Genomic DNA, 135,283 nt, shown 5'->3' with positions numbered 1-135,283 from the left:
CGGATGGAAAACACGGATGAGACACAAACACCGCAGGAAATAAAGAAAAAATGCGGGCGGAAACGTAAACAAATAGAAGATAAAGTATAAATAATAAAGATAAAGTGAATCAGAAATTGTAGATAAAGAAAGGGAGACGGTCGAACAGGTTTTATATTTCCCTTCTATGGAATGTGATGTCAGTATGGGATCGGTATGGTAGAAACCAATGGTTGAGGGTGAACGGAGAAGGCGAGCCACCCACGCAGCAAATAGAGAGAGCTAAATCAAACGCTTTTGCGGTTTCTTTAAGCGCGTAACGGTGGTTATACAGAGAATTCATATCTTTTTATTATCCAGCTAGAGATTACACATCATCGGTGGGCAAAGATTCAGGATAAGAGTAGGATACCGTAGGCACCTGCCCACTGCCCGCGATTGTAAATAGTTAATATGCCATAGGCGGCGCTAGTGTTTCTTGGAAATACTTTACGTATGTGTATATTATTGTATATAGATACATGCATAGCAGTGATGTGGTACGTCCGAGATCTTGCCTCGTTAATTGACTGTTTCTATTCCCACCAGCTCTTCGAACTATCCAAGTAGCTTTGTGTTACGTATCTATATAGCTCTATGTATTGAAGATGTTTTCTTTAAGATTATTGAATGATTATTGTTGATTCGTGTTCTAACAAATTATTGTTCTGATAAGTACAAATGCGTTGGACCAATTAAATCCTAACTGTATGTGTATAGTTTCTTAAGGTGTTTTATTCATTACAACATGCATTACTGTAACCATAGCCTATATCTTATGCAATAGTCTATTGACGTTAGGACCTCGAAACTTCATGTTATGTATTTGTATCTCACTCTTGTTTATTGAACAAAAGGGATACAGTAATGTTTTTATAATTAACCATAGAATGGTTTATTTGGCTATTAAATTTCTCAGTCTCATTTCAAGATCCGAACACCTAACATGCTAACACATTAGTATACATACACACTCCCATTTATAAATATTAAGACACTTCTAAATTATTGCAAATATATATATATGAAGTATACTTCAAATGAATTTATTTTTTATTTATTTTTTATTTTTTATTTATTCTTTAATTTAATTTGAATATTTAAACTTATCTCAGACAACTATATACAGTTAGTAGATATTGATAAAAACAATAATTAGTATTAATTTGTATACATAAAAAAGCATTAATTGAACGTAAATGAAAATTGATTCTGCAGAAACACCTAACTTTACTTAGGCTTATTCACTACAAATTAATCCCACGAACTGGTAAGAATATTGATGGTCAATTAACGAAACAAAATCATGCCCAGTTAACTGTTATATACAGGTCATATATCAGATATATCGCAGTTATGTATACAGATAAGATTGCAGGTCAACGGACTTTTCGAAACTTGGCACAACTTCGTAAAAGGAAAAATCGTTTGGGACATGTGTTATGTTTCCGAGCGAGTGAGAGAGTATTCATCGCATGTTGACCCGCAGTGTCGATTTAACTACCTGTCTGAAAACGGGTCCAGCAACTCTCTCGCAGAGCGTAATTTGTCTCGTGCAGAATCACCGATCTGCAACAGCCGTGCCGGTGTAAACAAATTTCCTTTTTCCCTTCTCGTTGCGATCCTATCCTAATCGTAGTTGTCCACCATTCTAAATTCGGAGCCTGTTGCTTTCCCAAATGCTTATAAGTAGTTAAATCATTGATAGTTTTTGGTGGACGCGTGTAAACGAACTCGATTCATTGTTAACGGCATGCGTGATTCTATAAATACATTTTATTCCTAGACTGTACAATGCGCGTGTAATTACATATACAAATCAAACTAATTTTTTAAGAAATGAATAAATTAGAAAATAAGAATTTCTCTGTTATCTAGATTTTAGATACTATTAGATACATACTATTAGATACAAAAAATGTTTTATTTTAATTTTCCTAATGCTGTACAGTTAAAGAGATACAAGATCTTTTAAAAATCTTTTTAAGTTTTTTAAGTTGTATTTTGACAATTGATTTAATTCTAAAGTAACTAATCAGATACCAAGGTAATCATTTTCATATTTCTTTTATTAGAAGAAAGCTTCAGACTTATACACCTTTTATATTTATATACTTATATAGTTATATATATACTTATGTTAGGTAATCTACATTAAGGGTAAATGTTTAAAATAATTTTTTTTTAGAAAATGTTAAAAGTTGTATTAAAGATTTTAAGGTCATATTTAACGATGGGTGCAATTGAATTCTCTTGCGGTAATTATAAAACCGGCACTTGATATCAAGGAACGTGGCCTGATCATAAAACGGGAGCCTTGAAAAGACGAGATATAGTTATATGATACGCTCTGTGCATAATGATTCATAGCCGATTGTACTGACGTAACCGTGCCTATGTACATGTTACGGGACTACTGACTGCTACAGAAAAACGTGTCAATCCTCTGATACTGTTTAGGCAAAGACATTTCCCGTGAAGCCAAATATGGCGTCATACGGTCGTCACTTGTCCATTCTTGCTCGTCTCGTATCATTGTTATGCATATAACTCGATATCATTTAAGAATGACAAAAAATGTACGTAGATAAATTCAGAACGATATATCGAAGAATTTACCGTTGTTCCATGCGTTGCAAGGGTGATTAATAAAAATCTGTTATCACTATGTTACAACGCCAACAGCATTCTAGGAGATTAAACTGTAATTCTACAATATACGATGTACAACATACTCAAATGTACACTTAGTTACAACCGTAATTTAATCGAGTCTTACAAGAAACATATGCATCGATTTTGGAATATTGAACGAATTCGTTGGAGTATATATTTCATTGATACATTTTTAGAATCTGTATTACTCATACTTACTTTTGTATAAACTTTAGTCGAATCTAAGAAAAGCCACGTTGCCATTCATAACGTTTAAACTGAGAACTAAAAATATTCATGAATAGAGAATTCTAGTGAATTTTAATATTTGGTGTTATGTAATGAATAAGATTGCATCATAATTTTGACCATTGTCTATTTTACCATTTTTATCATTTTCCCAGTTTTTAATTCGAAAACTGTATCATTTTTATTTATTGTTATAACTTTGACCTTTGCGATTCATGCATCTTGTTTACATTATATTATTATAACCTAGACTCTATGGTATTTTATGTTAACCCTTATATACTATATAAACCATATTAAACATATTAGCACAGACGAGATACAGACATAACAGATAATATTTATTCGTGTCCCATGTTTTGAGGCTCGCCTGACCCCTTTTCATTTTTGTATTACATGTCACGTACGACGTTATCAATTCAATATAGTAGTGATTTTAATTAAAACTAAAGTCTACAATGAAATTACAAATAAAATATAGAAAGGATAGTTATGATATAATCACAAACGAACTATGAAATGTTGTACTTGCATACACTTTTGCCTCAGAAAATCGTAATATAATTTATGGATAAATCAAACAGACAAATTACGCCCAATAAAAAGAGAAATAGATCAACTAAAACTTGCTTCTGTGGATAAATATATCGATCAAGTACTTTCACAAATATACTAATAATAAGGTTTACATCTTCCAATGTCCCACGGTGTCCTATGGTTGTTGTTAATAGCTTATTCGTTGCCTTATACGTGTGTATGTGTGTGTATAAATAAAAAATTGTGTACTCGTACATATATGTAATGGCTCCGGCTGCAGGTATCATTTTTCAAACAGTAATATTCGGAAATAATAATACTTGTATCGCTTTTTAAGTAGCAATATTTAGGAAACATTATTACGTCATAAATTAATACTACCTAGCAATAAGTTATCTATATAACTATGATATCTTGTATTTTACTATAATACAACATATAGTTTATTAGTAAGAATCGAATAAATTACGTAGAGTGCAAATTTTTTTCATGAATTATAGAATTTTGTGCGAAGATAAGATAAGAATCGAAAGAATGCAGTATCAGAGTACTAATAGAACATAATACATACCTGATTCGTTTGCGCCCTAATGGCAGAGATAAGAATTAAAAATTGAATTCATACCATTTCACATGTTGTCAAATCGAAAAGTTTTTTTTTTTTTTTTTATTTTGGTTATTTTACAATTTGTCCTTATGGACATTTGGTAAAGTGTTATATCTTATTGGTGATGAAAAAAAATAAAATAAAAATAAATATAGCATGTGGGTGGCTACCCCCAGCGGGGTGCCAGCTTCGTTTTTTCTAAGTTATATCTTTTATGGAATCGAAAAGTGGAAACAACTGCAGAGATATCGTCATAAATGTGGAAAATTTAGCATACATCGATATATTATTGCTTTAAAATGGTGAGAATCTTATTTATTTACTATATTAATTTGTTTCATTTTATATTTATATCAATTTGTTGTTTTTAAATGTGGATAGACAGTTATTGATTTTCGATCAAAGCCAGTTATGTCAAAAAGCATAAATCATGTATCATTGGTGTTAAATTCGACTCTTTACATAAATCAGAATCCATCCCTCGGTCAAGACAGCCGCTACTTATACAAATATAATTCGTCAGACCGTAATCCTAAGGTACTGTTGTAGAACTAAGCATTTTTATTTTATCGTTAGGGTCCTTAATTGTTATAAAATATCTTCAGGTCGAGACGTTCCTTATGGTTATTATTCAGCCAGGTAAAAGTTGAAAGATCGGGCTTTCCTCATATTCGATGGCCATTTTTACCTGCAAGCGACCGTTAGTGGAATAACTAACGCCTATCAATAGTTTTCCTTTGCGACAGCATCGTCATCGAACTTCACTGGTTTCATCTGTTGACCAGTTAATATCTTGATTAGCTTTTCATACTTAGATCAATCACCATCTTTTGATTGGTTTTCGATGCATTGATCAATCATCAGTTTTAACTTACTATTTACACGCGCTACGCGTAACTATTTAAATCTACGAAGTTGTTGGAATAAAATGCATATTTTAATTTGTTAACTAAGTATTATCATCAGTTCAACCATCTCTATTATCTTAATCGAAATAGGGAATCGACCAATTCGTGGCGTAAATTATCAAATCGTTACGGGAATTTACGACTCTCGTTGGCGCGCTTCTTCGCGAACGATCGAACAATTAGAATTTTTTTTTTTTATTTTGTTTTGGTTATTTTACAATTTGTCCTTATGGACATTTGGTAAAGTGTTATATCTTATTAGTGAAGAAAAAAAAAATAAAATAAAAGTAAATATAGCATGTGAGTGGCTACCCCCAGCGGGGTGCCAGCTTCGTTTTTTCTAAGTTATATCTTTTATGCAACAATTAGAATGAAATTCTTTTCCGTTTTTCTCCCTTCGATCATTTTCCTTCCCTTCCTTCCTCTTGATAATTCTTTTCCTAGCTCAATTTTACTTTCTTTTTCATTTTCTGTCCTTTCTTCCCTTTTCTTGTATATATAGAACTATTAATTAACGAAATCTGGTTCGATAATCGATCGATTTTATGGTAATAATAATTTCGCGATGTTTTATTTTAAATTTTGTTCGCCTAAATTACAGTTAACTTACGCGTGTTTACTTTCTATACGTATATCCGCGTTTCAGTCTAAAGTATCATTTTTTTCATTTCGAACATAATATCGAACTATTGTAAACATATCCTTTCCTCGACAATTCTTGCTTGTGTACGGTTGACTTGCCGACGACACTCCTTGCCAACTGAACTTCACTGAGTAAAGTGCTGTGCCGAGGGTCATTCTCTGAACGAAAATCGGAGGGATAAGCGGCTCTTTGTGTATACATGTTCTATTACTCTGCGACAGGCAGGTATCTTTTTCCTACTGCATCACCCAACTCATTCTTTTGTTAACTTCATTCAATTAAGGTACGTTATTACGTCCAGAGACTTTCTACGGTCGAAATGTCCACCAGCTGTGCATATATAATTAAGCGGATCGAAGGAACGGTCATAAAACAAAGCTTCTGAATTTAACGTTAAGGTCGGTAAGCTACTTAAACATCTTCGGTTCAAAAGGTTCCTTATGGTTATTGCTCCTTTAGGTAAAAATAAGGGAAACGTAAGTTTTCCTAGGATTCTACCCGTAAGCGAGCCGTGATGGGGCGACCATCATCGAACATGAGTTTCTCTTTGCAACAACATTGTCACCGGACTTGAGCTACAACTACAGAATAATCACTACATGTCTAGATTTGTTCTACAATGACAGAGCAGTCAAATCTCGGACTCATTCATCTTCTTCTCTTATACCTTACGCAACAGCGTAAATATCTTCTGTATATAGATGTTGGAAATATGTATTATAACCTGTTAACCGGCGGTGTTATACTCACTCAACCACCCATATTATCCTAACAGAAATCACGAGATCGATCTATTCGTGGCGCCGATTATTCGAATCGTAACCGTTGACGCGCTTCCTCGCGATCGCGTGTCTCCGCGACTGGTCGAACAGACATACGTTTTCGTAACTTATACGTAAGGTATTCAATTATTTGTTATAATCTGTTATAATCTATTGTTAGATTATCTTTTTTTCTTCAATCAATCTTTTAGTTGTTACATTTGCTTATAGCATGTACAATGAGTTTGCAAAAGCAATTTAACATTAATTATATCATCACTTTGATATAATTTGTTCTTTTTATACATTTGTTTTAATATTTTAGTCTTCTTTTGTGCAAATTATGATTATTTGATTTCGAGGAAAATTTCGAAAAATTAGAGGGACACTTTTCGACTGATACATATATGTCAGCCCACTATGATATTGGCCAAAACGCGTCTTCTTTATTAGTGTTGCGAGAGATTAACACTAGAACTACCGACATTTGAGACGTAGCTATTTCTACCAAAGCTGATCGAAATGACTGGTCTTTAAAAAATACGTAATAGTAGAATATTTTTATATTTATTGATCTATTATTATCTTACAAAAGGAACTCCATGTTCTGAGATCATAAAAAATATATAATAACAACTTCAAAAATAACAATAAGTACAATAATGAAGAATATTCAATACCAAAACCTTTGATAACAAGAATGTTAAAATAAATTTCCATTGGTAAATATAAGAAGTATAATATAATAATAAGCGTAATAAGCGTAATGGAATAAATAAAATACAAATATAATTTAAATTATTAGGTACAAAATTTATCATTCATCACATTTCTTACAAACGTAAACTTTCTTCTGTGTGCATTTTTCGCAAACATATTTTTTATAAAGATTGCAAATGGTGGTGGTCTTATTATTATTATAGCACCGTATCTGATACCATTTGCCAGAATAAGGTGAGTTCTTTGACGTACTTCGGATCTCAGATGCTCTATGTTCTATCTGTGATTTCATTCAGCGCCAAGTTCATCTATTAATTGAAACATAAAATCTTTTGTGGTTTTCTTATATAAAATCCAAGCAATTATGTCAGCTAATTCTAAAATATTTAAAAATACTTGAAGTGGCCATTTTCTTGGTCCCGATTTCACGCTATATTTTTTTGCCATTTGGTCTGCAAAAACACCCAATAGACCTCATAAAAGATATAACTTAGAAAAAACGAAGCTGGCACCCCGCTGGGGGTAGCCGCCCACATGCTATATTTATTTTTTATTTTTATTTTTTTTTTCTTCACCAACAAGATATAACACTTTACCAAATGTCCATAAGGACAAATTGTAAAATAACCAAAATAAAATAAAAAAAAAAAAAAAAATTTGGTCTGCGTTACCAAATGTCCATAAGGACAAATTGTAAAAAAAACCAAAATAAAATAAAAAAAAAACCGAAAAAAAAGAAAAAAAAGGATATAACACTTTACCAAATGTCCATAAGGACAAATTGTAAAAAAAAAACAAAATAAAATTTAAAAAAAACCGAAAAAAAAAGAAAAAAAAAGTTTGGTCTGCTATATCTACCCCAAATTTTGTTTTATTATAAAATTAGACAGTTTCAGGTAGGCCCTTTTCGCTTTTTCCTAAATAAGGAAATCCATTTACAACATACTTTATTTGAACATCAGATGCCAGCCAAAATTTAATTCCGAATTTATCGGGTTTATTTGGTAAATATTGCGTAAACCTGCATCTGGCTTTGGTTGGGAAAAGTAGCTCGTCTATTGTAATGTTTGCACCAGGTTTATACAATTCTGGCTGTTTTCAATAAACTTATCCCATATGGATGATATTAATGCAAATTTTTCATTTTTCAAACGTCGACTTCTATCATCTTTTTAGTCAAATCGAATAAATGTCAATATTTCAACAAATTCATTCCAACTCATTGTACTGGAAAAGAAGCTTGGTCCCCATTTTGTATTATACAAATATGAAAGTTTCAAATTTTTCGCTTCGTATGCTCCCCATACAATATTCTAAGGAATGCTCTCAATTTTGTTTCTGTAAGTATTTATATATATATATATATATATATATATATAAATATATATTTTTTATATTCTGTCTGTATTTTTTACCCAAAACTCGAGAGGCTTTTGATTCGGTGCAAGATATACGTTGCAACATATGGCTGTCGATCAATAAGGAAAATGCGCTAATTACTTTATCTTTCATGATACTTTTTTTGCATATCCTGTGAGTCGGATGTGTCTTTGAATACATTGTGCAAGGGTGATCTCCTAGAAGCTGACTCTTCTTGAATTTTTTCCCACTTGGCAATTTCATTTAGGCTAGCTTGTACATTTTCAGTTTCACTTTCAGAACTTGAAAGCACCCGAGATCGTCTTCTTTCTGCGTACATTCAAAATGTTCTCGGATTCACTTTCTGAGGACTTATTTTATTTGTCATTAATGTCATTATTACTGTTATCACTAGAAATTTCAATTTCTCTTTCCCCTGGTTCACTTCCTTCACACTCAGAGAATTCACTATCCTCGATATCAGAGCATTCCATTGGTATCCTTTTCAGTTTTTGCAACAATTCGGATGCTTCCAATTGTTTACATTTTCAAGGCTTGTAAAATATGCTTTATAAAACGAGAAATCAGGTCTTAGTCCAACAACTGTGCTCTACAAAATAACAAGTTAATTTGACTGGTACTGGTATAAGTAGCCATAATATAAAATTACTTTCATTCTAAATGAATAAAACAAAATTAAAGTTTATTATATTATTCCTTTAGCTATCCCTGCAAAAGTCATTACATCATTGCGGAGAAAAAATGTAACATGAAGTAGGAATTTTAAAATAAAATTGTGAAATCAGTCATTTTGACTGGCGTGATAGTTCTAGTGTTAATTACGGTTTGAATTAGAATTGCGGAAAACTTTCGCGACTTTTTATTAGTGTGGCGAGAGGTTGGCTACGGTTTAAATTAAAGTTGCGAAACAATGATAATCGTGTTTATTTTAGTGTTGCGAATTACGACATCGCGATTGTGTTTAGCAATTTTGATTATAAATTGTTAGAATTTCTTACAGAGTAATAGAAAAGTTAACGGTTTTCTTATTTCTTTTAAAGTTCCTTCTCTAATTTGAAGTTGGATTTAGAAATGTTAACGTTTCATTACTTTTGTAGTATTACAGTCTGTAATAGTACAATATTTGAAGTAGCATTTTCTTTATGTATAGATATCTATTTTATTTTTGTTTTAAAAATTAGTATTGGCCTTTCATCGCGATTGTTTTAATTAGTTTTCTAGTTAGAGTTGTGTTAATGAATGATCGAGTTTTTGTAAATAGTGTTGCGCCTATATCATGCCCAATCTCCTTCCACGAGACTGTGAAGTACGTTCCTGCTCCTAGATCATTTTTTTTTTTTTTAGTTTATTTTGTTCTTTTTTACAATTTGTCCTGAAGGACATTTGGTAAAGTATTATATCTTATTGGTAAAAAAAATAAAATAAAAATAAATATAACATGTGGGTTGCTACCCCCAGCGGGGTGCCATTTTCGTGTTTGCTAGGTTATATCTTTTATGTCTAGATCATTTGATGCAGTTTCATCAATAGCCTTCTATATGACTATACTGGACTGTTATTAGTGTTGCGAACATATAAATCTAAGTATAATATAGATTAATAGTTATTAACATTGTGCAAATAATTCATTCGGGAGTTTTCCATTCTCTTTTCTTGTTTCTTTTAGAAATAGTAAATTAATTAATGTTACACATATGAGGAAGCGCTCATCGTAATTTGTTTTGAGAATTTTCTATTTTGTAGCTACATATAGTAAACTAGAATTACAAAATAGAATGGATATTCCACTCGCGGTAGTCCGGTTACACTGAATGAATAACTTAATTAGACTCTTTTTCAGCGCTCCTTATTATTAGAGTGTTTGTGATCGAAAATGCTACTAAGATATGTTCTTTACTAATTACTCAGTATTTTTTAAAAGGGATGGTTTCCCTTTTTAAATGATTTCATCAAATAATTTCATATTGTATAAAATCATAAAAGATATAACTTAGAAAAAACGATGCTGGCACCCCGCTGGGGGTAGCCACCCACATGCTATATTTATTTTTATTTTATTTTTTTTTCTTCACCAATAAGATATAACACTTTACCAAATATCCATAAGGACAAATTGTAAAATAACCAAAATAAAATAAAAAAAAAAAATACTGTATAAAAAGGCAAGTGTTACGTCGCGTGAGATGGTCCGTGCGACGTCCTTCGTGATCTAGCCGCCAAGGCCCACGCACCGTTAGACAAATCTTCGATAAATCTAAGGAACTGCTATGAACAGAAAAGGTTTAACTTAATCTCTAGTCCTGCAAGTATTTTCGGTTTATGGATGGTCCTTAACACTACGTTTACAGGACCCGTCAATTTGACGACTCTCAAACTTCGAAATGAAATATCCCAAAAACCCTATCATTAACACTAGGTTTACAGGACCCATCAATTTAACGACTTTCAAACTTCGAGATGAAATACCTCTAAAACAATAGCATTAACACTAGGTTCACAGGACCTTTCAATTTGACGACTTTCAAACTTCGAGATGAAATACCTCTAAAACAATAGCATTAACACTAGGTTCACAGGACCTTTCAATTTGACGACTTTCAAACTTTGAAATGAAATATCCCAAAAACCATAGAATGAATTTTGACCATTTTGCATCGTAAATTAACCATTTCATCTAAAAAATTTATACACACAATTATTTTTTCTTAGACTTTCTAATTTTTGAAATTTGTATGTAGTATACCTATCTCTACCAAACCTGTCAAATTGACGGGTTAGTTCATGTCATAAACAAACCGTTTTTCAAAGTCAGTGTGCAAAAGTTTCGGTTATTGTAGACATTTCTTATTATTTTCTTCGTTTATTGCAAGTATTTACAATAGGATAATTGAATTTGGGTACAGTATTTTCTTTTTTTGATCAGTCCCCCTTTTCTAGCAATCACGAGTAAATTCAGGAGATATAATAAGATATTGAACAAAATTGTCAACATTAATGAAGATTGTTCTGAGGATACATCCGAAGAAGATCAATATGAATTAGGCCAAAGCGAAACTGACAATGAAAGTTCTGAATACACTGAAAGTGGAGAGATAGAAGGATCTTCGGATAGTGAAGAGGAAAACTTCTTGAAAGTATGTCGTAACAAGAAAAGGATGCGTATTTTTTCTAATTTTGACTCCGAGGATGAAAGGACGAACATTTCAAGCACATCCCAAAACGTAATGGGTGAAATTGAAATTGCAATTGACGGGACACAGTGGATAAAACTGAAAATTGGCGGATTTAGGGGTAGAACGCCCGTTCGTATGATATTCAAGGATATCGCAGGGTCTACTGGTTGTACTAAGAGAAATATTATGTCGGGTTGAGTAATTAGTGCTTTCGAATTGATAATTGACAAACACATAATGGAACATATTAAAGATTGCACTGAAACCGAGGCGCATCGAATTTTGAAAAAAGACTGGACAATCACAGTTGCTGAGTTACATAGTTTTTTAGGAATTCTACATGTCCAGGACGCATATGAAGCATACAGTTAGAAGTTACAAGCCATATGAAAATATCTCAATAGATGAACAATTATTTCAAACGAAAGCCCGATGCAGTTTTACGCAATATATGCCAAATAAGCCTCATAAATTTGGCATTGAGTTTTAGTTTACCTATGGAATCAAACTATGACGAACAGCGAATAATTCCAACATAGAAATTCTTCAACGATTCCAATCGAAAATCTTAAGATCCCTAATAGATGCACTATGGTACGTCACCAACGAAACGATACATCACGACCTCAAGATACCCACAAAGAAGAATTATTCAAATTCAGCAATAGATATAGCACAAGAGTTACCAACCACCAAAACTCTCTAATTACTCAACTACTCGACACGTCGGAACAGATCCGCAGGCTAAAAAGACATTACACCTTAGACCTATCATAAAAGATATAACTTAGAAAAAACGAAGCTGGCACCCCGCTGGGGGTAGCCACCCACATGCTATATTTATTTTTATTTTTTTATTTTTTTTTTTTCACCAATAAGACATAACACTTTACCAAATGTCCATAAGGACAAATTGTAAAAAAACCAAAATAAAATAAAAAAAAAAGTATGAACTATAGCATCATAAAAAAAAAAAAAACCTTAGACCTAAGCACTAGATTCAAATAGAATCAAGCATACTATAAACACTTATTAACCATGTCATAGTACCACGCCAGATAAATTTATTTAAAATTCTCTAACGAAAATTGATTGTAAAATAAACGCAATTAATAAAAAAAAAGTTTTAGTTTGCAGTTGACGTCCAAACAAAATATATTTGGAATGGTTTCCTTATATGCGGAAAGATGAAATTCGATGTTCAAAGGAAAAAAGGACAAGATGACTTTGTTTTCCTTAAATTTATATAAATCAGAAAACTGCACGCTTACTGTGTATAAAAGTAAACCTAACGTAAAAGTTCTCCTTCAAAGTACCAAACATACAGAAGAAGACAATTATAAACGTGTTCCAGAAATCATTGCTTTTTATAATAAAACAAAGTTTGGCAGATGGCACGCAAATATAGTGTGAAAGAAGGGAGTTTCCGATGGTCCCTTCAAGTTTTTTTCAATATTTTAGATTTGGCAGCGATAAACGCGCGGATATTATGTAAAGAGTGCACCGGATCGAAAATATCGAAAAAGGAGTTCATATTTTGCCGAAGATCAGACGCTTCATTTCTGTCACTTTCAACGTCAGAAGTACGAAAAAGTTTCCAAGTGCCCTACTGTAAACAAGATAGAAGCAATAATTCTTGTATATATTGCAAAAAAAGATCGTATACGGAAAATGCAGAAACAAAATTCAGTATATTTGTAAAAAATGTGCTCAATAAATATGATTACCATATAGCGTTAATATTATTGTTAACATTTCCGTGATAATTTAAAAAAGAAGACTTTTTACTTATTAATAATTTATTTAAACGTGAAGTCTAATATTGTTCAATTCAGACTTAATTTGAATAAATCGATTTTTTAAAGAAAATGCGTATTTTCGTTTACCCGTCAATTTTACGGGTCCTCGTAGAGATAGGTATATAAGAAACACTCATAAAACTAATGTTTAATAGTAAAACAATCCTTAGATTTATTGCACGGTCTTACAAATTACGGAGAAAGTGGATATTTGTCTCATGGAAAAGCAGATTTTTCCCATAAATAAGGACATTCACGACCCATGTTGGCAGGAGACTTCCTCTTTTAATCTTCATTTATTAACATTGGCTATAACCAATGGGCATCCCGGATCATTACCCCCACTTTCCTAACGAAAAGTGTGAACAACGAATCCGCATTCTTAGTTCAAAAGGCATACCCATACCGAGCTTTCCTCCGTAATAACACGATAACAGACTTCATTGTCTCTACGACATTAGTTCAGTCAATACCCCGGCACCTAGTCGACAACTGACAAGTCATCGAGGGATCAATCAACGTCTCGGAGTGCTTCTACTACATTCGAGCAACATCAACATATCTACACGGACTCGATCTCGCTATCAGGTCTTCACTCATCAAAGAATATCGTCTATTACACGGACACCTTACGAAACGACGTAACTCTTTATCGTATTAAGTTGTTAGAAATATATTCTTATTATTATTTCTTATTATATTCTTATCTTATTATTAGTCGTTATAAATATATTATTATATATATTCTTATATAGAAATATATTCTTAATGTTATTATAATCTGCAATTGACAGTGTTATACCACATCAACCACCCCTATTATCTCAAAAGAAATAAGGGGATCGACCTATTCGTCGATCATTAAGATCGTAACGGGAATTTACGATTCCCGTCGACGCGTTTCCCCACGACTAAAAGAAAATATAGTAAGTAAAAGAAATGTTGTAATGGAACATTTGAATAACATAGTTTGAGGATTTGTTAGTAGAAATACATAATATTTCTGTAAATTATCACATCTTTAATTTGTTTGAAATTGATTAATACTATAAGATATACATAAGTAACAATATTCAGTTTATCTTTTTAAAACTAATAAAATGAATGTTCGTGATTGTAGTCTTCATTTTAAATATCAAACATAATTTCGTTATTGCTCAGTATGATTAATATAGTTAAGATTTTTATTAAATAAAATTTCATTTGGCTGTTAAAAAATAAATAAGAAGTAAATAATGATTTCAATGGGTTCTCTTTTTGTCTTAGTATTTCATTCAATTTAAGGTCAAAATTAAATTTGAATTCAAGTTTTTAAAATTAGATTGATATCTTTTTTTCCTAATACGTCTTTCTTTCAGCTTTCTTTTTTTTGAGTACCAATCCAATAAATATGTATATTCCACAATTATTAACTTTAGGAAGCATAAAATACTCATACGGAATTTTTAATAGTGTCGAACGAATATGGTCAGAAAGACATGGATTAAAGAAAATAAGTAAAGAAAAGAGATAATATAATTTATAAGAGAAGAGGCAAATACGAAGAAACGATGCTCTAGCATCCTCTTCTTCATAGAAAATTCTACTAATCTTTTTATAATTTAAGTTTGTTTCAGAGTCCATCGTGAGGTTGATGAAAACACTTATATTGCACACAGTGCTCTATATACAATTTCCCATTACTTCCCTTTACGATATTTAAATTTTTATATAGGATTCCCATAAATAAATCTTTAAATTTTTCTAAAAAATAAAATAAAACGAAACAAAAGAAAATAAAAATATAAATAATAAAGGATAATAAAATATATAATTTATAAAATATTTCTATGGGTTCGTAGATAATGTCAGACTTTTTCGAAATAGATGGGATGGTTTCAATGCTTTGATTGCTTTGAATGATTGTAGACAGAGTATTTTTAAAATGATATCTTCACATATACGCTGCCGGACATAAGTATTAAGACACTTATATACAGACATTTAATATCAATTAAATATCTTTGACAGCATTTATTTTCTAATTACCTTATTGTAAATCTGTTATTTTATTCCTATTATATGTGCCTTATAATGTAAAATACCAAATAAAGTAAAGCTTGTTAGCCTTTCTTGGAATGTAATCAATAGGTGTAATAATACATGCGACTAGTAAAGTATGTGCTCAGATATCAGTTTACTTAATAGGACATTGGTTATTACTGCTAGAAGGTACAGGTTTAGCTATTCATATCGGGTTTTTTTAAAGTTCTTTTGATATTTCTTTTGCAACGATCAAAGAATTGAATTTTGCAAACTCGCATTAAAAGAATTTTCTAAAATTTTTTAAAACAAAATTAGTAAATTTGTACGTAAAAGGAAGGACGAATGGGAACGTGGATAAGGACTACTCGCAGCAAACTCTTTGCGGTGAGATCCGGGCAATCAGTATTATTTCATTTATAATTATTAATCGCATTACTATACGTGATACAGTTATTAATTATTATATAAGAAATAATACCAGCTGATTGGCTGTGATCGCGATTTTAGTTAACTTTATTAAATAGTTTCATTAAATTTTGTATAAATAAGAATGGCATAGGTTTTTATCTTGTAGTTCTTTTTGGGTAAAATATCATGTTTAAAAATTTAAGAAGTTGTTATCGTATTTCTTGAAGTTTATCTTACAATATAAAACACTTCGTTTAATTCTGCATTAGGATGAATAATTATTACACATATTCGTATTTTAATTGCAGGGTATCAGCGCATGGAGTGGCTTAACACGTTGACGCATGCGTGCGCTATCGGCGGGTCACACGCGTCTGTCCTATAAGGCGGCGTGCGCCATTGGCAGGTAATAAGCGTCTGTCCCGTAAGGCGGCGTGCGCCATCGGCGGGTCACACGCGTCTATTCCGGCAGGCGGCGTGCGCCATCGGCGGGTCACACGCGCCTGTTCCGTAAGGCGGTGTGACCCATCGACGGGTCACGCGTGTCTGTCCCGAGGGACGGCAATGGGTCACACATGTCTTTCACAAAATAGATAGTACAAAATAGGTTTATATCATTTTATCTCAACATTATAAGCAGACATACAATAATACAAACATAACAATTCAATATTATAAACAACATAATTATTTTCTTTCTTCATGCAATTTTTTAAAACAAGTTAGGCAGAGTGTCGGCTGGCCCTTACAATGATCACAATATGTTGTTACTTTTTTGGTTCTTTTCGCGGCATATTTTCTACCTTTTATTCTAGAAACGCATTTACAACTTTCTTTACACCGCCGTGTCGTTTTGCTCGCGGTCCCTTGGTACGACTGCAGAAAATGTGAACATTTTTTGGGCAGTACTTCATTTTCACTTGGCATTTCTTCTCTGTGGGGGAATCACTATATTTAAAAGGCGATAAATAATTTCTTCGCGAAATTTTAAAATTTTAATACTTTTAGTACCCCATTTTTTACGAGGCAAGTTCCACATATTAATTCCATTATATTTTTTTTATATTTTTTTTATACCATTTTATGGTTCTGCGCAAACAATTATAATAGGATGACATCTGATCGGATAGATCTACCCTCTTTTTAGCATTATTATAAAAAAAAGCAGTGTATGGCTTTAATTTACCATTTTTCTCCTGAACAATAACACACCTGTGATTTTTGGAAATAACTGGCATACATACTGGCCTTTTGTCAGTCCATTTTAAAAATTTAACGTAACCTAACACTACTTTCGTCGTGCATGTTTCTTACGCGCGCCGTTGTTCTCCGACAAATATACATGACTATTCTTTTTTTCCTGTAAGCAACTGAAAAATTTTCTTGATTTGCGCTATAAACGTTTCTTACAGAAAAATGTTCACAGAATTTCGTGCGATGATCGGAATTCGCGTCAGACCTCTACTTTTTGAGAAAAATTGAAAAGAGTACAAAATAGGGCCAAAGCTGGACCTGTCAGCTTTACTTAACATTTATAGATATATGTAAATTGATATTGACAAACTATTGTATATCAATGTATTAGTTTAAGTCCACGGAATTCATTGAACCCAACAGGAATCGTATAGCTTTTGTAATTTTGCTATAAATTGAGGTCAAAGTTGAAAAATTGCGGTCGTATCGAACAATCTAATGTGACCTAGCGCTACTCCACGAAATTGACAGTGAATTCGGGCGCCGCCTCACGGAGAAACCATGAATATCGGCGTCGGCGTCAACGTGTTAAGAAACATTCTGATTTTTTTTAAGTCGGTATGCAAGAAAGTAAGACACAAAGTCCCATGTAATGTCATGTATATCCTGTGCTTGATCAGTGATATTAGGGAAGCTGGAAAAATTGCACTTAATCGAACAGAAGTAGTTGGATTAGCAATATACGGTAGAAAATACAGATTGATATATACAATACATTTTTTTATTCACAAAATACAAAAATAATTGAATTTTTATTTGTCAAATTATATCCACATATAAAGTATATATATAACCTAATCCAGGTATAATCCATATATAAAGTATGTATCTAATTATTGATTACTCATTTTATCAAAATTCTTTTGAAAATTTATTTTTGACTACCTCGATAAAGTAGAGGACGAATACTGTATTTGAATATGTGCTGCCACGTAGCTTTCTCCCGAACTAACAATTGCGATATCACCGATAATGTAGAGAAGTGACTTTCGATCGTCAAAGCAGTGCAGGAGGGCAGGCCTGGGACGCAGCATGGTGGCGCGGCGAGTCAGGGTTAGTTCATTTGAAAAACGAAGCCGAGGTATCAGTCGGGTGGCAACTGTCGAGCATGTGTGTCGTTCCTCGTGTCTGTTTAGTTGTGTCTTAAATTGCACACAGAACACCAATTGCATGTACACCCTAGTACATGAACGAACGACAGACAGTTCGCGAACATGTGATTTTGACAGAGAATACGTTTCGTCGACGCTCGTTACCGCGTGCGTGAAAAGTGAAGGTTTTCCTTGCCGGATATATCGTTACCCTGTAGCAGCTTCGTTCGAGGGGGTGGAGAATAATGTTCTGAGCCGTGAACCACGCACATCATGGTTGCTAAGCACTTCACACAGGGTAAGTTTCCTAACCGTCCCTTTCAACCACACGTTTTGTTTCTAGTATATAACTACGTTTCCTGCGAATTTTCGATCTGATAAAGCAGGATAATACAAGTCTCGGAATCGTTGCGTACCCTAGAGGTGAAAACGTGCACACGTAATATCCATGGTGCACCAATACGGTGCATGGTGGGTGGTGCAACTCTATAATAGTAATAATAATAATAATAGGAATAATGGTACACTTGTAAGGTCGTATTACATGATAGATCACACTTCTTCCACGATAGAGATCAAAGAAATTAGAAGAGATCAGATATTGCAGTTTTGTGTGTAAACATGTAAAATTTAATAGAATTGTATATTTCGATTTCTCGACAAGAATCACAAAAGTTCGACGTTTTGTCAACAAAACACCGTTTTTCATCACAAAACTTCAAATATAGACTGATATCGGAAGACTTTTGTTCTGTTCAATCGAATTTTATTTAAATATTATATACGTACACACATACATACATACAAATATTATATATATACATATTTATATACAAATTATAACCTAACATATAAAACAAAGTTCGAACAAAATTCGTTCAAATTATGTGGGCAAGAAATACACATATGAATATATTTTTCTACGTGATATAGACATATATACACTAGTAAGAACAGAGTCAAATCGCTTGTCTATTATTATGATACTTTTATAGTTCGTGACACAGTTTTGTGAAATTTTTATACAACTAAGAATACTCAAATACTGTAAGACCTTTTCCTTGTTTTTCATCCATTATTCATAAGGTGTTCGGTGAAAGTAAAATCTCGGTAATTTATAATCATACACTGGTATTTTTAAGGAATAAATTTGTAGACAGGAAATTTGTATGTTATAATATAATTATATGTGAGTATAACTACTAACTAGATATGAGCCTCCAAAGTAGTTCATAGTTTGATCACGTTTTTAAGTAAAGCTTGTCAAGTCTGGGTGGAGTAGCATTGACCGATTGTTCTGGGGGATAAGCTCTGGAGCTTGCGTGAGGCCGATGTCAAGTTCGTGGTGGCTTTTAAACCGTTCGTTCGATGTCCCATCGATCGACACTTGGCGTAATCTTACTCGCGCGTGCCCTTATGAACACGCATGTTTTTCTGCATGAAATTGAGGGGACGAAAGCAAAGAGAAAAAATTGGCTGAACACCATTCTGCACGTTTCCCAAGATGGTTGACCGTAACGTATTTTTAATGCTAGAACTACAACACTGTAGTTGTCAATATAATGAATTCGTTATTTTTTATAGAAATTTTATAGATTCACTTTCATTTTAATTTATCTGGTACAAATTTTATACCTTGGTACTTCTATTGTCAGGATACAGTTGACAATAATAATTTTCTAGATTTTTATAATATATGTAATAGGTTTTACTTTTATTTAATTTTAAACTATAGGCGGTAAATTCTATGAAATTTATAGACATAAAAATTGACAATTCTTTATATTCAGAATATTTTTAATGAAATTTAAATTTCATTATGATTTTTTATTACTATTATAGAATCTCGTCTTTGATTATACATTTTATTTTATTTCATTTATATATAGAGGTAATACAAATACATTCAATGAAGTGAAATTAAGTGAATTGAAGTCTAATTTTATCTCTATCGTTCGTGATTGGTAATCCATTTGTACTGGTATTCTACAACCCCTTTAATTTACATTGCAATATTTGTTGGCTTTTTAGCACGCAATAATCTTCGACATAATTCTGGTTTACCTTTAGCATCTGTTTGTCACACATGGTAGGTGTAAATGTCACTAGTAATTTTTCACGGAAGCTCGATTAACGAAGGAGGCGTTCTACAGTATGCGATGATTCTTCCGCTCTAAATCCATCAGGCCTCGCTTCTTCTATATACTATGTACACCTGCAGTGCAGTGATACGTCCAGGGATTTCCATCTTCCACGTCGTTTCTTTTGAATTCTTCCATCGTGCAGGTCGATAAAGGTTGCACGTTCCTCTGTACTTTCGAATCAGCCTTTCTACTTGTTACTTCCGTTACTCAATTTTACGGAAACTGAGTTTCGATGTCACTAAATTAGTCTCTATAATTTTAGTACCTACTTAGTTTTATAGAATTTATAATCTATACTAATTTAAAATAAAAATATTGTCATCTGTTTGTGCGGTAGGATTTCATTACACATTTCTCAATCAGGAAAGTCTGTCAAGTTTTGTTCCTATAAGTTTCATAAAATTCATAATTTATAATATAAAATTAAAGTATCGTTACGTGTTAAAATTTCAATACACGTTTGTTAAATATGAGGAACTATTGCACATGCAATTTTTTAATTTATCTTATTATTTTTTACCTTATATTAGCTACTAGAAGTAATACTTACAATTGGTAAAAATAAATATTGTTTTTATCATGTACCTAGAACAAAGGAATGCCAGATGTTGAGAGTATATTTCTTTCTAACGAAAGATCACTGAGATCGTTGGGGGCTCGTAAAATGTTTCACATAAAAACGACCTTTTTTTTGTGACACGCGATCCAGTTCTGTACAGAGCAGGCAATACAATCTCGCCGTTCGTACACAATCAGCATTCACGGCAGTTTGGTGTGTACAATATGTGTGTATATTAGCGAGGGCCTGAGTTATCATGTCGCGTATGATAAAACCACTTACGGGACACATACACGTGTGTATACATGTTACTTCCGATCGAGGATACAATGCTTCTAGTGAGTCGAGACCAAGGGAAATTAATACTATGTTACACTAGTTGTACATTTCTTTATCTTAAGGACTCTAGAGAATTAAAAAACTCTAGAAAACTAAAAAATTCTTTTATTTATAGAAAAGATGAGGTAATTTAATTGCAAATCGGATTGAAAACGTAGACAATTTGTATTGTTTTGTATCTGTAGATAGAGAATGAAAAAAAATTCGAGAATGAATGAAATCCGTCTCCTTAATAATCTCGAGTTGTAAAATGGAAAACCGCGAGAAGCGAAACTCGAACGAATATCCAGGCAAAACTCCTCTTGTCTTTTATGAGCATTGAAAGTCGCAGGATAACTAATTGGATGATGGCAATTGCTTTGTACGCACGACGTATTTTTATTAGAATACTTGTTTAAGCGTATTTTACCAAAATACGTAAAATAGAGATTCATCCTTTGTCTCAACTTGTTCTATTCATACATTTAATTCTAGCTGACCAACAGTCTACATTTATACATTCATAGTGTATTCCTAACCTCTTACAATTCTTCTATTAGTAAAATATTGAAATGTAAGACATAATGTATACAGTAGGAGACTGACACATTAATAGAGTTGAAATGTAGAAATAAAAAGAGCAGTATTTTCTATATTATTAAATATTTACATTCAAATATATGTAACTATACATTATACATAGATACTTACGGTAATACATGTAATTAGCTTTTGTTTACATTTATTGCTATAGTTGTTTGTAATATACAATTAAATATATTTGTGTATACATATTTAACAAGATAGAAATAAAATTTCATTCCTACTGTACGAATGCTTTTGTTTCTCACTGTATCTAAAAATCCTCCATTTGAGGAATGAATATCAAATTCTGGGTTTAAGTCAAATCTTTTGTTACATAAGTAATCTGTCTTTATTAAATCGTAACTGCAATTGATGTCACTAGCGTGACACAATATTAAAAGGTTGGAGGTTAATTGATAAAGAATCAGTTGACTATGATACCATAGATAGTTGCAACGCATTCTTCTAAGAAACCAACTTCACGTACTATGTGTGTCATCGAACTAATAGTTACGATCGATCAAACAGAGAGATCTCTTAGGTGAGATTAACAGGAGATATCTCGTATAAATTTCCCCCAGCGTTTCTAATAGCTTAGAAGCAATAACTCCTAGAATACGTTGGTTCTCCGAAATTCCATCAACAGTGATTCAAATATGTAGTCCGTCTGAGAAACTTTTACAGTGTGCACAGGTATATCATGGACATCTCGAACGAGTGAGTCACGACAGCATCTTGGTAAAAGCAGGTTTCCTCGGAATTTCGTGCTCTCCCAATGAATCACCGGATATAAACGTCAAAATATATATTTTACTCGAAAACCCAAAATCACAATCCTACAAAATGTATTGACATTTAGTGTTGAAATATTTAACACAGCCTTGTAATTGTTTGATATTTTAAATGTAGAAAGCAAAAATATTATGGAACATCTTTTGATATGATTTTTCGATTATACACTATTATGATTTATGTTGTAAAATTTTGTATATTTGGCCTTTTTTTTAGAGTAATAGTTTTGTTATCATCATGTTTATTTAAAAAATACAATAATCAATTTGGTCAATGAATCACATGAAATGGAACTTAGAGATTTATTTTACTTATTAAATATTGCATCGAGTACCACATTTTTGATATTATATACATTTTTGCATTAAAAATCTAACCTATTAATCATCATGAATCTTTTATATCAGTTTCACATTCATCTTAAGTCGCAACCTTTTCTTATAATAAGCAAATAATCTATGAACCTCTTATATAAAAAGAAAACATCTTTAATTGAATAAAGAAAATACATTAGACATTATACAATTGAATCGTAAAATTCAATGCTATATCCTTTGCTTCGATCAAATCGATTTTAAGAATAATTAAAATCCCGTGGTATATCACAATTAATAAAGGATGAGATTAATTTTACATATCGTTACTTGGCAACGATAGTGACAACTAACAAAATTTCAAATTTGCTTTCATCGAATAGAAGTTGTTGAATCTATATTATGTTTCTATTTTTATCATGTAAAACAATATATTTATAATTCCATCAGTTTTGCGCCAGAGAGCTAACTTATTACGTATGCTGCTATGAACCTGGTCTTAGTTTTTCAACAACACCGGCTCATCTTCAGTTGTTTTGTGACGCTGTAAGCGGAAGGCTGCTTTCATGAATAGTGGCATATCTTATCTTAAGTCAGCCTTATAATGTCGTTGAAATGACTCATTTGACATTTTTTGAGCTGTACAGCTATCGATGCCAAGTAGCGATATATAGAAAGTAAGAAGTATACGTTCGGCAAGACTGAACGTTTTTCGGCCAGGTTAATATACCACCGATGTTCTGAATATGATAATGCAGTGAGTTAATTATTTCCTCCCGTTGTTGCGTGTCATCGACCTCCCTGGGAACTCCTCGGGAACTATACTGTTGGATCGTTGCACGAAAGTTTCGGCCTCGATCGACAGTATGAAGTTCCTTGAAGGTGGCGCACCGTAAAAGGGAGACACACAGCGGGAAGGACAAGCGGAGAAACGAAAGAAGAAAATTAAATAAGCCTGGAGAGCCTACGGAGAAACGTAAATATGTGATGAAGGAAATTGCAATTACCAAACGAATTCGATCGTTTCTAATTGAATATAAAAACGACATATCTTGTGAAGTTGCTTGTTAAAATCGTCTTGTATCTCCGGATAATAACATCGCATAGCTCTTGAAAGCAATTTCGTTTGTTCGATTTTATTACGTCCTCCTTTCGATTTTTATACGTACAGTTGTAAGTAGCTCGTAAAATCGTTCCTTGAAACTTGTACACGATTTCATTGCAAATGTTTTTATTTGTGTTAGTAGCGGTATGTTTATCGATATGTATCGCTTACATGACGGACGCCATGTTTGTTTCATAATGTAGAGTTGGTTTACAGTGATACGCGAGAATAAGGATTCTACGAAACCAAATACATTTTACGATGTATAAGAGAGGAATATAAAAATCTATTTCTCATTCTCGTTATATTCTCGTTTCAGAAAATCCATATTCTTCAGGTATATTTATTTTGTTGACTTTATTCTTTTCCAGTTTTGTACTCAAAGGAATTGAGTAAGAGATGATCGTAACTTTTAGATTTCATTCGTTATTCGAAGTAGATAGGAGCGAGATGAATAATTATGCTAGACTGATAAATATGCCACCCTCTCCGTGTCCTTCCTTTTACATTAGAATATTCTAGCCGCGTGTTACGTCTCCCTTTTCCGTAAATTATATTCGTGCTCATTTCCACCGTACGACACCACTACCATAATGCATATTAGATCAATCTTTTCTGCGTCACGTGAACCGCAACGTGTTTGAATTTCAATTTTATTCCTTTTTTATGGCTATCAGACACTAAATCATCCAATGGAATCTCTAGAGACTACCTTCATAAGACAACTACTACTGTCAGATAACCTACAATTACAGAATTTATTCATAACATCTACATATATAACCGTGATAAGTCATAATATCAATAAATTGAATCAGGCAGTATAATCCTTCTGATATTGAGAGCTTGTAAAAAGCAGATAGTAGATTTATCAGTTCTCTACTGATATGGATTAAATGTATCTTGCACGGTAAATTAATGCACTTGCAGCGACCATGAAAGATGCGAACTCGGTGTGCTTGTTAAACGGCTAGCGAAAAATTCATCAATCTTAGCACCTGCGCAAGTGTCTCGAGATCTTATCTTGGCATCGTTCGTGTTTTGCCTAAATCACTGACAGAGTCTGGGTTAACTAATCCAGTCAAATGACACGCGATCGAAAGACAATCACGCGCGCCATCTACGAAGACAGTCACGTACGGCCATGAATCGTTTCTGGCTGCATTCCTATTTAAATAGTATGGCCAGAGGACCTTCGTCAACTCCGGGAAGCGGATGGCAGTTCTGATAAGGAATCGCCGTTTCCAAAGCGCGAGAAAGGAAATATAGGAGAGCGAAGGAGCATAGGCGATTTATTTCATGGAAATAAACGGGACGAACGTTAGTCGGACTACCATTCGCGAACCATAGAAATTTAATACAAGACCGTTGCAATGATCCTCGAGTTCGCGCGAGGGTCGTTACGTCAAGCGATACTCTTTTCTTGCAAACACGGCTTAATCTCGGAAACGTCGACTGGGTCGACCGCTTTATGAGTGGGATTACGTTTAAACCCGAGCTGTGTATATCGCGTAGATTCTCATTTGCGTTTTTCAAACTTTCTTGCGTCAAAAGTGAATCTCTTTTTATGAAATGTTACCTTTTCGGCAGTTTTTATTTTGTGATATTATATGGTTCTTTTTATATAATTGTTTAAGATCAAAATATCAAGGTATATTTATTCATTCTTGTTATTTTTATTTGTAGCATTTTATTCTAGTTGTCTTATCGTTTGGCATACATATAAGATTATAATAAATGATCTTACAATTTGTTAGAAGCTTCTTGCATTTAAAAGTCTTAAGTTTCATCGGATGTGAAAAAACTATCTCCTAAGTGGCAAAGAGAAGAATTGTTAGAAATTGTCAAACGGGTCTCAAACTGCGGGATGAAGTATCAAATTTCGCGATAGTTAGCGAGACGACCCACAAAGAGTCACGTGATATACGACCTTGGGGAAATAGGACCATGGCAGCTGACGTGCAGGTGCAACATATTCGCAGGTGCATATGTGCTGCTGCTGCTGCTGCTGCTGTTGCTGCTGTACGGCACCTGCGTACCGCGAGCACGTGGTTCGCCGCGATGATTGGAGATGATGCTCTGACCGGATGAGACTAGATATTTTTTTTTATTTCTTAAAAACATATCTGATCAAATTGAAAGAAGTATTTAAAAATACAACAGTATTTGATATTCTTCATAAATACATATTAACAATAATTCTTTCTTTTTTTCTTAAACTTAAGAAATTTTCTAATTATAGAAAAAAATATATCCCTAACTATGACGTGAATATATGATGTGAATAATGAAGATTTTAAATCGTGGAAAAATACGATTCGATGGAAAATAAATCGAGAAACGTAGAAAGATTAACAAATACTGCAATGAACAGGAATGCAGAAGCGTTCAATTATACTCGACTGTCGCAGTGTAAAGGTTAATTCCATCGTTTCCGCAGTGTTTCCCCGGCGATAAACCGCAGCGGGGTGAAAAAGAAAAAAAGCTCGCGAATGTACATAGGTTATATACAAAGGATTGGTTAATGAATCAGGGAAAGAAGACAAACCGCAGCAGTTACATCAGAGATCACCGCGTTTGGGGTAAGCACTGTGTGCACGATCCCACACTTGGTTCGTCATCGTGAGGGCACGTTAATTAAATTGTGATTGCGATCAAACAGCTGGAATCTTTCCTTGAAACCCCGTAACACTGATTCCATTGAATTCTTCGAACAGAATTACGCGAGGAAATATGTACGTACGTGTATCACATATGTATTATGTACGTTTTAATTAATGCTAACGGTTTTGAAATGAAGATTTCTTTGGATATTAAAGCGGATAGAAGACTAGGAAAATTATTATACATAGTTGATAAAATATTATTTTTTTTATATTTAAAATATTTTTGTCTATTGTTCTTTTATATTTAAAATATTTTTATATATCATTTTTTTAATTACAAAATTTATTATTTCATTGAAAAGTACAATACTTTATGATAAGACTAGGAAAATTATTATACATAGTTGATAAAATATTATTTTTTTTATATTTAACATATTTTTGTGTATTGTTCTTTTATATTTAAAATATTTTTATGTATTATTTTTTTTAATTACAAAATTTATTATTTCATTGAAGAGTACAATTTTTTATGATAATAAAATTTGACCCATTACTGATAGTGTATTAATTAATTATTATGAAGGGAAATATTGGGAAATATTTGATAATGTACTAAAATTATAAAATGTGTATCTTATGGATGACCTATAACAAAATAAATGATAGAATAAGTTAGAAAATCACGTATGTAGTCATGTTTGTGTTTGATCCAATATTATAGTGGGTTTTCTATGAACACGTTGAATCGCGTTGAAAATTGACCACTGGTGGCACCAAGGAATCGTCACGTACAATATTGTCCGAACAGAACAACAGGTGGTCAGAGAATTTACCAGGTTTCCATATCGCGCTCCTTCCAAACGAACGGGATCAGTGTTAAGTGGTCGGCCGAGCTCGAGTGACCGACAGCTTGGAAAAGCTAACATGACCTCACTGGATTGAGTTCTTAAATATAAAGGAAATTTTCTTTCTTTTTTTGTTTCAGGCTCCAGCCCTGAGTTGGGTGTCCCGGATATGACAGTCATCAGTGACATCGATGAAACGGGAATTAATCGAAATCTCCAAGTCCGGTATAAGAGGGACCAGATATATGTATCCTTTGGTCGAACTTTAATTAATTAAAATTAATTCTTATATCTAGGTATTAGGTAAGAATTATCTTATTGTTTTCTATCTTAAACATATTTTAATTGGTTTTATTTTTACATTTTTTTATACACAAATGCATATTTCTTTATACCGTAACTTTTTCAAAAAATTCGTGTACATCTTTAATTTAGAAATTTATTAGGTAGGATATTTTTTAGTACTTTTTTATGATGTTAAATCAGCGATTAAATTAGAAACTGATTCGAGTATGATTGCATCTTCCATATGAATATGATCTCATAAAAATGCTAGACCACGTGTGAACCGTCTTGTTCTGTTCGTCCGAGAGTTTCGCAAAAAACAGTGAACGGACGTCCGTTCATTTCGTAATTCGTACGTTAGTATGCCCTGGAGTTAGAATTCTTCGCGCATTCCGACGTATAACTCTCTCTCGAGTTCCTTCTGCTCCTCCTCTTTCTCAACAGTACTGCGCCATTGGAACTAAGGTATTTCATATTGAAATTTTTAAATTTCATAATAAATTATCATAAATTTTTTTGGCTTCTAAGTGAAAGGACGTTTGGAGCTGGTGAAAAGCTAGCACATTAAAGAATAATGTCAAATTTTGTAGAATAATGCTAGAGTGCAATGTCAGATACTTTAGGACTTCATTAAAGTGTAATATTAAATTGATTAAGGTCAAGAGCAAAAATTTAAATATTATTTGTATTAATATAAATATTGAGGAATTAAGTCAAACTTCCAAAAATACTGTTAAAGAATAATTTCAAATGTACAATTTTATTAGAGATCAATCTCATAAACTCTTCGAAATTCACAGAAATTCCGAGATATCTGAAACTTCCAATACTCCTCCTCAATTACCAATACACATTTTCCAACTGTCCATACTTTTTTCCCCAGACCTTTAAGTTCCTTTCGATCCGCCAAAATTCCTAAACATCTCGAACTTGCTAAACTTCTCGACGAAATAAACTACGTATACCTACTTCTAGAGTTTCCATATCTCTCGGACGCTCTCAAATCTAAAGAAACTGAAAAAACCTGCAAACCTATAAAGATGTAAAAAGTCCAAGACAAAGCTATCTCTGTCACATCTCTATCCCGGTAAACAGAGAACTAGTATTAGGAAAGGGAATTAAAAGCGGAGAAACCGAGTGCAATAGAGTATGAAATAGCGAGAGGAAGAACGAAAGCGATGAAGAAAACGGAAGAAACGGTGGTAGTTTAAAGAAGAGAAGAACTATACGTATGAATTTTGCAGGGGTGGGGCGTTGCTCCCGGGTTGGTTCGTTGCCATGACGACAACCCCAGTCAGCTGGTGAACCACCCCAGGGCCAGACCCATTCATCCTCTGGTTTCACCGACCCAACGACCGACACCGACCCGACCCACTGTAGTTTCTTGTCATGCTTCAATCCACCCCTCACCCTTCTCTCGATTATCATACGTTCGTGATCTATGGCTAGAGGGCGAAAAGACGTCCAAATGATCATCCGTGCCTTTTATTACGAGTATGGCTCGATATTCTCATAGGCACACGCATAATATCGACTCGCCTTCGAGCTAGAAATATCGAGGGAAGTTTAGAAGTCTGGCAAGTTCGCGGTGACTCTTTTGTTGATATCTTAATTGGATTGGTTTTCCCCTTAATTGGTTTACCAATGAATAGAACGAAAAATAGTCGATTGGCTGATTTTTATTAGTTTCGTTGGTTGAACTGGTGGAAGTATTGTATTACTTTCTTAGAGATATTGGAGAGGGTGAGAAGGTTTGTTGAAGAGGCTATTGAACTTAGGAAGAGATAGCTAATTCATTGATTTTCGTTAGTTGGATTGGAGACGGTATTGTATTATGTTTTTGGAGATATTGGAGGTGGTAAGATTTATATCGGAAAGGTCAGTTATTTTCGTGGTAGGGAAAAATAATTATGTAACTATAATTAATTTTTATTGTTTTGGTTCGTTAGTCGAATTGACAGAAGTAACGTATTGTGTTTTTGGAGACATTGCAGAGGTTTTGGGTTTCTGTCAAAGTTTACAGAATTATAATAAACTTGTAAAACTAGAGCAAATGAAAGTAGTGGTTAATATGAATTATCTAATTACTGTCCATATGAAACACAGACGTGCATACGTTTGATGCATTAAAAGTTGAACGTTAAGGGATTAATTGTTAGATTTGTATATAAATTTTTCTAAAATTAAATATCTACGAATCGTCTTGTCTACGAATTTACCATCGTTAAACTCGAATTAAATTAAGCACACTTTATTCTATCGTAGAGCACTAGGATATTCGCGATGTTACTGTGAATTCGAAATCGATTTTCCAACACGAATAGACGATGATGGGTCGTTAACGAAGCCAGTACGATTCGTCTAACCAGTAGCGGCATAGTTTTTGCTCTTCTCGGTTCGGTATGGATCAAACACCGGAATTCAAACGCGTGATGCGTCCGCTTCGATGATGTAGGTCGTCGTTGGAACGCACTCGTTAGTGGACACTTCCTCGTGCATTACGACGATGAACGTCGCAGAACGCGACGTGTGGGACGCATAGACGTCAAATTGGCAACGAAATCAACGATGACAAAGCTTTTACTAAAGAAAATGTTCTCTTCCTCGTAAATTCTTCCTTTTCATTTTTCATTGCCACGTTCAATAATTGATGGAATAATATCGTTGTTGTTAATAATTTATAGACTACGGCCGTTTATGTAAATTTGTATTCCTAACTCTGTTACGTTCTTTACATTAACTCTGTTTACATTTTCCATTTGATTTTCGTATCGTTTCAATCCAGAAGAAGAATCGAGAAAAATAATTACAGCTGAATATTTTTGTACATGTCCAAATTGTAAATTGCGTTAAAGATTCTTCAGTTTCTTCCGTTCTCTGATATTAAATTAGCGTATTCAATTAAAATGTAGGCTCGAATAATTTCAGTGTACAGTCACAGATCGTCCAGCCTCCGCAGGAAGTTTAATTATCGGTTGATTGCAGTGAGCGAATAAAACCGTATATTCAATGACCAAACACTGAACATACTACATATCAATCAAACCACGCGTAATTAGTATAAGTAACTAACCACGTCCTGTGATTTCCACTATCAATTCCAAACAACATGTATCGTTGATTATTTTAAATTCAACTAAAAACAATCCATCCAACAACGCTATACCTCAAATTTTTAGATATTTTTCATATTCCGATGCTTTTAGATTGATTAAAATGTGTGTCTGGGTTGTTTTCACAAATCTAAGCAATTGTACACGAGAAACCACTGTATAAAAAGCTAAATTGAAACATCAACTGTTAACTTCTGATCCGATTTATCTCTCGTATATCACTGGACTTTTAGATAATATCTGATATTGGATTTTGTAAGTAATTAAAAGTTTTCTAAAAGAACATTTCTACAAAAACTACGCGAATTAAAACTATCTGGAACGTAAAAATTTTTTATAAAAAATACGAAGTAACATAAAAATGCGGAATTTCCTATAGATAGCTTCTGATAAAAGATCTTGCTGATCGTACAATGTATCAGAATTTCCTTTAGACTATCAACCTTATCGCCTAGCGTCTAGCTAATAGAACTAGCCGTGATGTATCCTGGTTCCTCCCAAAGGGCCCGATCGATAGATCGCAGGTTGATTAAATAGCTGCACTACGAGCCGCTTGCCTTTGCGAGTGCTATTTCGATCCAGAAAGATACCTTTCAGTAACACAGATAAAGTACAGTAGCCTTTACAATATAGATAAACCGTAAAGTCGGTCAGATATATCAAAGTTATTAAGTATATATATATATATTGCAATATTAGAACGAACAAAGTGATAAAAATCGAAAAAGTTGTATAATGAGTTTAATAACTTTTTTACCTTTGTAAAATTTTTTTTATCTTAAGATGTCCAATAATTTGGACAGGTTCGTGTAGTAAGAATAGCAATTTTCACGATATGATATGGTTGTAGCATCTCGCATCAAATGTTAAAGATTACGCGTTTGAATATTGAGATGGACTAATTAACAATTTGAAAAATCAAAGTTCTTAGCCATAATAAGCATATAACTATAGTAACTGCAACACGGGTAGAACTATTAAAATCTGCAATTTTTCGTGATTAAACGGCAATCTGTATGAAAAAGTAGCCAACTCGATACACCTTTCAATGGTAATGTATTTACGTCAGCGTGGATATTAAACTGCGAGATTGCACATTATTACCGGGTGAAATAATACGTCGACGATAAAACGCCGTGAGGCGTTCGCTTTTCGACAAAATGATGGCCCTTATGCCAAGAATCGTGCGCAACAGCGGGCGTTCCTCTCGCTGGAAACGGAACACCACGGAAATCGTCGTTTTTGCACGATGATGTAATCGAGAAATCACGCGGACGTTAAAGAAACCGGCGATGTTCCTTCGAATTTCTATGTCGGACAGTTCCTTCTCCATTTCCGTGCTTCCATAGATCGTTCAACGAGCTTTCTACTTGGTTACGATTGAAATCGAAGTTTGCTGTAGAATGCTTTTTAGTTAATGGATACCTTTTTCCTTCATAAGATCCGTGAGAGGTGAAAGAATGCTGGTTCCATTCTTTTTGTTATTTACGCTATTTAGCGATTCGCTATTGGTTCAATTTTAGGCGAATAAGAGATTGATCAGACGCTTGGAAATGTTAACACAGATCTTGGAAAATTATTTGCAATTTGGAGGATCCGAAGGATGTAGAAAGTAGGACAAATTATTTTATATGTTGCGATATAAGAAATAGTAACAAACTCGCTGAAGGATAGACGAGAAAATTTTTATTGTTTTCTGCTATTACATGTACATGTTTATTTATTACTAAATTTTAATCACGTTATTTTCTGTATTCCATATACACATTTTTCATTGTTATAATTATGCAGAAAAATGTTATGGCTGTATTAATAAAGTCAGAACATATAGTCATAGAAATGTCACAATAAATATAAAATCGTAATCGAAAAATGAAAAAATAACATATACATTTTTGAAACGTTATTTTCTTCGTTTACTTCTACATTACTGCACCATAGTTTATTTATATGAAACATTAGATGAGCCAAGAAAACCTGCAATCGATTATTGTTATAACGAATACGAATAAAAAACAAGCTTTAGCGTAGTGCACAACTTAGCTATTATTAATTGCAATTTCGTGATATAGGCAAATTATATCATGCTTCCAATTATCTCGTTCTTCCAACAACGATCGAACGAATATAATCAATTCCATTTAAGCGAATCTCTTCGCCTCCATTACGGAAACGTTTGTGCCATGACGGCCGATCGAATCTCGTTAAAGTACGACGGCTAGGACTAATTACACGAAACCGGTGCAGTTTTACCAAGCAACGGGTTCCCGGTCTTTTGTCACGGTTAATTTCGTTAGGAAAATTGAAAGTTCCGAGGCGAACCGACAGCAACGACGATCCGTGTCTTTCGCCGCCTATCTCGTCGCGGTGAAAACATCGATAGCATACAAATAAGAGGCTCAACTGCGGAGATCCGACGTTGACGTTCTCGCGAGCCTCTAGCTTCTACCTCCTTTGTACTTTGTCACGTGAATTTAGCTGGAAAATAATGGACTTTTCATAGTAGGAAATAATAAATAATTATGATACAACAGGAAATAATTTTAGGAGCTAGAATTTTAATAGGAAATAATGATTAAATTATAGTAATGCAAAATTTGAGTAATAGGAAATTTAAATAATTTTATAAGTAGGCACCTTAATAATAGGAAATGAATAAAAGGTTGGAGATAGTAATTGAAATATAATAATAAATAACTTTATCGAAAGAAAATTATTTTATGAGATCTTTCCATTTGCCATATGTATTATATAAGAAACTTGAAAAGAAAACAGATAAGATAGGATAAAAAGATTTTCTGTAAGCATTGAACAGAAATCAGAGTGGATAGATAACAAAATACAAACATTAGCAGAAAACAAACAATTTTCTTTAAAAGCTACCTCTCGAATAGTTTGACTATACATTTTATGTATTAACTTAAATCTGTGAGCGTAGTTGTATCGAACTGCACGTGTTCATGTACAAAATTAAAACCCACTGGTGGTCGAGGCGCAGGGTAAACGAGATAACCGTGGGTGGAGACTAGGGAAAGAAGACGATGAATGATGCTCGATCAGATAACCGGAGTTGCATAAGGGACGCGCGAGGGGATTTTCAGCTTCCGGTTTCGACGTTGTCGCCCGGACTAGGGTTAATCCGATATCGCGAAAGAGAAGCTAGCCTGTGAAAAAGGAGTGTTGGGTAGCTCGTATGAGTGGTAGGTAGATAATGGATGCCGATGAAATGTAGTCGGTGAAGGGACCAAAAGAGTTGCTCGCTCTTAACCCGTGTTTTTCCCCACGTGTGAACGAATCGAGCTTTCATCCAAATATTATCGACGCTTACGTGACGTCACATATCATATTTCTCCATATCTTTCTGTCTGCGTCCACTAACGTCTACTTCTTTGCTGGTATTTGAAAAGTTTCACTGTGTGACATATACCGGAAGTTTACGATAAAGATTGAATGAATGGACTAGAAAGGAAACCACTGGAATGTAATCATAAGCGAGATTAGGTTTTTCTTTTTCTACTTAACATTTAGAGCTTTTATTTCTTCTGATCAAATTTCTTGTAAAAATTAATACAAAAATTATTTGCGATGTAGACAAGAAGGAAAATTTGGATTTTTATTATTTGTACTGCTTGTTGACATATTCATTTCATTTTTTATTAATTAATATAGTTTCATTGGGAGAATTTTACAGTTTGTAATTTCTATAACACTATGTGAAGACTATGTTCAAATATAACTAGTTATTGGTGTATTAGTATAATTAGTAATTTCATATTGCTATAGAAATATTTCTTCGGATTATATTCATCCGAATGCGTCTTTAACCAGTTAATTGAGTTCGATGTGTATACACGCGAATCCAAAACTGTATTTCTGTGCAATTGACGTCTATACTCGTCATGTGAAATAAAAAATTACCATTTACTGTAAAACTCAAAATTTTAGTAAAAAGTAATATAAATAACATTTAGTAGTATGTTTCCTCCCAGTAAACCTATTATGTATTTTACAAGAATTTGATTATTCTTTTTAGTATATTGGTTATACGTACAATGTATTGTTTTTTATAAATTGAGTTAATTATTTTCCCCAATGCATCCCTATTTGTGTACTTTACTGCGTATATCGGCTATTGCTCAAATTGTTTTGTGTAATTTACTTTATTATTTTTTTGGCAATCTTTAAGTTTTTAATAACAATACCTTCTTCAACAATAAATCATTAATTTTTTGTCGAATAAAAATCCTTCTTCGTTTTGCTTTCTTCGAAAATTTATAATACCAGCATTTGCCCTGTGTTCGACGTGTATACTCGTCATTGCTTGATTTTAACTACGCGTCTCGTAACGGATTTTTGAAATGAAATTCCGCGATTAACAGGTTAAATACCTAAAAAACACGTATACTTGAAACATATACGCCTCGATACCGATAGCACGATCTCTCTACGCTTCTTCCTCCGACTATACACGTGTATACGAGGTGAATAGGTTTGCGAGGCGGAGGGTGGTTCGCTCTCATTAACCTCTCGCTGGCGAAGCGCTCTTAGCCGGCTGCTTCAATTGCTTTCGTCGAGGACGAAGCGCGGCCACCTTTTAGTGGCGCGTTTCGAAACCCCCGACGAAGCCATGGAGCGAAATAGAGATGGAATACACAAGACCGGATATGCGCCAGCCTCTCGAGAAAACCCTGTGTCCCGTGTTTGCTGAAACTGTCGATGCGAAACCGAACTGGGCCACGAAAAGAAACCAACCAACCAAGTCTATCAGAACGTGTAAAAGTCTTTATACCGCCCAATTTAATCGGTTGATGATAGTTTAATATCAAAAAATATAGAAGCTTGTGAATCTTACGTTTAACAAAAATTAGCATTAAATTATAATAGTGAAATTTCGCAAAGCCTTTCCGTTTTATAAAATTAACAGAAGTATAGATTTTTTGGAAGTTTGATTTTATAAACTTTTGCATAATTTAGGAGATTTTTGCATTCTATAAAGTTTTATACACTTTTGGGGATTTTAATTTTGCCAAGTATATGAATGAAAGTTTGTTTCTTCTTTTATATTATATATACATATTTTCATCTTTCATTTTAATTTCCTTGTGAAAAGAAATTCATTTTTAATATTCGATATAATAAAAAGTAACAGAAATTTTTTCCTTATGGTTTTATAAACAGAATATAATACTCTAAATTCATGACCCGTTTGATTGAAAGTAAATTTACATACAGTTTAATCAATTAACAGCTTATCTAATATAGTATTGGAAAGGTTAATGGAATTTCTTATATCAATGATACATTGAAACAGAATGCTCTTGGTTATCGTTCCTATCAATTCAAGATCTCACGCTCGTTTATATCAAGAAAAAGGGATGGAGATTAATCCTTTTCCAGACCAGCCTCCTTTCAGGTCACTCGGTTCGCCGGTGTGTATGGGGGTTGCGTTTTATTGAAAATTTCATGCTCTTCTTGTCCGGTGCGCGCGCGCAAAATTGTCCTTCCCGGGTTTCTGGGTCAGCCATCCTGTTTGCAACGTTTGTCTGTTGATCCTCGAACCGGATACTGACCGTCATTAGGTGGTGCAGTGGAAATGCGGGAAATGTTGAGAAGCGAGGTCGAGTGGTGACGATGTCCTAAACGGAAATGGTGTACTTTGTGATTAGAGTTACTGCAGGCGGCTACTTCTTCGAGATTATCTTATTTCTTGGAAATTTATCATTTTAATACTAGTTTCTCAGATTTGTATTTGTATATTTTCTTGTAGATTTTTGTAGTTTTTTTTTATTTTGAATTTTGTAGTCTTTCCTTTTCTTTTTTAAAGGGTTATTCCTTGAGATATTTATTTACATTTCTTGGTATATTTTCCGAGATTATTGTTATGGTGTCCTTTTGGATTATTATTTGTATACTTTCTTAAATGTTTTTGATTCGATGAGGCTCTTTATTTATCCCCATCTTTGAATATTCTTTACATTATTTATTTCGATGACTTAGTCTGAAATCATCTTCTTTATATCTTTTCTGGATAATATCATTACAGAATGATTCATTCATTTTTTGTCTACAAAATATTTCGTTATTTTCTCTAAGAATATGCAAGACTATCAATTCATTTCACGTGTTATTAGCTTGAAATTCGAGCAGCAATGATTATTCCAATTAGGGAAAGATGCTTCAGAGGTTCGTTGCTCTGTCCACAAAAGCCTCGAACATCTGAGAAAATTCACCCGCCTCCAGACAAAGAAGAAGATATAGAAAAAAAGTGAACGGATGATTACATTCCCATCTTTAGAAGCTACAGCGCTGGCTGCTTTTAGTACTTTTCTCACAGGCCACAGCCAAAGACAAATAAGCTGGTTTGACTATAGGAACGCTCACCAAAGGCTTCGATATAACGATTTCCTTATATTTTCTTGCGTCGCTGCATATCGAGCTTACTCTGTGACAATTCTAGCGTTAGATTTTGTCGAAACCATTCTTCCAACGATGCACTGATCGGTTCCAATTCAATGCGAGGAAATTCTTCTGCTGCTTCGTCGACATAACGTTGCGTTTCAACCGATCTCTCGAACGTGAAACGTCTTTGAAATTGTACAATAAAAATCGCGCGCTACTCTCCCTGTGCACGTTAAATATTTTTCAGTGGAATTTCACGAATTCCTCTTTCGGAACGCTTTTCTGTACGACGAAAGATTAATATCGTCAACGACAATGGGAGGAAATGCGACTGCCCATAAGGAGTTTCCTGTGGATTACAAACAGAACCGTGTATCCTGCTTCTCCAATGGGAGATCCTGATCCTGATACGTGGATTGTTTAATTTCTTTTTAATTATTTTAATCCATTCGTGGTTACGATCTTATTGTGATATGTTGCTTAAAATAATTAGCTTGTCTTCTGTTATAATTTGATTTGTATACTTACTTCTTGTGTCTGTATTTTTTTCTAATGAAGAGTTCTCTCGGGTTAGAATAATCTGCAATACATTGAACGAACGTACTATGTATATAATTGTTTGTTTAAAACATGTCTTGAACCAATACACTACACGATAGGATTATGAGGGATCATGTTAGAATTAATATGAAAGTAGTGAAAGAAGACGAATGAAAATTGATGAAGATGCTCTCATAATGGATGAAGTAGAATCTTATGAAATTTATAAAGATATAAACAGATCTTACAAACTTCATAAAGTCTTATAATAAATCAGGAATGATTTGTGACCAATACAATAACTTAGAATGTAACGTAAAACATTTACACGTGTCAGAATTGACCCAGCCTGTATACTATTGTCTGAAAGTTAATATACGGTAGTTCTCGAAGAATTTTGTAACGTCCTCAGAGATAGAATAATCTAGTAAAAGAATGGAATAATAAATCCATGGATATCTGTGGTATAAACCAGCAAGCGAAACGACTCACATTTCTCTCCGTTTACGTTGGCCAAAAAGTAGAGGGTTGATGACGCCTTCTCCAGCAACTTTCTCCATTACGTCTATTTTAGTCGACGACCTTTCTGTCCGCTGGCAAATATTTCTTTCTTTACTGCGACGTAAAGGTAGCCTTCTACCTGTCGTTTACACAGGACATGTTAGTCTGACGAAAGGCAGCTTCATCGATCGAACAGGAAAAATGAAAAGTGACGGGACAAAGACCATCCCCGTTTACTATTCCTTCAGTAACCTTCTTCGACATATCAAACTCAAGGCAGCCATAAAAAGCTAGTCCATTAAGCACGTGAAAGCTTCTCTTGAAATCAAAATGAGCGTCTATTCGAAATAGAATGTACTGTTCGCAGAATGATGTTGTGGTAGTTAATCTTAAACCGACAACTTTGAACCACACACAAACTAATTTGACCAAACCTATGATATATAGCTAATGACACATAATATCGTGTCAACTATCGATACATAATATTGTGTCAATTATACACAAAGTTTATAAGATATCTTACATTTTGCCCATCCGATTCAGACCAACTCTATAGATTCTTATTCTTCACCTTTAACTCCAATAATTCTCAATTTTCTCAATCCAATACACGGGAACTACGGAAAGTTCAACCATCGATACACGGAGCTTAAAAAGTACCTTATATCTCTCCTTTCGTTTTAAATCATCCCCCAAATTTTATCTTTTACCGTGTCCATTACTTCTAACAGCGCTTAATCTTTTCACGCTGCGATAAGATTCAATTTTTCCAATCTTCTCGTATAAAATAGAGAAGCTAAAGGAAGCTCAATTATCTTACGCTTGATCACTCTTCCATCTCAAATTACTCTCAGGCTTTTATTTTTCACCACGCCCATTGCTTCCGATAGACCTTGATTTTTGCGAACACCAACGAGTTTCAAGTTTTCCAAATTTTCTATACAAGGCAGGAAAATTGCAGAAAACCACGCAGTTTAGAAAATACCTTACGCTTCTCCTCTGTTTCGTCTCAAACTTTAATTTCAAAACATCCCCATACTTTAATTTTCCACCGTCTTTATTACCTTTAATAATTCTTAACGTGTTTCCAAACTTTCCGCACAAAACAAAGAAACTAGAGGCTTGCATATTTAGATGGTTGCAAAGTGTAACCTAGCTTTACCACTAGTCCCAGAAACCAGTCGATGGGGGGTCAGCCTGCTGTTTCAAATGTTACAGAAGGGTATACGGTTATAGTACTTATATTATCCCCTTTCTTGCTGCTGGCATTCATCCGTGAGTCATCGGCTCGTACTCAACCCCCGGGTGTGACGTCATTTCTACGTCCTCCACCCCATCGAGGATCTATCGTCGGAAGCGTGTCATCGTTCGGTTATTATGCAAGGGAGGCCGAAAATCGCCAACCATTCTCTCGAGGATTCTTCCTCGATGGAACCACTGCTCTCGATAATCTTCTTCTCTATCAAATACGGATTGATTTCAACCAATAGGAACGAGAATTGAAGTGAGAGGGGATGAATTGGGTACCTGGATAACGAATAGTTAAGCAGACAGAAGAAAAATGAGAGATTATAATTGTTATATCCTAAATTAAAGGAAAAGTTGTAGCGCAAGGGTCGATATCTTTATGACAATTTTATTTGAATTTGTCAATACATACACGTTTGTCTTAATTTTTGGGACTGGTGGTGAGATAGGTTTCGTTTAACTGATTTTAGCCAGAAAATGGATTAATTAAAATTTTGCTGGTTACCGATAAACCATTATTGGTTATCAGTTAGTTTTTGCTTTCTCGGGTAACCATTATCGACAGTTAGCAAAAATTTTCTTTGGCTACTTTCGACCTTGACGATTTTTATAACGTTGTTTTCTATCGAATACGCACGATGAGGATTAAAATAAAGAAGAATGGATCGAGTACTTCGATAGCAGTTAGCCAGACAGAAGGAAGGAAGATAGATAAGTCTGTAGATGAACTACATAACAACGAGACTCGTTCGGCAATTCGAGACATCGTTAAAATCTCTCTCTCTCTCTCTCTCTCTCTCTTTCTCTAACAATTGGTGAATGTACCATTTAGTTATCGTCGGGCCCTGCTTTTCTTTTGTCTTACGCTTTCGCTCTATCGTCGATCGAACCAGAGAGACGGAATGAATTACGTCCAGGAGGGTAGGAGTTCGGATCATGAGGAGGAACAGCGTCTGGCTGATTGCAGGGGCGGATATCGCAGTTTCCATTCAATCCGACTCTTCGATCTTGATTTTTACATTTGGATCGAATTAATTTCCTTTTCTTTCGGATTTTTGTTTTTAAGGTGGCGTTCCTTGCAATGTGATATATTTCGATCTCTGTGTAGTTACAAATATTATAATAAGAATTTTCAAAGGTTCTTAAGCGTAAGAGTTAGGAATTATTACACTGTATGTCGCAACACTTTACAAATTTCCCTACTGCTCTTGTTATTAAAAGATTCTTTTTAGCAATCACTCTTAAGCTCTTACGATAATCCTAAACTAAGACAATGAAACGTCAGGAAATTCCCTCTTCATCTGAAACAAGCATAAACTTCGTGAAACGGTTTAATATAATAAGAAAAAGAGAAATAGCGACACGCATTTACGTGGTTGCGCGTGACGTCACGTGCACAGAGTGTAGGTCTCCATTCAAAATGCATCTTGCATTATCATTCAAGGCGGTTCACGAGGTTGGGGAATGAGAAATAATGCCGTCGACACGGTTCCTTTCAGCTATGGGTAAACACACCTTCCACCCCCCTTTTTTTCCTTTCCTTTTCTTTTCCTTTTCCTTTCCCCTCCTCCATTCATTTGCATCTCTTGGTCGCACGGTGAGATTAATAGACGAACGACTTGCTTGAATGCATCAGCGATTTAACGAGTCGCTGCTTCGATAATTTTCCTTGACTTTAGCATATTACGATTCGACGACCAGACGTACACGGGATCCATACTGGTGGCTGTGAATCCGTACAAAGAGGTGGACTTCTACACGAACGTAAGTAAATTGGAACCGTTTCGCGTGATTATCTTTTAATGCACACTGCTGAAGGCGAATATTAGATTCCTTTGACCTTTCTTTTTTTTTTTTCTTTATTTTAATCGTTCGATTGAGAACCATAGGGGTTATGAGTTGAAATTTTGCTCATTGTAATGGATTGGTAATGGGTGGAGGTAATTAGCGTTATCGAGAACGTGAATCATGGTACGGATAATAGTGTAGAGTGAGTCTTTCACCGTAATATATTTTTAGAACGAGTAACGTAATGTAAAAGTGATTTCTTTATACGGTGAAATCTTTCGACTAGCCAGTAATGACAAAATAATATTGCAAGAAATTTTTATTTACATATTTTTGAAAGCTTATATCTTTGGACCTAAGAACTTGTCTTTCCCTTATCAGCTACGTTACATTAACTTCTCGAGTGCGTACTATATTGTAGGAAAATTTGTAAAGAGGAAGCACCTTCTCTTCATATAAATAGTTATGAAATTACATAAAGAATTATTCTTCTAAGAAACGTTCTAGTTTCTTATATTAATGTTTGATATATCTTTCTTAGAGAAAGTAATAGTTTTGGTATGCCGATATATTTTGTAGAATATTAACTTCTTCTGCAGATTTTCCTATGTAAAGAACTTTTATAAGAATACGTGTTTTAAATATATCTCACGATGAAATTGCTACATACCCAAGGATTGCAGCTGAATTAAAACAACAAAGAGTGTGCCGCGGTTGCTGAAATGCGCAATTACTTACGCACTTCCGGCGTCAAATGTATGCAGGAAGTGCTGTCGAAGAATAGCAAATATTAAACACGGCGTCTGCCTCGAAGAACGGAGCAGACTGCACGTGCCTATCCCCTCTTCTCTGCAAGTAATAATTGGTTTCTCCTATCGTATACAATTAAGAATTTGGTCACGTGTGTAATGAAAGATTCATTATTAAATTACTCCTGTGAAAGAACCGTTTAGAACGTTCAAAAATTATCAGAGTTATTAATGATGGAGAGTTTCTTTTCTTTATTATGAAATAATTCCAAAACTATTTTGAATAATTGCATAATACCATAATAATGTTAAAATAATTTGCCAAAAATATTACAAATGTTTCATTATTAAATTATTGCTGTGAAGAAGTTTCAGAAACATGAAAAATTTTCGAAATTATTAACGATACAATTTTTACCTCTTTATTATTAAACAGGAATCGCGTAATAATATCGCAAGCAATACAATATAATTTTTATGCTAATGGTTCATTTCGAAGTTACAATATTACTTCCATTATGAGGATGAAACATGCTTGTTACGTTAAATAAGAACACAGGGGGAACTTGGTAATTTACAGTGAATTATATTTTAAAGTAACGCGATGTACGTTTTTACGTAGTTTATTTCATCAACACGGAATAACAACGCGCAACAAAATACCTTTAAGTAAATCCATATTTTAAAAATAGCGTTATATTATTTCAAATAATCTTTTTTTTCATTAATAATTTATTTATAAATTGCGTTTGTTAATTGAAATATAAAACTGAAATATATTTATTGCGATAATTAGGGATACATATTATAGAAGAAGGAATGGTAATTTATTGTGAAAGACGTGTTATAATAATGCAACGTACATTTTTATCAAATATATTTCGTCGACACACGAGAATGCCGACGACAGGACGTCTTTATCGTATTGGAATTGCTAGGCCTCGGTTTGAAAACAGGAAACGGAAGCCACGACGTGCTTTCGTGGAGATATCGCGAAACGACCGATCAACTCTTGAAGGGTTTTGTAGGTCACGATACACTCCGTTGCCGACGAATCGATGAGTAATCCATTTATTTTTGCAGCTGCGAAAACACCAAACTCCCCTCATTTTTTATATTATATATTTCTGTAAACTGTAAATATCGCTAAAAATAGTGACATAACAGGAAGCATTCCTATTTCTTCTTTCATTTATTTCGGTTCAACGTATCAATTATTCAAAGATATTAATTCGCGTGAAACTTAATTGGACGATATATCTTCATCTTCCTATTGTTTCCTTCTTGATTATTGACGTTCAGTTTCCAGATATAAATATAGATACAAAGTTTATTTAATTGTAATTAAAACGTATTTTTATTATGTATGAACACTGCAGAGTTTTATGCATAAAATAAAATTCCCATCGACTGTGAAAGTTTCAAAGCATTTTCCATTTTCATGCTGCAAAAATATTCTCTAGGCTCCTAATAAGATTACCCATATCGTCTTGCGTCATCTCCGAAAACACCTTCGAAAACACTTTTAGAGGCCATTTTAAAAGCATTTTCGCAAGCACAACGGCAAATTGTTTCCTATCTGGTCCAAGAGGCTGAGAGACACGGTCCCTAGTGTCCTGACGTGTTCTCAATAATCGTCTGGCGTTGCACTTTTCTCTTTTTCCCCTATGGTGTGCGTAGCTTTAATCTCTATTTCGAGGCGTGCAAGCATCGAGCTTAAAACCATCGGCGGCGTTAACGCGCGTATCAGCCTGGTTGAATTAGGGTGCAGGCTGCGCGCGAGGACTTATTTCGGGATCGAGTGGCAGCCACTTTGTACGTAAATACGGGTCGCCGACAGTGAAACAGTCCTCGAACGGCATTCGACCCTTCGACTGACGTGTGGCTTCGTCAAGAAAAAAAAGTAAAAAATATGAAAGGGCTGAGCTATTAAATGGAATTAAAGCAATAAAGAAAAAGCCACGGCACAATAGAATTTGTTCCGAGCCAGCGGTTTAAACCTTTCCACCTGGTCAAGCTCGAACAAGTTTTTTAATCTTATTTTCATTGCCGAATATAGAATTTCTCTTTTTCTGCATTCGAGTATAAATAAAACTCATTTTTCTATCTTTTATTCATTTTATATGTTCGTATATTTTTGTAAGTTTTAATCTGTTTTCGTTGTGTAACTTTTCTACATTATTATTATCATTTCTTTAAAATATTTAACAAGTAGTTCGCTAAATAGATTCTTTTATTCGTTATCTTCTTCTGTGCTAAAGAATGGGCAAGATTTTTTGCTTATTTAATATCTTTTAATTTACTAGCTAATTTCCTTTGTTTGGTTGAAATAATTTTCTAAAGAGACTTAATACAGTGTCTTTCTGTGCGCTTCAAGTTCGGCTGGTTTTTACAGACTGTCTGTGCATGTAGGTAATAAGTTCGCGGGAAAAACTGCTTTGATGCTGTAACCCGTGTCTCTACTTCGATCGCGTTCCTTTGACTTTATGAACTCGCGCTGCACATACCAAGCGAGTACCACGGTTTAAAAAGGTCTTGAAAAATGACTTTTCTCGGTAATACTCTCGGTAATGCGTAATAAAATCAAATATTTTGCCCATTAACCGTCACGACAATTTATGAAATAAAATATAAATTAGGACCTACAAAATTTTATTTGTTTTACTATTGAACTGTTTTTGCTACATATAAGAGAATTTATTAATATATCAGTAAGTTGTGGCTTGTAACGTTTCGCTGATAGTAACAGTTCAATTGTATAAAAAGGCTCGCACGTCCTAATATCTATATCATTTCTAGAACCCAACAGGGCGTTGGCATCACATATAAAGAAAATTTCAAGTCACATATTGTTCAGAATATTCAATCGTTAAAGGCTACCATGGCTGAAAGTTCACACTCATATGTATCTCATTTTAACATTATCACTCCATAATGATAGCATCGTTATTATATTATAATCGTGTTATGCAAATAATGATGTTTTTATTTTCCATGTAACATCGAATACAATGCTAATGAGGACTGCTTCATCTCTTATTTATCTTTGAAACAAGCCATATATATTGTACATTTGTATGAAATTTTAATTGCGATAGAATTATCGACAGCTGATTTCTTTTGACGAAGTAGACTCCGTTACACTAGCACTAATAGAGTACAGTTTAATCAAGCAGGTCTCCTTAAAATTGAGCCGATAGGCTAATCTTAGGTCTAATGATAGATTTGATGAATCATCTGTGAAATAAGAAACAGATACATTTAAATAAAATTTCGCTCATAATAAAATTAACGAGAGCTGATTTCTTTTAACGACAGCTTCTGAATGTTAAACAATTTTTAATAAGAAATTGATAAAAAAAGTAATTAAAAGAGAAAATACAAAGAATCGTGAGAATAGATCGGTAATTTCGAAGGTCAGTCGGGGTACCAAAGGACCCCTGGCTGGCAAGAAGGAAAAGGGTGGCTCGCTGTGGTGCACGCCCCGTGTTATTGATCGGGCTGGAGCGCACATCGGATTCGGAGACTCGTCGTGGTTACCCTGGAGCCTTCGGAGCCTCGTCCTTTCCTCTCGTCGGCGACAATGCCCGGGTACACGTGTCGATCCTCATGAATCTATTACCGATTTCTGCTTGAAATTGAATGCGTGCATTGAAAATCGAACACCAATGTCATGCATCTAGAATAATCGTTCACTCACAAAAAATATGGCGAAAAAATGGGCAACGTCCATTCGATTGATTTTTATGGTGTATAGGGAATTTTTTTCGGTAAGAATTGCGACTATTTACCTTTAGCATTATTTACCTTTCTTACGACTAGTTAGAGTGGTGATTTCTTGTTACAATCCAATTCGTTGAACCTTGCTCCTCCAAATATTGATTTAGTCTGTTGCTTTATTAATTGACCACGGCTATGCCCCACCACTCTTAATAAGTTAAACCTTGTTTTGGAAATTGACCACAGGCTTGAATCTTATCCTCACGAAAAAATAATTTATAAACTCGTAATATTGCTATATATGTATATTTGCCTTCTTTCGTTCTATTCTTCCTTCCAATAGAACATAAATTATAGTAATTGAAACTGAAAAGGAAGATTTTCCCTGGTAGGGAAGTTTTACATGCTTAATAATTTCTAATTTCCACAGTGTTCACAATTTGCAAAACGTGCAGCTCATTGTTTTCCAATCGACAGGAATTATACCTATTAATCCACTTGTCATAATCGTTAGCCTAACTCGTAGTAGGAACTTGGAAACACAGTTAGTAAACTCAACGGTCTCAGCATGTAAGTATAATTTTGTGGTAATCGAATATCAGTTCTGCTCGTGAAACGGTGTCGTGCTCTGATTAATCGTCGACCATCGCGATAGATCCGTTGTGGCTCTTGTACCAGCGTGATTTCCGCTGTCACTTACAAATCATAGTAAAATTGCATCATAGTCGATTATGAAATAATAAAAATGTTGTATTATTTAACATTTTATTCTTCACGAATATCATACTCCTATGCCGAAAAAAATCTTTTGAGGAACAATGGAACAATGGAACAATTTGGTTACAGCGATTCGTTCATAAAATAATGAAATGTGTGTTGTTCATTACAGCTAGGATGAAAATTCGAAATACAAAAATCAAATCACATAATTATAAAATTGCAAGCAGGAAACATGAATTAAGATCTCAACGTGTGGTCAGTTAGTGAAACAGGCTTAAAGGTCAGACAAATTTGAGATATGACGGTCAGTTAATAAAGCAATAGATTGAGATTGGCCAGTACCGTACGTGCATAATAAGTGCACATATATTGCCAATGTACGTCATGTAGATAATTCTATTATTTTATTCGCACTGTGTTGGATCTGTACATAATCATATGTATTGTAAGAGTCTTAAACAAGTCTGAAATACTATAATCCTGTTCTCACCGGGTCTACATAGTCTAGAAATAGATGTTATATTTCAATAGTTATTAATATGTATAATTTTCAAATATTTGGTCTTCTTAACTGCTCCTACTTAATTTTATTACCTTTCGTATATTCAACGCTTATAATGTATTTCGAATAAACGAACAAACGCAGCTCGCGAAAAGGACAAACAATAAAGTTTCCGAAAGATTGCAGAAAATGAGAATTAAAATGCTATTATTCAAGAGCAAACATGATAAATTATAAGCAAATCGAAGAAAGAACGGTATTAACGGTATTTAGCATCACGTAATACCAGATTTCTCGGGTCAAAGAACGCTCTTTATCAGCCGCGTCTCTCCAGAAACAAAAGGAACTGGAGCATCTCGATATTCCCTCGTTTGCAGTATATGGCATGCCAGAGAGATGAAACATTTTTATCTCGTCGTTGCGCATTCCGCATCACCCATAGCTTGTATATGCATGCATATATATCTTCCTCTGTTTCTCCCATAGTATTGCACGGACGATCGATCCGAGTATTTCGAAGTAATCAACCGTACTGGTTCACGTCAAAGACAATCATTCAGGTAACTGGACCGCCAGTGTGTCGTCATTAACGATCAGTCAAGGCTGACCTGCTGCAGGCTGTTAGATCGCTCCATTTTCTTCTAGGGCTCTCTATTTTACGCCGTTTTACCGGCTGTGGTTTTGTTCGTTGGAGAAAATGAAGCGTCCCCCATTTCTCTGGAACCGTCTCATTCTTTCTTCCGAAGAATGGGCTTTGCTCACGTGACCGATGACTCGTTAGGTTTCGTCAGGTTCCCATGCAAATAAGAAAGCGATGTACCGTCTGCTGTTGTCTTCCATCTCTAAAAAAATCAATGTCATGTTGTTTTAAAATTTTTGGCTATAATTCTAGTACCTGTAACTTGTGGTTGCATTTATCTATAATTTCAGTACCTATAACCCTTTTACGTTTAAATACAGTTCTAATACTCGTAACTTTCATGCATCCAATTGTAGTTTCAGAGCCTATACAAGTAACATTCTAATGTCTCAGAAATAAACTCAATTCCTCTGTTACGCTTCGATTGTTAGTACCTATAACATTTCTACGTTTAATTAGAATTCTAGTATCTGTAATTCTTCAAATCGTATAAATAAAATTTTAATCATCCATTGTTACATTTTTATTTCATCGACGATATAGGTCCATACAACTTCTCATATAAGCTCTTCACGAGTTATTTATGACGTTATCAATGGACCAATCAACGTGCGTCAATAAACTTAGGGAAAATCCCTAGACTTTCCTCGTATTATTTTCAAATTATTCTCATCATCGATACAAGAGGAGCATCGGACACTTTTAATCGATCCTGTTGAACTTCGTGTGTATTATAACCTTAATTAACGACCCAGTAAAGGAACGAACCATGGAAAACAGTCCCGTTTTTACCCTAAGTTCGACGTAACCTCGTTTTGCCATTCGTCTTTGCGCGCACGGTCGGACAACGACACGAAGAAGAGGGGTCGTAAGTACGATCCCCGGTGCCGATGTCCTGACACGAGCCACAGCCTCTAGTCGGCGAACCGTGCGCTGATTTTGCAGTCGCAGCTGCAGGAATAAACGGGGACACGAGCTCTTCGCTCCCCCATTACACTCTTGGAGTCAAAACATTCGCGATGCGCATTGCTGCTTCGCTTTCTGCGCCTTTCTTTCCTTCTTTCTTTTCTTCTTATTATGTACAGGCGTGGAATAGTCATTTTGTTTCACTCTAACTACAAAGAGAAGAACTTTTTTGAGAAGCTGGAGAGAGTAATTTTTAACAATGTAGAAAGAAATGGGGTCTAATGAGTGATCATGTATCGTTTTGAAACTCCCTGTACACAAGAATGAGCTACGTTATATGTTTGGTGAAATATTCCGCAGATTGGAAAAGCTGATGGATGGCAATCGTATTTCAAAAAATTTCATTTTCGCCGACAGATGTGCGGATTCCACCCAGCCAATATCGCAATAAAAGTTAGATAGTCGGGTAAGAGCTATCCAAACATCGTTTTAATAACAGCAGTATGCTGAAAATTGAAGCTCCCAAAATACAAAACAATCACCGATAAGAAAATATGTAGGAGAGCTTAAAAGTTCGTATGTCCACGCATGCCAGATGTATTCCTTGAAAGGAGGAGATAAGATACGTCTATGCATTTTCCGTATGACAGCCACCTGGAATTCGTTGCACTCCGCTATTTTTACCGAAGGCCATTTATTTTCTCAAGAACTTAGGGCCCACGGCGTAAGTTTATCTGCCGTGTAAACACGGCCAAAGATAATTCCTTTTCGAATATAGCCAATAACGATGTTCCTGAAATAATTGCTATCATTAAGGAAAACATTCTGTGGAGTATATACCAAAAAAAGAAAAAGAAGTTGAAAAAGGAAGTGTTGAGAAAGAAAAAATTTTTAACGATTCTAACAGTAAAAGATGTATGGTATATAAAAGATTATATAAATTAGAATTAAAATATCGTAATAAACGCTATTGCCTTATTGATAGAGCTTTTAAACTGATTTTCATAATATATAGTATAATCTTCACTTTTACAATTTAAATATTTATTATAATCTAAATATCGAATGCAAAGAATTCAATGATTCGTGTATATCGATTTTTGTGACTGACTGTACATATCCCCTATTTACGGAGGATCTTCATGTAACTACATGTAAAGAGCCAATAACATACGAGCATGGCATCAGCCTCTTAATTAGATGTCTTGCAATAAAATTCATACATCCTATCACAAAACTACAGTACCTAAAAAAAAGGAAGAAAGGGAAGTAGCATAATTCAAGTAATAAAAGAGAAGAAACATATTTCTTCGTTCTGATGCGTCATAGAACCACGTGACTTTTATCTTAGCTAATTTTCGCAAAGATCAACATTTACGGAGCAATCCAATTACGTAAATTTCCCGGTGCACACAGTGGTGCTCACACAATAATCTTTTCCCTTCTTTATGTTCATTCCCTGAAGTGGCGCATGCATCTTTGAAACGCTCGGTAACACTGGAACCGAAATCTCGACGCGTCCTCCCTCTCCTGGCAGAAATATAAAGTAAATTACAAGGATCCGACGCGACACTCCAATCTAGATGGAATTCTCGAAACGTTGTAAACTCGGCCCTTTCGTTAAGGTGCATATACCAGGTACACGTGTGTACATATTCAGCGGGGGCCATACGACCCAAGTGTTCTCGTCGGCGGTTTCATGGAAATGGATCAAGCGTTTCGATGAATTTTCACGAGCCGCCAAGGGTTAGTGGATTAACGCTCTCCCTGCGTTCGCAGTTGCGCAGAGGACGTGTCTGACACGAAACTGGGTTGCACTACTTCGCTCGGGACTGGCTGCAACCGCACGACCAGCTAAGGTGCTGTGTGCATAATGCATCGGTGCACAGGTCGAATCGAAACCCGTCTAACGAGCAAAGTTTCCCTTGTTAAAAAATTATAAAACACTTCCGGTCTTTTGTATAATGAATACATTACATTTTTCTTTTGCTAAGTGAGGTTTCACGAAGCTGGCATTAATGTCGACGTCGGTAGAATATAGTTAACGCGAATGGTAATCTGGCCCTTTTTAGATTTTTCGATTATGAACGAATATTAACTTAGAATGTAATTTCATTTTATAGCGAAGATAAATATTAATAAACCATATGGAATAAATTTAATATAAACTTGTATTTTAATATAGAATTTTACTACCTTTTTGGTTTAGTAGTTAGATTTTTATTTTGTTCTTTGGCAGTTAGATTTTTTAATCTTCATTAAAAAGAAACATTTAGTATCATATATTAAATTTATAAATTGTATTTAGGCAGAAATCATATACTGGAAGCGTTAAATAAAGTAGATTTCACGAGCACAGTAGGGAACATTTTACGGACAACGTAAAGGCGAAGCGTTAATCTGCGATCCGTTTGAAATGGAACTATTGATGTACATACCTTTTAGAACCGTGATATGGTCTCCCAAGGGAACCAGCAAATGAAAGGGACCGAATGGAACTCGGTCGTGGAATGTCCTATCAAATGACGTTTGCAATTAATCGGGTTACCAGGGTTGTTCAGAGCCCAGCTATCGCTCTTAATTCAAACCTTCTATTGGATCATCGGAATCTGTTTGTCGTGTCCGATGCGTTCCAAACGGTAATTAAGGCTAATGAACTATATCGCAGATTTTTTGCCATGAAGAAAGGACATTTATAATTAAAGTAATTGGAATTCAAGAAATTTCTGTACTGAGATTTTTTGTACGTTGAAGGTAGCTATAAAATAATGACGACCGCGTTATGGATTTTTATGTAAATTTATATTTCTATAAGCAGAATTAAAGAAATATAAAAATATTGTAATTTGGATGTTGCGTATATTTTTGCAAACTAATTTCTGCCATAAACATCTGACGAATATAGAAGTATAAAATATTTGTTAAATGTAGCAAATCGTATTTTTCAAAATTACACTGTTTGATTTTTATCTACTGTGTCTTAACTAAAACTATGACCGCAGCATTGATCTTTAAATAATCTTCCAACTTTACAATTCACATCTTTTCGCCATTGTGACAAGTTCTTGTTTGTACATCGACTGTTACATACAGTACGTATGCATCCTTCGTGGATATGACATGTACATTTTAAGCTCAGATAGATAGTCTTATTGACAAGTCGACCAAAGTTCTTCCACACCGGAAATAGAGTTGTCTACATACGTCTTCCTTCCCCTACCTCATCACGCACCACCCCAAACTATTCCAACTGTCGTAATAACATTGTAAAACTAAAGATGGCATTGCTGTTTTTTCCAGATTCTATAAAAGTCCAACAGTCTAGTTACAATAAATAGTAACTAGAAGATAGTTCTAGATATAATCGATAGATTTAATCGATAGGTTTAAGATGTTCTTTTGTTTTTATCCCTAGTCCATGTAAGAAAGCGCAATAAAGGATTTTCGACTCAGAACGGTGTGATAGATTTATTTAAAGAATAAAATAATAGCTATTGTGATCCTACCTCTAAATACAGAAATAACAATATAACAGGTACGAAGTTAAAGTAGTCCTTTCAAACAAATAATTATTTAATACAAATGTATACACATAAATTTATTAAATTTTGCTATTTGTAAAAATGCAGGGCAGTCTATTCTCAGCATCCTTTTTTTATGAATAATACAATTGATTCTGTTTTATTGAAAACATAAAAATATTTTTTTATTAGAAAAGGAAAGTTAATTCTTCATTAAATCATATTGAAATTTTTCGATTTGTAGGAGTACGTGAATCGATATCATGGTCAGAAGATGGGCTCTCTGGAGCCACACGTATTCGCGTTGGCGGAAGCGGCGTACAGGTCTCTCCAGGACACGGAGAGCAATCAATCCTGCGTGATATCAGGAGAAAGTGGCGCTGGCAAGACGGAAACCACGAAATTCATCTTGCAATACCTTTGCTCGGTGACCAGCAATGTCGACACGTGGGTGGAACAACAAATTCTAGAGGCGAACACCATCCTCGAAGCTTTCGGTAATTAACTTATTCCCCTTAATAACCAGTTTCGTCCGCGTTGATTATATTTTCGAACAGTTTACGACCTGTCCTTAATTTTCCTGGAACTTTTTCTGTCACGCTAACACGAAAGCTTTGTGTTTTATAAAAATAATTAAAAGCTTGTTACGTCTCTCTTTTCTTTTTTTTTTTTTTTTGTTTTTTAATAATAGAAAGTTACCTTATATTAAATTAGAACTAATTAATATTCCAGGATCTTTCTAAAATTTAAAAATAAGCAGTTACAGAACATCAGTTACAAAATACAAACAACATTATAGAAGTTACAATTATTTATTAATTGAGGAGTTAATCTGGAGAAAAGGATCTATGATAAATATACGTAAAGGTGTCAAGTGTATTTTGTAATAAAATATTAGATGAATTGTTACGAAATTACGAATATTACAAAATTAGAATTAACAATTCTGGAGCAATTTTTCCTCTCAGAAACAATTTCTCAAGAAATTTCTCAATCGTTGGTTATTAAATATTATTTCCAGTAATTAAGAAAAAATTACATGTTTTACTTTCTTTCAATTGGAAACTTTGAAAATGGTTTCAAATAGAAAGAACTGGAAGGGCTTCCGTCGGATTTCATTGGAAGCATAGATTTGTCGCGAAATTGTTTGGTGGATACTTTTCATAAAAGTCGCCGAAGAAAAGGCAAGCCTTTTTCTCGAGGTTTTCTCTTGTTCCAAAGGCAACGCTCGAAAATAGAAACGGGAAGACTTTTATGAAACGGATCGATGAACGTTATTCCTAATGGCATTTAAAAATAAAGGGGATTCATTACTCGGAGTCAAGAGGCCGAGATCGAGTCAGGTGTTAAATGTAAAAGCGCGAGGGGTAAAAACTGGGTCACGAGAGGCAAAAGATTTAAGGGGGTATCATAAAAATTGTACCGTTTGCTTTTGTATCTCGGCAAAATGCGCTACCAAACACTGCAGGAATACCTGCTTCGTTGTGAAAATGTTTTCTGTCGTCGCGTTTTATTCTACCAATATTAAAAGACTAGATTTTCTCCTATAACTGTCTCATACCGATTTAAAATTTGCAAATAATTATTTTAGTATATATATTTCATATTTATTTATTTTTTAAATTTCTTATTTTTTGTTCAATCGCTCTTCACAATGGGTATATGAAAATTATCCTAAATTTGACATTTTATCAAGTTTAGTATTTTAATACCACAAAACATGATTATCCTATATTTAATATTTTACAGAGTTTAATCATTTAAAGCTACAGAATGTGATTATACTAAATTTGATAATTTACAAAATTTAATATTTTAGAACTACAGACTAAAATTATCCGAAATTTAATATATTAAATAATTATCTTATAATTTCCTTATATATTATAGTCTTTTTTTTTTACTAGAATATAATTATTTTCATTTTCAAAAAATATTATACAGGAAACGCAAAGACAGTAAGGAACGACAACAGCTCCCGGTTTGGCAAGTTTATGCAAGTGTGCTTCGACAGTAAGTGGATGATCAAAGGCTGCATCATCCAAGATTACTTGCTTGAGCAGAGCCGTATAACTTTTCAAAGTAGCGGAGAAAGGAATTACCATGTGTTCTATCAGCTGGTCGAAGCTGGAACCAGAGACGAGGAATTCGCGGAACAATATAAACTGATGCCAGCAAACCACTACAAGTATTTGAACCAGTCTGGTTGTGTGAAGATCGATGGAATCTCCGACTGCAAGAAACTCGATGCTCTTAGGCTTGCGTTTAACGTGCTACAGGTAATTAGTCGGTACACACAGGGTGGTATCATCAAAGGATATGATTTATTGGTGTTAATAGTCTGTACAAACAGTTCCATATAGATGAAATGTTAAGAATTTCTCTACTTAATTCTCTCAGAATAGGATTTATGTTCAGTCTGTCAGAAAATTGTTTTTTATTTGTTATTAATGATAGAATATTTATTTATAATATGAGCAATAGAGAATTTATCATAACATTCCAGAATTCTTTGTAAAAGTTACCTTATGATGTTTTGTTCTATTAATCAAACAAATAATTAGAACAATTATTTTTAAATAAAGTAATCAGTTCAAATATTTATTAAATGTATGTTTCCCGTTAAAATACATAATTAATACATCACTTATTTTTATGACAATAATAATTTAATTTTCGTTTCTTTTATTATTACATTTATAACTGTACTATCATCATTTTTTCTGATAAAACAATTTAAATATTTGAATAAAAAACATCCTAAAACCTTAAAATACGTGTAATAGATTCCAATGTAATATTTCTTTTTGTTATTTCATTTCTTCTTCTCCCCTCTATAAATTGCTTCAGTAACGAGGATTTATTTTATCCTTAGCCACGACTGACTGGCACTTTCGTTTTTGTAGGTCGCGCCGGAAATGTGCGAGGGTATTTTCAGAGTCCTGTCTGCCATTCTTTGGTTGGGGAATTTGAGCTTCGAGGACGTGGATGGCGAAAGATGCGAACTAACTAAAGAAGACCTTGACATCGTTGGTACGGTTGCTCCTTTGCTCGGGCTGCAGGTTGAGGATCTCACCAAAGTGGTGCTTATACGACAGATAAACGTCCGCGGAAATATCACCGAGATACCATTAAAGGTTCAAGAAGCCCGTGAAAATAGGCATGCGATGGCAAAAGCATTGTACTCGAGAACGTTCGCCTGGTTGATCAATCATATAAACAATTGCACGAATCCTGGCCAGGACAGCTCGAGATTTCTTGGTGTTTTGGATATATTTGGCTTCGAGAACTTTGCCGTCAACAGCTTCGAGCAACTGTGTATCAATTACACGAACGAGAAGCTGCATAAGTTTTTCAATCACTACGTGTTCGCACTGGAACAGGAACTAGTAAGTCGTTTCTAAGCTTTCTTGTTTTCCTATATACTTAGTCAACTGTGTGACACGATTAACGATCGTGCCACATGATAGGATGAGATAATGGGTTTGTTACGTAACCGATAGGGTAACATAATATTGACCTCGATATCGAAGGTGTAATAAGATAATTCAGTTGAATTCTTAGCTATTTTTTACCTGTAATATTTAACAATAAACTGAAGATATATTATATGTAGGTGTCTGAGAACATAAATTTCTGTAGGGCTTTAAATTGACTAGTTCCAAACTTCACTAGATGCCAGTTGTCTTTCTATATTAATTGAATCGAATACTTCTATATTTTTTCATGTAATACTTAGTAATGAACCACAAAGATATATTATACATGGGTACCTAGTTTCAAGTTATCTATTCAAATGCATATAATACATTGTCATTAACACTTCACCTGAATTAGTCGAGAGTTGATGGTAAAAATAAACTGGTTGCGAAGTTGACTAGTTGACACTTGTCCTTCCATGTCGGCTATCGTAACACGTGAAACGTTTTGAATTTCAGTATCGACAGGAAGAGATCCAATACTCCCATATCACCTTCACTGACAACACCATGTGCCTGGAATTAATCGAGAAACCTCCACGATGTGTTCTTAAATTACTGACCGAGCAGTGCCATATGCCAAAAGGCTCGGACCTAGCTTACCTGACCAATTTGCATGCAGAATTCGAGAATCATCCTTGCTACGTGAAAGGGGACGATCGACGAAAATGGGAGAAAGAATTTGGAGTGAAACACTACGCTGGATGCGTTACTTACGCAGTCGAAGGATTTGTCGATAAGAATCGAGATGTACAACAAGATGTGTTCTTCGATTTCATGTCTAGGAGCACAAATGAATTTGTTCAAGAAATCACAGTTTATCAGGATCTTTTGGGATGCACGGTAGCTCGTGCAAGTGGAAATGCAACTACCATGTCTCGTGGAACGTCTAAGGGAAAACCAACCCTCTGTGATTCCTTCAGACATCAGTTGCAGGCTCTGGTTGATGTTCTTCAAGCTACCACACCCTGGTACGCTAGATGCATCAAGCCAAATATGCAAAAGGTTTCGAATCACTATGACGAGAAGCTGGTTCTGGACCAGCTGAAATATTTAGGCATGTTAGATATTATTAGAATCAGGAAGGAAGGCTTTCCTATACACATGCCTTTCCACGACTTTATAGCGAGATATCGTTGTTTGGATAAAGCACGTTTGTCACGTTCTTATAACGAGAAAGAGGCTGTTAGGTGCTTAATCAGTAGTCAGGGTATTCCTGAAACTGAATGGCAAATAGGCAAAACTAAAGTGTTTTTAAGAAGCTATGTACACGAGCCACTGGAAGATTGTAGAAATCAAATGGTTACCAGTAACGCTATGATGATACAGAAAATATGGAGAGGCTATGTAGTTCGACGAGGTAAGTTATTTTCAATTTTATTTTTTCATAATATATTTCTTATCTTATTTTTGAATTAAAGAAAATTTGAATTTTTTCAGAGTATAAACGCGTGAGAGACGCTGCATTGAAAGTGCAACATGCATACCGAGGTTGGAAACTGAGAATAATGTTCATCAGAAAACGAAGAGCAGCCATTGTGATACAGAGTCATCTGCGTGGCGTATTCGCAAGGGAGGTTGCGGCTGCTTTGAGAGAAATGAGACGAGTAGACGAAGAGATGAGGAAGAGGGAGAGATTGGAAGAGGAGAGAAGATTGATGGAGGATAAGAAGGCTCTGGAAGAAAGTCAAAGGTATAACGATATACTATCTTGAAACTGTATGATAAAAGGACGTCTATTCCAGTATACAAACTGCCGTGACGATCATATAGGACTGTTGTTCGTTTGTGTGTTAATAGTATGTCCATTTGTGTCCTTTATAGCGCACAGTACAATGGTATTGTCGGGATGGAACCCGGGTAAGTTCGTATGACGTGTCGGTAGTGGCGAATTAAAAATCCTTACGGCATGATGAGAATTCACCAAGAATAATTGCTTTTAACATAGATGCAGCGTTTAGTATCACGAAATACATATACACACCGGCACCTGACTAATTTGTGCGCTTAAGAAATTAAAATACTTGCATTGAATTTTATTTCAGTATTTTCATATATATGCTATTCCATTTTACAGAAAAGCGCAAGAAGAGATCGCTGCATTGTCGCAGATGGCGGAGCAAATGAATTCTAAAATGGCTGCCTCAGATTTGCAATCTGTAGACTTGGACAATCTATTTTCATTTTTATCTGATGTGCAATCGACAAAGGGTAATCAGATAATTGAAGAAATTGGTGAACAAATGGATGCATTGGTCGAAGACCTCGATGTGGAACTGGAGACTGTAATTCAACAAGAAATGGAGTTAAATTCAAAGGCGGAATCTAAAGCAAATACTCCAAATGGGCAAGAAGCTACCTCGCCATTGCAACAATCATCACAGCAGCAGCAGCAGCAGCAAAGGATACCTTGTCCAAACACTGGCAAACTCGGTCAGCCGAGTCTTCCAGAGCCCACTGAACCTCCTCCACCTCCACCACCTCCTGCTACAGCTTTGACGATGAATGGTGGCGATTCTTCTATTGATAATGGGGAGCCTATCTACGAGTCCGTTTTACCTCGTGAAGAGAACAGTCCTAGCAGTCCAATTTTGGTCAATGGAAATTCTGGATCATTAGTTAACGGTGAATCCTGTGGTTCACCTCCACCTGCACCAAATAACAAAGTCATTAAAGAACCGATTGCTGGTAGCCCTCCATCGAGACCAGAATCTAGAAACTCAAATAGTCTCCATTTGTTGCATCATAATCACCACCAACCGGTACCACAACAGCAACAGAATGGTCATGATCAACAACAACAGCAGGCGCAGCAATCTCAACAACCACCTGTGGAGAGAGAACAGAGACGCAAATGCAGAGTGGAACGTAAACTTCAAGAATTGGAGGACAAGAAGGAGCCTGATAACGAAGTTACTTATCATGATATCGTAGAATTTGCGCAAAATTATTTCAATAGCCACGAAAGATCTCCCGAGGGTACAATCATGGCTACGCTCACTAGAAAATCACGTGGCAAGAGCGTAGAATTCATTCCAAAGTACGAAATGGTTACCTACTACAAAGGTTCTACTATACCGAATTCTCACATTCATATGTACGACCCTGATAACGTTAATGTGGCTTGTTCTGTCTTCAGGGTAAGTAATTATTTGTACAGATTATTTTCTTTGTTAATTAACATTGAAACTAATGTTTTTTCTTAATCTTTAGGATCTTTGTAAGTATATAAGAGGAGAAATGAAACTAGATCAGGAAATTGTAACTATTCAAAGTATAATAGGTTATGGTATTGAGCGTGAAGAATTAAGAGATGAAATTTTCGTCCAATGTATGCGACAAGCAACTAATAACCCTAACCCAGAATGGGCTGAACGAGTCTGGTTATTGCTCTGTTTGGCTATAGTTGCTTTTCAACCTAGTAAACTACTGTACAAGTACTTCGTGTCTTTCTTGCGAAAGAATTTGGCTCTCGAGGGCAAACTACGGCAATACGTTCAGTGGTGCGTGGATAATTGTAAAAATATGAAAGTTTCCTGTAGACAACATCCACCGTCGACAGTAGAGATTGCGGCCATGAGGCGACTAGGCACTATAGTTTGTCGATTCTTCTTTTTGGATGGAAGAACTAAAGCAATCGATGTGCATCCAACTGATACTGCTTCCGATGCTGTTGCTAAGTTAGGTGAAAAATTGGGTCTCAGGTCTTTAGAAGGTTGGGCAATTTACCAAAGTAGACCGGATGGCGAGGAACATGTTCGAGCGCATGATTATCTATATGATGTTATAGCCGCTTGGGAAATGTAAATTTTCATTGATTACTATTATCGATTAATAAACTATGAATATTTATGTAGTTATATCAAATTTCATTATACTTAATTTTACATTGATAATTTGTCCTATTATATTTTACTTTTTTTTAGGAAACAATGCAAATTAAACACAGCACAATCAACATTTTCAACACTTCGTCGTGGAAATAATGCTACTTTAGGGAGTGGTGATAATCGATTCGTTTTCAAACGAAGGCTTTTCCGAAATACCCGAGAAATATCCCAAGATCCCGTCGAAGTGAACATGCTGTACGCTCAAGCTGTATATAACGTTGTGAAGGTAAACTAGAGAGGGAAAAAATCAAATTATTGATCTTATCTTCTTTCTTGTAAATGTCCTATTCTCTCTTTTGTCGTTTTTTTAGTGCGATGATTTCCCGGTATCAGAAAAAGTCGCGCTCCAGTTGGCGGGCTTACAAGCGCAAGTCTCCTTGGGCGATCCAAAAGATAACGATCGGCTGGATTACTACAGCGAGGTGGATAGTTTTTTGCCTTATCGAATCAGCCGTGCCCGAGGCGACGATGTCTGGGTGCCAATAATAGCGCAGGCACACAGACAGTATGGCGCCGGTCGTAAAGAATTGGCAGCCAAGGTGTTGTATTTATCTTGCGTGATGCAATACCCTCTCTACGGTACGACTATGTTTAACGTGACTTATCGTGGTTATTGGTCATATGGCAATCAACTAATCTTGGGTATAAACTGCGATGGATTGATGCTAATCAAGCCGGATGATAAATTTGTCTTATCAGAGTATCGTTATCAGGATGTGGAAAGCATCATGCTAGACCCAAGTGACTCTTTCATAACACTGTCCCTTCTACGTCACAATCCCGACAGCTCGCACAAGTGTTTTGTCTTTGAAACGCCGCAGAAGAACGAGATAGGTAGTCTGATCGTTAGTTACTGTCCAGCATTGGCAGGCTGGATCACGGAAAACGAGGTTCCTACTAAGAAACTCAAGTGTATTACCAACGAGGATCGTATTAGGCTCTATCATAACTTAGTCAATTGCCGAAGAACACTAGTGGACGCGGAGATATTGAGAAAACCTCAAGATTCTGGTGGTGGTTTCCTAAGAAACACTTTGCGAAGATTGTCTAAGCACAAAATAGAGAAACTTAGGCAAGAACATGGTAGCGCGACTGATCACGGTGAAACCTATAAAGGATTTCCTTATGCCTATTGGGCATTCAGCAGACAAACTATACCTCAGAGTCTTTCAAAACTACCCGATCCGGATGAACAGATGGCTCTTAGTGTATTCCAATTAATTTTAACTTACGCTGGATTAGGACAAAATGGAGATACGGTTCGTAGGGTAGAAGATGAACACGTAAACTTAATACAAACCGTGATGGAACGTTGTATAAGAAAGGAGAATCTCTTAGGTGAACTGTATCTTCAATTGATTAAACAAACTACAGATCACCCTGATCCTAATAGTCGAGTCAATCTCAGGCATTGGGCGTTACTTTCTTTGGCCTGCTCAGTTATTCTACCTCCACAGAAAGTAATTCGAAAGTATCTGATAGCGCATTTGAAACGATGCGCTAGTGATTACGTTACGGAGGAGGGAAAATACGCCAGATTTGCTGAAAAGTGCCTTTACAAGACGCAGGGCACGAGAAGAAGACAATGGCCGCCGAGCAGAGAAGAAATAATGTGCACGATTAATCGCAGGCCTATTTATGCGAGATTCCATTTCATGGATGGACAATATCATGCTGTTGAATTTCATCCTTCAGCAACAGCTAGAGACGTTATGGAGATTATCAAGACTAAGATTGGTTTAGAAGAAACTGCCATGGGTAATCGAAGTTAAATTAAATTTGTTATTTCTTTTAATTGTTAGATGGCTTGTAAATATTTATAATTTAATTGGAATTTATAGGTTATGCCATCTATGAAGTCTTAGGACCGACCGAAAGAGCATTGATACCAGAAGAAAAGATTGCCGATGTGATGTCGAAATGGGAGCGTTACAGAACGGCGAACGCACAACAGAATCAATCGCAAAGAAAGCACGCACATCATTTCTTCTTATTTAAGAAACATTTGTTCCTTGATCAGTACATGAATCTCGATGATCCGGTGGAGAAAGAGTTACTTTATCATCAAGTACTGCATGATTTACGTGCTGATCGATTTCCTATCACTGAGAAAGAAGCTGTAAATAATTATTCTTTTTTTATTATCCGTTAAAATCCAATAAATTATGGTATAGATTATCTAAATTTATAATCTGTTTTTAGATGATGTTGACAGCGTTACAAGCGCAATTAGAACTCGGTGATTGTGAAGACGCTGTATCGGATCACGATTACCGAACTATATCAAGTCACTGCCTGCCACCAAGACTGGTTCCAAGTTTGTGCATTGAAGGAGTACTTCAACACCATCAATCATTACGAGGAATGACGCCGCCTGAAGCGAAGAAGGCGTTCCTGAATTTAATTCAATCGTGGCCGCTTCACAGGGCCACGATATTCGATGTCATGCAATCATTTACTTCGAATTGGCCACGTGTTCTGTGGTTGGCCGTCGACCAGCAAGGTCTTCACCTTTTGGAGCATCGCTCCAGAAACACTCTCTGTACCTACGAATATAGCAGTATTCTCAGTTATAGTCCAGCTGTTAGTTGTTTGATGATTATCACTGGTACTGATAAGAAGCAGAGCAAAGTTATCCTTACGACATCTCAGGTAATTCTTTTTGTTTAAGAATTTATATTATAGTGCACAAATTTTATATTACATAATAATTATTTTTTAGAATGTTAAAACATATTCCTCAATTGCGTAATTATTATTTACTGATATTACCATCATTTCATTTGCAGGCACACCAAATTGCGAACTTAATTCGCGAATACATGGATGTTCTTCAATCACCACCGGAAGTACCGAAAAGAGAATCGGCAATTGCTCAACAAATAGCGCAACAACCGATTCAACAACCATCGACAAATCTTACGGCTCCTGCCGGTGGTCGTAAATCTCGACCTGCTTCGGTATTACACAGAGGTGCTCCAGTGATACAATTGCAAGCTAGTTAAAAAGTTAGGTAACTTATTAGATGCGATACTTCTCCTCAACCTCATACCTTATCTTTACTTCACACACACATACACGTACATACATATATGTATAATATATGTATATACATATATACATACATACATACACACACACACCTTTATTTCTTCATTATACTTATTTAACATACATTTAATTTAATTTTAACTATAATTTTAATTCATTTGAATTTACATAATTCTATATTACTTATTCATTAATTCGTTTTTATATTCTTTTGATATCTCTATTCATTGCAAATCGAATTTATTATTTAATTAGTGTGAATTAAACAATATAGTTTCAGTATCAGGTTGTAGCGAGAAAATGTCTCTATAGTTATTAATGCTTTATCGGCAAGGCCTATCAGGCGACGAATAAAGTCTCGTCGCGACGAGACAGCACTAGCCTAGAAATACTTCTTTCTTCCAGTATTTATTCGATTAGCTTAGAGCTCGAGAGACATTACAACAAAATAGCTGCTGCCGCGGAGAGAGTAGATTAGCGAATGAATCAACAAATAACTGCCATTTTACGATTTACAAAAAAACAAGTAATTAGAAAGCTGTCGAAGACTTCAATTTCTATTTTGTCCGTCATTGTCGTTGCCTTTTTTACGAGCGATTGTCAATGTTTTTTATACAGTGTTTTTTGCAGAATAATATGACACAAGATTAAGAAAGTCGATGATTATCGAATCAATCATTAAATTTTAATGCGATCAATGTTATTACATTTTTGGCATATCATTTTTTGTATCGTTCGACGAAGGGTGATTGGACAGTTTTTATATGTATTTTAATTAATATCAGAAACGACCAATTTATTGATTTTATACTTTCAATTCTGTCACTCTTGTTAATCACTCTATTCAACGATACAATAATATACAAGATTCCATAATATTGCAGTCGATGTTAACGTTTCAAATGTTAATCTTGCGCAAAATTTAAATACGATTATATACGTATTATATTTAGACGCAATATTTCACGTAAAATTTTACTCGGCGTATATTAATTAATAATACAAAGATATCGTGGTGCCTCGTTAACTGACCACAGAGTTTGCTTCGTTAAATGGCCAACATTATAACCATCAGCTGTTACACAGGTAAAATAAATAAATGTGTCAGATCATTTTTATCACATCGAACTTCAATAGAAATGAACGATATTTGAGATTTCCTAAGAACATACCACTCTCATTAAGTAGCCAAACGAAATGACGTCTGGCCAATTAACGAAACATTACTGTATGAACGACATCTTGAAAAAGGATGATAAAGTCTCTTTGACTCGTATTTCAGAAGTATTCGAACAAGTTCGAAGATGAAAATCGAATGATAATCTAACATTCATTTTATAGACAATCCTTTCGTGCTATCATCCCTTTTCTCATAAAGGTTATAATTACGGAGTTAAAATCAAGTATAATGGAAGAAATCGTTTACGCGGAAGTTTAACGAAGAATCCGTAATTCCGGCGCGATCGCATCGATCGGAAATTGCCACGAAATTGCGTCCAAAGAAATTTCATTCTTTAATCCAAAAAAATCGCTCGATATCTTGACGTGTAAATATTAAACAAAGAAAAAAAATGTTTAAACTTTAAACTAAAAACAATAACAACAAGTTTCAAGCAAAATTCTCCAGTGTTCAGTCATCACATTTCCACGTAAAATTAGATTTACAGCTCACTTATATACAGAAACGATATTATCTAATTGTAATTTAACCCTTTCAAAATAATTTTTAATAATGTAGTCACGAGATTAATATAAAGATTCGAAACTTTTTCAGATCTCTACACCGTTTACAGTTTATAATGTAGAAATACTATTAGTTTTTCGCTAATACATATTACTCTTTTAATAACGAGCAATGGCCATTGCTCGAGTAATAATTACGAAGTCCAGCACCACAGAAAAAAAGATATACACTTTTTACGGGACACAGTCAAGAAAGGGTTAATATAAACATAAACGAGAAATTTCCTCCAAGAATCTTCTGTCGAACACTGGAGTTCTCAAAAAAAATATCTTGAGTTTATTCGGACCAAGATTTCGTCACGAAGACTCGAATTATTGTCAGATCCTTATTTACGCGTTAACTGTAGACACATACTCACAAAAGAATTCATAGATTTAAAATGATAAATGATAGATAAAGATTTCATTAGGTACAATTAGATTTTTAAGTAATGCATCACTGAAGTAGAGGTAGAAGTAATTTTAGAGTTGAGAATCACCTTTACTACTTCAAATTAAAGTATTTTCTTAATATACATCAATCGATATGTTTCTTATTTTTCACAAAATAGATACCAAGGTATTTGTGTTTGAAGATGATTAATTTAAAAAATATCTTAATTATAATGTAAAAAATTTTAAGGTTAAATTTACAATTTCACCGTAGCCATTCGATCAATTTCAATTTTGTATAGTAAAATCTTTTTCTATCGTCTACTATTTTAAAGCTATAACTTTGTCCAGTTGCGAAGGTAAACTGTAGTGTAAAAAACAAAAATAATTTCCTCCGATAAACGCGCCATCTAAAAATTGGCGGCAAAACCAATTATATTGCGATCATACTCAATTACCTATTATAAAATATTGCAAAAACATTTTGTAATGCGTATTTAAGGATCAACTACATAAATTATCGCAAATTGTGAAGGATCGAGAATTCGTCGTGACGAAACGAGAAGTTAGTGTATTCTCTATAATCTGTATTTATTCGAATTTCCTTTCCGGGAGTTTGGCTAAGATTCTACGAGTGCAGAGACAGACTGTGATCCGCTTTGGGTGTCCTTAGTCTTCGAGAGCTGTTTAACGAGTGAGACTTCGTGTTAACTAATTAAAAAAAAAAAAGAGCAGGGAAAGAAGGAAAAAGATAGAGAGAAGGTGAGCACGCGTGAATGTGTGTGTGTGAGAGAGAGAGAAAGAATAAAAGATGATGTGAATGTGTGAAGAGAACATTACGAAACGAGGATGTGATTTTTGCGACGCATGCATGATACTTAAGAAAAAAAGAAGAAACGGGGAGAGAAGTACGCGATCCCCTGTATGTGTAGCTTAAGCGAAATAAATTATTGGTTGACGATGTTATATTGAAATATTTAAGAACAATCGACACTGTATATACGTATATATAAATAGACACGCATAGACGATACGCACACCGCGAATTACACTCTCAGTTACACATGCGACACGACAGACTGTTGTAAAACTCGGAGAAAATACACGTACAAAGAGAAAGATGGGGAGAGTTACACGCCTACATGTGACGAGAATATACATACTATTATATAAATATAAATATATATATATATATATGAACATAAATATAAATATAAATATATATATATAGATTATTAATATACTCGAGCTATGTATAAGGATACAATAAAAGAAAGCGAAGCTTTAATATTGCAAATAACAGGAATTTCTGTTTCTTCAAGAATAATTGTTTGATGAATGATTATTGAATTATTCAAGTTATTAAAAATCAAATTAATTGAAATATTATAAAAATAGGATGGGTAATATTTATACGGTTACAACACAAATCGGCATTAAAAATATACATGAATTATATTGGATTGATAATTGAGCTTAATAAAATTTTAGATGTTTCAAAAGAGTTTCTTGAATAGGTTGTAATCTACACAATTAAAACTACTGTTTCTGATGTATATATACATTTTTTATTTATTTTGTATACAATAATCAGACAAGTAACAGTATTTGCTTCGGTTCACGATTGCCCATGTATTTGCAACCGATAAACTCTCCGTTAATATATAGACATATATTTGCATTCGATCAGTTAAACGTATTTGATTTATGATTATGACGAGGCAAACATAGCAAGCACAAAGGCAATCGTTCATACATAAATGTGTTTTTTTCTCAGATATGACAAATTATTATAATTATTATAAATTATGATAAATTAAATAGCTTTCAAAAATAAAAATTAGGACAAATGGAAAGGAAGAAAGTGATAAACATAAATCCTTATATTTAATAACGTTCTTATGTTTGCACGCACCATTTTCGGTCATTTAGTTTGTACCCATTAAAATTACTTTTTTTTCCTTTTACGACCTTCTTCCCACGTTTTTAAACGCGTTAAATGTGCTGCAACATTGACGGAAATAATACGTTAACTCTCTTTAGACTGGAACTGGAATGGACGCATGTTTCAACAAAGTATGGCAGATGGAGCTGTCAAAAAATGTGTCTTTAAAAGACGCACTTCTACAGACATGTGTAAAAGTGGCCTTAAGATCATTTGAACTTTTGCGCTTACATTTTATTTTTATCTTTGCCATAATGGATCAAAATCGAAGTTTCAATAATTTACAATACGTATCTGTGTGTAAATTGTTTCATTAAAATTTTGGGCAATAAGTAATAAAATCCCTGTTCAATAGAGAATGATATTAAATCATTATTTACAAAAATACGATATCAAAATGGATGCATTTTGGCCAAGATAAAATCAATGTTGTAGCATATAAGAATTATATCAGTTTTTCTGTATTTTTTCTTTTGCTGTTATTTATGCAGTTCTATTTTTCCTGTAATATTTTTTTGGCACCTGTAATGAAATTAAGAAACACTCCACGAATATTATGAATGAAAATATGCATTATTTAAACAGAAATTTCTAGAAAAAGGAGAAGGAAAATTTTCGCTATTGTATGGACTAAATTATAATGACAAAAATGAAATTATTTAATTTTGATTAAATAAAAGATCTTTTCCTGATCGATTTAGATTTTATTTAATATTTTATTTTACTCCATTTTTGTCATTAAAATTATAGCGTTATTCATCGATTCCATAGGAATATAGGCATGTCTCAATGCTAACTTTAAAAAATACATGATCAACAGGATGTGCAACTCTTATTTCTTCCATTTTTTCTTTTGTCTCTTTTTGCCTCGTAAATCGTTCATTCACTCCTTCAAACTAATATTCGACACGTGCACGCAACAGTGTTCATAATACGCAATCTTTTGAATCGCATCCGGTTTCCTAGTTCTCCCAACTATATCGTAAAAATACTTTCTTCGCGTCAAAAACAAAGATTCTCTTACCTGCATAGTTTCTCAACAAATACGAGATAGACTTGGCAGAATAACTTGGATACGTTTCATCGGGTGCTCGCAATATCAAACAGGTGTTATGATACTTGAAAATACTTTATAACGAAAAAGAAAAATAGAGGTACTTTTTGTTTTACACAGTTGTTAACCCTTTCCACTCGATCACAAAAAAGGAACCGTTTTAAACACGTTACGTAATAAGTTATGGATTTGTTAGTCGATCTTAAAACTTAAAGCGTATCGACCTCAAAGTGTATAGGTTAGAAAAAATTGTAGATGTTCTTTTATATCGATCGTGATTAATCAATTTTATGGGAAATATGAAGGTCCAGAAGTTGTTAAGCTCAATGTAAATTATTCATTATAAGATCTAATGAATGAAAGAAATTATTATGTAAGTTTAATTTCTACAAATCTCTTGATCTGTGTCTATGTGTCTTCAGGTTTAAAAAGAGAAGTATACGCTAGATGGGACTACTTATTTCAATGTCACCTTATACATGACGTAATTCTAATAGTTCAGCGTCGCTTTTTCGCAGCAAGACCTTGAATCGGTATTTCTGGAAATATTGGTCGAGGCCACGAAATATTTCCGGTCACTGCCAAGGACCGAAGGCCATACTTTGAGTAGTTGCGAGTTCATGATAATCGATTTTGTTGGAACAGCATCTGTTTGGCATTGACCTCGAGTATAATCGCAATGATCGAGTATGTGTGTACGGTTAGAATTTAAGAAATTCCTTCATTACTATACCATACTATTCACGAATATAATACATAAGAAGAACCAAAAAATTAACCAAACGAAATAAAACGATTTAACAAAGAACAGGTTATACCGTAAACCGTAATAAATGTAATTCCTACTAACGTATTCTCCATTTATTACAGACTTAACCAGTCGTATTGTAGAAACTATTAAAAAATAAATATTCGATCGATATCGTTTCAAAATTACTTTTTATATTTCAATAATCCGATTTGATTACGTAACATACATCGAAAGAAACATCGAGTGCAAAGGGTTTTTGCTTATTATACTATATAGCCTCATATAGGACTCACTGTTTGTCACAAAACACCGAAAGCGTTTTTTCATACAACGTTGCCTTCTCGTCTTGCCGTCTCGTTCCCATTTTAGGATGAGAAGCAGATCTTTTTCAACGAGACTGGTAATGTATTTCTGACTCATTTGCACGAAATTAACAACTCAATTAATTTCAACAACACACACTTTCTTCATTGCGTTCAATTTTTTGCATGCATATATATTGTACGTGTGTGTGTTTCTGCAATATTTCATCGTTTATAAGTGTGTCCACTTTAAACACCCCTCGATGTATATTAAAATATCTCGACGAAATATTTTAATATATCGGAATACGCGTATTTTAAATGCCGGTCGGTAAATGTGTTTTCTACTACTTCTACGAAGAAGTGCTTACGAGATTCGTCTTGGGAATGCTTCGGTAAAGAAATAGAAAAGAAAACTAAAATCGAGGGAAATAGCGTAGGACTCGTGCAAACGCAAGTAAAATACATTCACAATCGTTCGAATTTACAATACGCACATAACGAATCATCAGCTACGGAGTAATAATCATGTATAACGCCCGATGTATTTCTAGATCGAATCAAGAATCGATCCAAGATGTTAAACATCGTTATACAAACAAGGAGAATTCTTACGGTAGTGACTATACTGAGTTTCCTTCTTTCTTTCTTTTATACAGCGAACCGTAAGGATCATTTGTAATATCGAAAAGATAATCGATCAATAAATGAAATATCTTTAATTACCACGGTAATACGATCGAAATCGAGCTAACTTGATTACGCTAATCAGCAGTAGCAATTTTTTCACACTTGAAATTACCACTCCCCAAGCAACGAATAACAAGTAACTCATAGTGAAATCGTTGTATTACCGAGTTAAGTAAAATTATTTTTCAAAAATTATTTACTTAACAACTAATGCAAATATTCTAATTCCTCCTTGTTTCGACTGTAATTCTTTAACGATACCTTGATTCGAGCAATACATCGACAGATATATATTAATATTCAGCACCAGATAATAACACTTCCGTAAATCACTATTAAGACTCACTACGATTAACGATATATAAATACAATCGAGAAATAAATAATGCTCATTTATAACGATCGCTAATACAGCTCTGTCCGCGCATGAGCAGGGAACTTCCTTTTAACGAGCTTTTAAACAGCAGGATGTATGCTTGCCAAGTATTTCCTAGTTCCACTAATCGACCCTTTTGTATCGTATGTTCAAACGATCGATGAAGTTTAACAAACTTCTCGACAAAAAGACAACCATAAAACGAGTAAGAAATATTTGTACAATGAACTTTATATGTAATTACAAAGCGGATATGTAAGATGCTCTATCGATAAGGAAGAACAATTCACAATATACGCGTAAAAAAGTTATTTATCAAAAGATAAAAAGATTCATAAATCTCAATCCACTTTGCAACTCATAAAGACGATACATAATTCTGGATGAAATTAATTTCTAATTTGATTAGAGAACTGTTTGCAAAGCCGATTTCGCGAATTCCCTGCTCGTACGCTTTTCTATCACATTTATAAATTAGACTTCGGACTTTTCAGCTCGGCAACAATCACTGGTGTGTCTTCAACATGGAAATAGGCTTAAGTCAGATAGAATTAGCACGGTCAACAACGCAATAAATCTCATCAGAAAGAAACTGCGACTGGACGTGTAAAACTTCGATTCTCGATGAGTCGTCATCGTCTCGGAGACTTGGCGTTTTCTTACCTTCTTTTGTTTTAATTTTTTTCGTGTTCGTATATTTCGATTAGATAGATCGATTGCGGTTCTAATCAAAATAACAATGATTTTTCGCTCTGAAGCATCGATGCTGACAATCAAAACGCTTAACACTTTGTGCACTATCACGCGTTCATTTTTGCTGTTCTTTTTTAAACGAATTTAATTCCTTAAATAATATTTCTCTTTATGATAAAAATTAATATTACTATATAATGATAAATGGTAGAATGGTTGGATGTCGATAATATTTGTAATAACAAGAGCAACGTGTGTTGTTAGTTCACAAGGTGTTAATTGCAACGTATTAATTAGACTTTCTATTCTTAATAACATTATTGTAAAACGTAACTTTTTGGGATTGAATTTGTGTACATTCCGGAATTCTATAGACTCTAACAGGAAAACTTACAGACGCTGATATATAAATTTTTTTGTGCGAGGGATACAACACGCGAAATAATGTTTGACCTATACGAGGTGTTCAATCCTCTATCACGCGCGTAAAATGTCCGACGAACGACCAGCTGGGGTACATATAAAAAAATAAATGTTTGTTCCCTAATTGTACGTTTAAACAGCTTGTGTGCATCACATTGGGCGTTGGTCGATCTAACGCATCATTTCTTGCATTTATGCGCGAATCAGGAATAAAGTAAAATACAAGATTCAATTCGAGTCGGAAGGAAAATAGTGTCGCTCTTCCAGTTTCAACGAAACACACATTAGCTCATGTAAAACACTGTACAAAAAGAAGCAATGCATCTTTTTCCTTCTACCTACAGAAGATTTAAACTTGATAGTTATTTCATAGAAAAATCTATCTCTCACTAAAAAGTAAATCTACCTTTACAAGAGTCAAACAACAGAAAATGTTTGATGATAAGTTGTCTAAAAAAATTGCTTCTTCTCGCACAATGTCACATGTACGATGCATCATATTGTGCACGAATACAATTCGTTTCACTATAATGTATGCGCATGTGTATCGTTACATTTATGTACATATCGCACGCACGCACGAACGCTTAGCTTTACAATGACATACAATATATATTCTGAAGAAAAGTGAGCAAAATATTTCAAAAATGAAAAGAGAAGTAAAAAAGAAGAGTTTTTGATTGTAAATATCGAAAACGGGGGAAAGAGAGAGTTTTGATAGTCGGCGCGACGTATGAAAAGGAAGGATAGCGATTCAGGTAACGAAAGGACACACTCAGAGAGCTTTCATAAATTCTACGATCGGTAACGACAATGATACGGTCAACATATACATATACGTAGGTACGCTCGCTATGAAAATTCAACGACACATTTGTTTTAATACAATTGTAACACAGCGATTGCTACTCCTTCGCGCATCGAAATTCTCGATCCTGCCTTCGCTCGTTTCTTCCTCTTTTTCACTTTTTCTTTTTTTGCTTTCCAATCATACGGACGGCTACTTTCGTCAGAGGATAAAACTCTCTCGATTATGTATGTATCTTTTGAGGAAGTAAATTTGTCTACAACCTTCGGCTGATTACTCGTTCGTTTGTGAAAGCGGACCTTTTGTGCCACCGGGGGTTAACAAATTTATCTAAAAACGGGCCTTCACACAATATGTTCTTCGTGTGTTCGATGAAACAGTGTTAAATAATTCAAACGCATAGACCATCTCTCATTTTCATTTTGCTTTGCGTGAACTGAAATGCCTACACCTTTGGTCAAATTTAAGAATATTACATTCCCTAATAAGTGATGTTATGTGAGTACGTAGTTCCACGCTTATGTACACGTAGAAAGTAAAGTTTTGTGAGGCGTTGAGAATTCGATCGAAGCGCTAATCGTTCATTTACTCGAATAACAGCTGTTACTGGCTGTCCCTTGGTACAATCAGAGAATCCGTTTCGTTTGCATTTCCGACGTAATTTCTATTCTGTCCCGTACCTAGAGTTATGTTCACGCGATTTTACAGCTCTATTATTAATAATAGTACTATTATTACAAAGTTATATCAGATATGACGATTGCTTAACACACACGAAAGAGGAGCCGGTGATTGATCGGGAGTTTCAAAAGGCTTTCACAAAGTATCTTGTTGTCATTTCATTTTTAGAATATCTTTACCCAACACTGTGCACAAACAATATTTAGTTTACGACATTACAGAGTTTATGATCTTCGTATCATCTTTTTTTTGCAGATGCTTTCTTTCATATTTTTTTATTCGTTTTGTCCATTTTTGTATGGCATTCCCGATATCTTTCAGACCCAGGATAAAATCCACGATGTTCGTTCGTTTTCAGCGACGTTGGTCCCTTTTTTTAATTATTTTCTTTTTTGTTTTCATTCTGTGATTTCTAGGAGGTCGTCATCGTTGTAGCGACCATCCCGCGTTCCCATGAACAGAAAAGCAAACCAAGATCGTTGAAATAGAAAGAAAAATGACGGATTTTAACATAGGTCTGAAGGAACATAAAGAATATGACGTATTCCTAATATGATACTTCCTATTTATGTAGTACGTATATATATTTATAAATATATACATTTCTATTCTTTTTTTGTTCGTGTATATACACACACACATATATATATATACATATATATACATATGTGCGGGTATGTATGTCTTTATATATATAATTTCTGTAAATTATATCCTAAAAAGGAAAGGGGTGCCACGGTTGATAGTCACGTGTGACCCTACTTAGCGTTCTATATTGCAACAATATTTTAGTTTTCTTTTATCATCTTAATTTATGCAACATATAATATATATATTTATAATTTATATATATATATATATATATATATATATATATATATAAATATATATGTATATATCACTTCATTCACTCTTTACGTATGTTAACTTGACACGTCAAAAAAATACGCGGTTTTACCTCCTGTTGGCTTATAATCTCGCGTATACATCGATAAATTAACGTCTTTCCTCGTTTTTTTAACGAATATACGGCACGTGACATCCGGTGTACACGTGCGCACGCATACAGTATTAAAACGAAGCGAGTGGAACGTTTCATCGATAACGCATAACTGTTTCTTTTTTTTCTCCCCCAAATATCCCTTTTTTCCTATTTTAATACGATTGACTAGCGATTACAAAAATCTCACGGCAAAAATTGTTTACGGGGTTAGGTTAGAGTGTCGGCGCCTGACAAGAGTACTATCGTCTGCCACAGATTTATTTCTAACATGCTACTGTAAATTTTTTACTATATATATATATAAATATGTATATACTTATACATATTTACCATTATATTCCTTCTTTTCTCTCTGTTCCTTTATGTACTCTGATTTTTGCTTATTTCATTCCCCTTTCTTTGCTTTTTTAGCCCAGCCGATTTTAAAATACATTGCTTATACGCCATGGAATCGATGACGATAGCTCTCTTCGATAATCGAAAGAAATATATATACAACGGAAATTATAATCTTAATAGTTACATACCCGTTAAATTGTGCAACGTGAATCGTTAAACTCTGTAATTTACACTCACGTAAAGATACTCTGACTTTTTCTCTCCTCTGTTATATGACGATAAAAAATATAAACAATTCGTTATACGATATAAGCTAGATCTTGCGAAGCACAATCATTAGAAAAGCTTACGCATGCGCACTAAAACGAGAACCATATAAAGTGTAGAAATCAAGTAGAAAAAACGTTATTCCGATTCGATCGCTGTAAATACAAAAAAAAAAGATAAAACCTAAGGACGAAAAGTTCCAATAAAAAATGTCTGAAAAAATTGATGTACTTAACGAGAAACTAAAAAAATATATATATATTTACTTTTCGCTAATTAGCTAGCAACCTTAACATTCAGCTATTAACGTGGCCTGGCCGCGTACAATATCTCAAGAATACTTGTATGATATTGAAAAACATAAATACTGCAAAACGATGTAACATTAGAATAGATGAAACGCCACACGTTCTCTTTAACAAAAAAAAAAAAAAAAAAAAAAAAACATACAATGTTTAACTTAAAAAAAGAAAAAAAGATTACATCTTTGTCAGCTCGATGATCGTTGCAACAATAACAACAGTATGAACAGTACGTTTCGATAATTTGTTTTTTCTTTCAAACATATTCTTTCTTCCCACGCAATGAATGAGGTTTCAACTTTGATTATTCGATAAGTCTTTCAACGAATATTACTTTTTCATTTAAATCTCGACGGATCAGAATTCGTAACATTTTATGGTACGGTGTAATCGTACACCGGTGTACGATTGTAACGTACTTATAAATCACCAATGGCTTACTTTCTATACAATTAAAGTCGAAAGAAACCTTTGGATAATCGATTAACCCCGCTCAACGTATCGATGTGTTTAGGACGGCAATCGTTGCATTCTCTCGTCTGATTCGCGCCATTTTCAACGACCATCGAGAATCTATCGTTCTGACAAAAACGATATATACAACCGAAAGAGATATATCGCGATATGACTATCGATAATACGACGCGGAGTGCTGAAAATCTTCTTTCTAATGTACCGGACATAAGACTAAAAAGAAACTCGCTTTACTACGCCTAGACGATACAGTGTTTGTTTTCTTTCTTTTTTTTTTTGTTTTCTTTTTTTAGACGTACGGATATTTGTTACGCGGTAACTCTATGCGTAACAATAGGTACATGGTATAGCAGTAATTTTTTGTTCGAATAACGCACGAAACCGTCTTTTTTTTAAGCGTAGGCCGGACTAACTCGTCTCTTTTGAATTTAAACATATCCTTTTCCGTAGCTCGATACATCGAGCCAGACACCTTTTCTCGGTATTCTCGTTCTGACTAGATTTACGATAAGTGCACGAACGCAGATGAATCAAGTACAAATCCTTGTCAATCGGACAGTTTTTTTTAAATTATCTTAAACACAATTCCCTTTCTTAGAAACAATAGAAATTCCTATTGGATCATTTATGAAATTTAATACATATTTAAAAACTAAAAATTAAATCCTAAGAAATTGATATTATGTATAATAAATAATAAATTTAATTTTTATGACAGTTTGCCAACGACAAGGATATAGCACTCTGAATTTAGTACACGGAGAACATTATCGATTCATCGGTCGATACATCAATAGGATACTATATTCACTGGTCAATAATTATTGCTATGCAAGCAAAAGCTGTAAAAAGATACGATCAGCTACATTTACATGCGAACGATCATTATTTCGTGTCAATGGCTGCGAGTACAACGTTGCTTTCATAAAAGCGACGTCGTACATATATGTATCTTACGATAGGTGATTTCTCCTTGTAATGGTAATATTCATCTCGTACATCATTAATTTCTAAAATCGTGCGATGAGTACACGACATGTGCCGTAACTTAGAACATCATTTTGTTCACAATTCGATTGTGTCGGTGCCGCGGCCCTCGAACTTCGAATCCTGCACAGAATCAAAGCACGTAGAGGGCAGCACCTGATTTAAAGGTACTCTACCAATGAATTTTTTTATTTGATATTTTTTGTTTTTAAATGAACCTAAATATCTACGGAGTCCATAAAAATGTACGAGTATGACACGACGACAATGATCACGACACTGAGTAACGCGTTTTTGATCATGCCAATAAGCCACTCGAATACAATCTGGAGTTTTTGTCATCCAGTGGCTCATTGGTAGACAGTACGCTAAAATATTTTTTTGTTTTTCTTTTTTTTTAGTTTTGCTCTGCACTACTGCACGATTTCACCGCAGTTGTCCTTTTTTCTGAATTTATAATCACTAAAACATATTATCGACTAATTGTTACGCTCTATCGTTACTATTTATCAATTAAACTTTTCTCATTAAAACTATCAACGACAACTGAAGTTTACACCAAAGATTGAAGTCGGGTCGATATGAGATCGTGATTCATTCGCGATCTTAACCTCGTTAATTCGTTCTGTGAGGTTTCTACGGAAAATCTGAACGAAGTCTTTGGTATAAACTCGACGGCACAAAACGGTGGACTACGTGCCCCAAATATTAGAGTATTTTCTGTTCACTTGTTAAAACACGAGAAATTTGTCTCTCATCTATGTATCTCGAATTAATTTATCCTTATTAGCCGTTAGGACTGACAACGATACTTAACTCGATATAACATTCACTGGTTTCTTTCTTTCCTTCCTTTTTTTTTAACGCATTTCAGCGTTCTTATGGTACGGATAAGGCTTTCGACTATTTCATCACTTAACACTAAGGAGCTTGCAGCTTTTTCTAATTTAAGTACACGAGTGGTTGCTTCAAGCTTTAAAGACACCTAACTAGAGACAACACGTACGAAGATTCCGGAAAGTGCATCGACATCGCTAGGTGGACTTTCTTACAATTTTTTTAATTCGCTTAGCGGTAACTTTACAAAGCATATACATATGTATGTATATATGCTCTGTCTATAACACTTTGTGAAAGACTCGACATACACAGCAACACCAGAGAATTTCACCAGAGACCATCGCTTTTATATATTCTCCGGTGTTCCTGATAGCGAGACTTTTTTTGTTCATTACAATTTTAGGCGTATGTTAAAATAAGTTAAATTTATACGTGTACATATACGTATATATCAATTTGTGTTAGTTTTGACGGAACAACCACCAGTGGAATCCGTCTGTGATCGTTTAAAATTCTATGTTAAGTATGAAACTGACATGTCCACCTGGTCAGATCGTATCCTGCTCGATCTTCACCACGCGAGCATGATTTCTTTTAGTGTTGCATGATTATTTTATTATTATTTTGTTTATTATTTAAATCCTATCGGAGAAGCGCTGCGAGATGCTCCTCTGGGTAAAGCTCGACGAAAAGTTTAGACCGTTCGAAGACACGAGATCTCGATTCGAACCGGAACATAACTTCTCGATTCTCTATGTAGTTACTTTATATGATGCTATTATGTATGCACAGGTTTTTATAGACTCGACAATTATAATTACGCCTGCAGCTGGTGCTTACCTAAAAGTTAAGCCCAGCTTCTGTTTCAGTCTTGATCACTAGTGATTTGATACACTACGCTAAGACCTAAAAACTCGACTTACTAAGCAATAATCACAATAATTCCATTGTCCTGTTTTTGTCGGTATTCCTGTCGTAGTAAAAAATAATTCTCGTGAATTGCAATGAAAATTAAGTCTGTAAGTACGTAAGTGCTAAAAAAAAATGCGTAATAAGTGCCAAGTCTTTATATATGGTTAATTAGGAGTCTGTAAATCAGGTAAAATTTTGTATACCTTAATGGAACTGAATTTCAATGCAAAATTGACATGTGGATGAGTTTCTTATCCCGCAGACTCATGGTTTTTCCTGCGCGAGTACTTTTTTTTTGTCATTGATGGAAAACTTTGTAGTTCCAGAGAGACATTCTACGAAAGAAACTCTAAGAGGAAACGAAATATACGGTTAAGAGGTTACTGAAAAATTCGGTATTTGATTCGAATCTTTCTCGAGAATATCAATATCAACAGAAAGATGATAGATCGCCCAGCGACCTTTACCATCATGCCATCGAAAATGACTTTCTCTTTCTGCTTTGTATTTTTTGTACTAAGTTTCTTAACCGATACTTAATTTCCAAAGCATGTGATCTTTCTGTTTGTCAATGTTACAAATGAAATCTCTTACTGACGTTTCCTCTCAATCACATTTGTCTTTGTTTCAAGAAAACAAAGGAAATCAAGAATTTTGTCAAACTTTAAGAGACTTGGATCCAAACGCATTTCTGTTTTGTCGAACTGAGGCCACGCTTCCTTGTTAGCAATCAAATTCTCTGCGAAAATTACCACTTTTTTTCTGTACGTGAAACAGACCGAAGTTTCTAGCTGATTTCCCAAATTCCTGCTGATCTCCACCACTTTTTTGTACAGCTTGAACGTTGCTTCCGATGATACGTAAAATTATCCCCGGTGGAGATAAAATACAAAGGAGACCCCGAGCAGCTTCAAAACGCCGATGTTCAGCTTTGCAGATTGGCATGCTCGCCAATTTTCCAAGCAAGAAGCGTTTAAGATGATATTAACATTGAACCCTCTTCATTTGCTTGCGTTCTTACTTCTTATTGTGCTCCAAACCTAGCAGGGTTGAAGTCTTTGTTGACGAAGGAGAAACCTTGGAATTCTTCTTGGTTTATATAGCTCACTTCGTCCGGATCTTCTGGCGTCAACACTGGATCTTCTTTTGTAAACTCCGTATCGAAGTTCATTACATCCTTTTTGCTTTTCTGAAACATACAATTATCGTGAAATATTTTTCAATTACTTTTTAAAATATTATTAAAATTCAATATGAACTTACAGTTTTTGGCCTAATTGGTGGTTTTACTTTACGCGCTTCGAGTGCTTCCCAATCTATTTCTTGGAAAAATGGGTGAACCTTTATAGCGTTCTCACCACCATTAGCAGCCACACAACCTAACCTCTTAGCTGGATTTTTTGTCATAAATCCTTTTAAAATAGAAACTGCCTCTTTTGAGATCCAAATAGGGTAAAGCACATCGTCTCGTAGAATTGATTCGAATAAATCATCTTCATTATCTGCTTCAAAAGGCGGTTGACCAGCCATCATTTCGTACATTAAAACACCAAGTGCCCACCAATCAACGCTCGCACCATAATGCAATTCTTGAAGAATTTCAGGTGCGATATAATCGGGTGTGCCACAAAATGTTGTTGTAACAGTCTTCCCTTCGATAATACCCTCCTTGCACATTCCAAAATCTGCTAATTTACAATGACCTTCTTGATCGAGTATTATATTGTCTAACTTGAGATCTCGATAAATAATATGATGCTTGTGAAGAAACTGTAATGCAAGCGTAACTTCTGCCGCATAGAAGCGTGCTCTTGCTTCGTCAAATTTTCGAGCCCTTTGAATATGGAACATTAAATCACCTGAAAGAAGCAAAATATTTTTTATATTCAGATAGTAAAGAATATCTTTCTATACATTTCATTTATAATTATATTTCAATTAATTCTTACCTCCATTCACATATTCCATGACAAAAAATAATCGGTCATTTGTTTGAAAACAACTGTGAATAGCTGTAAGGAAAGGATGTCTTGCTGCCAGTGTTAAAATCCTTTTTTCTGTCATTGTGCAATCTACATCGTCGTCTTGTATAATCACATCTTTTCTTAAAATTTTTACAGCGTAAACTTCATCGGGATTAGTTTTTCTTTCTACCAGCATCACCTTCCCGAAACTACCCTTACCAAGAACTTTTATAAAATTAAAGTCCTCAATACCAAATTTCCTAACTTCATTCTCACTAGCAGGTACTGCATTTTCAGTAGCGATAACAGATGTTTCTTCCGTTTTTTGAATTGTCTGTGAATTATCTGTTGGTAATGTGTCTGTGACTGTTACTGTTGTGGGTGTTTGACCAGACTGACAAGTTGTTGTTCTATAATTAATCTTTGGAGTTTTTATCTGTTTGTCTGGTGATATATTCATTGTACTTAAAATCTCAGCCATAGCCTTAGTGTTAATGCCACAATTATTTGCTACATTTTTCTGGCACCTCTTATGAACATTTATATTACAAGCTGTATAAACAAACATCAGATTCAAGTATTACATATCCATGTAAATCATTTTATGTATAATAAATCTGTTCTATTATATATTTACCTTCACATTGTAAACCTTGTCTAAATAAACCATACAACAATGAGCCACAGTGGTCACAAAACGTAAATCTCTTGTAGTTGTGAACAACAAAACGGTGTGGCATATCTATACTGAAACGTGGACTTTCTGTATCTTGACTTGACTGAAAGACAATATTATTTAAAGATTAGTTTAAAAAATTCAGTTTCTTGATATTTACAATGATATTATATATGATATTACATATGATGTTAAAAATAATACTAAAGATAATATATAATATAATATATAATAATATAAAGATAATACTCTACAGTAAGATACACTCACCTCATCTCTCATGCCTGGGCATTTTGTGATAACTAACTTGTGACATCTTTTGTGAACTACACATGTGCAGACTGAAACACAATAAAATCTCATTGAATGCTTACATTTTTTGATACAAATAACTTTTAGCATAGCATGACCCAAGCTGGCTGCATGCGTGATTAGACGCACTGATTTCAAATGACAAGCATAAATAAAATTTGGTGGATGTTGTGATAGTCTTGCCATGGAAACAATATAAGCTTGAACATTGAAGACAGAATATAAACTCTAAGGATGTGGTAAAATGAAACCATTAGAACCTCCTGATGATTTGTTACAATTTACTTAGAAACATGCAATGAAATATATCCCCACTTATAACTATATTAAATCACAGCTAATACAATTTGCAATAAAAACTCCATTGATGTATTATGGACATTAAGTTTTATTTTCCAAGTTTCATTAAAGAAAGCACAGCATCAGATATCGAGCCATGGGCTAAATTAAACATTAAAAACTTCAGTTTTCAAATTGGATTATGAATTTTTACTCCTAAATGTTTTGATTTTTTATAAAGAACTAAGTACACATACACACACCTAGATAAACATATGTTCACACAAAGGTAGAGCAAGCAAATATATAATTATAATATTTGTTAATAACGTGTATGTGTCTTCTCACCTTGACACTGATAGCCCTGCTTGCCCAAGCCCCTGAAATACAACAGACAAAACACATCACATCATCTCCTTGTATACCCTCATAAAACACATACGTATGCTTTCTTGGGCCATAAATCATAATTAGATGTTTATGCTAGTCTTTTAAGAATGATTAGGTAAGATTACTATTCAATTTTTATTTCTGTCTTAGATGTTTCTAGTACTTTCTTAAAAATAATTTATTATTATATTAGAGAACTTTTGTCTACAGACATAATAATATGTTAATTCATAAGAAATATCACCAAACAGTAGATATAGTATATGCTTGCAAAACCAATGCATGCAGCCTATTTCTTAGTTGAATGATCTATTTCAATAAAATACATAGAATATTGTGTAACATTACTGTAAAGAGACAAGAAAGGAAAGAGTGTTTGAAAGCTTAAAAGTCAATATATCTAAGGTGTTAAATATTCACTTCCCTGCTGCAAATATTATGTGCTGGCAAACTAACTAAAAATTATTTCTTATATATCTGTATTGTCAAACTAGCTTAATTATTAAGAAGATATATGTATATTGTACAAAATATATACTTTGAAAAGCCATCTTCCTAATGATATCTTCTTAATGATGCTGCAGTATATTCTAAAAAACCAAAAACCCAGGCATGCAACTTCAACACTTTTAAATTATCCAAAGAGCCAAAATCCCATATTAATTTAGTGTGCATAAGTCTATTATATCTATGCAAGCTAAGTCAAACTAATTTAATTTAACTGATCACCTTTTAAAATATACACACCAAATTAAGTACATAACACTTTATATTATAAAATGATTGAAATTAGTAAATGTTTTGAATTAGTGTTAAAGTATGCTTGTGAATTAGAATCTAAGCAATGTTATCAATATACTTTTGTTAAAATACATACCATATAAATTCACGGCAGTGAGAACAGAAAGTTGGTTGCCTCAGGAAGGTAGCCATAAACTTGTGACCATTCGCTTGATGAACTTTGCGTCGCATAGCACCTCTGCGCCGGTTAAAACCCTGTCTTTCTTTGAATTCCCTCCTGGGTTCCTTCCCAGTGGTGATGCTTCCACCACCTCTGCCTCCGATTCCTTCTCCATCACCTGTACCACAGCCTCTTTGTTGATCTAAAATTTTATTATGGAAGTATACCTTACATGCATAATTCCTAGCCATTACCTGTTCCTTACCTTGATCATTCCATTTTAGGTCAATCCTAACCCTTAACTTTCCTTGAGGTTCAAGGTCAACCTAAAATAAATTCAATTTCTGATGATAATTCACAACGATTATCACTGTTATTTAAAAGCATCGAAGCACAAAAGAGTTACTACACAATTAAAACATATAACAAACATAAATATCTTAATTCAAATCATATTTTATTCAATAATATCATCATTGTTCAATATTACAAACAATTTATTAATGTAATACAAATATAACAATATTCTTTTAATTAAACTTTAATAGATCATATTTTATCAGTAACTGTATGATTGAAATATTACTCAGATACATTACGCTTGGTATACACTTTTTCAACATTTTAAAGAAACCAAACTGAATTCTAGTCATTACACATGTTTCAGATCTAAAAAATACTTATCGTCTATCTTTCTTTGCTTTGGTTTCTATTGACACAATGTTATCAAACTACCTTGAATTGTTCTATAATGTCATAGTAAAAAGATATACATAGATTACACGTTGCTTTTCCACTACACATATCAACAACAAACATTGTAGTGTCAACACAAAATTAATGTGAACCGATTAATCAAAACTACAAATTAGGGAGTAAAATATAGAAACATGCATTCATAAGCATAAAAAGATGAAAATAAAAGTAAATAAGGAACACTTTTTATTTTCTAACAAAAAATTTCTAACGAATATATCCACATGATGAAATAGAATAGCCTCCAAAATTGTAAGTACTAACCCAAAGATCAGCAGTTTTGTCATTCCTGCTGACAAGTTCCTCGAAAGGAATACTACAATTGGCGACGAAATAATCCGGCGGTAATGCCGCATCGTGGAAGACAGTCAGCCCGAGCATCACCGCATCCTGAACTTCATGGGTGAAACACTCGTTCCAAACCGGATCGAACGTTTTCGGTTTAGTCGATGAACGATCAAGATGATTCTCGTCGACATCCAGCTGAACGTAGGGATCGAGTATAGGTTCATCCTGCCAAAACTTTCGTTGCTTGTCCGTCGCCCTTAGTCCGACTGCCTCACATATTTCGATCTTCACTGTTCCCGTGAACATCGCGGAATCAAATGATGGTACCGACACCGAATATCAAGAAAAGGGAGGACAGAGGACGGACAAGACAGTCGACGAGGCTGTCACGCCTGTCGACGAGTTGACACTTCGAATTTCTGCGCGATCAGGTTATCCAGAATTCCTAGTCAACTACCCGACGTTAAGTAGATAGATAGTTAAGTAGCCGGACCACCGTTGTTGTAACCGACTGTATGTAGTAGTTCCTCTCAATTGGAAGCGATCGCTGTAAGGAAGGTTTGATATATATATATATATGCATATATACATATATATGTATATACATATATATATATACATATATATATATATACGGTATATCAAAATCTTTTTCAATAACTGAAATAATTTCACCAATAAGGTTCCCGCGATAAATACGACCTTCCGTAGCAAATGTATGGCGCACCGCTTCGAATATTCCGACGAGCCTTTGGCTCTCTCTCCTTTTCCCTCTCGCTTTTGCACGCACACTCTCTTCTAGCTATCCTTCTCTTTATCTCGCTTCCAAATTTCTTCCCCTTCTCTCTTTCTCCTCCTCCCTTTCCCTTTCCCTTCGTCACCGCCACCAGCACCGTGCAGTTATAAACACTCGGCTCTCTTTGCGTTCACACATAACAGACACGGAAACGGAAGCAGAATTGACGACGGCAGGAGCTCGTTGAAAACGGAGAGACGCAAAGGAGGTGGATGCAGGACGAGCGAACGAGAGGCGACGATGTTTATTGCAAGGCGCCCCGTCCGCGAGTGCAATGTCTGTCCTTGTATTCCCGATCTCCTGAGAGCCATTAAGCTCCTTTTTCTCTTCTTCGATTCCCTGCCCTTTTTCGTGTTTATATATTTCCACCTTTCCTTAACCACTGAACAAAGTTCTCGAACACGATTTTCAAAACACCAATCGAAGTTTCGTTCCACGATTTTGTTGAAAGAAAAAAAACGGCGTATCGTGGATAAAAGCACTCGTTTCCCGTCCCCGGACAGCCCCACCGACCCGAACCGCTCGATTGGTCACTCCGCGCTTCGTCTAAAGGGCGACTCGATCTCGGCCTCGGATGCCTTTCGGAATATTTCGTGCGTTTCCGTCGAAAGCTCAGGCTGCGTTTTCACCCGCGATCTCGACCATCTATGCACTAAATTCGAGAATATATACACTCAATTCTTCGACATCTTTTCATACCAATATTGTATAAAGAATACTGAAGAGAATGAAATTAAACGAATCTATGTGGTTTTTAGTGTGTAAAGTATATTATTCGTTGGCACGCTGAAACTCAACTGTATGGAGAGCTTGCGGTACAAGTAGAAACACTAGAATGATTCGTAGTCATCTGATTGGCGGAGGTCTGGCTAAAAAAAGCGCGCTTCTACTTACGGTACTAGTATCCAGCATTTACTGAAAGATTCAAAACTATTTAGGAACTAAATCTTTTTGATCCACATATGTTCTAAATTAAAAGAAATAATTGTTTCCGTTTTATTACTATAAATTTTTGTTGTGACCTTAAAAGATCTTCCTATACAGGTCAAGTTAGGAACGCAGATTTAGGGAAACAGATCTCTGATTGGGTAAACGGTTGGCCTCTAGCGCCCAAAGTAATGATCTAGACGTATTAATAACGACACACGAATAAAGGAATTTCCGATCTTTATTGAGCTATATAAATAAACGAACACAGTATGAGTCTAATATTTACACCCATGATATACATACATTTAACGCAACGATATCCTCGGCGTTTCGTTCTCGAGCCAGGACATTTTTGCGTTGGTGGCTTCGATAAGTTCGAGGTGAAACAGAGAAACCCGCGAGAAGATCAGATTGTTCTAAATAAAAACTATTATTTCTCGACGACCGACCGAATTCCATTCTTTTAATTTTTTAAAATAAAATCCGTATTGTAGCTACACGTTACATCCTATATTGTGGGATCGATATCGCATGATGTCCACAAAGAAGGAAGTACCGTTTGCAATTTATTCGGTCGACCGTCAATTCTGGCAGTCGCGATGTATCTCATATTCAAAGAATAAATATCTCATCGAAATATGAAGGGGATTACGTAGACGTGACTTGGATCATGACTATATTCGCGCACGAAATAAGAGCGATCTACGCGACGAACTCTTGATCTTTTCTATGTACCGACGACCACATCCGACGTAGACGTACTCTCTTGCGCTTCGGCTATGTCCTTCTTCTTCTCTTCCTGTTCTACGCCCGATATCACATACACTGGTTGCTGGTACGCGAGGAAGTGCTGATCCGCCGCCAAATTTTTTGATGGATCTTTCATTTTCATCTAAAATAAATATTTTTTGATCACTATTAAATGTACTGAATTAGTAACTAATTACATAATAATTTTGTGTTGCAAACTATTATTTAAATCTGTTATTCTTTAAGAAAAAATTCGACATTGTGGAATTATTAGATATCTGCTTTTCAAAAAAATAATAAATAATAGTAGAAAATTACAACTACTTATTTAAATAAAATTGAGAATGTACCTTTTTACGGTATAACATCAATAAAATCAGCAAACTGCTAATTATGAAAGCGCTTCCAGCAGCCAAAACCAATGTAGCAGTTTGATAAACGGGCGTTTCCACTTCCGTGAGGATTTCTCGTTGTTCTAATGCTACAATTCTGCTCTGCATAGCTATTGGAGGAGATCTGTGTGTGAAACGAGAAGTGGTTGCGTCCGCGAATGATCCCAACATGGATAATTTCTGTATTCTGGTTAATTCTTCCAGATGGAATGCTATGTCTACTTTATTCGGTCCTATTACTTCGAAACTAAGTATGGCTGAGTCTTGATTGATTTCTACTCGCACGTCGTTCTTTATTCTGGCGCCTAGATCATGTAGTAGATCCTCCGCTTGTCTGGTCAGTATAGCCTCATCATCGCCGAGGAATCGACCGGGGAAACGTAGAGTTACTTCGACAGCTTCTACTGGAGTTGGTACTAAAGAAATTTACAAAAATTTACCAAATATTTATTTCACTGTATATTATTTATATTATCAAATTATATATATATATATATATATATATATATATATATATATATATATAAAATTGATATATGATTGATATATTGATATAATTGATATATATATATAATATGATTATTAATATTATTAGACTGTGATTTTGTATGCATTTATGACATATTAAAAATATTAATTGAAATATACCTTTTTTTAATTGCATTCGTTAAAAAATAGAAATTTGTATAAACATTCATACTCTACATATTATATAAATAATATTTGTATTATACATATTAAACCAAGTTTTAGTTCTCATTGATCGATTATCATAAACTGACTCTACCTGAAATTGACAAAATGACTCAATACAAATATACGAAAGATATCGTATCTTACAGCAAATATTCGTTCCTTTCAGGAAAGGTTCTGAGCCAATGAGTTGATTGCCTGCCTCGTCGACACACCAGCATGTATCCCCAGCACACTGCGTCGGCTCGAACCTGCCCTGACGATCGCAAATTGCCGGGACGTGGCCTTTATCTTTCATCGCCTGACATCTTGTGCCTAACACCATCCCGATTTGCTTCTCGTCAGTTTCTAAGTTAATTAGAGCGTTCTCCATGAACGCTTGAATTTCACGGTCGATTTCTTGAACTGCCGGCCCTCTGCCTCCTCGTCTTGCTTGCCTAAAGTTACACTTGGGCTCTGCTCCTCTGGTAAGCGAACCTTTCACAGGTTGACCCTTTCTGTTAACACACCAGCAAACACCAACGTGCTCCAAACACTGTATAGACTCCCACATGCCATTTTCTGGGTCACATCTGGGCAAGAAAGTTGGTTGCTTCAGCCTTTGAGACGTTTTCAAATTCTTCTCTCTAAGTCTTTCACATTGCGATAATACAGGGCACACAGTATCGCATACTAAGCGACTGGAGAAGTCATTGTGACCCAGAGTACACTCGAATTTCCTCCTACATTCGTTATGTTCTGGGTCAAAGTACCATCTCTCAGTTTCATTTAAACCCATTCCTAAATTACAGGGTACTTTTCGTGGTGGTTCAAAACAAACTTCGCGAGGTTTGGGACAGCATACAGCGTATTCATCCAGAGGAGACAGTTCACATTTGTGTGTGGATGGACAATGTTGACCATGTGGTCCGCAAATTGCTGGGGAACCGTTTTGATCTAGTAAAGGAGACCCATTTGGACAGGGATTATCTTTTTTAGGCAAACAGACTGGTACAGGCGGACACGGTGGTACGCTACAGGCTACTTCGACCATTCTACATGCCTCGTTTTCTCCCCGACAAGTCACGCTCTTGCAGGGATCTCGACAGGAACACATTGGACAACCGCTATCAGGATCTAGTTCGAATCCATCGGCACAATCAAGCTTGCAATCGATCTCTGGACATCTGAGCGGCGTGTTACACTTTGGTACCACTCCCTCGAGAACACGAGTGCCTGCAGCCTCTCTGCCCTCCTTGTCCACGCACCAGCACATTCTATTGTGACATTGAACCGGCTCGAATGCTCCACTAGCATCGCATCTCGGGATATAAATCCTTCTAGCTGGTTCCCCTGACTCTCTGGCCGCATGTTCTGCCACAGCACGTGCGTGTTGGCAAGCTGTGGCCATCACAGGAGCTACACACTGCGTCCCACAACCTGTAGAACAGCACTTCTGCGTGGCAGAACATTCTTGATCATTACTACATTGTAGTTCGCAACTCGATGAACTTGGTACCAGATACGGACACTGGCCTGGTTTCATGGCCAGACAAGCTGGAACAGCTGGACAGTGCTGTCCTGATCCACAATTTACGTCGACCATCGTACAGGTCTCATGTGGGCCACATGAGACATCTTTACAAGGATCGTGACAAAGACATTTCTGACAACCAGTCGCATCTACTTCGTAGCCGTAAGGACACCTTAAATTGCAGGATAAAGATCCACAGAGTTTGAGAAGGTCGTTTATCTCTTTACAATCAGTGCTACGATTCACGCCGCTTTTTAGAACAACTCCGCGGTCGTTTACGCAGGAACAGGTACCATTGTGACATTGTAACGGTTTGTAGCTACCATCTTTCTCACATTGTGGTGGTGGAATCGCTAAAGACATATCTTCCCTGGTTCCTTCCATGCGGTCGTTGAATTCCCTCAAGTATTCACACACTGCAATAATTTAATAACATTATTTTACATAAGTAGAATTAAAGCCGAGAAGTATTAATTTTAGTTATTAAAAAATAGTATACGTAGGAACGTTCAACGTGAAAATATTAGTATGCCAATGATTTAGATTTCTTTTAAGTTTTAGTGGACTTACTGGTTTGTGGTTTTGTGGAATTGGCTGACGTCATGCAGCACACCGATTGTCCAGCTTCCGGTACAACGGTGCATTTGTAGCCTTGTGGACAAGTTTCGTTCTCAGAACAAGTTACAGCGTTCCGTTCGTTATCGATAAGGGGAGTTCCATAGACACAAGGACTCTGATAAGTTTTCTTCGGTTTACATTCTGGTCTGGTTGGACAGAGAAAGTCTGGGCAACCGTCTTCACGATGCAGAACGCATTGTTCTCCAACCGGACACGGAAAACTGAGGAAGAAAACAGTTAGAAGCATAAGGTGTTATTATGAAATATACTATATCTAAGTGAATGTAATTGTACACTTACCCTTCACAAGGATTGTCGCATTCGCAAGTTGGACAACCGGAAGCATCAGTTTTAAATCCATATTGACAAACTTGGGCGCACTGTTGGGAAACACAAGACGCTGGAAGTGATCTTCCCTTCGTTATTGACTTGCAATCGACTTTATCTGCTGGTCCCATGGTTCCAGATATTTTTCGACCGTTATTATCCACGCACCAGCAAACCAATCCGTTCCTCGAGCATTGTTTACCTTCGTATCCTCCATCTACAAGTTTGAAAATATTAATAATGTTTATTTTATTAAAAGATTATAAAAACACAGTTATTTACGATCTTCATAATCAATGTTGTTAAAATAATTCAAAAGGGATACTCAAATTCTTACATTTAATATATTTTTAACTCCCAAAGCATATCAACAAATTAAAAATGTTATGATACAATTTGTTTCTCAAAAATTCTCAAAAGTATAATACAATAGAATCCCATTTCAATTATAAACATATTTGTGGAGGATGATTAGACGTGTTGGTGTATCTATTGATGAGACGAGTGGATATTTGGTATAGTCAAATATATTTAAAACTATTTGTAGTACAGAGTTCATCGTTGTTCGCTAAGTGTCGCTCGTTATGCGTATACACGGTAATGAGTACGTTCGCTCGATGATATTCTCTCTAAGATTGCTCGATACTCACTAACTATAACTATCAAAGATAACTGATCTAAAGAAAGACTGATTCTCTTAACGATGAAAGTTTAAACGCAACTTCGATTGACGGTTGCACGTAGCGGCGACGTTGTTTTTTCCGAAGTTTGTTCATTGCAACGTTTGGTAAGTCAAGACGGCGTCAATATCTCAAGGCAAAACAACAACATGAGTCGCTCTCGGTTCGCATCGTCCTTTGACTCATGTGCCGCTACATATTTATCTAACTAGGAATGTAAACTTATTATCTGAACCAGCAATAGTTGACACTGATACAATCAGTATATTATTATTATACATACAGACTGTTTGTCTATGTGCATAAACTGTTTACTTATCCACCAGCAGATCCAAACAAATATGATTCTATTGTAGAGTGTTATCTTTCACCAAACAATCTCTCTTGAATAACTAAGCCCAACCTAACTATTCGATTTAATCAAAGATTCCTATTCATCCTTAGATCCTCACCTTCCGTGCATTGAGGAACATATCCACGGCCTTGCCTCTCAGAAATACTCAGCATTTCCGCCAGCACACGGTCTCTGTGGCAAGCACTGAGCCCCTGTGGAACAGAGCAAACTCCTCCTCCACACTTCTCGCTCTTGCAACATTTCTGCGGACCTGGACACTCTAAGTCATGCTGACAGGAATTGCCACAAATAGCTGGCTCCTCCAATGGACACGTTCCTGGTCTCTTTAAATTAATGTTGGATGGACAACAGACCCCGTATTCCTGTTTCGGTTCCACCAGGCAGCTATACATCGGCGGGCAGGTCGGTTTCCCTGGCGAGTCGCCGCAGAGGAATGGCCTCGGCGAGTCCGTGATTTGCAGCGGTTCACCGGCTGGGCAAATCGTCGACAGTGACTTCGCTTTACGGCAACTGGGAATTGGTGGACACGGTGGACGGGCGCATGTTACATCAATCAACTCGCACGTTTGACTGGTCCCCGGACAGGCGACCCCGCGGCAAGGATCTCGACACTCGCATTTAGCGCAGCCAGTTTTCGGCTCGATCTGCGAGTGGAAATAACTAGTTAGCAGCTGCTACGGAGTATTGCATAAAGTCGAGATTTTGCTTCTCGTAAGAGGTCTTATGGGTAATTGTGTAGGACGGGATCATTTTGATACTTTCTTCTTTTGGTTCTATATCGTTGGCTATAAAGTAGGTGAAGGATGTGTATGCAATTAAGGATATTTATGCAACTTTATGAGTGGAACAAATGGAACCTAAAGAGGAATTTGTTCTACTGACAGTGAATTGTTATTTGTGTATATTATATGTATTCATCTGTATAATTCTGCACCTTTGAACTCATAAATGTATGAGCATCCGTAATGCAGTTGTTAGAGATAATTATACATGTTTGATGTTCTTTACTTATATATCATTGGTAATTAGCAATTATTTCTTAAATTTAATTTCTCGAAGTTCAATTACGCCAGTCTTTTAAAACAAGAATACACGCTTATTTTGTTAAAGAACTATAATTAAAGAATTCCGTTATAACACATGCATCTTAACCGAAAATGTAGCCAATTAAAAGAAGATCAGATACATGAGAGTATTATATTTCTAGATTTTTAGATTTTTTGTTTTATTTGAAGATCAAAAAAATCTTATCTATAATATCTTATTTATCGTATTTCTTATGGATATATCTTAGCTGATATTTCAAGATATATTTGAAAGTTTACCTCAAAGCCTAGTGGACAAAGCATTCGACAGCTATGTGCGGGACACTCGCGGGGATTATCGCAATCGATCACATCCTTGGAGGATCCCCTAGTACCTGGAACTTCGGCACCGATTTCGTCCACGCACCAGCAGTTTTTCTCTCGCGGATCACATTGTATCCTCTCGAACTCGCCAGTCTCGTTGTTACACTTTGGTATAAATTGCGACGGTCCACGTGGACCAAGGGCGCGCGATCTTCTCACGGCTGCCTGCGCCAGCTGTTCACATCCTGTCAGCTCGCCGATGACGCATTTCGTGCCGCAAGCTGTCTTGCAGCAACGTTCCCCCGACGCCTGACACTGGAAGTCATTCTCGCAATTTGGCGCTCTTGCGGGACACACGTTCTGCTCCTCGAAGGCTGGGCATCGACCTATTGCTTTCAACGATGGCTCTGTAATACGAGTAATATGTGTACTTTGTGTGATAATGAAAAAATATGATATACTTTCTAATATAAATATTAAAGTATATGTAGTTTATGATTAAAGTATAATCATTTCGCTTCAATTATTATATTAACTGTAATAGTAGAAGTACTAGAGATTTGATTATCATCTTTATTTCTTGTATATAATTTTTCTCACAGACTAAAGAAATTGGGTCCTGAAAGAGTTAGTCGATTCGTAGATAATTCAAGTAGTTGGAAACTACATATTTCCACATTCTATTAAAGCCTCCTTAAGTTCATTTTAAGCAGTGATCTAAGAATCTTTTATTTTTAATCGCTGCGACAAATCGATGAAGAAAAAGAAGAAGGAAGCTTCTATGTCAAAATTTACATTAAAAATTGACTCTCGGGAGGACTCAATTTCGGCGAATGTTCTCCTTCTCCTTCAAACTCTGCCGCCTCTTTCAATTAATACGCGGAAGAGATTATGAAGGAAAGAAAAATATTTCCTCGTCCCGGAATGTCTTCGAAGCGGCGTAAAAAACGGCACACCTCGACACAAATTTATTCGAGCGTAACGGAACGAACATTCGGCGGATCTTAGCAACGGAATCATCATCATTATCATCATCGTCGTACCACGCGAAGAACGGAGCCGGTTTTATAGGTCAGAACATCGAGGCGATCTCACGGACAGCTCGCGTATGGATCTCGCGGAACAGCGCTGCTTTCGTTCTCAAGCACCAGCGTTGAAGTGCAGCGCGACGATAATAATAATAAAAATAGCCGGAGTCGAGCTAACGGTTCCTCACATCCTACTGCCACACTTACTACTCGCCTAACGTGCTACGAACACGTTTCCATCGTCTTCCAGTAGCTTCCAGTTCTGTGCTTCGCTCACAGGCACGTACCTGACTATCGAATTAGGGCTACATACAGCTACACTCCCTAATATCATAAGTATATGAGTATATGTGGTCATAAGTATATACGTACGTATAACGATATGACACTTAGTTGATTTGTATTATAGCAACAGTATATGAAATTTACGAAAGTGTGCAAATTAACGATGAATCATATAGTAATTAGAAACAACACTTGCTACCTCTTTATCCATCAAGATATCACTTTAAATTACGTATTAAAAAACATTGCAATAATATATTTTAGACAGTCAATTATCCATAACATTCGTATATATTATTAAGTTTCGATGTTCAGTAGGATTATCTATAATCAAATTAAACTTAATAAAATACATATATAGCATGTGTATAAAAGTTTTCTATAGTATGTGTTCACATATTTTCACGGGCGTATGCATATAACACCATAGTAGTTAACAATTAAACTTTGCTATTAAAGTTTGTACGCGACTCTCAATTATACCAAATGAGTGAAAAACATTGAAAGTTTTGAGTGGTTCTAATTCGGCGACTACAAACTTTATAGCAAGCCGTAGGCCGAACCACTGGACAGACAAAAAGGAACAGAGTGTAGAATGGCCACGGGATTCGAATGCAACGGAGACGACTGCTCGATTAACAGCAAGTGCCTCCGGTCACGCGACCCTTTTTCTCGTTAACTCGACCAAGAACTTGCGTATACACGTCGAACGTGCTTCCACGGATCCTTTTTGCAGATAGCTGGGAACGTCTCGGGAGCCGTATTGGCTAAGTCGATGGTTGTTAAATCTTTCGAAGAGTGGGAAAAAGATCAGATAGTTTGAAAAGTTTGCTTCCGAAAATGTTACCCTGGGGCTGTTGAGGCTGGTTTACGTTGGAGCAACCAGCAACAGTTGGAAGTGAGTTTCGAAGAGTTTTGAAGCATTTTGTAATACAAGATATATGTAGAGAACTTTTTTTATTGATGAGTCTAAAGTTGATAGAAAATCTGATCAATTGTAACTTTAAAATAATTATGATTTAGAGAAATATCATGCTCGTATCAATATCAATATCAGACTCATTCGGTGTCTGGTAATTTGCTAAAATATTAATTTTAATTGTACTAGATCGTGATTTTATTAAACTTTATTATAATACCTATTCTAAAAAGATGCTATAGCCTCGAAATATGAAGTCATCGATCGTTCATGAGTCACTTTTATGACTCAGTATTTATTTCATTGTTTAGTTCAAAGATGAGAAATCTGGTTGAGTAAAACGATTTTATAGAAGCCATACAGGGAAAGTATACGCACGATTACACTCGTCGAGCATATGGGATAGAAAGATACATGCGATGCATGCCAATCGACTTTTTACTTTGACTCTCTATATACCACATACCACATTTTCACGCCGTTAAAGATTTCATAAAAGTCTAGTGAAATCTACGGCACATCCGATTACCCGAATTTCCGGTTCGTTGACCATCGTCCTCTTTCTTTACGCTCTATTATAATCATTTCGTTAATCCTCATCGCAACGAACTAGTTTCCCTATTACAACATTCTGACGATCGAATTTCGCGTTGTACAATTTAGATCATTTTAGAAAACTGTAACAGATCAATTTTCAATTCGGAATTTCTGTATTCTATACTACATCGATTTAATTTATTGATTTATACTTATACTATATTAGTAAACTATATACTATATATACTATATTATATATACTATATTATACTATATTAGTGAATCCATTCTTTTTTAATTTGTTTAAACAGACGTATTTTGCCGTACAAAAACACAAAATTTTTCTACTTACAAAATTTATCTCCCCTTCATAGTATTCAAGATATTTAAGGGATCATGTTTTGGAGCTCAAACTTTAAAAGCACGTATCTTAAATTAAGAAAGTAGATTTCAAAATTGGATTAAATTAATTTTAAAATATACGTAAATTATTTAATGCACAAGCAGTGTATATCGACTTCTGAAATCGTGCGTATATCCATGAACGGTAGTGTATGTGTCATTGACTCCTTTCACCACAGAGTAGCACATCGCGCATCATAAAATTTTTAAATTACCATTTTCTACCCACATAGCTCTATTTTCTCGAATGAAATTCTCTTTATCACAAGAATTAATTATCTATTCATGCAAAATTCACAAATAAACTCTCCCTACTTTATTTCATTCTCAATGAATTCACTCATTCAACCTTTGTATTATACTATACATACGACCCAGTCGAATGACATATAAATGCTGATACGACGCGATTCCTTATGGAAAAATAATAAAAAAGCATAAAATAAAATTAGATCACTCTCGACTTAATTTCCGAGAAAATCAGGTTTAAAAATTTATCGAATATACTTGAACATGATTAATTCCGGACTGGATAGAAGTAAATATCGACAGGAGGTCATTCTACGTGTGTCCGAAAGAAAGAAATTTAAAAATTAATTATATGGGTGTGCTGAGCCGATTCTTAACGAAATATATTGAAGCTCTATTTCCTTGAAAATGAAGCCTTTGATGGAAAAATTGTTATTTCATATTTTTGACTTATTTTCACAAATAGAATGACCTCTTATCGATTATCCACTACTGTTCAATCCGGATTTAGCCGTGTTTAATTATAGTTGATAAATTATGGAACTTGATTTTTTCGAAAACTAAGAGAGAGAGAAGTACTACGAGAGAATGTAAAAATGTTGTTCCATATTTTTTCCTTATTTTCTTACAAGGAATCATGTGCCGTTTTTACATGTTATTATGGCTATATATATAGTATAGAATTCAATAGGGAACAAAAATATCTCAGGAATCTCTGTGGACGCGTAAACGATAAAGAAACAAGGTAGGGATCGGCGAGAATGTCAAAGAGGCAGAGGAAATGAAGAAACGCATTCTGATCGACGAAGAGGAAACGTGTTCATAAGAAAGGAAAGACGCAAAGGCGGACACAGGCGACGAGACGGAGGAATGCAGAGTAGAATGCACTTTAACGGTGCGAGAGATTCAATTTGTTATTTGTTGTAGTATGCAAATCGTTTCACCGGCCTGATATTTATCGAGACGAGAAACCGATATCCTGTTGTAACACATTGCGAATCGATCGAAGTCTTCAACACCTATATCGTTCAACGTCCACTGTTCACTGGCAATTTCACCTGCTAATTAACGTCTCGTTAAGTGACATCGTTCATTTGCCTGGAGGACGTACCGTGGCTTACCGATGTATAATCCTCGACAAATAATTAACTCATCGATTAGGGGATCCCTCCCGTGTTTCGTCGAGATCTATATAATATTATATATGTACCTTAATGTCGTGTAACTATGTTGTTAATACCAATTTTTATAGCCGGACAAGTCAGTTTTAAAGTGATTTAACGTACTCTTAAAATATTAAGAATCAAACTTACGGTAACCTAACGTTTTTTTACTACTACTATTTGGATCGTATAGCATTGATTAATATTTTGTTGGACGAACATTCCGTTCGTCCTTAAAAAATACAAGAAGTATCTTACGACACGACGCGCGCGACGGTTGAATCTTTTATCCGAGCCAGGACGTTGTTCGATGAAATATGAAGCAGGATTTTAGATGCAACGTTACTTTAGAGAGAGCGTTGGTAACGTGAATACTAAAATATCCTCGACAATTTTGAAATGAATACGTCCATGAATCGTCATACATTACGAGCATTTCTACCTTTATCAATCTTGCAATATTATTGTTTGTGCCCTCTATCATGAATAAATAAAATACACTGGCTGACGGTAGTATCATTTGCGTTATGCAAAATATTTTAAAATTTCATTAGCGTTGTAACGAGACACGATTGTCATGATTATATTGGTAAAAGAGATCAATTTGGAAATGTATATACAAGTCATAAGACACAAAGCATCAAACACGTAATTAACGATAAAGCTAGTCCCATTGAGTATCGAGGTCTGTTGAAATAGTGGATAATTGACTGTTTAAAATAATTTCATGATTTTTACGATATGCTCGTAATAAATACCCCACAACTTCTATACTTCAATTTAATCGTGACAATTGTATCATGTTTGTGTACAATGGTTCGAGTAGTTTCGCGAGCCTGTGTACAAAAACATGGAAATATCTCCAGTTGACGAGGTGTTTGAAGGAGGATAAAAAGGATTAAGCCTCTCCTAAGGATGGGCTTGGCTTTTTCCGGTGGTTTTTCGCAATACCAAGGACGAATCTGCCGGTGAGAGGACATCTCTCGAAATCCGATCACGTCTGTGGCGTAGCATTATATGTAGATGCACGCCCGTTTCAAGAGTTTGCCTTCCTTTTTTTAATTCTTTTTCTATCTCTTTCACAGCGTCACCCCGTGCACGTCGTCACTGCCTCGTTGGTCGAACGTGAACACAGCTACACAGGCCTCTATTGTTTGCTAATGGCCGCTCTTTCAATAATTCGGGACCAATCATTACAGGCGAACGAGTCGCGGAGTTAGGGCGGGGAAATTGCTGGAAATAAAATAGAAGAAAAAAAGGAGAAAAGGAGGTGGGGAGGGGGGAGAGAGAAATAAAATAAACGATGTAGAAAAAAGGTAGACGTACCTGCTGTGACCGACGATGACAAAGATAGTAGCAGCCAGCAGGTCGATGACACCCACACAACGGCGCAGGCAAGCCCACCGTTGCAGAAATCACGGCGCATCCTCAGCGCATCAAGTGATTTTTTAATCGGCTCGCTATATCTGAAATTGTCCAGAGAGGAAAAATAGAATGAAACGATTTTAAACCGGTGATATGCGTTTCTCCGATAATTTTACGCGATCGCACGATGTATAAAAAGACTGTACATACATAATACATACATATATGTACGTACGTACGTACGTACGTTTAGCAAATCTCGAGCGCCTGAATATTTTATTCCCGGATAATCGTATCTATCGATCTGATAACGGTTGAAAAATTGCTACTCGATAAAAAAATTTCATGCATCTAAATTCAATTTGAAATTTGAAATTCATATGTAATTTCAGCATGGTGCATCTCTTTGTTATTCACGTCAATATTTCAGTGAGTTTCAATAGAACGAAACGTGGAATAACCGACTGCTTTTATTATTGTATGTGGTTAACAAGGATTCAAGAATTATTATCGAATTCAGAGTATTTAGGTATATAAAATTTTAACATTTTGCTACTTATACTACCATTTAGTAAACTAAAATATAACCAGCTTTGTGTAAATGCATGAGAAATTGTTGATAAATTAAAAACAGATGAATACAGAGATATAAAATTTACACTGCAATTCAGAAACCCATACATTTTTTGTTATTTATACAACCGATTGATGAGGTACGATACGATAGGTTTTATATATGTATATTTCATCAAGTCCGCCACTGATGGCCTATAATCAGAGTAATGCATATTGATTTTTTGAAGCTTCTTATTTAATTGGTTATTGAAGCAGTTTTTAATGGAGAAGCCTTGTGCTCCTTTTATCCAGATAAAATGGGAAAGACTACATAGTTCGATAATATTAATGATAATAAATGAGATTAAATTGAAAGGTAAGTACACGCTAGACACGAATTTATTTTTCTATCGGGGTCAGAAAGCTGCCTGATCGTAAGCAGAGAGCCGAAGGAGGCCGTTATAGCCGAGAAAATAATTAATCGGACCTTCAAATATTTCGGGGAGAGAAAGTTGGAGCGCGTGACGGAATCAAGATCCAAGGAGTAACACATTTTCTGTTTCCTCTTTCCGCGTGGAACCGTTACTATTAAAGTACCTTAAAGTTACGTTTCGCCGTTTCCGGGGCCAATAAAGCTCGGGATTATAGATCCGTAATGGAAAAAGTTTCTTCTTAGAAGCCGGAGGGAAGTTGCTCTGCCAATTGAAAGCAACAACCGGACAGTTTTTCATTTTTCTTTGATACCTCTCCTCGTCGAAATTAAAGGCACGAAAAATTTCATACCGACCGATGTGATCGAAATTTAGGTGTATCTTGACTCGTATAGGGAAGAGTCAAGTGCTAAGAATGATTTTATTGCAGCACACTGATTTTATTAAATTCCGTTTTCTCACATTGTGATTATGGAAGGAAATTTCAAAGACTTGTGTGTGTGTGTGTGTGTGTGTGTGTGTGTGTGTGTGTGTGTGTGTGTGTGTGTGTGTGTGTTTAACGTTGCTTACAGCAGAGATAATTAGCAACGCAGCACAGTTAACAGTCTATAATTTTAAATACAATTTTGTAGATCTCAGCAGTTGAAGGGAAGGTTCACCATTTTTCAGCTGAAGTTCAACAATTTCGTTATATCATTAGACAGTTTAGTGGCTTTTTTCTTATGATCATAGTTTCTGCACTCTAGTATGATACGTTTAATAGACAATATCAGTTTGCGTTGTTTGCAGATTTGCATTGAGGTTTATGGTAGTTGAGTAGACATGAACGAGTCAGTGCTGGGTGGCTGATCCTAATTCTGCTAATTGACGATTGGATTGTTGGATTAATCATGTTTGGAAATATTTGCCATCCCATATCTCCATCCGTTTGCTCTATATATTTCCATGTATCTTATAGCTAATGCTCCTATGGAATGCTATTTTATGAAAGTATTTAAATAGTTTCTTGTATCATTGCATGTGACGTAGTGCATAACTTTATTATTTTCTTTGGTCTTAGCTGTTAGTTTTGCTACTTTATCTGCTTGTTCGTTTCTTTTAATACCAATATATAGTGGTATTATATTTGTATTATTATATTACAGTGTCATATTACAGTGGTATTAAAGCGTATTGTTACATTTCTCCCTTCACGATTATTGTAAGATATGTTTCTTTAATGTCTTGAATGAATGAACTTGAGATTATCATATTGCTAATAAGTATGATGGCACTTTTAGAGGCTTAAAATATTATAAAATATTTTCTAGCAAATCTATTAATGAATTGTAATGCATTTAAGTGCTACTAATTTACTCTTGAAAACAGAGCACATGTTGTCCAGATAATATTAGTTGTTCAATACTTTATTGGTATGCCTGTCTCTCTAAAATGCAAAACCCCATAATATAAATTAACTAAAAGAAGCGTAATTTCTCTTGTTATAAGGGAAATTATCGCCATTATTGGGAACATTTATAAAGTTAAATGAATTGTGTCTGTCTTCATTCCTACCATCTTCCTTGATTAAAAAAGTTTGACCTGTCGTTTCCATAACGGTATTATTAAGCCTGTCCTTAAAAAATCCACATTAAGTACATCTTAATAAAACGATACTAAAGGAACTAAAAGAAATATGAAACTATGAAATACTTCTCCCTCTCAAAGAAAAAAAGAACAAATAACTTATCAGTACCAAACTAATTCTCTTGTATATTTTCTTGTACATCAAAAACTGATTTTCCACTAATATTAAAAGGAAGAATACGAAAATACAAAAAGTTTTTTCTTTCACCATATAAAACATAACGGTACATTTTCTAAACAGAAAGAAGATGGGATAATAGCTGCAGTATTCAACAATAGAACGATCGTGGCGCAGTGGTCGCAGATTGCAATTAATTTTTCAGTTCAAGAACATCGACCCAACGTCGTTTTATCTTTGTCTCGCTGTTAATAGGCAGATGGAAAATAATCTTTAATTCTATAACCGGTTGCAAGTGGCACTCTTGGAAAACTGCATCTGCGGCGTGGGCAAAGCGACGAGGACAACGCGCTCGTGCAACTTAGGGATTCCCTTCTTTAAAAGGGAGAATAACAATGGAAGTTATGTCTCCTTATTCGTTATGCCGCGGAGAATATTCTAATGCGTTCCTCTCCGTTATTCATGAGCCCCAGAGTCAGCTTCGAGATCTACGAATTGTCGGCGACGTTTTCGTTTCTTTTCACCTTCCTTTGTTCCTCGTTACAACTTCGACGTCGGAGACGTTTCTTCGCCCGCCACCACCCTTCCACCCATTCCGCTCTGGTACACGGATATTTTCATTGTGGCCACCGTTCCAACAGGGCTAAAAAGATGATTAAAGGTAAAAAAAAAAGGGAAGATTTGCTTTCCCCTTCCTGTTTCTCATTCCCTCGCCTCTCGCGGTATCTTCGATATTTTTCCTCGTAAAATTGTTAGAGTGAAACCTCAGGATGCTTGGTAGGAAATTTTAAACAATTTCATGGATTTTTTAAACTTTTGATGATGTAATAGAGTGACAAGAAATTTGGAATGAAAAAGTTTAGTTTAGAAAAGAGTTATTTCTTTGTCGTATCTAATGCAAAATAGCGTACAATTTCGACATTTTTCATTTTTTTTTAACAGACCAGAGTTTTCTAAAATTTACGAAACTGAATTTATAATTTCAACTGATTGACTGATTTCAACTAACATTATGGTCCCTTTCGTTTACGACTTTTGTAAACCTAATTTTCCCATATCTCTAAAAATATTGCAGGTACTCGAAATGATCAAAGTCATTGGCCATGCCATATATTTCCTTTACAGTGTCAGATTATCGTCGATACGAATTATATTAGATATTAAGAAATATGTCAAAGCAGCCTTTAGTAGCTTGTTCTTCCAGCTTTTTTTCGCTTTCAACGTGTCTTTCACTTTGTTTGCGCACGTTTTGTTAAATATTCTCAAATCTTAGGGCAGTCTCTTACATTAATTCCCCTTCCTTCAGTGTGTTTTACTTTAATCTCAAATTTAAACGAGCCACTCTCTTTTAATAACGATGCGGAACTTCGTATTTTTCATGAAAATTCAATTTAAGTCTATGGAAGAACTTCCAAGCTTCTCTTAGAAGTGTTCGTCTCCCTTTTTCTTCGTCTTCATCTTCTTCACGATATTAAATGCACATCGATTGTTTCATTTAGGAAATGCAAATAAGAACCACAAACCAGAAACCATATAACAGGTGGATTATAAACGTTTATGCAAATTTATGCTTTTTACGAGCACTGAAAAGGATGAAAAACAAATACTGCGATATATTATGAATTAATTAAATTAATGAATATTTTGGATAGTTCGTATATTTTTGCATGTATATTTTTATAACTACGTTATTTAAATTTCAACCTCCTGCATATGCATAAATATTCATAATTCAATAATGAGATATAGTGCCCATTTTTTACAGGCGAGCAATTTTTTAGCTTAAAACGCTTTCCGAAAAATTCATCTTAATAAGAGGGTGATTTTAATTGCTTTTGATAAATTAATCTTTTTTTTCATTATTGTGAACGTTTCAGAGATATTTATTATCACGTTATTATATTTTTCATCCTCTCATGCTATACATATACGGTACCTTATAATCTTCCATGATTAAAACACCTTATAGTTTATACGATGATCGGCTGATAAGTAATGCACACTCGTCTGTATCGCAAGAACAAAAAGAGTTAAGGCTCTGCGTGATCGCTCATTTTATAACTACATCCCTCCTTTATAAACATACCGATTTTCAATAAGTTTGTTTGTCGCAATCACGAACAGTAACGTTTAGAGTGAGGTTGAATATCAATGCGATGTCAACGAGATTCAAGCGAAATGCAGTAATCGAGTTTCTGACGGCGGTAAACATTGCGCCTGCGGAAATTCTTCGCCGTTAACTAGCACGTGTATGCCACGATATTAAAGACCATGAAGCATTTGCGGAGATGTCTATATGCCAGATTTGGAACTCGAACTGAATATCATCGCAGCGTGACAACATTCGGCCGCATACCGCACGCACAACATTTGATGCTTTTGCGAGTTTAGAATTTCAAATTGTTCCACGCCCGCCTTGAGCCGGAAATCTACTGACCAGCTAAGCCAACCCAAGGCGACTTGCTTTAGCGCATTTATGTGGAACCGTTTCCATTGGCAAGTTAAATTGGCCGGCTCAAATGTTGTAGTTCAAATCTGATTCCTTCCGATATTTTTTACCATTTCTTTCCCAAATAGAAGGGGACCTTGGAAAGTATTCATTTTATGTCAGACGATAAAGTCAAGGCAAGTGTGAAGTCCTTCGCCAAAAGTAGGTCGACAGAATTCTGCATTGGCAGAATGAAGAAGCTCGTCACCCGTTGACAAAAATGCATCGAAGATAGCAGCGATTATATTAAAAAATAAATACGGTGTTTCGTATCTAATTAATTGCAATTTCATTTTCTTTTTAGATTATGTATTCTTAAATACAGGTGATGTGCGTTAATTATCAGCCGACCTTCGTATCTTTAAACCTAATTAATTACATATTTCTCTTGTTAACCGTGCCCTATTTATGCCTAAAAACTATCGTGGTTGAAATTTCTCCATATGTAAATTTTGTTTCATCCTTTAGCTACTATAGAACGTGTGTGAAGCTTTCATTCTACCTTTCTGCATAATTAAAGAAAGATGTTTTCAATACATTTGATATTGTTTAATCAGACTTGCGTCTCTTCCTTATTAATGTATGAAGGAAAAACACTTGTATTTGTGTGTGCGTAACAATGCAATAAACATTAGCGGTCTGTGAGACCGCCTATAGCAATTACGTATGTCTCAACGTGTACAGTAGTTAAGGATTAACATCATCCCACGATAACATCATCCTGATGTTATTTATAACCATCGCAAACAGCAATTCCTCTATTTTTTACCCAATGTCAAATAATAATAAAACAATCACTTGCATTCATAGGTTTCGATTGATTTACAAAATAGAGAAAAATATATACCGGATAAAATTATCACTCATGGTACTTAAGGATTCTTAAGTATTAAAATTGTATCTTCAAAATCATAGATTCAGTGATAACGAAAATAGCGTTATATATTTTTCTCGTATAATCTTTAAATGCAAGAGATCTACGTAGCATCACGAAATGTAGAAAAGAGGACGATTTTCATATCTGCTATTTCAAGCTTCGTACGACACCGGGCTTGCGTCGATGGCAAAATTACCAACGGTTACATCCTCTGGGAAGCCTTTGAATTTAGGGTATATCCCGTCCGTATGAATAATGCATCGAGAAAGAGAGCGTATCCGCGACTCCCTTCATCCGCCATCGTTCTGGTAATTACATCGATGATCACGTTAAGATTACTCCGGAACGGTCGTTACGCCGCTATTATGCCGAAAATTCTAATTTCTACGCGGCCCGCTAGTAATTGATACCCAAAAAGCGTGGCCCGCGCTCTTCGCATATCTGCGCAACAATTTCATCGTGGTGAAACGCTTAAACAAGGAACGTTGCCTTGGAATATTGCCTGCAGCATAATTGCTATGTTATAGTAATCTCTGCGATTACAAACTCACAATGGAAAGAAATTTTACTTTCGATTAGGCTAACGATACGAATACTATGAATCAAAGCAGTAAAAAATGTAAGAGATTTGGATAAATTTCTTGAATTTAGCTTTATGATGCTATAATTTTCCTTCTCTTCTCGTTTTAAAGTATACTTCGTTGGAAAGAATAATGGAGGAAGTTTCTACTATTGGTTAGACAAGTATATGAGTATCCTGAATTCGGTTCTTGATCTATGATTTTTTACTGCGTTCATTCTTTTCTTTTTGTACGATTATAAATATTTGTTATTTAGAGTCTGTTGGAATTATTTTTTATAGATAAATAGGTGAATTGATAATTGAAATCGCATAAAATTGGAATTTACGTACAAATTGCTCGACTTTTGGATGTTGAATATGAATCATGTATTCTGATAATAAAATGAAGAAATTGTCTAAGCGATTCAATTTTTTATATAAAATTTACAAACTATCTAATTTTTGTAGCTAACTATGTCGTTTATGTTCCTCGAAAATTATTTTATAATTTTACAATGAATAACTGTTTGCTGATTAACTAAATGAATAGCAGAACTTTCCACTTTAAAGCGAATATCGACTAGATGCTTTTAACGGTCATCATCGAACTGACGTAAACAGGTGACAGTAAAGAAGTTTTGAAGCTTCCGTCCCATAGCTTTTATGTCCATATCAATCTCTAAAATTAACTTATCTAACAACAACTCTCGAGCAAGTATTTTTAAAATTATTTTAAAAACTCCCACGCCAAACAGATTCTGTGTTGTAGTTTATTATATTATATTATATTATATAACTTATTATATATGATATTATATTATATTATATAACTTATTATATATGATATTATATTATATTATATTTGTTAAGGTTATTCGATGTATGTGGAATTAAAGAAACGCGTGGGTAAATTGTAAGGTATTGTAAGTATATATATTGTGAATATTAAAGTACAAAGTGTGGAATACAATGTAAGCTGGTTCAGATTACCCTGAGATTAAAAGAACCCTGAAGCCAACGTCGCACGTGTACCGCTTATGGTCTGTCATCGACGCACTCTTTTGTCTATGCGCTATCGGTGACCTTAGCGCTTGAGAAAACCGAAGACCAGATGTAGAGTTTTCCTGGAAGTGGCGATCACTTCAACAATATTAACAAGATACGTATTTCCTTTCATAAGTTCAATGATTAAAATACAAAATCAAAGAAACACAAAAAGACTGTTACGCTATATCTCCATGCCTCTCAAAACATTAAACCAAATGTTTCTTCTCTAATTTTGATTTTTCACTGGAAAAATTTCGACTGAGCCATCGAATTACAACCTAAATTCAATTTTCTCAGAAAATCAAGGATGTCACATGCATTCTTTTGTCGACTTATGTCTTGGTTTCGGATTTCTAACGGACCAGAAAACGGTCCATAGGCCAGAAAGATCAGCCTTTCCTCCCAAGGCTACTACACACAGGATGTGGGTCACTTCGTCATCATCGGTGTTCCTTCCGGGTCGAGCTCTCTCGTGTTAACTTTCTATTGTCATGCATACGTATATAACCAATCCTCGATCACAAGCATGGGCTCATCCGTGCGTCATCGGTGGAACACTTTCGTGGAAAGGTACTTTTAAATGAGTTTCGAGTGGAGTGGTCTCTTCCATAGGTCGTCGACCGATGGAAATCGTGAATGACCTCCACGAATGTATAAATCCATGCATACACGTGCACATTGTACACTATCTTGCATACACTATGATTCAAAAGTAAGTAACTTACTTTTGACAAGATATGTTTTAATTACAAAATTGCGGTCGTATCGAACTGCAATGATTTTATTCCTCGCAATCACCATAGCTACAACGATATGATAACATCGATTTTTGAAAGTCTATACCTGCGCAATGATAAAACCGGTTTTTGAAGTTATTATACTTTATAGAACTATTTTGCTATTTGACAAATTCTTTATCTTGAGATTCTTTGATTTTTCGAATATATGTAAAACAGATTAAGAAGGACCTTCTAAACTGATGTAATGGTATAGTGCATATAGGAACGTAATGGTGGACCACTTCCACAAAAGAAGAAACGGAAGAAAAAAGAAGATCCTCCAATTCGACTACATCCTTGTTGATAAGTAGCTCAGTGGTACAAGCGTAGGCTCGACGAAAATAGAAAGTATGTATGTATCGTGGAACGTTTATATCATCACTATGCCGTAGCGTGGTCAGTGCATTATAGATCATCAGTTTGCGCCGTTTATTAGTACTTCCTACATTTTTTCCCGACTTTCCTCCGCTAGAAAGCGACCATGTTCCCCTCGAACGATCGACTATTCGTAACAACTCTGTAACGTAATTGTAAAGCGCTAATGGAAAACTAATGGGGGAAATGCATAACATATCTGAAAACATGTAGGCTTACGTAAACTTGAAGACTTCGACACGATTCGTAAATTTTCCCCATAAAATATTGGAAAATATGTTCATATAATGAAATACTGAAATACTTTTGTGCTATGTTTTAAAATATCCATGATAAAGATGATACAACAAATACAATACACAATGAGAATATACAAAAGTAAAAACATGTTTTAAAATAGATTTTAGAACAAATTTGGGAAACAGGACAAATTTTTTAAAGCTAATTTCGATCTAGCTCAAATACAAATTAACCCAATAAGGGTCAATGAATAATTTATCAATATGTTATAAATAGTTACGTTTCTTTAAATCTTATAAAATTGTCAAATTCCCTTTCATATACTTTGGAAAAGAGACCAGTAGAACAATTAACTTCGAATAGATACTACAATTTAATTTCAAACTTCGTAATATGAATTCATAATTCCAAAACTTCCCCAGTGAAATGAAATAAAAACTAGGGAGAATATGAAATATTCCACGACAGCCAACAAAATGACTTTCATCCAGCTCCATCCATATGTAAATTGGCTATCTTTGCCTATACTGTACGAACGTCTCGTTTGCCATTGATAATACCACTTAGAATAGAATTTCCAGGAAGAAAATTACCTATGAAATCCACGGATCTCTTCCGAAAAGCCTGGAAAGCGTTCCTTGAGAGCGACGTTTGTTGTGTAGCCGATTGCATCCAGACAATAACGGGCATTACCTTTCATACCGGAAGTACGCGTACAATATGCAAGCCGGCGATATTGCGCGCCATTAAGAAGATGCCCATTCATGGCTCAAGCAGAGGAACGTTTCCTATTCTTCCGCAGGAAACAACTTTCCACTTTGGTTCCTCGTCGTTCGAAAACGTTATGCGCTAAGTGCTGAACACTTCTGACTTGCACGTTTTCGCAAGAGTCTCGGAACACTGATTGAGAAAACGTATTTTCACGTCGAGGAGACATAATCACGCCACGTTGTCATTGCTCCTTTTATTTTCGTTAAAGTAGCAGCTTGCTAGATTCGATTCGTATATGTTAAGATACATTATATATTATATGTTTGTTTTCTTACTTGTACCTTCGTCAAATGCTTAAATGATCCATTTGGAGCTACGCTATCGTTCATAAGTATCTTCATAAGTTTGGTCGACGATACTTGGATAGTTATTTGTGGTATGTGAATTTTACTGAGGTATACAAATTAATAATGAATTAGAAGCAACATTGACATTTTTGTTATGGAATCGGCAGACTGTAAATCTAAATTAATAAAAATAAAATTAAAAAAATAAAACTTAATAAATCTAAACATGGCAACTTTTATATATAGCAATATTTTAAAATTTGTTATGTATAATGGTAGATACATTTGCTATTTAAATATCACCAGCTGTATTAACATTGAAAGTTAGTCTATTAATTTAGAAAACTCTGCCTATAATTAAAAAGATAAAAAACCTGAAGGTAAAATGTTTGTAAAGTGGCAAAGATTAGTTGTAAACGTCAGTTTTATTATTATTACATATTGACTTTCGAAAATCAATTTAATCAAGCTATAATATACTAGAATAAAATCTATAGAATAAAAGCTATAGAATAAAATCAATGCAGTTTTATTTGATCGCAATATTGTAATTAAAATACATTTGATCGAATGTCAGCAAGTCTCCGCATACTCTTGGACAAGAGTGTACGTTTACAAAGAGTCAGAACGTCGATAGAAATTCGAGGAGTGGAAACACACGAGTTAATGGATTCGTCCCGTGAATCCGAACGAGTAAAATAAAAATGTCCGCTAATAAGTGTGTTCCATGGTTACATAGAGTACCAGCCACGTTTAAAACCAGCTTTCATGTCGCTTTCTCTGCAAACAATTTCAAAGAAGAGACTCGTTTCGAAAGCGGATATATGCTGAATTCTGCGACCATGGCCTATCAGTCCAAACTGAGCATCCCTTAGGCTTTGTTAGTCGATGTTATTTCACCGGGCTCGTCTGTTGCGATACACGACACCCAAAAACGAACGCTCTAAGGTTTCTCGAACATACTGTGTGGAATTCATAATTGGACGACATGTTGTAATCGTGGATGTTGATCGTTTATAATAGATTGAAGCAACGTGATATTAATTTGAAAGATTGATGAAAATTCTAGTATCCCAAGATTCCAAACTAGACATCTATTTAAGTGTGAGGCTTCAATGTTTCTCATGATAAAATTGCAATTGATATTGAGGATAACATATATTGCAATAATATTGAACTAACTTATGTCTCGTGTTCTACTGTTGGGGACATTTGGTAATATATTTTGTATTTTATTACGTCAATCAAGAACAGATGTAAATTAAAAATATGAATGTAAAAAGATAAGTAATTTAAAAATATTTAACGCAACAAGATAATCGGCTATTGAAAATGATTATCTATAAAACTGTAATTAAAGTAATGTAACGTAATATTCGAACAGTCCAATTATGATTGTATAAATCGTACATTATAATGAAAACATTTATCTGACGACTAATTGGCCTCATTTACAAGCTATTCCCTTGATAAAGAAATTGCACAAATTTTATGAATACAACCATGTGTAATTAGTAACTCGTTTGCCTGCCCGTTGGGGCATGAACACAAAAGAGCTCGTGAATATTCACCGTAACATGCATAAAAGATAAGTGAAAAATGAATGAGGAATATTATTATAAAATCTGATATTAAGCAAATCGATACTAAAATAATATTAAGATTCCGATACAAAAAAATCACTGCTAACTCTTACTTCATACTATTACCATTAAATATTATAGAACGATTCTAAAATTATCCATCTTTATGCGAAAAAATCAGCCTGACCTTCGCTTCTATTACAATTAATACAATTAAAAATTATAAAATGTTTTTAAAATTTTAATCTTTTTTATATAACAAACACTAGTTATTACGATATTACAATTAAAATTATTATTGGTATTACGATATTAGAATTAAATTTAATAAAATAATTTCGAAATACATATTACAGTTAAAAATTATAAAGTGACTTCAAAATTCTGACCTACTTTCATTGCTCTCTACTTCCATCAAACATTGCTAATAAAACGATTTAAAAATTCTGACCTATTTTCATACAAAAAGGCTATTCTATCCTCCAATTCACGAAGCAAACAATAGAAATTAATTCTGTATACCGTCAAACAGAGGACAAAAGACCGACAGGCCACGATGAAAATCAGCATCAGGAGGAAATCGCAAGGGAGTCGGTGTGTTCCGATCTGATTAACTCTCCGATGTGTCCGATTCTCCGATGAATTCCGAGTCAAAACGCGGATACTCTGCGATATCGGTCGTTCCAGATCATTTCTATGCCCCGTTGGCGGGTAGAAAGTTGGCTGTTTGGTGGAAAAAGCGTATTTTCCACGCGCTACTAATGATACCAACGTAATGCTTTCCTCCTTTCGCGGCTCGCATTGTCGAACCGCGTGAAAAGGAGCGTTTTCAAACTGTCGCCTGGCACGCGACGAAACAAAGAACGAAGCCCGGCGAAACAGGTCGAGGGAAAAACGTCGTAGAGAAAAGGAACAACAGGATAAAGAGCGAATAAAAAAAAGGAAAGGGAAAAAAGAACATGCAACGTTGGAATAACAGAAAACAGAGGAATGCTCGAACATTCCTCGAGCGAGCGTGACGCAACCCGTTGTTCGAAGCCTGGCTACTGTGTGTACTTTCTATTCGACGCGTGTGCTATTGTTGTCGCCGTTGAACGACGCCGTGCAACGGGGACGAAGGAAAACTGGTTACTGAATGCCATAAAAGTGGATGCTTTTTCGCGAGACGTCGAAAATCGTCGAAACTCTGAGGATGTGTTGTTCCATCATTGAAAAAGAAAGAGATTGAGAGGGACTTCTTACTTGGGAACATCTTGTCCGACGACTCCTTTGAAATTTAAAACAGCTATAGAGCATTCTTGCACAATTAAATCAATATCGTTGGTAGATTACTTCTATGTTCGTGAAAGAAACGTACAAAGATGTAGATGATACATATGATATGTAAAAATATATAAAGCATCCAAAGTATTCGTTATAACGTTTGATAGATAAAATGACTTTTTAGCTAAATTTCCTTTCCTTAGTTACATTCACAGAAATATAACATTGCATAAATAATTATTAGCGAAATTTTACAAATCCTGATTATAAATTTCGGATTCATGCTTCCAAAAATTCTATAAAAACCTTGCCCATCCTCCAAAAAACTAGCTGTCGATAAGACATCTAAAAGGGAATGTCTTTTCGCGGGAAGCTCTGACTAACTAGCTCGACACTCTGCATTTCTACTTCTGAAAGAATATCAAGCGTGATTCCTGACGTGGAAACATTCTGTTCGACGACTCATTCAAAATTCGAGAAAGATATACCAGGAACCATTGGTCCTGTCCTATGGGAGAAAGCAACGTATTGTAAGGACGTACAAGGGATAAAGGATTCATCCAGTTCGAATGAATACGGGATAAACGAGCGGCGGAAGCACACAGAGGTTCCTCTCTATTTTCGAACGAAAATCGCGATCCGGTCTCCTGAACCGGCGAATGGGGACGTTCCAATTTTCTACAGGATCTTCTTTGGGGTTAGCAAAGGTTTGGAAAAATGATGCAACGATACTTTTGTCGCGGCAATATCCGTGGATGTATATCGTGTGTACTTAGTAAAAATGCATAAATTTGGAAAAATTTCGTGTTGAAGCTAGTGGATAAAAGTTTCGACGATAGGGTAGTTTTCGTGCAGATGGGCACTTGAGAAAAATCAGGACTTCGTTGTTGGGTTAAAGTAACTTTAGTAGCGAAATTTTACAAGTTACCTAGTTATGGCTGTTGTGGATAATGTGAAATTTTTGCGCGTTAGAGTAACAGGTTTGATAATATGTACAAGTTCCAACTCTTATTTTTAAATACATGAGATGATATGTTTTATTATATTCATAAGGTGTGTCGTGGAAGGATCGATACCTTCCTGTTTTAGCGTCATTTGTCTTGCGTTGAAGTCATATCAATCATTAGCTAACAATTGTGTAATGTGGGTCATACAATTTTATTACGGTCGTTTGACGCCTCAACAATGTGTCGCTATAATACAACTTTTATCAAAGTCAGTAATCCGTTATGCAAATACAAAGAGGATTACGGTGAATTCATTGGTCCCCTCGCTCCCCTCACCTAACAGCAGCAGACATTTTCCTTCGGGAATACTTAAAAAGTAAGGCCTATGCAAACAAGTCCGGATCACGGTCATTCAAGATCTGAAATTCAAGATCTGAAATTCGAAAACTAATACGGAAGTTATTCACAGCTCAGATCCAATGACCAATTAATGATTGGAAACAGGACCAATCAACATTTTTGTTATCTTTTCTTAACTTTTTCTTTCATACAAAAGATGGGTCACATTTACGGATTGAAATCGAAATTCAAAGTTTAATGCGATTAAAATACGCGTTGATACCGTTCGTGAAAAAAAGATCCAATCTCCTGTTCCAGAAAAAGCTCTAAGAAGACGCATATCCGCGTGTTTAATGATCTCGACCGCGCCCACAAAGGAGGATAAACGGTTTCTTTGAGGAGAACCGCGACCGCTTTCTTCGTGATACGCTATTGGAAACTCTTTGTGCCACTGGTTTCGTACCACGAAGACAAAGTCGGTGACTACGAATCGGTTGATCCGTGAATATACACGACCGACCAAAAGGATCAAGGAACGCGATGAAAATTCCGATTTTTTGGATAGTGTCAACGCAACCCTCGGGGTCCAGCTAGTTGGCTCGATAACAATCGAACGTAGAATACAATAGGATAGAATAGTATTTTGACAATAGTCGACAATGAAAGAACGTTTCGATTGGAAACTTTCGGTTCGCGCAAATGAACCAGCAGATTTTTAGCCCTTTCACATTTATGGACATATCTGGTGAAGCAATTTTGTTCAGACGATACTTGGAATAAGATATCTGAATTTAATATTAGTATAGTAGTATTTAATATTTATTTGATATCATTATTTAGAATTAACAAAGTCACGCATGAAAACACGTTTGGCTTAATAAGCGATTCTATAAAGTAACAGAATTATAAATGAGCGTGCTAGGATTTTTACCAGATTTTTTAGAAACCATGGAGCGGTAAAAGATTGAGCTCAGAGATGGAAAAAGTCCATCCTTCGATTTCTCTTCATTTAATTTTTACTTTTCTCAAAAAAAAAAAAAGGATTTCGAACATTTGATGTAAAAAGTAATTCTATAATATAATAGAGATATTGGCGAGCTTGCCAAAATTTTATCAGATTTTACAAAAGCGTAGAACACAATAAAATGTGGCCCAAGAGATTAAAAAAAGCCGGCATTTGTAAATTTTTACTTTTATCGAAAAAGGTTTCAAAAATTTGATTTAAAATATGCTTGGATAATATAATAGAAGCATCATGGAACATCCCAAATCTGTTAAAAATTTTTTAAAAACATGGAATAGTAAAAAAATTAGGCTTAGACACGGACGACCTAGTTCGCCTAGGATGAATGGAAAACTATGTTTGCTTAGGGTTGAAAGTATAATAGAACTTACGATTGGTATTCTTAACTCTGCCACGCCAATAAATGAGATGTCTCAAACTATTTCTTACAAAGATCCACGAACGAGATATCTTGTGTTTTATTGTAAAAGAAAACACGAAATATCTGGTTCAGAGCATCGCATAAACAACATTGCATCAGAAGATATCTTATTCACAAATACAAGAGGATTAACAGAACGTCATTTCACCCGTTTGTGACAGAGTTGGAACAGAGAAATGCAAAACGATGAAAACAAACGCAAAGTCGTTATGGGTTAGCAAAAATTAACGTAAACGAGATATTGATTCAATAGTAAAACGATCAGTAATGTCTCTGCCCAGTAACAAATACCGATTACGATTATTTGTGAAGCTCAAACTGCACAAAACTGGCTGCTGAATATAATCAGGCAAGTGTGCATTCATTGTATAGCTCGTGACGACCAGTGAAATGTTGTTTATGAAACGTTACCTAATGAACAAATAATGAAATTAAAGAAATATTAAGAACAATAAGAATGAAATGTCCAAAATGAGAACAGTATGGTTTGTTATGACAATAGTAACGAGCTTCGATCTTGTTTTACGTGTCAATATTGATTAAATCTATAATATTCTCACGTAATAAAATACAAAATGATGGAAGACTGGCGCGAAACTTTATAACAGGCTCGAAGTATCGATTCTCATTACTCGTTCGAGTAATTACTTGAAAATTGCAGCCATAGTCGGTTTCATTGCTCCAAAGCGCGTTTCCGCACCTCTAAAAGCACACATTGTAATTCTAGATGTGAGTATCATAAATACCAAAGCTGAATTCCTACTGGATCGAAATCCCTCCCCAATGAGAGTAGTAATTGTTTCCCATTTAAACAATCATTGCTGCACACGCTTCTGTGGTACCTCCATTTCCAAACTTTACGTCGCGCGGCGCGACTAAAATATCTAATAAAATCGTTTCGTTTTGATCTTTGATCTATGCGAAACCTCGTACATTTTTGATTATTTACGTTTGTCTAATTATAATTTAACTCATTTCAAATATATATTGATTTAACTAAAATCAAATGAATAATCAGGATTACTAGCTATATATAAATCATAAATCATAAAAGTATTAATTAAATCGAAGAAGATTTAAGATTAAAAGGGAGAAAATTGAACTTGCTCAAAATGTTAGGTAATATCGTCAATATTTCAAGATTCTCAACGAAAATGCTGTTTATCAATAGATATTGATAATATTGTATTACCAGTACAAATTGATCCTTTTAGTTGAGAACATTGAAATATTGACAATATACAGGTTGTATCATAACATGTGAGGTCTACTTCAGAAGTGGACAGGAAACGAAAAGACAATGATAAAAATGCAAACAAACAGGTGTTCTACCTATCCTTGTTTCAAATTTACAGCTATTTCTATGTTTCAATAATCCGGAGCAGCATACTTTCATAAAAGACGTCCCAAATGATTATCCTCGATCTGTATTATTCGATATACACCTGGAATTTTTGAAAAATTGCGAAATTCCTTGACAGGACCACTGTGAATTTGTATACAGATCAAGGATAACCATTTTGAGCATTTTCTATAAAGGTAAGCAGCTGCAGATTATTGAAACACAAAAATGGTTATAATTTTGGAACAACATCAGATAGGACACATGTTCATTTTCTTTATTTTCGTGCCTTTTGTTCATTCCTAACGTGACTCCCATATGTTATGATACACCCTGTATATTGATATTCTCAGGGCAACCTTACGAATTCCCTGTCCAGAAGATGGAACACATGCGAACTTAAAAGACCGTTAACAAGCCCTAATAACATCGCGCCACGAACACGGTTCTCTCGATTCCTAACACGTAGAATCAGTCGCAATTTCGAACAGCCTCGGTGGAAGATTACATTCGCTATTGAACAGCATCGATTCCAGCGAGCAAGTACAGCCTTAACAAAAGACGCACGTAAGCCACGGCGAGGGAGGAATGCAAAGAAAGCGGGAATAATTAATACCCGGAGCACATCTTTTCGCAGGGAGACGTAAGTACGTGAAACATCGTGTTAAAGAATATTCTCTCACTCGAAACGCTGTGGCGGATTTGAGGAAAACACTGTACATACGCTAGAGTTTAAAGGTATTCGACTTGTTTATTCCTGACAAAATGTATTGTAATTAGAAAATTACGGTCAAGTCAAACTGCAATGATCTTATTCTCTGTAATTGCTACAGCTACGTATAATATTGATTAAATTGATTTTTGAAGGTCACGTGACAATAAAACCGATGTTTGTAATTGTCATGCCTTATAGAAGCTGTTTGTTACTTGACAGATTCTTTATCTCCACGTTCTTTGACTTCTGAATTATAAAATGGATTAAAGAGGGTCTTCTAAACTAATAGAAACACTTCCCATGTTAATACAACTAAAAACATTTTTAACAAATGTATGTATTATATTGATACATATATATAATAAATACTGAAATATATTATTGCTATGTTTTTTAATAACTAATCTACCCGGTGATTTCATAAGAAAATAGCAAGCGTTGCCTCAAATACCTAATTCATCATTATGGAATTATTACTCGTACGCTTCGATAAAATTTACATACTGTTATTACAAATCGATCGATGCGTCCGGATGCTTATGAGCAATAGTGTACATACAGTACATATGTGTAGACATGTAGAAATTGCATTCTTGCCGCTTTAGAAAGTGCACGCACAAGTGGACATGCCAACTCGTGGCTCGGTAGATTTCACAGGAATTAATTGACTCGGTGATTCGGCCAGACTTATCGTTGTGATTTACGCAGCGCGATTCCTATGAATTTCATGCGTGCAGCTTCCATAAGAAAATACGTGTAATTTCGGTATTGTAATTTCTAACAGGAAAAAAAGAGAAAAGAAAAATGGAATAGAAAGATAAGAATAAAACGGGAACTATAATAAGTAAATAAAGAAAATCGCGTGCACGTGATCCGCCGGTTGGCCGAAGGTTTTTTCGGAGCGGTCACAAAGCAAGAAACGGTGTAATTGCAACGTTACAGAATTACAAATGAAAATAGTCCAAGTTTAATTTTCGGCTTGAACGCCCCTAATATGTACGGTCCGTGGAAGAATATTCACTATATTAGTGCATCTCAAGATAGGGAAGTAATTAACTTTTTAATAAATTTGTTGCTTAATACCGGAAGAAGATAATTATTTTTAATTTTCTCAATTATACTTAAAAATATTAAACGAGATAATATTAGAAAATATTTAACAATAACGTAAACTCCCTTTGTATCTTTTAAAAGAGAAACTCTGTATATCTACATGTGTACCAATATCTCCTCAAAAGATGAATATTTTGTAAAGTACGATGTACATACGAAGAATTTTCCTCTTTTAATTTATTGTGGCATTTGACTTTTTTAAATATTTCTATGTTGTTTGTAAGTTGTAAGAAAAGTACAATTTTAACGTAGAATAAAAGGAAATTGTTCGGGGAATAGGTACATGTATAATTGATATATGGTTAGGAAATAGGAGAGCTGCAACTTGAAAAGAAATTGTTCTAGGAGGATAATGCAAATTTAATGAACATCCCGCGGATGAAGTCGGCGTTTTCAGAACGCGAGACGAGGCAGCTTTCGCGCGCGATGGAAATTCATCAAGCTTTACAGGAGCATTTTTAATCAACCAGAATAAGAAGATAGGTACACACACACATTTCCATATGTATATACATACACAAGCGAGTCACTGCAATTCACGAGCTCGCAAAGTGCTCGTGCTCTCAACTCAGAAGGAGTATCCCCTTCCGTAAATAAAACAGCGAATAACCGCGGCCAGAGAAGCTCTGTCTATTAAAACCGAAATAAGATCCACCGTGCAAAATCACGTACCATCATCTTCAAAATCTAAACGACGTCGTAATCCACTTAAATTCACTTTGAAAAGAAAAGAAAAGGAAAAACATAGCTTCCAATTCAATTAGACAAGAAAAGATAAAGTAAAAGAAACGAAACAATTTTCGTTAAAAATTTTCTAATTCAATAACAAATATATATCCAACAAGCTTTCCCAATTTAAAAAATGTAAAGAAAGGACAGTTTCAATCAACTGGATGTCGATCCCACGGAACGCGACATTTCATAGCGAACGCAACGGAAAATCGAATGAATCGGATGAAAAAAAAAAAGAACGAAGTGGAAAAATCAATTCGTGTAGACGTACCTCGATTTCTATAATTCACACGCGTGGAAACGTGCAGCCAATTAATCCTCCGTTCTCCGTGAAACAATCCGTAGATCTCCCTCGTGATCTTTTTTCTTTCTTCCTCGCACTTGCTCAACGTAGAAATCGCAAATATCGCGTAGATTTATACGATGATCGTTGCACTGAATCGCAAGCCGTTCCCGTTCGTAAAGAGAAAAGCAGACACGAGAGAGCAAACTTCGATTCGAAATTGCGGTACCGCTCGCAGGTAACGCGCCTTTCGCCGCTCAGTCCGCGCCGAATGACGTTCGTATACTGTCCTGGCTCGGTGCGTTCGGCGGAGCCGGCCTCGTATGATGACCCCCTTCTAGAATTCTACGGCCCTGTCGACGTACGCCAGTCTCTGGACACCGGCGTAACACCAGGAAACGTGCAACGCCAATCCTACTGGCTTCGATCGTTTTACAACGAAAATTTCGTCGAAAAATTCCGACAAAATCGTTGGATTGCCATCAATGTCCGATGCAGTACTGATGAATTTCTGAAAAATTTTGTTAAATTAAACATCTGGTTAAATAATAGATACATAGAGAAATATTTAATGCTTTTTTATAATTTTTTGGTACTGCTAATAGTCTATAGTTTCGTCTTCTATATATTTTTATGAGATTTTTTAAGCGACCTTTTTAAATAGAAATTGAACATTTTTAATAAATAAAAATTATAGCGTAAAAGGATTTCTTTAGTTAAAGTTAATTTGTTTTATAATAGCGGTGAAATTACTTTTTTAATTGGGTTTTCTTTTCTATATTTAGTTAGCTAACTAAACGTTAACTTTTTCTCGACTTTATGAACGGAATCGGTGTTTTACGGTTTTCACCAAGGAGTATCGAGAAAGAAATAAGGTGGTCGGTAATCCCTGTAGCTTAAATCGATTCACGGTGGTTTTTAAAAATATTCTACTCCATTAAAACTACTAAAACTAAAGTACTTAGTATTTTTAACTATAGCCAAATGAAACTTTTAGGCAAATTTAAACTTTGCTTATACCCTAATGCAGCATTTCGCACGAAATACTCGCCTCCTGTTTAAATAATCCTCGTATTTCATTTATTACAAATAAAGTTTAAAATAATACTTTATTCACGATACAATGGTCTGTCAACTGACAACGTTCCTGGAACGATTTGTCACTCTGTAACATACCAACCTGTCTAAAATATCGATCACGCCAACCGTTTCTCTATCACGCAGAGACAAGCTGCAAATATCTGTAGATCAACCAACTTCCCATGAAACGTTCCATACGTTTTGATTCTGTTTCTACAAACCAGAAAGGTAAAACTTGATGATGATACGTTCGATGCTTACATTTCAATAATAGATGAAACGGGCCATCGATCGGTCAGATGACCCAAAACCATCCGGAATTACACTGCGTCACAGTCAACGGCCTTTGCCTACGAAAGACTCGATCTCTTCGTGTATCACGATGGATCCATGTCCCTCTTAGTCTCTCCTACTTCGATACTTCCTATTTCTTCTTCTTCTTCTCTCCTTTCCTTCTCGACTCCTTCTCTTTCGTTCTTTTTCTCCTTTAAGAATAGTCGGTGTGATACTCAGCGAGAGGAACCTTGGGAAAAATTCATGTGGCTCGCACAGACACGTCCGGAATTCGATTCTGGAACGTATTGCTCCTTCCAACTTTACGGTACTCCACGTAGTATTGCCTATAGATTGTAGACACGAAAAAGTGCGGTTGCAGCGGTCGCATCCGTAGGGAGGCGAACCAACACGGTAAGAAGCCGGGAGAGGGAGGAGATAGGCACTGGTAAAACTGAGCACCACCCATCTTTCTTACCTTCCATTTTTCTCACCGAAAGGATCCGGTGTAATTCTAGCGCGCACGCTGAAAATTAATGTGGTTCGAGCTGGTACGCGCGGAATTCGATCCGGCAACGACCCGCTTCTTCACCTTTACGGTACTCGCGCGATATCCTGGGCTATAACCGCCATGGAAATATGCAGTGAACCGCGCCCGTTTCGCATTGCCGTTTAGCTTTGCCGTTTCGCACGACCGTCCATTGCTCTCGTTCACCGGCCCCCATCGTTGCAAACGTGCAAACGAAACGGCGCTGTTTGGCAAGCGTAAACGTTCCATGAATCTCCTCTTCCTCTGGCGGACCACTTCTTCTCTTCCTCTGCGCGTTACCGGTTGCGCTGGAAAGATTGGAACACATTTTAGAATTTTCTACGGGAAGTTTTTTCAAAAAACAGAAATTCGAAGGAAAACCATTTAAGATTTAGCGGCACTAGCTACCTAAATACGAGCTTGAACTCTCTCGGTTTTTATGTAATCTACCGAAAAAGTGTAACACCTGCGGAGAGAGCGGTAAATAAGCTACAACGGAGGCGCTTTGAAGCTACCTGGAATTTAAAAGCTTCTCTGTGTTTAGCCCTTTTTGGCATGTCAAAGCACGATAATATTGAAATGCAGAAGTAAACGAATCTACTTTGATATACATTTAGGAAAAAAGATAAAAAGGCAGAAGAGATTGGTATTTGATCAAACGTTATTTAAATGGGCATTTAATGTTTAATTAATATCATTTACCCTCGTAGTGAAATATTGATTGAACGAAAATATTTCTAAACAGTACAAAATATTAATTATAAAATTCTACCTCGAACGACAACTTTCAACCCTATACATAAATCATAAAGTATATGTAGAACATATTCATAATCTGTATGTTCAATCAGCTGCGGATCTACGTTGTATTTCGTGCATCAAATTTATTTTATGGCGTATTCAAAAGCAGATGTACGTCGCATCAGACGCAGACGCGAATGTTACCAACTTAGAGAAGTAGGAGTGTACGAAGAGGGAGAGAGAAAGGAAAGCAGGGAGAGAAAAGACGAGAGACTTTTCAAGTTGTGTGCCATTCCAACATTCCTAGGTGGCCCCGAGGCGCTAAACGGAGTACCGTCATCGCAAGGAAAGGCCCAGTGACCGACATTCCCCTTTCCATTCTTCCTGATACTCCTTTGCCCGGATCTTGCCGCGATACTAACGTATACACGGCGACGACCTGTAGCGGGTATCGTAACCGGAACCTCTGGAACCTTCGCCCTGAATTTCCGTACGAACCAGCCACTCTCTCGAGTACGAGGTCAAATTTTTCGGTTGTTGGACTAACGAACCTTGGGAAAACTACGTCTACCGCTATTGATATATCGAAATCACTCGAATCTTTTCTTGGCTACTAAATACGTTGATTTCCTTTCTAGTTTCTTTCTGAAAATTATTACAAAGCGGCATACGATATTTTAAAGAAACTTTTAATTTACGTAGATTTCTAATATTAAGAATTATGTAAAGTTATAGATTAATTCATTAAAGACTCACGTTTCTTGTCAATTCATTCATTTTTTTCTTGTCAATTTACATTATTAGATTCTGTTTTTTAATATATTAATTGTGACAAAATTTGATTAATATTGTCGTCACTTCTTTCTTCTCTTGGACTCTATAATTTTATTTCTTGAACTTCTGCAAAGTACTTATTATCCTAATATATTTTTCGTGTCTCGATAAAACAATATGTAAGTTATTTATTTACATTTTTCAATAATTCACTTACTTCTTTAAGAAATAAGTATTAATCATTTTATGCGACTGAAATAGAAAAAATTGTTGTATTATTTTAATGAAATAAATTGATGCATATACCTACATATATCATAAGTACTTCGCTCGAGTCGCGAGCGTTATTTCTTAAAAGGCCTGTATACAGTTACAACGTTATGTATCTTTTACGATCCATCCATAAAAATCCGGAGAGCGGAGACCTACATTTTCACCAGCATCCTGCGAAATTTAAATAATACAATTTTAATAAATAATCACTATTTTTAACGTTGATTCGTTTCGTTACCGTTGGAAAAGAGCAACGCGACAAAGTCACGTTACACAGTAACGCTGCGTAATGCACATATGTTAGTGATAAGTGCAATTTCAGTTGAATCAAGCGAAGTTCATGAATGCTTTATATACGTATATGCTACACCTGCGCCAGGTACGAGTAGCAAACTTTCAGGACCCCGATACAATACCTTCTCCATAGCTTTCAATGTCAACGCCATTATCTTAGTTATGAAAGATAATTTTGAAAATACATAACTTGGGAAATAACTTGGAAATTAATATCATTAGATTTGTTAAACTATTTCGAAAGTATTCTTAGCAAACATCAAGTGCTATAACTTTTGTCTCTGTCCCATTTTTTAATGCACATGAAGCATATTACAAATTTGATTTGGAAAGAATTTGAGTCTGAATATTTGACTTCGAATTTCAATTTCAATTTCAATTTGAGAATTTACTTGTAATTTCATAATATTCAATTTTAATTGCAACTTCTTTGCTGCATGATTACATTACAAATCACACCAAAATAATAAGTGGGGTCCATAGTCATGTGGGACAGAAAGACATATTGTGTGTGATAGATCTATTGTACACTTCGTCTATGGCCATATATTCTCTTCGTCATACATACATACAAAGGTTTATGAAAATATTCAAACATATATTATGCGTGTTACAGAAAAAATTTTGAAATTTCATTAATACCATAATGAAATCTTACTATCATGATTATAATACTAAAGTTTGAAACAAGTCTAAAAACGTACACAGAAACTACAAGATATTTAATAGACTACAACTAAAGACGATCTCTGTATCTAAGCTATCTCTAAGCCTGTACTACAAGCTATAACTCATATTTTGCAGAAATCATAGAAATATTTCCATTTATTGTTTAAGGTGAGTAATTTTTTACTAAATATATATTTAGAGTAAATATCCTCTAATTACTACATACATTTTAGATTGGTTTCAAAGACCAATATAATCATGATAATCGTATCTCATTACAGTACTAATAGAATTTCAAAATGTTTTATACATCTAACGTATACAATATATACATAAAAGTTTGCTATGTTAAGTGTTCAAATGCTTTCCTGAGCTACTATATGTACGATTGGAAGTTACTGGAGCGCGAAAGATCAACATAAGAAAATGGAACTATCGAATTCGTTTCATTGATCATTCTGCTTCCATTGGTTATTCTACATAAATTCAACAGCGGATCCACGCGATGCCTACTACCCGATCAATAAACAATTCCAGCCGTGATTTCATTACCTCCTATACGAGTAAACGTAATTAGCGGTAACAGTAATTGTTACTCGACCGTGCAGTATATTGAAAATTTTATAGTACCCTGCAACGTTACGTACGTGTATATATCTGCACTTATATGTACGTATATAGGATCAAGAAAGTACACATGTATATGTACATATGTACGTGTGTTCTCGGGAAACATATATCAATTATCCATCTTATCAACGCAACGCCAGGAGCCTTGTCATTATCGGCATGCCGGAAGGGACAAGCTTGCACGAACGTATACCATGTTATGTTGCATCGCAGTTTCGTGAATTATGATGAACTAATGACATTTCTGTACGTAAGGACGTTACACACAGTAAGCATATGTTCTGAGTTGTGTATTTCCGGTAACGCTATGACGGTTAAAGTTGGGATAAATTAATGATTGATGTCGCTCAAATATCCGTGAAATTGAACATCAAATCGTTATAATTTATATTAAGATAAGATAGTAATTAGAGTGAAAATATTCGTCAATTAAACCGTAATGGATTTAGATTAAATCAATCGGATAATGACCAGATTATTATGTTACCTATCAATTCCTATCGTCTATCTCATTTATATTCTATTAATGTAACTTTATTATAAATATTTTACTGTAGGTATAATTTCGGATAAATTTTAATAAAATTAAATGGGATTTCTATATTAATTATTAATAAAAATGGAACATCGTTATAACAAATTAACTTGTTAATTTATCTGTAAAAAGGTTCTGAATATTATGACTAAATATTATATGTAATTAAAATTCTTTCTCATTTTATTTTATTTAAATTTCTCTAATTTTAAAGCTTTTCAAAAGTATATGTAGTACAATATAACATTTCATTAACAGAATAAAAACGAACGAATGAAAAAACATTTACCAATTGAAGGACAAATGAAAGAATGAACATAAAGCGATTCCATTATCCAGCTGCGTATTTTACGAATGATGAATTTATACTTTGTTTTCTTTAGTGACAGGTTAAATATTTGTACATGATCATTTTGAAATCGATCAAAAACTTAATTACGAGTTTTATCATGCTCATGCACCATGTTAAGTTTAGATCATTTTATTCTAAATATGATTCTGCTCTGTTTTTTGGAAATATAGAGTATGATTTACGAATGTTAATATTTAAGCATAAACTTAAGATGTGTAGTATGATATTGTGAAAATGTATCAGTTATTATATGTTATTATAGTAAATCAATAAGAATAAAATTTAATTCCAAATTGATATAAGAAATTAAATAAATAAAAAAACTTTACTACATACCACGTAAAAAAGGTTATTAGTCCTTATGTATAAAGTCATAGTGCTTAGTTTATGATAAAGGTACAATAGATATTTATATTGCTCATAATTTTGACAAAATCACAAAAAAGAATTTATATTCAGTTTTTAGATATAATGGCACTAATATTTACACACGAGTTGCGCAAAGTAATCATGCGTTAACAGCCAGTGCGCACATGCTTCCACGTAAGAGACAAGCACATTAGGACAACATAACCTCTTTGTCACTCCTACAATTGTATATCACTTAATAATTTTCAAAGTATAGTTAACAAAATTTGAACAAAAAGTGTCATAAAAATGGTATCAGTTTTGAATACGGTTGATACCGGTCATGAAGATATGATTCACGATGCAGAAATGGATTATTATGGTTTGAGGTTAGCAACTTGTTCCAGTGACAACTCGGTAAAAATCTTTGATTTAAAAAATGGTTCACAAAGTTTAGTAGCCGATCTTAAGGGTCATGTTGGACCTGTGTGGCAAGTTACTTGGGCACATCCTAAATTTGGAAATCTGTTAGCGTCTTGTAGTTACGATCGGTATGTTTCAATTTGTTACCATTTTCTGATACATATAAAATATATTCCTTTTCATAGAAATTGTAATATATTAAAACTAACTATTCTGATCTGAAATTATTTATGTTGTTTCTTGCAATAGAAAAGTAATCATTTGGAAAGAATTAGGAGAATGGACCAAGATTTATGAACACAATGGTCATGATTCCTCTGTTAACTCAGTGGCTTGGGCACCACATGAATTTGGCTTAATCTTAGCCTGTGGCAGCTCTGATGGTTCAGTGTCCATACTTATTAATAATGGAGATACATGGGATACACAAAAAATTACAAATGCCCATACCATTGGATGCAATGCGGTGAGTTGGTGCCCTGCTATTGAACCAAGCTTTGATGCTAGTGGAACACAAAAAAATGGACCAATAAAGAGATTAGCCACAGGAGGTTGTGACAATTTAGTTAAAATTTGGAAAGAAGAAGGTGATAGGTGGATCGAAGAAGACAAACTTGAAGCACATAGTGATTGGGTAATGCATTTGCCACTTTTCAAGTTTAAAAATATAAATTAAAAGGACAGTAATTTAATATTTTATTTCTTACAGATAAGGGATGTTGCGTGGGCACCTGCAGTTGGACCATCCAAAGCAGCTTTGGCTTCCTGTTCACAAGATCGTCGTGTAATTGTATGGACCTCCAATGATTATACTAGTTGGACACCAACCATACTTAATGTTTTCGACGATGTCATTTGGAATGTTAGTTGGTCGTTAACTGGAGGTATATTAGCTGTTAGTGGTGGAGATAATAAAGTATCTCTTTGGCGTGAAAATACAGAAGGTCAATGGACCTGTATTTCTGAGACAAATAAAGGTCAAGGAAATCTTAATAACACGGAACAACGTGCACTGTAATATCTGAAAATAAAATGTAGGATAATATTTTTTACTAATAAGCATTGTAAATTAAAAGAATTATTCAATATTAATAACAATTTTATTCATTTACTTTGTACTCTTATCATATATCTATACATGAAGAAATATAATTTTCAGACCAAACTGAATTTCAGTATTTCACATCTATGGTAAAGAAATATTGTATTGTACATTTTTTGAACAGCATATGATTCATAAACGGTGTATAAATTATAAAAATATACATATATCTCATTGATCAAAGTAGAAAATATTCTGCACATTTACACTTTTAAATAAATTATTATACATAGGTGTGTCAAACGATTAATTTTGAGTATACAAGGATGCAGTAAAAACAATATCCCTTTTAATGACAGTAGAGGCTTCTTCCATTTTTTCCTTTAAAACAGGATCACCTATAGTAATGGCTGCATTTTTCACATCTCGTAATGTTTCACTTAGTTGCTGTATACATCGTACTATGATCCCTTCTTGTACATCCGTTTTCTCCATAATCTCGGCGAATGACTTTGCTTGTGCCCAGTCATAAACTACCTCTACTAAACCAAAGTTTAGTGGTTGCAACGTTAATAATTGATAATGTTGTTCTAAAGCTTCTAATTCGGCATGTATTTCCTTTATTATGTGGCAATTCTGTAACCAAAAAATCTTTAAATGTCACAGTAAATAGTTAATTCGTATTAAAAAAATATATATACCTTCTTTAATTCTGGCGTTAAATTTGGTTCAGTACCAGTTCGTTGTTGGAATATTAAAGCAGACAACAATGCTGCTATTTCAGCTGGTTCACGTACAGTTAACACATTTCTGAGAATGAGTTCGGTAATTAGTAATTCGTTATTTCCCATTTGTAAAGCAACACGACCTTTTAATGCAACTATAAAAAACAAGATAAAATTATTATATATAACTAATTCGTGTTGATAATCTGAAAGAAGACAAACCTCTCTCGTCATTATCTATATATCCCAAATCCTTAAGAAGTGCAACAGCATTTGTATATTCCGGATACAAGCTTAATCCTTCGTCGCTAAGTTTTAATTGTAGTTTATTCCTTTCGCTCTCTAATTCACTTCGTTCGTATACAACTTCAAAGTGCTCTTCGAAATTTACTATCTCTGTACAATTAATATTATACATAGCTTTCTCTAATTCGCGTAAATGATTTAATTTCATATCAATATCATAGTTCATTCTCATTTGCAGATATGGTTGTAGGACAGAAGAATCGCGATAAGCTTTAAGAGATAATGTCATTAATTCTTCTATAGCTGTTTGCATAGTCTGACTGGGAGGATCATTTCTAAAAATAATTCAGGAGTTTAGATGTCTTATAAATTATAAATTAAACGCAATCTAATTTCGCTTAATTTTAACTTCACGCTACTTACCTAAATCTTGTTATTTGTCTTTTGTCCCAATTTGATAAAACCATGTTGCAATCTATTTTAATTTCACAATTTGTTATTTCCAATATATTCCATGCAGCTATAGTTAGCACTTCATCTAGTGGAATTCCAACTGGTACAAATATTTCTTTTTTCGTTAAAGCAACAATATCGTACCATTTATCGGATTTCTTAACTTTGTCGCTTTTTTCTTTCAATGTATCCTTGACAGAATTTGTTGCATCAGAATTTTTAAGGACTAATACCATGTATTGTTTACTACCTTTATTTTGAATAACGTTCAGTAATATAGCTAATTTATTATAATGGCTTTTATATGATATCAATAATACTCTACCAAATGTTAAACATCTTATTGCTTTTTTCTGAGTTTCATAAAAATAGGATTTCAAATACTTAAGATATTCTAGATACTCAACAGCTAGTCGATAAAAGTCAGATAGGTTTTTCTGTAGATCCGTTAATGGTGGCAATTTTGATAGTTCATTTTCCAATCTCTGCAATTCTATCTTGTAATTATTTTGGTTTCGAACTACTGGTGATTCTTTAAAAGATCTTCGCATCATTGCTTCAACTGTTACTGACTCATTTAGCCTTCTCAGATTTAGAACCATGGAATATGTTACTTTAAATTTAGATTCTAAGTTCTGAGCTTGACCACACATCATATTTTGTAACTCCTTAAAATGTGGCAACAATGTTCGACACATGACTATAACCATTCCAGCTGTATCATGACCTCTGCGACCAGCTCGACCAGCCATTTGTACATATTCAGAAGGATAAAGTATTCGAAAATTAGTACCGTCATATTTTTTTATAGAATCGAAAACCACAGTACGTGCTGGCATATTTACACCCATTGCAAATGTTTCTGTTGCAAATAGTAACTGCAAGACCATAAAGGTGGCGACTTTTAAAATTTAAAAATAGTAAATACATTATGAAATTAAGGAAGAAAATAAAGTATATTGGAAAACTGACTTTTACAACTCCAGTTTGAAATAACATTTCCACTATTTCTTTCAAAATAGGTAATATACCACTGTGATGGATACCAATTCCACTTTCTAATAATTCTTGCATCATAAGCACTTGTGGCAATTGTCTATCGGTGCCTTTTAAATGTCGAATGTTATTTTGAAAGAAAGTTCGAATAGTGTGCTTTTCAGTCTCGGTAGTAAGGTCTACGTTTCTTAATAATACAGCGCTCATATCGCATCTCTTTCTTGATAACATAAAGACAACAACAGGCAACATGTTCTGGCATAACCAAAGTAATTGTTTATATATGTTTAGATGAATAAGTAAAATTTGATCAATATATGTATTGATCCTACCTGAGTTTTTAAATGACTTATAAAAGCATTCCACAATACTTGTTCCTGTTTTGGAGTCATCAGTCGTTGCGTTGGTATTCTTTTAATATCTTTAGCATTTTTATTAATTCGATTTTTTGGATTTTGCGTATTTGATGCTTTGTACCACCTAAAATAATATTTATATTCAATCTAAGATTATTTATTAAAAATTTATACATCGCATTAAGGATAGAAATTATTATTGATTACCCATCTAATACAAAATGACCACTTTCATCCAATACCAAAAATTTGTTGTCCTTAGTTTTACCATCAGTACCAGTGTACAAATAATGTTGGAGCGGTACAGGTCGTTTTAATGTACTTATTACATATGTCTTTTTCTTTTTTGTACGGCCAACCCAATCAGCAAATATTAAAGGATTGGGCACAGTTGCAGACAACATTACTAGAGTAACTGTTTGTGGCAAGAGGATCACACTTTCTTCCCAAACATGACCACGCTAACATAACATAAAATAATAAAATATATCATGATTGTAATATTAAATATAAATCGTAATATTTATATAGAATAATATAAACATAATATAAAATAATATATAATAACATATAATATAAATATAATATAAAACTGTAACATTTGGAATTTTTATTTACTTCGTCGTTATTGATGTAGTGCACTTCGTCAAATATAACAAATTCTAAATCCCTTAAAACTTCTGATGCACAGTATAACATAGATTGTAAAATTTCCGTGGTTATAATAAGACATGAAGCATTGGGATTAATTTGTAAATCTCCTGTTAACAATCCCACACTGCCAAACTTACGTTTAAGATCGCGATATTTTTGGTTTGAAAGCGCTTTTATAGGAGATGTATAAATAACTCTAAAAAGAAACACAATTAGTATTGCTAATTAACCAGAATATAATTCAAAATATAATTTGCAATTTTACTTTGTCATATGTTTCTGACTTAATGCAATAGCATATTCTGCTACTGTTGTTTTCCCAGCCGACGTGTGTGCGGCCACAAATACATTACAGCCTTCTTCTAACTTAAGAATAGCTTGTTTCTGGAAAGTATCTAACTCATATGGAAAACTCATCGCTAGTTCAGGAATACGTTTTTCGAAATCAGTTATTGGAACAGACACATCTATTTGTTCTGCCCATTTTGACTTTACAGTTTCCACAGGTTTTTTCGAAATATTTAAAATAGGAATATCTGCTTCCTCTAAGAACGAAGCAATTTCATCAAATGCTGCTTGTTCTATATCTGAAGTTTTTATTTTAGTTTCTTCTTTTGTTTCTTTTGTTTCTTTTGTTTCTGACTTCCAAAAGTCAAATTCATCTTGTTCTTCCTTTATAATGGCCATTAAATTGATCTTATCTGCTATTCTTTCAATTTCATTCTTTTTCTCTAATTCTGATGGTTCCTGCTCTGTGGCAGTTGCCGTCTTTTCTTTTGGAGTACAATTGTCACTTTTAAATTCTATACCTGCACTAAATCCTTTTGCCAAGGTTCTTAAATTGTTTTCAAAGTCTATTTCCTCCATTGACGGATTCATTATTATCTCAGGTTCATCAAAACCACCAGGCCAAAATGGAATATTACTAGTATTTCCTAAATTTGTACATGTTCTTAATTTACAGAATGTTTTAGAAAATTGCTATATTTTATTATAGAATCTTTTCTATCAAATACCTCTGATATTATCACTAGCTGGACCTGGTGCACGAGTCATAGACATAGAATTTCGTGCAGTTTCGCCTGCTGATTTTGAAGGTACCTCATGCATTTCCCCAAGTTTCCCAGTAACAGGATCACGATCAAATTTTAATATAGTACCAAGTGGTGCTAAGTCACAATCCAAAAGAGATAAAATATCAGGTTTCCTTGGCCAGTAACATTGTGCATTGTTTAGACTATATATTGGAAGATTATCTAAACATTCTATATGTTCCCTTAATTCAGTTTTAATATCAGGCCAAATGGGTGGCAATTCAAATTGTAACTGTAAAGTAAAAAATATATAAATAATTTATAAATTTTTTAAAGAATTTATTAAAACATAAATTAACTTTAGAAAAAAATTACCTGTTGATCATTAGCTTTTACATCCATCTTTTTTTACTTTTATATCTATCCAATATCAACAGAATGCACTATTTCATTAATTTTTTCACTTCATTGGAGGAAACACTACTAAAAGCAAAATTTGACCAACATACCCATATAATATATCATATAATAATACACATATATAATTTAAAAGATAAAAGCTAGTAAATACCAATTTTTAATAATAAAGATGTGATATAAAAAACAGTATTATTTATGTAATATATGTTCCTTTAATTTCAAATATGAAATAATTAAAACTATAATATAATATATATTATTAGATCAATACGGGATTTTAATATTTTTATGAATTATAAAATTATAATTTATTTTTTCTACCAAAAAGATGATATAGATAATTTGAGGTTATGTTTATAAACATCTTCCGCTCACTTTATCTAACTCTCACCTTCTTAACAAAAGGTCAAACATAGTCGTAGGATATCGACAGAATTTCCATAGAATTTTCATCCTTGAGAAATACTTGGTAATATCTGGTAATTTTTAGTAATACATACATACGATATGTATGCATTCCAAGATTTATCATGAACATGAAATCTTTTTAACAAAAACTTTGTACAAAAACATTCAATATGAGATTATATTTTGGCTCATTTTCATCAGATAATCTTGCCAAGCTATGCATATTAAACATTATTTCCCTAAATATGTAGGTTAAGATCATATGTTTAGGTTAATATCTGAATCCATGATTACGCCAATGCTTCCAAAGTCGAGTATTGTTATCGTTCTATCTTACTCAGTTTCAATGCAATCATTTCATTATCCTTGTCATGCGATCTCTGATTCGTAGATGTAAGATGGATGTGAACATTTCAACCAATAAGGAAAATATATTTGAATTTGTAACGTTTTTGTTTCTTATGTTGTATTATAGTTTTCTCACGCGCTATTTTTATATTTCAGATCATAATCGTATTATTTTATAAGTATGAAACGAAATACAAATAATTATATAAAAGAAATATTTCATAGTGTTCAATTTAATAAAACTTGTCATCAGAGTAATTTAAAAAAATTGAAGAAATGCTACGAACAGGTAAGAATAGGTTGTAATACAGACGAATTCATTATAATTAATTTATTTTTATTTAAAAAAGTTTTACTATAAATGCTTTACATACAGCATACAAAATTACTAACATTTCCGTTTTCGATTTTAGACTAATGAATCAGATTTTTGGAATTATTTTATATCCTGTTTTAAAGTTCCACTTACTTTTGCACAGCGACATCCACGAGTTGAGAATACTCTGGAGTTTGTTGCTAAATTTGCTGCTAGTTTATATTCAGCCATAAATGATAATGAATCTGAGGAACCGATGTGTCCATTTCTTTCCAACCTGTTTGAATTTCTCCTAACAAATCATAGTGCAAAAGACATAGGAGTAAGATTTCGTATTTGTCATTTTTTAAATATGTTATTAAATTCTATGGGTGATCAGGCTTTTATTGATGATGCTGTCTGTGATAAAATTACTGCTTCTATGATGGAGCGGTTGTTAGATAGATCACCAAAAGTTAGAGCTCAGGCAATTTTTGCTTTACATAGACTTCAAGATCCTACAGATGAGCAATGCCCTGTTATAAAAATGTATATATTTCATGCCAGCAAAGATCCAAATGCTATGGTTCGTAAAGCAGCATTGATGAGTATGGGAAAGAATCAAAGTACTTTACAAGTTGCATTGAGAAGAACCAGAGATGTGGATGAGGCAGTTCGTAAAATGGCATATGAATTCATTAGTAAAGTAACAGTAAGATCTTTAACTATTACACAAAGAGATCAGCTGCTAAATGATGGTTTAAAAGATAGATCTGATATAATTAAAAAAACTGTTCAAAATGTTCTATTACCATCATGGTTAAGACATTTTAATGGTAAATTTATCAGTTTAATAACAGCTCTTGATGCTGAAATTGGTACAGATGTATCTGTTTTAGCTCTAGAATCTTTATTTAAGTAAGTATTTAATTTATTATATATATGTGCAATTGAACATTTGTTGGAAATATTAAATGGTTAATCTTTATTTGATTAGGAACACTACATTAAATACATTAATAGAACAATTACCGATAGATAAAGAGACTAAATTAATACCAATGAATAAATTGGGCAGTGAAATTGCACTGTATTGGAGATGCTTAGTAAAATATGTTCAACGTGAATCTTGTACAGAAGAATTGGAAACAATTTTGCCAGAATTATCAATGTTCTGCAATTATATTTCCGATTTCCTTACAGCAATATCTGCACAACAAACTGAAACATGGGTGAATCATATGCAGAAATTTGTCCTATTACAGTTATTTGAAATAGTAACAACTTATGATTTATCTGATGAAGTTGGAAGAAAAAAGTTGAACGAATTAATACGTAATATTTTGATGGGTAATTACTGGACTGAAAAACTTGTTGAATGTGTAGTAACACACCTAAAAAACGTTATACCCGATGTAAATAACAGACTAAATACATTAGCTAACATAATTAGTGAAATTAGATTGCCTTTGAAAGAAACTATAACACAAACACAAATCACAGAGGAGCAACAACACGAGATTAACTTAAAAGTAAGTTGGTATCCTCAATATAATATTAAATATAACATTAAAAAATTCAAATTTGATAAAAATTGTACCATTTATCTTAATGAAAAGTACTTTTTAGAGAGCAAAACTTAAGGTAAAGTTATTAGAATTAAAAGAAGAAGAATATCAGGCTATACAAGACAAACAGTATTTAAAGGCAGATGGTTTAAAAAATCAAATAAACGAGTTGAACGAGGAAATAGTAAAATTATCAGAAAAACCTCAAGTAACACAAACTATAGCTAATGAAGAGATCAAAGAAAAGAGTGATTCTGCAACAATGATAAAATGTCTAACTATAATATGTACAATGATGCAGTCTGTAACTTCGTTAACGCCAACACTTCAAAGCCTTATGCAAATAGCACTTGATAGTTTAGATGTATGTGATTAAAATATAAATTTATTTAATCTTAAATTATTATGTATAACGTAATTATTGTTTTCAGCATCCGGATGATAAAGTACATATATTAGCATTAAAAGCAGTTAGTGTTTGTTGTATATTGGACAGGGAATTAGCTAAACAACATATTATGATGTTATTCTTACAATTTTCTTTGGAACAAGAAAATCCAGATATTTGGATTGTTGCTTTGAAAGGAATCTTTGACCTTTTATTGTTATACGGCCTGGAACATTTTGATATATTAGAAAATGTACCCGATAATACTGATACTAAATCAGAAAAATCTCGCACTAAATTATTTACGGATACCGACACGGAAGTTTCTCTAGCATCTCTACGTAGATCAGAAGCAGAACGAGGCAATTGTAATTTTATTAAAATTATAGCTGGATTATTAGATAATGCAGTGAGTATTTATTCTAGTCTAATATTCTTTTATTTTAAATATATAATGTGAAAATCTTTCTGTTAAAAACATAGAATCAAGGACTAAGAACAGTTGCCGCAGAAGGTCTTTGCAAATTGTTACTTCATCGACGAATTACTAGTTCGAGTTTATTGTCAAGATTAATAATTTTATGTTACAATCCTGTAAACGATAGCGACTTCTATCTTCGACAATGTCTAACTGGTTTCTTCGATAATTTTGTCACATTCGTACCTGATGCACACATGTTATTAGAAGAAGCATACTTGCCGACCTTACAAATTTTATGTAATGCACCAGACATCAGTCCCTTACAAGAAATTGATCCTTATGAAGTATCCAGGTTTATATTAAACTTGACTAGGCTTGAAACTCGTAAACCTGGAGGAGAGAATTTCTGTGCGCATAATAGCCTCGTTTTTTCTATTTTGGCAGAAGTATTAAATACAGAAAGCAACATTGACAAAGAAACTCTTATTAAATCGTTGAAAGATTTGCATTTGGAATTGGACGATAACACATCTAAAAAAAACTTACAGGAAGCTATCGATAAAGTGATGGAAATGGTAAATATCTTACATACAAACCATTGTTAATTATATATATAAAAAATAATAAAATTTATATATATAAACATTTATATTTTTTACAGGTAGTTTCTGATAAACGGTTAGTGAGATACGTCGAGCTTTTTACGAAAAAGTTAAATGCTCCTAATGTTACCGATGTAGCAGAAGATGAAGACACTGAAGCTGATGAATGAGTAATTACTCTTAATAGGAACGTAATTGAACTAAATATGAAAATATTATATTATATTTTATATAATATTGAATTAAATTTTATATATTTCCTGAGCATATGTTTATATATGCAATGTTTTATAGGATGTTCACGAAATAATAAAAATCTCTGAATTCCTCGTAACATTTTAAAATTCTTCATTTTTAGCCCTTTCACGCCTAGCGCCGCTTATATCCGGCATTCACAAAATACTTCCGACTTACGCCGGATATAACTCGCATTCACTAAGCGCGTCGTATTGGCTAGAGATAGTAAGGATACGCGAATTGACATTTTAATTGCATTAAACTAGTGTATAAGAAGAAGTTCCTGCAATGAGTAAAATTTTCTATATTTTTGTAGAGTATCATAGTTAAAAGGTAATTAATAACATTACATACAGAAAAGTAACTGAACCAGGTTATTAAGTTGTTATGTCCAGAGGATTTTTAATTCCACCTATCCGTTTCAAATATTAATAATTGATGTAGGTTTTAGTACTCTTTAAAATGAAGTATAAAAATCTAAAAAAACGGCAACTGGTGAACGAGACTGCTTCGGAAAGTTGTGATGAAAATGAATCATATATAAATACAGTAAATCGAAGAAAACGGCTATTAAATGTACTGATTACATCAGAATCTGAAGAAACTGAAAATGTTAACGTACGAAGTACCAATCAGTCAGATATTACATGAACTTCGAAAAAATTTAGGCCAATAATTCATGATTTTACAAAACAGTAATTGGGTATTCAAACAAATATAAGATCTTGGGGATTTCTGCAATACTTCCAGTTGTTTGTATCTGAAGAACTGGTAGAATTCATAGTTGAAAAAACAAACAACTATTGACCTGATGACCT

At 34.6% G+C, this 135,283-nt stretch overlaps 6 protein-coding genes and 2 long non-coding RNA genes across 16 annotated transcripts; 5 read left to right on the top strand and 3 right to left on the bottom strand.

Moving 5' to 3' along the window:
- The first annotated feature begins 18,205 nt into the window (after positions 1–18,205).
- LOC132912499 (myosin-I heavy chain) lies at positions 18,206–65,635 on the top strand. Of its 2 annotated transcripts, XM_060969951.1 has the most exons (16): positions 18,206–18,526; positions 27,640–27,746; positions 41,290–41,352; positions 52,379–52,631; positions 54,079–54,413; positions 55,041–55,523; positions 56,073–56,973; positions 57,054–57,306; positions 57,438–57,473; positions 57,691–58,753; positions 58,827–59,416; positions 59,540–59,729; positions 59,815–61,261; positions 61,345–61,622; positions 61,706–62,155; positions 62,293–65,635. In XM_060969951.1, the coding sequence occupies exons 1-16, from the start codon at positions 18,502–18,504 to the stop codon at positions 62,506–62,508; spliced, it is 6,690 nt and encodes a 2,229-aa protein (XP_060825934.1). In that variant the 5' UTR covers positions 18,206–18,501; the 3' UTR covers positions 62,509–65,635. The 2 variants fall into 2 exon arrangements, with proteins under 2 accessions (XP_060825934.1, XP_060825935.1); XM_060969952.1 differs by lacking the exon at positions 57,438–57,473.
- Positions 65,636–73,732: 8,097 nt separating this feature from the next.
- On the bottom strand, positions 73,733–84,403 carry LOC132912508 (protein kinase C). Of its 2 annotated transcripts, none has more exons than XM_060969990.1 (9): positions 83,059–84,403; positions 82,304–82,364; positions 82,015–82,240; positions 81,096–81,127; positions 80,427–80,497; positions 80,118–80,259; positions 79,466–80,032; positions 78,780–79,375; positions 73,733–78,705 (listed from the first exon to the last, which is right to left on the bottom strand). In XM_060969990.1, the coding sequence occupies exons 1-9, from the start codon at positions 83,386–83,388 to the stop codon at positions 78,541–78,543; spliced, it is 2,190 nt and encodes a 729-aa protein (XP_060825973.1). In that variant the 5' UTR covers positions 83,389–84,403; the 3' UTR covers positions 73,733–78,540. The 2 variants fall into 2 exon arrangements, with proteins under 2 accessions (XP_060825973.1, XP_060825974.1); XM_060969991.1 differs by having other exon boundaries at positions 82,015–82,216.
- Positions 84,404–85,028: 625 nt separating this feature from the next.
- Positions 85,029–117,859, bottom strand: LOC132912500 (balbiani ring protein 3). 3 transcript variants are annotated; one of them, XM_060969954.1, is made up of 10 exons: positions 102,100–102,183; positions 100,688–100,806; positions 97,395–97,534; positions 91,462–91,892; positions 90,234–90,780; positions 89,075–89,318; positions 88,727–88,995; positions 86,791–88,572; positions 85,909–86,366; positions 85,029–85,700 (listed from the first exon to the last, which is right to left on the bottom strand). In XM_060969954.1, exons 1-10 carry the CDS (start codon positions 102,112–102,114, stop codon positions 85,536–85,538), a joined length of 4,170 nt encoding a protein of 1,389 aa, XP_060825937.1. In that variant the 5' UTR covers positions 102,115–102,183; the 3' UTR covers positions 85,029–85,535. The 3 variants fall into 3 exon arrangements, with proteins under 3 accessions (XP_060825937.1, XP_060825938.1, XP_060825939.1); XM_060969955.1 differs by lacking the exons at positions 100,688–100,806; positions 102,100–102,183 and adding an exon at positions 117,340–117,859; XM_060969956.1 differs by lacking the exon at positions 100,688–100,806 and having other exon boundaries at positions 102,100–102,209.
- A 2,578-nt stretch (positions 117,860–120,437) lies between these two features.
- LOC132912543 (uncharacterized) lies at positions 120,438–120,958 on the top strand. The gene is made up of 2 exons (XR_009659233.1): positions 120,438–120,611; positions 120,725–120,958. It is a non-coding gene; the product is annotated as an uncharacterized LOC132912543 (long non-coding RNA).
- Positions 120,959–121,259: 301 nt separating this feature from the next.
- LOC132912539 (uncharacterized) lies at positions 121,260–123,215 on the top strand. The gene is made up of 2 exons (XR_009659229.1): positions 121,260–122,152; positions 122,266–123,215. It is a non-coding gene; the product is annotated as an uncharacterized LOC132912539 (long non-coding RNA).
- Positions 123,216–124,030: 815 nt separating this feature from the next.
- Positions 124,031–125,437, top strand: LOC132912525 (protein SEC13 homolog). Its single transcript, XM_060970014.1, has 3 exons — positions 124,031–124,400; positions 124,522–124,906; positions 124,982–125,437. Exons 1-3 carry the CDS (start codon positions 124,159–124,161, stop codon positions 125,288–125,290), a joined length of 936 nt encoding a protein of 311 aa, XP_060825997.1. The 5' UTR covers positions 124,031–124,158; the 3' UTR covers positions 125,291–125,437.
- On the bottom strand, positions 125,351–130,884 carry LOC132912503 (superkiller complex protein 2). Of its 4 annotated transcripts, none has more exons than XM_060969975.1 (12): positions 130,520–130,884; positions 130,154–130,261; positions 129,761–130,070; positions 129,010–129,679; positions 128,709–128,940; positions 128,298–128,551; positions 128,067–128,214; positions 127,711–127,989; positions 126,709–127,616; positions 126,262–126,620; positions 126,016–126,194; positions 125,351–125,950 (listed from the first exon to the last, which is right to left on the bottom strand). In XM_060969975.1, exons 2-12 carry the CDS (start codon positions 130,178–130,180, stop codon positions 125,621–125,623), a joined length of 3,696 nt encoding a protein of 1,231 aa, XP_060825958.1. In that variant the 5' UTR covers positions 130,181–130,261; positions 130,520–130,884; the 3' UTR covers positions 125,351–125,620. The 4 variants fall into 4 exon arrangements, with proteins under 4 accessions (XP_060825958.1, XP_060825959.1, XP_060825960.1 ...); XM_060969976.1 differs by having other exon boundaries at positions 130,154–130,258; XM_060969977.1 differs by having other exon boundaries at positions 130,536–130,884.
- Positions 130,885–130,981: 97 nt separating this feature from the next.
- LOC132912506 (condensin complex subunit 3) lies at positions 130,982–134,562 on the top strand. 2 transcript variants are annotated; one of them, XM_060969988.1, is made up of 8 exons: positions 130,982–130,999; positions 131,111–131,243; positions 131,368–132,167; positions 132,247–132,781; positions 132,879–133,181; positions 133,249–133,614; positions 133,689–134,201; positions 134,288–134,562. In XM_060969988.1, exons 2-8 carry the CDS (start codon positions 131,136–131,138, stop codon positions 134,396–134,398), a joined length of 2,736 nt encoding a protein of 911 aa, XP_060825971.1. In that variant the 5' UTR covers positions 130,982–130,999; positions 131,111–131,135; the 3' UTR covers positions 134,399–134,562. The 2 variants fall into 2 exon arrangements, with proteins under 2 accessions (XP_060825971.1, XP_060825970.1); XM_060969987.1 differs by lacking the exon at positions 130,982–130,999 and having other exon boundaries at positions 131,007–131,243.
- The last annotated feature ends 721 nt before the right edge of the window (positions 134,563–135,283 follow it).

The sequence above is a fragment of the Bombus pascuorum genome, chromosome 12 (assembly GCF_905332965.1).
Source record: "Bombus pascuorum chromosome 12, iyBomPasc1.1, whole genome shotgun sequence".
Taxonomy (NCBI): domain Eukaryota; kingdom Metazoa; phylum Arthropoda; class Insecta; order Hymenoptera; family Apidae; genus Bombus; species Bombus pascuorum.
The sequence above is the reverse complement of the archived record's forward strand: the minus strand, read 5'-3'. Positions and strand labels throughout refer to the sequence as shown.

Excerpts from the sequence above, each read along its gene's own strand:
- LOC132912499 (XM_060969951.1), top strand. The coding sequence starts at position 18,502 with ATGGTTGCTAAGCACTTCACACAGG. Across the intron at positions 57,474-57,690 it reads ATTGTCGGGATGGAACCCGG|AAAAGCGCAAGAAGAGATCG; the intron begins GTAAGTTCGTAT and ends TCCATTTTACAG. Across the intron at positions 61,623-61,705 it reads CTATCACTGAGAAAGAAGCT|ATGATGTTGACAGCGTTACA; the intron begins GTAAATAATTAT and ends ATCTGTTTTTAG.
- LOC132912508 (XM_060969990.1), bottom strand. The coding sequence starts at position 83,388 with ATGTTCACGGGAACAGTGAAGATCGAAATATGTGAGGCAGTCGGACTA. Across the intron at positions 82,241-82,303 it reads CCTAAAATGGAATGATCAAG|ATCAACAAAGAGGCTGTGGT; the intron begins GTAAGGAACAGG and ends ATAAAATTTTAG. Across the intron at positions 81,128-82,014 it reads CACTGCCGTGAATTTATATG|GGGCTTGGGCAAGCAGGGCT; the intron begins GTATGTATTTTA and ends GTTGTATTTCAG.
- LOC132912500 (XM_060969954.1), bottom strand. Across the intron at positions 89,319-90,233 it reads TGTTCCTCAATGCACGGAAG|ATGGAGGATACGAAGGTAAA; the intron begins GTGAGGATCTAA and ends TCAAACTTGTAG. Across the intron at positions 88,573-88,726 it reads TTCCACAAAACCACAAACCA|TGTGTGAATACTTGAGGGAA; the intron begins GTAAGTCCACTA and ends AAATTATTGCAG.
- LOC132912525 (XM_060970014.1), top strand. The coding sequence starts at position 124,159 with ATGGTATCAGTTTTGAATACGGTTGATACCGGTCATGAAGATATGATT. Across the intron at positions 124,401-124,521 it reads GCGTCTTGTAGTTACGATCG|AAAAGTAATCATTTGGAAAG; the intron begins GTATGTTTCAAT and ends TTCTTGCAATAG. Across the intron at positions 124,907-124,981 it reads TTGAAGCACATAGTGATTGG|ATAAGGGATGTTGCGTGGGC; the intron begins GTAATGCATTTG and ends TATTTCTTACAG.
- LOC132912503 (XM_060969975.1), bottom strand. The coding sequence starts at position 130,180 with ATGGATGTAAAAGCTAATGATCAACAG. Across the intron at positions 128,552-128,708 it reads ACTACATCAATAACGACGAA|CGTGGTCATGTTTGGGAAGA; the intron begins GTAAATAAAAAT and ends ATGTTATGTTAG. Across the intron at positions 125,951-126,015 it reads TAACGCCAGAATTAAAGAAG|AATTGCCACATAATAAAGGA; the intron begins GTATATATATTT and ends TTTTGGTTACAG.
- LOC132912506 (XM_060969988.1), top strand. The coding sequence starts at position 131,136 with ATGAAACGAAATACAAATAATTATATAAAAGAAATATTTCATAGTGTT. Across the intron at positions 131,244-131,367 it reads TGAAGAAATGCTACGAACAG|ACTAATGAATCAGATTTTTG; the intron begins GTAAGAATAGGT and ends TTTCGATTTTAG. Across the intron at positions 133,182-133,248 it reads TAGCACTTGATAGTTTAGAT|CATCCGGATGATAAAGTACA; the intron begins GTATGTGATTAA and ends TATTGTTTTCAG.